Raw genomic sequence first — 116,907 nt, forward strand, 5'->3', positions numbered from 1 at the left:
TTATTTATTTATTTATTTATTATGTAGACAGGAGAAGGTGCCAGATCTCATTACAGATGGTTGTGAGCCACCATGTGGGTGCTGGGAATTGAACTCAGGACCTCTGGAAGAGCAGTCAGTGCTCTTAACCTCTGAGCCATCTCTCCAGCCCCGAAAACAGAGATTTTTTAAAAAATTTTTTCTATTTTTTAATTACACTCATGATATTCATTAATTACACTCATGATATTAATTACATTTGTGGTATTCATTGATTACATTTGCAGTATTCATTCAACAATTATATTTATGATATTCATTAATTACATTAATTGTATTGATTTATTACATTCATGATATTATGTTCTGATACTACTGTCCATTTGTGGGGTTTTTCCATCACACAAAACAGAGATTCTGTACTTAGGAAATCATTACTCTATGTTCCTTTCTTCTCTGTCTTGAGATAATGTCTAATCTTTCTGTCTCTATGAATTTGTATATTCTATATATTTCATGTAATACAATCTATAGTATTTGTCCTTTTTTTAAATGTAAAAACATTTTACATACAACTGCAGGAGAAATAATACTCAGATAGCCTGAACATAAAAACAGGTTATAATTTAAAAGTCCAGGGTTCTTTTAAACAGTAAAATATTTTCTCTGTAGAAAATAGTATAAATGATAACATTTCCCAATAAGCCCTTTTAAGCCAAATGATAGCTGAATTATATAAATATATATAAATATTGATTAGTTTCTGGAATACAGAAGAAACCTATCTTCAACTGTTCAGAGAGCTATGAAAACAGAGATATTTACATTATGATTTATAACAGTAGCAAAATTACAGTTATGAAGTAGCAACAAAAATGATTTTATGGTTGGGGGTCACCACAACATGAGGAGCTGTATTAAAGAGTTGCAGCATTAGGAAGGTTGAAAACCACTGCTCTACATAGTTTGTAAAAAATTTACATTATACAAACAAATCCTAGCTACGTATTTAATTGTTTATCTACTTTTTATTTTTTGAGACAAGGTCTTACTCTGTAGCTCAGGCTGGCCTTGAACTTGTGGGTAATCCTCCTGTCTCAGGCTTCCAAGTGCTGAAATTATAAGTATGAGCCACCATGCCTGGTCCTTCAAAACATTTTTTTTTTTTTAATCTTGAGACAGAATGATTTTACGTTGCCCAGGCTATCCCTAAACTTGCCCTGTAGTCCAAACTGGCTTTGAACTTAAGGATCTCCTGCCTCAACTACCTGAGTAGCTGGGATTATAGACATGCGCCATTGCAACCCCCTGCCCCCCAACAAGTATCTATTGAGCTGAATACAGGCAGTGGTGGGATTGTCCCCGCCCAGGACACCACGTGACAGACCAGCAATGGGAACAGCTCTCCCAGGCTCACAATGTCAGGGCTGGCTCACCCACACCTCTGCCAATGGGGTTGGCTCTACTGTGCTGCCCACTGGAGGTGCAGGGCCTGCTCTCCCGATGCAGCTGGTGGCAGGCAGGGGCAGCCATGCTGCCCCTCTAACCTCAGGGCCAGCTCTCCCACCTGCCTCAGGTGTTGATGGACGGCGGCGGCGGCGGCGGCGGCGGCGGGGAAGGGGGGCATCTCTCCCCTGTCCATGCTGCCTCGTGATAGATGAGTAATGGGGACAGCTCTCCCATGCTCACAACTTTGGGGCTGGCTCACCCACACCTCCGCCCATAGGATTGGCTCTATTGTCCTGCCCAGGCCAGGTGCAGGGCCAAGAGCAGAACTCTCTTACTCTCTTGTTTTTATTTATTTATTTTTTTTTTTATTTTTGTATTGCCAGGCCCAAGAGCAGTACTTTTTTTTTAGTTAAGAATTTTTTAAATCATTTTGCATACCAATCACAGATGCCCTTCTCTCCCCCGTCCCCCCCACCATCCTTCCCCCCTAATCTACTCCCATTCCCTCCTCCGAATAGATAAGGCCTCCATGGGGAGTCAGCAGAGCCTGGTGCATTCAGCTGAGGCAGGTCCCAGCCCCTCACCCTGCATCAAGGCTGTGTAAGGTGTCCCACCATAGGCACTGGGCTCCAAAAAGCCAGCTCATGCACCAGGGATGGATCCTGATCCCACTGCCAGGGGGCCCCTTAAGCAGATCAAGCTACACAACTGTATTGTGCAGAGAGCCTAGGCCAGTCCATGGAGGCTCCACAGGTGTTGGTTTAAAGTTCATGAGTTCCCACTGGTTTGGTTTGGTTGTCTCTGTAGGTTTCCCCATCATGGTCTTGATGCCCCCTTGCTCATAGAATCCCTCTTCTCTCTCTGACTGGACTCTTTTGGAAAGAACAGTACTCTTAATGCCTAAGCTACTTCTCCAGTCCTGAGATTTTTTTTTTTTTTAAAGTGCTCTTTTATCCCTGTGGTATTTCAAAAGATAAGTCTCAGTTTCCTTTTCCTTCCTTTCCTTCCTTCCTTCCTTCCTTCCTTCCTTCCTTCTCCTTCCTTCCTTCCTTCCTTCCTTCCTTTCTTCTTTAGTGTTTTGAGACAGGGTCTCACTATGTAGCCCTGACTAGACTGGAACTGCTATGTAGACAGGCTGAATTCGAACTCACAGAGCTCTGTCTGTTTCTGCCTCCAAATGCTGGGGTTTAATGTGTGCATTTCTACACCTGGTTCTCAAATTTTTCTTTCTTTTTTTCCAAAAATTTCTCATTACAGAAGTTCTCTCTCTCTCTCTCTCTCTCTCTCTCTCTCTCTCGCCCATGTTATCATACCTAATACTGTTGTGAGGTGTCCACCAGAGAAGACTGCTTGGACATGGGTTTAAACCAGCAGGAAGTCTTTATTAGCCGGCCAGCGACTACACTGCGTCCTCCAGGTCCCTGTGTAGCCCCGAGCCTTTCTCAGGGTGAGCTTTTAAGCACCACAACCATATTCTAGGTTGGCATACTTCAGTTAACAAGAGCAGTTAGCCAGAAGCAGAACTACAGGAGCCAAAAACAAGGTTAGTACATTTCGAGACGTTCCCAGAACTTTGGACTGTGATGGATCAGGTCTTTGTTTTGGTTTTGGCAGGTGGCGCTGTCTAGGTGCTGAGTTTTACAGCTTGAATCACACTTCCATCATGGAGTCAGTTTGGGGTTCTGTTACAATACGAAGAACATTTAGTTTATGCTGTTTGGGTTTCTATTGTGTATATGTGTATGTTCATAAGGAGAATGGACTTAGTCTATACATTTTCAACCTCTTTCTTCCTCCTCCCTCCCTCCCTCCCCCTCCTCTCTTTTTCTTTCTTTCATTTTTTTGGTTTTTGTTTTTGTTTTGTTTTTTGAGACTGGGTTTCCTGGCTGTCCTGGAACTCACTCTGTAGACCAGGATGGCCTCTAACTCAGAGATTGATCTACCTCTGCCTCCCAAGTGTGTATGTTCATAAGGGGAATGGACTTGGTCTATACATTTTCAGTTTGATTATTGATGATCTTCCTGCCTCTACCTTCCGTCTTCTTGGATTGAAGACATGTGCCCTCACGCCCAGTTTATGTGATGCTGGAGATCAAATCCAGCCAGGGCTTTGGAATGCCAGTCAAGTACTCTACCCCTAAGGTACACCCCCAGCCACCATATACTGTTTTCGAGTGCCCGGGGCCTTGTACAAGCTAATCAAACACTACCATTAAGTTATCCCTTCTATTCCTGTTTTTCATTATTTTAAAAAGTATTGTGGTAAGTGTATTCTAAGCTAAATCTATGATAGTTTTCTTTAAGTTATTTATTATTATTTTGGTTTTTCTTTTCTTTTCTTTCTTTTTTTCTTTTTTCTTTTTTTTGGTTTTTTTTTTGAGACAGGGTTTCTCTGTGTAGTTTTGGTGCCTGTCCTGGATCTCACTCTGTAGACCAGGCTGGCCTCCAACTCACAGAGATCTGCTTGGCTCTGCCTCCCAAGTGCTGGGATTAAAGGTGTGCACCACCACTCTCCAGCTTAAGTTATTTTTTTTTAAGGTATAATTTCTATCTTATGTTATTCCCCACACCCAAAGACAGCCTTTCTTCATTCATTAGGAAACTAGCCCCCAGGACCTGTAATCCCAACACTCAGGAGGTAGAGGCAGAAAAATCAGAAGTTCAGGGTCCTCCTCTGCTACAGAGTGGTTTGTGTGTGTGTGAGCACGCGCACACTTGGGTGTGTGATGTAGGTGCACTCGTGCCCCACAGAGTACGGAGGGCAGAGGACAAGCTGGGTGCCAGCTGTGGTGCCAGCCCTCACCTTCCACCTTGCTTGAAACAGGGACTTTTTGCTGGTGTTTTCGGCTGTGCCCACCAGGCTAGCTGGCCTGGAAGCTGCTGCTGTTCCTGTTGTGCGTGCACACAGCCCAGCTGGCCTGGAAGCCTCCGAGAAAAACAAGCTAAGGAAGCAGCTAGCATAGAACACAGACACATGTCCAGAAAATAAAGCTTTTAGTATGCTTTAAGAATAGAGTTTATAAACCAGGTGGTGGTGGTGGTGGTGGTGGCGGCGGCGGCGGCGGCGGTGGTGGCATATGCCTTTAATCCCAGAACTCAGGAGGCAGAGGCAGGATCTGTGAGTTCGAGACCAGCCTGGTCTACAAAGTGAGTTCTAGGACAGTTAGAACTGTTTCACAGAGAAACTCTGTGTCGAAAAACCAAGAAAATAATTAAAATAAAACAAAAATAGAGTTTATGATCTTCTGATATCCAAGGTTTCATTAAACACTGAGCTTACCTAAATGTGGTGGCTTACACACACACATACACACACACACACACACACACACACACACACACACACACACACACACACACATAATGACCTTCAGGTCCCTCAAAAGTAGCCCAGGTGACTGTTACCATGCCACATATGGAGCCAGGGAAGGTAATTCTGCCTGTGATCCCAGTGCTTGGGAGATGGGAGCAAGAGGATCCAGAGTTCAGGTCCAGCCTGGGATACACAGTGAGTTTGAGGCTAGCTTGAGGTGTGAGGTAAGACTGTGTCTCCAAAACAAAATCCACATTTCAGAGGTGTTATTGTTAAACTATGTGATCTCTAAAATTAGTGGTTTTTTAAAATTTTTTTAAAATTTTTATTTGTTTGAGACAGGAAAAAATAAAAAGTAAAAAAAGAAAAAGAAAAGAAGCCTGGCTGGAACTTGTTCTGTAGCCCAGGGCCTTGGACTTACTGCCTGGGATTGTAGGCATGCACTACTATGCCACATTAAAATTAATGATTTCTTTAGTCCAGGCTGGCTGGCCTGGAACTCATGGTTCTCCTTCTGCCTCAAGCTGCCAAGTGTTGGGATTTCAAATATGTGCTACCAGGCTTGGATTTGTGTGTGTGTGTGTGTGTGTGTTCATATCACTTGGTGCACACGTGCATGCACAAGCACATGTATATGCCCACGTGTGTGTGCAGACCAGAGGTCAACTTCTCATGCAGTTTCTCAGGTGCTGTCTTTTTTTTTTTTTTTTAATTTATTCTTTGTGTCTTTGTTGTTGTTGTTGTTTGAGACAGGGCTTCTCTGTGTAGTCCAGGGTGCCCTGGAACTTGCTCTATAGACCAGGCTGGCCTCGAACTCACAGAGATCTGCCTCCCTCTGCCTCTCCAGTGCTGGGATTAAAGGCGTGCGCCACCATGCCTGGCTCTTTGTGTCTTTTACATCATGCATCTCGAGCCTATTCATTTCCTGTCCTTTTGTATCCACTCTCTGCCCTTGCAACCTCACCCTCAAAATAAATAAATAAATAAATAAATAAATAAATAAAATAAAATTTAAGAGAAGAAAAGGAAAATCCTTGTCGTGGAAGCTGAAGGTTTTTTGTTTGTTTGTTTGTGTGTTTTTTATGTAGGGTATCTTACTGTCCTAGGGCTGCCCACATAGGTTATTCTGGTTGCCTATCAAGCCCCGGAGATTTTCCTTCCTCCCCTTCCCAGAACTGGGCATACAGAGGTACGCTGTCACGCCTGAGTTCCTGATGTGTGTTCTGAGGATCAGATTCCAACATCATGCTCTCCCAAATACACAGCATGTACTTGCTGTCTCCCTCTCTCTCTCTCTCTCTCTCTCTCTCTCTCTCTCTGTAGATGGGTTTTCATGTAGCCCAGACTGGCCTTGAACTCCAGATCCTCTTGCTTCTACCTCATAAACACTGGAATTGAAGGTCCGTGCCACAGCTCTCAGCTGAAAATGGTAATTAAAAAAAAAAAAAAATCAACCGGGCGGCAGAGCCAGGTGGACTCTCTATGAATTCAAGGCCAGCCTGGTCTACAGAGTGAGATCCAGGACAGGCACCAAAACTACACAGAGAAACCCTGTCTCGGAAAACCAACAACAAAAAATCACCAAAAGGCACAAGATCATGATGAGTCTAAGCCAGCATGGGCTAAATTTAGACCCTGGCTCGGGGAAAAAAAAAAGTGACTATGTTTGTAATCTCAGCATTTGGGAGGTTGAGCTACATAGATTACCATGAGTTTGAGTTTGAGGTCAGCTGCACTACATAGTTGGGGAGTCCAGCTTAGGCTATATAGAGAGATTGTCTCAAAACCAAACAAAACAACAGGGTAGGGTAGAGTAGGGTGTAGTTCAGCAGAGGAGCACTTGCCTAGCACGCGGGAGGCCCTGGGTTCAGTCCCTTGCACTCTTGCACGCACACACAGAACTGGATCAAAGTTGTTTATATGAGGACCAACCCAGTGGAGAAGCTGCAATGGCCTCCTAAAGAGCCTGCATTTTGACATCTGCCAGACAAGCTGGGTGGCCTGTCATGCCCAGCAAGCTGTGCTTTGCCATGGCCTCAGTTACACGAGGAGGTGACTGCCCCCCACCCCATCTCCTTGATGTTTACTGAAGAGGACATCCTCTCTTATAACAGGACTGAACCTGACAGGGCATGGTTTTATTTGTTTGTTTGTTTGTTTCTGGGGGCCAGTTTGCTAAGACCTCTGCCCCATATTACCCCACCATCCTATGTTGACTCATGTCTGGCTTCAACCAGACCCTCAGGAAGTACGTCCAGTCTGATAGCCAGTCAGGTTCTCACCCAGCCACAAGCAGGAACTGTTCTTGCTATTTTCAGTCAAACAGACAGACCCCTGGCACAGCAGACAGACCCCTGACACACAACCACAGTTGCTCACTAGATGTCATGAGCCAATCATAAAATGATTTCTGTAGCAGTAAGAGTCTATACTCAAATCACTTCAAAGGACACTTAACAACAGTTGGTATTCCCCTAATCCTGCTTAAAAAAGGAGTCTGCAAACTTTGCCAGATGGTTTGACCCCAGCATGCTGGAATTTTTTTTTTTATTAAAAGCTTTTGTTGATTGCATACATGATTGGTGGTACTTTATGGGACTTCTCGCAGACCCTAACATTTACAATCTTCTTGAGGACTAGGAGGAGATGTGATGGGAGAGACTGCGCTCTCTTCCCTGCATCAGGCTCCTTTGGGCCACGGCTCCTGTCTGGGTTGGACAAGGAGAATGTTTCACTGGAACCTCCAGCTCACCCCTGCGTGATCTGGGAAGCCCCGGTCCTCTCTCTCCAAACCCCAACCTCTCAGAGAATCTCCACCAAAGCCACCAAAGCCCAGCTCTGCATCTTGGGGGCTGCAGCAGCTGTAGCAGTTCTTCCCCTGAAGTTGCGGGGACCCAGTTCCCGCTGAGAGCGTTGTAACTGGGCACAGACCAGCTTATGGAAGACTCGTCATCACCCTTCGCCTACAGGTATTTAAGCTCCCTCCTTTAGTTTGGCCATGTGACTTTCTCCCACCTCGATCTCTGGGGGCTGGAGGACTCACCCAGGAGTTGCTTTACTCAAAACAAACTTAGTCTTTTACGTTTTAAATTCGGTTTGTTCTGGCTTACTGGGGTACAGAAAGCCTCTTATCTTGGTGCAGAAGCCTGGGAGGTGAATTCTGCATTGAACAGAGAATAGAGCTTCTCTTCTGATTGGGCTGGGTTTGTAGACACAAAAGGACGCAGTGTGTGATGGCACCTGTTCATAAGGCTTTGAGGAGGTGATTTGCAGACTTTTGTTGTGGCATAGATGAAGTCTGTGATGGTATGGGAGATTATATTTATACAAGACTGGGTTTAATGCTCACTACATAAATTCACTTATCACTGACCCATTCCTGAATCCCTTGTCCAACACAGCCCTGCTAACATTGCCCTGCTGTCTGAGGGGAGGTATTTCTTTTCCCTTTAATGTGAATCCCTTCATCTGCACGCTTGTTTATCCAATGAAGAAACAGTAATCTGACATCTGAATATGTGTTGCCAGTGCTGAGCCACAGAGATGAAATAAATATAACCAGATTCTTTTGACCATTGGTGTGCCTTGATAGGGGATGCAGAAGTACCCATTTGCCTTGGCCTCCCGGGTGCTAAGTGGCCTGAGCCACTCTGTCTGATGATATTGTAACGTAAGTGGGTGCCACAGGCATTTTGGTAGCTGGGAACCACAGTGTCTAGACTCTGAAGGAGAATCCAAGTAAGAGTGTATCACATGGGGCTGGAGAGATGGCTCAAGGGTTAAGAGCACTTTCTGCTCTTCCAGAGGACCCAGGTTACGTTCCCAGTACTAATGCTGGTCCAAGGAAATGGCCATTTCCAGGGAATCGGATGCCCTCTTCTTGCCTCTGAGGGGACACATGTGCATGCACACAAATAAATAAGTCTTTTTTTTTTTAAAGGAATGTGTCATAGGAAGAAATTTTATTTTGTTGATCTTCTTACAATACATTTTAGATGTTAAAAAAATTCTGAATTCTGCACGATTTAGGTGTCCTGAGTTTTGCAAAATCTAAGCATGCTCCACCAAACTGTTATGTAGGGCTTTATCTAGAAATAAATCCCTTGTATTATCCTAACACTAGTGTCAATTGTTGGGGAATGGCTTTTGACCTTATTTCTCTTAAATTCTATCTTATTCATTCCTTAAGGTGGGAAGCACCTAGAAGCATCCATCTGATGCTTCTTCCTTAAGTCTTCCACAATAGTCATCTCCACCTATGTATTATGGGAATTCGATCCATTCAGCCAGTGGTATTGGGATGACTAGCCCTAGGGCGTGGTCTTGTCTGGGTATGTATGTGACCAGATAAGAACTGAAGAGGCGGGTTACACTCTCTCTGTAGGACATGGAAGGTTTCCTGACGCCACGGTTCAGTGAGCTGGGACGGGGCTTTCCCCATCCTTCCCTGGTGGATGAGGAGGCAGCAGTACCATTTCATTCTGTATTTGTGAATGTGTAATTCCCATTTTATTCCTTAACAAATTGTTGACCAACTTCTGTGGGGTCTCACTTCATCTGGTGTCCCATGTGGGGTGCCCCATGTAGATGGAAGCTTTTCCTGCCCCATCCTGCAGCCACTTTTAAAATAATCACTCAGAGGCTTAATATTAATTACAAACTGTTTGGTCTATTGCTCAGGCTTGTTATTTATTAGTTCTTACAACTTAAATTAACCACACCCTTTTTTTTTTTTTTTTTTTTTTTTTTGTTTTTTGAGGCAGGGTTTCTCTGTGTAGTTTTGGAGCCTGTCCTGGATCTTGCTGTGTAGACCAGGCTGGCCTCGAACTCACAGAGATCCGCTTGGCTCTGCCTCCCGAGTGCTGGAATTAAAGGTGTGTACCACCACCGCCCAGCTCACCACTGATTTTTAAGTGTTATTTTGAGCCTCAGGCAAATGCCAGGGCTCAAAAGCTGCTTTTGTTTTTGTTGTTTTGTCTTTTTCTTTTTGACCATGGGTCAAACCCATGTCAAAACCCTTTGTGCGTGCTAGCCAGGTGCTGTGCCCCTGAGCTATGTCCCTGCCCTGCTCTAGACTTGGGAGAGGATGTGTCATTGGTGTATTCTCTTTTGCCACATTCATTTCAGAGACCCCCTTGAGGTCAGGTCGCTAGTGCTGGCCTGTAATCCTGGCTAGTCAGGAGGCAGAGGCAGAAGGTCATTAGGAAGTCATGGCCAGCCCGGGCTGCAAAATGAGACCTTGACATAGGAAATAACAATAAAATAAAAAAAGAGACTAGAGAGATGGCTCATATGTGAAGAACGTTGTTGTTCTTATAAAGGACCCAGGTCCGGTTCCCAGCAACCACATGGTGGCTCACAACCATCTGTAACCAGAAGGCTGGGGTCAGTTCTAGGGATCCAGTGCCTTCTTCTGACACCCCAGGGCACCAGTCACACATCTGGTGCACATCATAATGCAGGCAAAACATTCATACACATAAAATGAAATAAATATAAATTTAAAAATCGGAACAAAACAAGGCTACAGGTAATTCTTGTTACTGTCTTGATACCCCCTATAGTGTACTAAAGGAACTTTCCTTTCTTAAAACAAATGATCAATTAATAGTAACAACCAAATAAAACAAAATAAAACCACTTCAAAATATACACATAAACTGTTGTTGTTGCTGTTGTGTTGGTTTTTTTTTTTCTTTTTTTTAAGATTTATTTATTTATTATGTATACATTGTTCTGCCTGCACACCAGAAGAGGGCACCAGATCTCACTATGGGTGGTTGTGAGCCACCACGTGGGTGCTGGGAATTGAACTCAGGACCTCTGGAAGAGCAGCCAGTGCTCTTACCCTCTGAGCCATCTCTCCAGCCCCATTGTGTTGGTTTTTTGAGACAGAGTTTTTCTGTGTAACAGCCCTTGCTGTCCTGGAACTCACATTTTAGACCAAACTGGCAGAGATCTGCCTGCCTCTGCTCCCCAGTGCTGGGATTAAGGGTGAGCACCCACACCCACCCCTACCACCCCAGTCTACACAAACTTTTAAAGTAAAACACAGAGCTAGGGAGGGACATGGCGGCACAATTCTTTAGTCCCAGAACTCCAGGAGCAGAGGCAGGCAGATCTCTCTGAGTTTCAGGATGTTTTTCTTTGTTTTGGGGGTGGTGGGGGTGGTGCTGCCATGGAACTTGCTATGTAAAGTAGTCCAGCCTTGAACTTGTGACCCCTTCTCTTCATCTTCCTGAGTGCTGGGGTTACAGGTATGTGCCACCTCGTCCCATGTCCTATCCTGTCTTTTTTTTGAAGGCATGATGAGGACAGTGTGAATTCAGATCATTCTCGGACAAATCCTTCTGGGGAAGAATACAGAAGCTCTGGAAATGGCTTCCTTAAGACCATTTCTGTATACTCTTTGGCAAAGTTTTCTGGACCATCTTTCTTTACAAAGGTTCCTGGAGTGCTTGAGAGTCTTAGTCTGAGAAGACTGTAAAGGCATGGGGTTCTGAGACCATCACGGCCCCACCTGGAGCTCTTGGGCTTGCTTATTTTGTTATTTATTTTCTGTTTTTTTGTTTTCTTCATTTAAAGGCAGGGTTTTACTGCTAACAACAGTCTGAAAAAACAGTTTCCATGGGGAATCAGGGAAGGATTTTAAGCAGGGATATGGCATAATTAGTTTTTTGCTTCAGAGATTGCTGTGGCATTTGGACACACTGTGGAGGCTACATAGGAAGGAGTCACAACTGGAGACCCCGTCGGAAATGGTGGCGGCGGCGGCACTCGGATGGAGCAAAGCTTCTTGGATTGCAATCCTGTGGCCACTCCCCTTCACCCACGGGCCTTTGCTTTGGAACAGCCAGTTGTGCCGTGGGACGGTCTTTCTGTACGCCGTGAATATGTGTTGCCACCACTGGTTAATAAAGAAGCTGCTCCGGCCTATGGCAAGACAGGGTGTAGCCAGGCAGGAAATCCAAGCAGAGATACAGGGAGAAGAAGGGCGGGGTCAGGGCAGATGCCAGCTCACCACCCAAGGAGCAACATGCCAGCAGACTGGTAATGCCACGGTCATGTGGCAATACATAGATTAATAGAAATGAGTTAATTTAAGATGAAAGAGCTAGTTAGTGATAATTTGCCACAGACCAAACAGTTTGTAATTAATATTAAGCCTCTGCCTGGTTATTCGGGTACCAGTGGGATGGAAAGATTTACCCGGCTATGTTTGTCTCCTTTCTTTTCATCTTACAATTCTTTAAAAAAAAAAAAAAAAAAATATTTATTATGCTTGCATGTATCCCTGCTGGCCAGAAGAGGGCGCCAGATCTCATTACAGATGGTCATGAGCCACCGTGTGGTTGCTGGGAATTGAACTCAGGTCCTCTGGAAGAGCAGCCAGTGCTCTTAACCTCTGAGCCATCTCTCCATCCTACAGGATCTTGCTGTGACAGGGTCTTGCTGTGTTACCGTAGCTGCTCTGGGACTCACGGTGCACACCAGGCTGGCCTGACCCCTGAAGGGCCCCTCCGGCTTCCGGGTGTCATGTACCACCCTCATCCTGCACCAGGCACTTAGACGTTCCTTCCTGGAGTCTCCTAACTGGCCTTCCTGCTTTGCTCTGTCGTCGGCCAATCCTCCACTGTCACCCTTCGTGACTCTCGTTTTTCATGCAGTCCTGCAGCATGGGCAAGAGAGCAGTTTTGTCTAATTCTCCTCCAATTTCTCCTCCTATCCTGAGTCTTTGACTTCCCTAGAAAATTCTAAGTAGAGCAGAAGGTTAAGATAACAACGACTGCATGCTGTTCTCTGGGGTCTACTGTTCCCTTTGCTTCTCTTCCTATGTGCTGTTTGTAGACCTAGCAGGGTTCAACGTGAGGAAACGCCCTTCCTTTTGGCGCTTACCACTTCTTCTCAGGGAAAGGCTCTTCCGAAGAAAGTGGACTTTTCAATAGTGTAGAATAGAGACTCTAATAGAATATTTTGTGTGAGACTTTCTGCTGTCATCTGCTCCCCAAGGGTGAGCACCACCCAGGTAGGCAGTATGTGAACCTGAGAGAAGATAAGCCAAGTGTGGAAAAAAAAAAAAGAAAGAAAGAAAAGAAAAAAGATAAGCCAAGTGGGGCCACTGGGAAATTCCTGAACACTCACAAGGATGCTTGTCCGGAGAAATATGGGCCACCTGGAGTTCAAATATAAATGTAGCTGGACAGTGGTGGCACACACCTTTAATCCCAGCACTTGGGAGGCAGAGGCAGGCGGATCTCTGTGAGTTCCAGGCCAGCCTGGTCTACAGAGTGAGTTCCAGGACAGCCAGGGCTACACAGAGAAACCCTGTCTAGAAAAACTAAACAACAAAATCTTTGTATATTGAGAATGTGAATGTCTTACTTATCTGTCTTGTTGACTGAAGATCTGTCTGACAGAAGAAATTTAGGGAGTTGAGTATAGTGGCGCACACCTTTAATCCCAGCGCTTGGGAGGCAGAGACTGGTGGATCTCCGTGAGTTCAAGACCAGGCTGGTCTACATAGAAAGTGCTGGGAGAGTCAAAGCTACACGGAGAGCCCCCTGTCTCAACAAACAACAACAAATCACCCTTTAAGGGAGTATGGATTTAATTTTGACTCACAGTTTGAGGGTGACTCCATGATGGTGGGGGAAGGTGTGGCCCAGGAGCATGAGGCAGCCGCTCAGTTTGCTTGCTTCTTTGATTCAGGATCTCACTTGAGAAATGGTGCTATCCTTCAGGTGGGTCTTCCTTCCTCTCTGGGAAGCCCTCACAGACATTCCTCGGTGACTCTAAGTCCAGTCAAGTTGATAATGCAGATTAACCCTTCTTCGGGACCTACTGTGGAGATCAGTGTGAGTGTGAATCTCACGGTGATCTGCTGGGGACTTGAGGCTCCTTTGACTGAGTGTGGCTGGAGCTGGGATTTCTTTCGCTAGGGAACATGGCTTCTTGGAACCCGTATCAGCTTGTAGCAGCTAGCCAGACCGATGGTCTGTGGTTTAGTTCTGAACCAAACCCGACACGACAGGCTATCCCTGGAATAGCGGGGAGCCATGACAACATCAGAGGGGAGCACTTGGGTCAGCAGACTCTGGGGTTTCCCGGCCTTTGCACGCAGCAGAGTCACTGAACACAGCCCAGAGCTTCCTGTCTACATCAACAGGAACAGCAGAAGCTTGGGAAATTGGAATACAGAGACAAGCAAATTCTCATTTATGATACTTTTAACCTTCCTTTCAAAATTAAAGAGCAAAACAAAACCTTTCACCGAATGTTAAAAACCTCCTTAAGTCGGGGCTGGGAGACGACTCTGTTGAGAAGAACTTGCTGTGTAAACTGAAGGACCTGAGTTCGGATCCCAGCACCTGGGTAAAAGCTGCTGCGTATGGTAGTGTGTGCCTAGCTCTGAGGAGGGGGAACAGGAGTGCTTCAGTTGCTAGGCGGCTAGTTTGGCCAAGTTTGTGAGCACCATATTCAGTGGAGAGCGACAGAGGAGGACACCTGGCATGGACCTCTGTGTTTTTTGTTTCGGTTTGGTTTTATATGCACACATACCTGCACACACCTGTGAAAACACATCACGATGTGTATACAATAAATGAATAAAAATTAAAATCCCATTGAATCATTTAACTTTTGTGCCTGGCCCTTTAACTGTCTAGTATACACAACTAATTGGAAGGAAGAAAGAGGGACGAGATGATGCTTGAATGTTTAACCCTTAAGATGATGTCTTGTCCTAAGTACTGGGAATAATGACACATCCATGCTTGTACTTTCTAGGTAACCATGGTGGCTGTTCCTCACTACGGTTTGCAGAAAGACTCTCTGGGACTTGGTGGCCATGACACTGTGAGTCCATGAATCAGCAGAATTTCTGCAAAGAGCTTCGCCTTGGGAAGCAGGGAAGCAGGGTTCTAGCTTCTTTTCCACCACTGAGAAGCCATTTGGGATTAGAGGGAGGGAGGGCGGCTCTGTGACAAGTCTCTTGGAGACTGTTTCTGATTATCTCTAAATAGGAAGATTGGAACCATTCTACCCCTGGCATTCTGTGAGTTGTCAAAGTTGTGCCGTTTTTAAACCTTCTCTTGTGAGCACGGCGATTTGGTTGGCTGGTCTGGAGTTAAAAGAATGTAGGCATTGTGGTACACACACGCCACTCCAGCATTTAGGAGACCGAGGCAAGAGCATCATGAGTTGGAGAGCAGCCTGAGTTATGCATCGAGACCCTGTTTATAAATAAACAAATAAGAGAGTTGTTGGGCGGTGGTGGTGTGTGCCTTTAATCCCAGCACTCAGGAGGCAGAGGCAGGTGGATCTCTGTGAGTTTGAGGCCAGCCTGGGCTACCAAGTGAGTTCCAGGAAAGGCGCAAAGCTACACAGAGAAACCCTGTCTCAAAAAAAAAAAAAAAGAGTTAAGACTCATTTTCTTTGAGACATGCTCTTGCTCTTTAGCTCAGGCTGTCTCTGAACTCACTATGTAGCCCAGGCTACTTAAATTCATGATCATTGTGCCTCAGTCCTCCCAGTCCCGAGATGACAGGTCCGGGAGCCATGTCTCTCTCCTGCTGTCACATCACCTGGTGACGGCTGTTCTGTCTCTTGCCCAGATAGAGCATACTTGCTTCTCACCAACAGCACTGGCAGCCTGGACCGAGCGTTCCCTCCCGTGGAGGTTAACGGAGGGGCTGCCATAGGCTTCTCTGTGTATTGACCTTCAGGCAGGGGAACTCATCGCTGGGGCTGGCCTGTCGCCTCTGTGTTCACTCTGTGGACCAGAGATTTCAGGTGTATACCCCTCAGAGTAAGGGATGAAACAGTTAGCTTCCTTGGTGGTTGTTGATACCTAAATCCCTCAGAGCTCATGCCTTTGAATAAAATGACCCTGTCCTTAATTTCTACCCAAGCCACTAGGTGTCGCCTTCATCTCAGAGAAAGAGTCTCGATCCCCAGTCTGCGTTCACTCCCTCTCTGCTGGGGAGCTTTTAGCTTCTTGGCAGGGTGAATTCTGGAGAAGCAGCTTCAGGGGGGAGAGAAGCTGGCTGTCAGCACGGAGAAGAATGTGTTTATGTGCATGCCCTTTATGACAATTTGAGAACTCCCCAAGGTCCCATAGCAGTCCCCTCAGCAATGATGTCATCCCTCACCAGCTGTTCCTGCTGATGAGGTCAGCACTCCAGATGTGGGGTACCTGGAGGAACTTTTGGGTCAGGAATCTTAGGAATGGGGTTGAAATCAAGGTGGGGGACACTGGACTTTCATTGTTGGGGCCTGGTGTGTTTAGTCAGTCTATACGCTCGCATCAAGTGTGGCTCGGGGAGACAAAGGGGCAAGGCCTCGGAACAGATGGCTGGTGGATCCGACAGGCGTAAGAACGGCCATGGAGACAGAAAAAGGGCGGAGAGCTGAGTCCTCAGGAAGAGGGAGACTGTGGACTTCATAAAGACTCCAGAAGAATGGAGTCCTTTGGTACCACGAGGGCCTGTCTTCCAGGAAGACGTCCCCAGCATTTAGGAGATGGGTAGAATTTTCCCTACCTAGGAATAGATAAATAGATAACCCAATGTTTGGGTATTCCTGACAGCTTCCCGGAGACTGGAGCGTCTGGGGAAACTGGATTGAGCAAATGGACCCTAAGAAAAGCGGGGTGTCCAGCTGGGCGGGGGGAAGACAGGCCCAGGGGTCCCTGGCATGAGGGAGATGGCAAACAGCCCTGTGGATAGGGGACTTGCGGGAAGCAGAGAAAGGCCCTTAGAGTGTGGGGACTCCCGGGAACCTCGGTGGCCTAGAGGCCCGGCTGCGAAGCCCCCCGGGGGGCGCTCGCCCGGGTGGTTTGGGGACTGGGAGGTCCCTGGGCGCCGGGCAGGGGTGTGGGGGGGAGGCAGCAGCAGCCGGAGGGTGGGGCCGGGCGGGGAGGGGAGGGGAGGGGAGGGGAGGGGGAGGGCGGGGTCGGGCGGCCTGCCGGGGAAGTCACACTCGGCCACCGCCGCGGGCGCAGCGAGCGGAGACGCGCCGGGCCGAGGCGACCTGACCTGGACGAGCGCCGCTCGCGCGGGGGCCCAGGCGGGGGGCGGGAGGGCAGCGGCGGGCAGCGCGGGCCGCCGGGCCCGGGAGAAGCGGAGCCGAGAGGAGCAGGGGACACGGGCGGGGCCGCCGCAGCTCCGGATGGGACCAGCGCCCGGGCCCGGTAGTCCAGGCAGGAGCTTCGGGAGAAGCCGTCCCTGGGAGAGTCACCCCTGCCTTGCCCTCCCCTCCGGCCCAGGCCTCGCTTTGCTCCCTGCCTGCCCATGTCCCAGTCCTTCCGCGGCGGGCGCCCTCCCACCTCGGCCCGGGGCTCCGGCTTTTCGCAGCTCTTTGCCCTCCCGGCCCGGTCAGCTGTGAGGTGCCCCCAGGCCGTTTCTTTGTACCAGCCTCCCCCAAGTCCCCACCCCATCCCAGGCTTAGATCCCCCGCTTCTCGCTTGGGATCGTCCGGCCACTTCACGCCTCACTGTCCTCATCCCGGTCGCAGGCCCCCTTGGTCCCTTCCTCCTCCTGCCACCCTATCCTCAGTCCTTGGTCCTTGCTGTAGGCTGGTAGCCCACTCCTTCCCGACCCAGGCTTCCCCCGATCCCCTTCTTGCGTGGTCCCCACTACTTTCTGTATCCGGGCCGACTAAGCTTGCCCCCACTTCTCTTCCTGGCCCTCTTCCCCAGGCTCCAGGCTGGGTGGTGCTTGTGCCTGCCCAGTAGGCCAGAGCGGCCCCTGCTTCGGGGGGCCGTGGGTCAGCTGCGCGATCCCCATGGCACTGCCATCTCTGCTGCTGCTGGTGGCAGCCCTGGCAGGTGGGGTGCGTCCTCCGGGGGCGCGGAACCTGACGCTGGCGGTGGTGTTGCCAGAACACAACCTGAGCTATGCCTGGGCCTGGCCACGGGTGGGTCCTGCTGTGGCACTGGCTGTGGAGGCCCTGGGCCGGGCACTGCCCGTGGACCTGCGGTTTGTCAGCTCCGAACTAGACGGCGCCTGCTCTGAGTACCTGGCACCACTGCGCGCTGTGGACCTCAAGCTGTACCATGACCCCGACCTTCTCTTGGGCCCCGGTTGTGTGTACCCTGCTGCCTCTGTGGCCCGCTTTGCCTCACACTGGCACCTTCCCCTCCTGACTGCGGGTGCAGTGGCCTCTGGTTTTGCAGCTAAGAACGAGCATTATCGTACCCTGGTTCGTACTGGCCCCTCTGCTCCCAAGCTGGGTGAGTTTGTAGTGACATTACACGGGCACTTCAATTGGACGGCTCGGGCGGCCTTGCTGTATCTGGATGCCGCACAGATGACCGGCCCCACTACTTCACCATCGAGGGCGTCTTTGAGGCCCTGCAGGGCAGCAACCTCAGTGTGCAGCACCAGGTGTATGCCCGAGAGCCAGGTGGCCCTGAGCAAGCCACCCACTTCATCAGAGCCAACGGGCGCAGTAAGTGTGGCCCCGGGCTGTCTTAGGAACAGGGGAGGAGGGCCACTGTGTCCCTGGAGCACAGCACGGAAAAGTAGAGAGAGATGGGCATGGAGAAGTCACGTCTAATGGTTGGGACGGAGGGCCTGATGAGGACAGAGCACCTGGGAGACAGAGCCTTAGTGCCATAGGCACGGGTGGGCAAGGCTGAAGCTGGGGCCCCGGAGTGAAGAGTTTGGGAAAGCAATATGGGTACCTTGAGTAGTGGGTATGGGTGATGTCTACTCTGAAATGTGCACCTGCCTGTGGGCAGAGACTCCCTAGACTGGACCACCAAGGTGTCTTTGTAGCACAGAGATGAGTCTACGGGCTTGGGACTCAGCAGATGTGGTTGGGAAAGCAGGAAAAGCTCACACTGAAATTGTGAGCACAAGTGCCTGTGAGCCTGGGGAGAGGCAGGTAGGAGAGGAACAAGGGGAGATGTGAGGTGTAGCAAACACAGCTTGGGGCGGGGGAGGAGTCACCACTCCTTTCTCTGGGGTCTGGAGTCTGGCTCTGACTTTTGCCAGATGGTCCATGTGGCCCAAGGGCACTTACGACGTGAGCTCCAGGTGGGGGATGGGAACATCTGTTGGGTAGTCGATAGGTGATGGAGGATTGAGAGGGGGGCAGCGGGGGGCTGGATGCTGTCTCAGGGCGCCCTTCTGTCGTGTGTGCCCTCAGTTGTGTATATCTGCGGCCCTCTGGAGATGCTGCACGAGATCCTGCTTCAGGCCCAGAGGGAGAACCTGACCAACGGGGACTATGTCTTCTTTTACCTTGATGTCTTTGGGGAGAGTCTCCGAGCAGGTCCCACACGTGCGACAGGCCGGCCGTGGCAGGACAATCGGACCCAGGAGCAGGCCCAGGCCCTCAGAGAGGCCTTTCAGGTATCTTTGGAACCACACTAGAGATGGGAAGAGAGGCGCTGGTTGGGGGGGGGGTCTGTTTCTCACAGGACCCCATCCACAGAAGGCCCGGGAAGCGGGCAGGACGGAATGGAAGTGATCGGAGAGTCACCTTCCTCCCCAGACTTGGGACCGTTACTTAGTGTGCTTGCCAAGCCCGACTTTGGCCACGGCCAGATCTTAGGGGGCTTTCCCGAGGGCCAGCAGTGAGCTAGCAGGCGGGAAGAAAAGGATCTGAGCCTTGCCCCAGAAAGGGTTGCCATCCTTGTGGGAGAGGCGAGGTGAGATTCTAACACAGTAAGCGACGGAAGGAGACGAATCTGGGCATGAAGCAGGGCTCACCAGTCAGTGTTTAAGGGACAGAGTGATATAGCGATACGAAAGGCAATCAGACTGTTGTGATTTTCATGGCAGACGCCACATTCGCAGAGTGGCGGAGCAGGGATTCAGAAGCCCCTGCAAGGGAATGATAGGAGTTCACGTGTTTGGCCTGGTAAGAAAGGAGGGTTCACTTGAGAGAGAGAGAGAGAGAGAGAGAGAGAGAGAGAGAGAGAGAGAGAGAGAGAGAGAGAGAGAGAGAGAGATTGAGACAGGGTCCCACTCATGCCTTGAACTGGTAGCCCGAGCCTTCCAAGTACTTACGGGATCATAGGCAGGAGCTTTAAACAGCATTCCCTTGAAGCACCTCCAGGAAACCAAGTGACAAAGACATAGATTAAAGGACTTGGAACGTTAAGGACTGGGATTTGAGTTTTTGTATGACGGTACAGTATAACACAATCCAGGCTGCGTTAGATGAGGGGACGCACTGTAGGTTGTCAAGGAATGCAGCAATACGCAGCAATACGACTTGGACGAAGGCTATGCGAGGAAGAACAGAAAGAAAGAAATTTACAAAAGAATTTGCAGAGAAAGTCGGTGCCACTCTACATTTCTCACCTCTGCCCGAACTCTCATCAGCCTGCTCCCCACAGAATAAAACCCCAACTCCTTCCCGTGGCAGTCAAGACTGGCGGTCAGCGCTCTGCCTGCACCTTTCAGTCGTATCTTGACGACCTCATGCCGAGAAGTCCGGCTGACTGAGCCCTTGCCAGCCCAGGCCCCCGGACAGGCCGCCTCAGTGCACTTGCTCCTTTTGTTTGAATGTTATTTTTCAACCCCCCACTCAGTTCTAAACTCCCTCCTGAGACCATACCCATGAGTCTCTATTCCCTCCCAAGTTCTTAGTGATCCGTGTATATAAGAGTTTCCTATTTATTTATCCATAGCCCTCAAAGGGTATCTGAGGTGGCTTACAGAATGACCTTAGGATCCTTTCCACTCTGAGATTCTTTGGTTCTAAGGAGAGTGTACAAGGGCTGGGCCTGGGTGGCCATTCTTCTCCAGTGAGTACGGTCTTCTGCGGCTGTGATTATACATGTGGTTGTGAGCGGTGAGCATGTCTGACTGTGAACGACATATCTGTTTGCATGCTTGCCTATGAGTCTGTGACTGTCATCCGTGAACATGGGCGGTGATAGGACAGGCTTTGTTTATGTTGTAACTTTTCCAGAAAACAACCGTCTTACCTGTGTCTATGTAACGATTCCATGTTCTGTAAGACTCGAGCAGAACTTTGCCTTCTAAGGAACAATTCCTAAATCCCAGGTTGAGCTGAGTCTCTAATTCTGCCAACTCTAGAGCACATTATTTAGTTCACGTGTGAGTCCCTTAGAGACCAACTCACTGTTAGAATTCAGTGACTGTCACCTTACTCGGTACTGGTACGCAATGCAGAACACACTAGAAACACTCTGTCTTTTTGGAGTTTACAGTTAGTAGTCGAGACAGACAAGAAACAAGCTTATTCAGTGGTGATAAGGGTTACCAGCAGCAGAAGAAAAACAGTTGAGTGGTGTGAGAAGAAAGGGGACTGGACCTTGGCTAGTTCAGACAAGGCAGGTCGACACCTTTCCTGGACCATAGGACGCTACAGTCCTCTGGGCAGGAATTTTTGTTTTGTTTTTTCTTTAGGTTCCAGGGTTCAACCGAGGGCCTTGTGTATGCTAGAAAAGGGCCCAACACCCCCTACACCCTCATCCCTGGGTTGTAGTCTGTGTGTGAAAGAAAAACCTCTTCCTTGTATGAGAATTACCGGCAGCCAAGAGACCCCAGTCCTTAGAGGAGGGGGAGGAGAGGTCTGGCCAGCCAACAGCTCTGTCAGGTAGTCCATTCTTGGTTCCTTCCCTCACGGTAGGCCTCGTTCAGACGGGGGAAAGGATGATTTTTGTTCTGACCTAAGATAAAGGAAACAGGCAGTGAAGAATGAGCTGCGGAGAGGTCAAGGCTGGACGTGGGTGGGAGTGAGGCGTTTTCAGGAAAAGCTTCATTGCCAGGGCTGACGAGGGGAGGGCCGCCTGGAGGGCAGTGGTCAGCTCTGGCCAAGAACAAACAGCAGTGGGCCCTTCCTCCAGAGATGCTTTTCTGGCCAACCCTGAAAAGGTGGTAGATAAGGCAGGGGCCCTTGGCTGTAGATGTCCGGAGCCTTTCTAAGCTGCTGGAACACATGGCGCAGTCTGGGTATCAGCCACCGAGGGAGGGAAAGAGCTGAGCTTAAGTGTATTGATAGGATTCTTCTTTCCCATTCATCCATCGCAGTCCCAGGGCAGGGGTTGTGTTCATCTTTACATCCCCTGTGCGTAGCATGTAGTAGATATTTAAAACATAGATATTGAGTCAGATTAATGTGTATGTGTGTGTGTGGGGGGGGTTATTTTAGAGAGAAGTGGACCTTCCAGGCACCAAAACCCAAGATAATTAACCAGGACAGGTAAGAAAAGTCAACAGAGTAGAACTTACTAAGCAAGCGGTCAATCTGGGAGGATCAGGTTTGCACCGAGAGACTGAGGATGCAGGGTTAGAAATCCTAACCCATGCAGGCCCACCATGGAGGGAAGGGGCTGTGTGTGGCAGCCCTTATGGGTAATCTCAGCACTTGACATGAAGACAGGGAGGTTGCCGAGCTTTTGAGGCCAGCCTGGGCTACCTGGTGAGATCCTATCTCCAAACAAACAGCAATAAAACAACCTACCAGAATGGGAGAAAGCGCGCAGGCCAAGGCCAGGGAAGGCAGTCCCCCTTCCTGGAGACTATTCCTGGTTCCTTCGGCCATGGCTGGCATCACCCTCTGCTGGGCCCAGAGCGGGACTCAAGGTGGGTGGTGCCCTCTTGGCTCGCCCCCCATTGAACTCCTTATTTTTGGCAGCAGGGCTTGTTTGGTTTTCCACCTGGGGGCCACTATGAGTTAGTGGGACTCCATTAGCTACCCTTGCCTTCTCTTCGGTCTCTGAGTAAGTACAGAAAGTGTTGGGAGTTGTTTTTGTTTGGGGTTTGTTTTCTTTTTTTTATTAGTAGCTAGTTAGTGACCACAGCAAAACATTCTTGAATAGCCATTTTCTAAGTGTGGCCTTGGGATTCTGGGGCCCCCAGAAATCCTTTTAGGGGGACTGGGAAGTGAAAAAAGTTTAAAAAAAAATACTGCCAGGATGTTATTCGCTGTTGTTGTTGTTCCCCTGTGATTTCGCAGTGGGGTTTTCTGGAGGCGTCACAGTGTGGGGTGACGTCACCTCTCTGACAGCCACGGAGGACACGCTCGTGCGTTCTTGTGTTTCCATGATTGTCAGGCTCAGTTTCGGTTTTAACTTCTAATTTGGTAACTATGGATAGATATAAAGTTCCTTTGGGGTCCTCACTTAGTTTTAAGAAGAGAATTGACTAGCATCAGGTTTATAATCCCAGCGCTCTGGGCCTGAGGCAGGAGGATCCGGAGTTTGAGGCCAACAACAAAACAGGAACCAAAGAGAACAAGACCAGGGCTGGAGAGGTGGCTCAGCAGGTAAGGGCAGCCACTGCTCTTCCGGAGGTCCTGGGTTCAGTTCCCGTGTCAGGTGGCTCACAAGCTCCTGCCATTCCAGCTCTAGGAGTATTCAATGTCCTGAGGGCGCGTGCACACACACACACACACACACACACACACACACACACACACACGTGAAAAGGGACTCAGAGATTTTAAAAGTCCTTGTTTTTGTTTAAGATAGGGTCTGCTGTGTAACCCAAATTGACTTTGAACTTTCCACGCTTCTGCCTTAGCCTCCAGAGTGCTGGAATTATAGGGGTGCGTTGCCACCCATGGCAAAAAATTTGACTACTGCCAGCTTAGGGGACAGTGTCCAACCTGGAGAGTCACAGTGTCGGGAAAGTGTTGGAAACCTACCGCCCGCCTTTGTTGAAGCCTAAACGGTGCCCCTCTGATGCCTCCCAGCCCTTTCGGGCTGTCGTTTGCCAGCGCTACCGTACCTCTCTATTTTTGGAACAGGTGTCAGTGAGGGAACCCTCTAGCCTGTTCCTGAGGAGCATTCCCTGTCCTCCCCTTCCCTCCGGAGCCCCCCTTCTCCTCCTTCTCCCTCGTCCTTTCCTTCTCTCTCCTGCCTGAGCGGGAATGTGTTAAACTAGACAATCAGCATAGAAAGTCCCCAGGAAGAAAATGCAAGTCTAATATAACGAATGCATATCAGAAACCGACTTCGTTGTTTCCTACCTGGAACAAACTGACAGCTGTAGATCACACGTGACATATCCAGGACGTCTGTGGGGTCCACGTGTACTTTCTGCAATGAGAATAAACAAAACTGGGAGAAAATGGCCAGAGTTTTGTTCTGATCTTGTTGTTGTTTTATGAAATGGGGTCTCACTGTGTAGCCCCAGTTGGCCTGGAACTCACTATGTAGACAAGGCTGGCCTTGATCTTACGGCTTTCTTCCTGCCTCAGCCTCTTGAGTGCTGGGATTACAGATGGGAGCCACCATACCTAGCTTGAAATGGCTAGATTTTAATCTGTCACTTCACATGGTCATATTTCACAAAATATACTGACCCGACGTCTTTCTCTGTTGTGAGGCCAATTTCCTGTGTGAGCGGTCTCATTCAGTTGCGTGGTCCAAGGCTGAGCAGTCCTGCAGCCAGAGACGGGGCATATATGAGGCTTAGAAAAGCTGGGCAGCAGTTTGGCGAAGGACAGAGATGTGTTGATTCATGTCAGTAAAATGTGCGCCTGGCTGAGGCCACATGCTTCATTGCTTATCTGTGTAATGTGTGTGGGCATGTGACTTAAATGACACACATCTGATTCTTAATGAGCATGCTGCTTATGGTAGGTGTTTCCTACAGGCACAGTAAATTAAATTGTGGTTTTCACAGATGGAATCACTGTCTCAAAGTATTTCTCACAGGAATTGAAATCTAATTCACTGAGAGAAGTCACTGTGTACCAGTGACCCACTGTGAAAAAGTCAACTTTCAGTGGATAAGCATTATCAGCATTTAACACAGATGGGCAGAACTGTAGCCCTGGTTGGCCTGGAACTTACAGAAATCTGCACACCTCTGCCTCCTGAGTACTGGCATTGAAGGGGTACCCAGGAAGTAGGGACAGAGGAGTTCCCATGAATGTGGTAGGCTGGCAGGAGGCAAGGACAGTGATGGGCTGAGTCCGTAGATGGAGCTGATTTCTTCCTGCTGTCTTTTCCAAGACCAGCCCTATCAGTCTTTCATACAGGGATGCCACCACCCTTCAATACGCTGTGCTTTCCTTGGGGTTTAGTACATTTCAGCCGTCAGACTCCCCTGTGCATGTTTTATACTGTGTGTGTTTTACCAAGTTTTCCTACAGTGGTTTCTTTCTCTCATGCTCAATTAGAATCCTGTTCACTCTTCCCCATGTACCATGATGCAGACTGTATTGGTGATCACCTACCGAGAACCCCCAAATCCTGAGTACCAGGAATTCCAGAATCGCCTGCTGGTCAGAGCCCGGGAAGACTTTGGTGTGGAGCTGGCCCCATCCCTGGTGAGTAGATCTCAGAAAGCCAGAACAGTCTGTGAGCAAGCCACGCTTTGGGCGTCACTTCCATCCAGGATATTACCTTTTCACCCCTGGGACCAGGTGGATAAAGATGGCACCATAGGGGTAAGAGAAGGAGAGAAGGAAGCTGGGAAAGCGGAGAGGCAGAGGGATGCTGCAGGGTGGGAAAGGGACCTCACGGGACATTGGGAGAGTGGTGCTGAAGTTGCTGTCCCCAGATGAACCTCATCGCTGGCTGTTTCTACGATGGCATCCTGCTCTACGCCCAAGTCCTGAATGAGACGATACAGGAAGGAGGCACCCGGGAAGACGGACTTCGAATTGTGGAGAAGATGCAGGGACGGAGATACCACGGTAATGGGAGGGGGTGAATGGAGGCCTGAGGGCTGACAGCAGGCTCAGGAGTGGAGTGAGCAGAAGAAGAGACACTCCAAGGAGAGTTGGTGGGGGAGGGGGGTCAGGAACAGGCAGAGTGGGGACAGACTCAGCCAGATTAGGGCAATGGGGGGGTGGGCGAGGAAGCTCTCAAAGTGAGGGACGCTTTTTTTTTTTTTTAATCTTAGGTGTAACTGGACTAGTTGTTATGGACAAGAACAATGACCGCGAGACTGATTTTGTCCTGTGGGCCATGGGAGACTTGGATTCTGGGGATTTCCAGGTGACGGGGAGAGGACAGGGACGAGAGAGTGACCCTAGAGTCCAGTGGGGACAGAATCAGTGGTCCTGGGGCAGGAGCTTGCTCCCGGTGCTGGACCTGTGTCTTGGCGGGAGTCTCAGGGAGGAGGCTGGGGGGCAGGCCTGTGGGCCCAGTGCTCTGCTTCCTCACAGCCCGCAGCCACTACTCAGGAGCCGAGAAGCAGATCTGGTGGACAGGCCGGCCTATTCCCTGGGTGAAGGGGGTCCCACCTTTGGACAATCCCCCCTGTGCCTTTGACTTGGACGACCCATCCTGTGATAAAAGTGGGTGTGTGCAGGGACTGGGCGCAGTCCCCCCCTTTACCCGGCCCCCTGCGCGCTGCCTCTGACTCCCGCTCCCGCTCCTGGCTGTCTCCCATCTTTGTCTGCGGCTCTCTCCTCACTTCTCTCCCTCAAGAAAGCCGCGCACCCCTGGCACCCATGTCTGCTCCCCCTCAGCCCTCTCCAGTCCTTCTCAGGGTCTCTCTCTTTCCTTCTTCAGCCCCACTTTCCACTCTGGCGATCGTGGCCCTGGGCACAGGAATCACCTTCATCATGTTCGGTGTTTCCAGTTTCCTAATTTTCCGGTGAGTTCTAAGTGTTCCTGTTCCTTGCCTCCCTCTTGCCATGTGGCCGCTGGCTGAGGCCAGAGGTCCCTGTTACGTGGGGTGGGGGTGACCAATGTACCCGGTGTGGGTCTCTCGGACTAGCACCTTCCTCTCCAGCCTTTTAATTTGGTTGCCCTGCATCCTAGATGTTCATTTTGCTTTTGTCTGTAACCTGGGTAGACTAGTGATTTTGTTTTTGTTTTTGTTTTGAGACAAAATCTTGCTATGTAGCTCAGGCTGGCTTTGAACTCAAGATCCTAAGCCCTTAGCCTCCTGAGTGCTGGGACTACAGATGTGTGCCATAGTGCCTTGTTTGACTATTGATTTTTGTTTGTTTGTTTGAGATAGGGTCTCATTTGTAGAGCTCTGACTGGTCTGGAACTTGCTATGTAGACCAGGCTGGCCCTGAAATCCTCTGAGATTTGCCTACCTTTGTCTTTCAAGTGCTGGGATTAAAGACATCCTCCACTATGCCCAACTATAAATAGTGATTTTTAAAAATTATTTTTTATTTATGTATCTCCTGTGTGTCTATGTGAATGTATACCACATGCAGGTATAGATGCCTGTAGAGGCCAGAGAGGCCATCAGAACTCCAGGACTCTGAGTTACAGGCAGTTATGAGTTACTCAGGATGGGTGCTTGGAATTGAACTGGGATCGTCTGGAAGAGTAGTAGGTGCTTCTAACCACTTAGCCATCTCTCCATCCCTTGAGTACTGATTTTAAGTAGAGTTAGGATCAAAGGTAAATTTCTATGCACTGGTTGTCCCTGGCTACCCTCCCCCACCCCACTCCCGCTAATGTGCAACAAAAAATGTCACAGTTCTGGATATTTGGGAAATGCAAGATCAAGTCACCAACAAATTCTATGTATAGTGAGGGTGCGCTTTCTGATGTGCAGAAAGTAGTGTTTCACTGTCTTCACATGGTGGAAGACTGGATGCCCTGGTTTATCTATAGATTGGGGATGGAGCTGCTCAATGGTAGAACTCTTGCCTAGCATGTTCAAGGCCATAGTTTGACTCCTAGCCTGGAGGAAGGAAACTTTTCTCCTGAAGAGAGAGGAGAGGTAAGGGACAAAATGGGAGAGGAGAGAGAGAGAGAGAGAGAGAGAGAGAGAGAGAGAGAGAGAGAACTACAGCTGTGTGGAGTTCACATCTATAATCCCAGCATTTGGAAGGCTGAAGCAGGACGATCTTCATGAGTTTGAGGTCCACCTGGACCCTTTCTCAAAACTAAACCAAACCAGTTTGCCTCTAACCCTGAGGGCACTTAGGCCCCTCACCAGAGTGTGGCGCATGTTTCCTTCTGTCCCAGTCCCGACTCTGCGGTAATAACGGCTGTAGCTCTCTGGCAGCGTGGTGGGTGGCAGGACAGGGGTTGGCAAGCAGCTGAGCTGTGCGGTCCCTACAGAAAACTAATGCTGGAGAAGGAGCTGGCTAGCATGCTGTGGCGCATTCGCTGGGAAGAACTGCAGTTTGGCAACTCGGATCGCTACCATAAAGGTGCAGGCAGCCGCCTGACACTGTCGCTGGTGAGTCCTCGGCTCCCCACCTCCTCTGAGTTCCTGTTCCCCGGTCTTTCTTACCCTGGACCTTCCCCAGCACACTGGCTTGTAATGACCGCCCCCTTGCACCACCACCACCATCTAATGTTCCTCTCATCCTTCCGCCTCCATGTTGCCCTTGGCCCCAGCGGGGATCCAGTTACGGCTCGCTCATGACAGCCCATGGGAAATACCAGATCTTTGCCAACACCGGTCACTTCAAGGTGAAGAGTCGTCTGCTTGTCCTGGTTCCCAACCATTTCATTGTGTCTCATGCCCATCTACCCCCTCTGCCCCTGAACCTCTTGCCCCTCACGGTCCCCTCTCTGCACCCAGCTAAGCTCCTGGATGCTCTCAGTTCTCCAGGATTTCTCCGACACGCCTTCTGATGCTGCATTTCCTTTTCTCTCTCCACCTGCACTTTAGGGAAATGTTGTTGCCATCAAACACGTGAATAAGAAGCGCATTGAGCTGACCCGGCAAGTTCTGTTTGAACTCAAACACGTACGTACTTGGGTATGAGGGGGAGGTGAGGGTAGATAGGGAAGAAGAAGTGAGGAAACCATGGAATGGCCAACTGGCTAAGAGGGTAAGGGGCTTATTTATTTATACACTGATTTCCCATCATAGGCATAAGTAGGAGAAAGGTCATTTCTCACAGTGGTGTGTTTCTGTATCTAAAATTTAGCGCTGCCAATTCTCATGTTCTCTTGTTTTTCTGCTAGATGAGAGATGTTCAGTTCAACCATCTTACTCGCTTCATCGGAGCCTGCATAGACCCTCCCAACATCTGCATCGTCACTGAGTATTGTCCTCGTGGGAGCTTACAGGTGAGGGACAGGTGTAGGAGAGTGTGGGGGGCGGGCAGGGGCGGTCCTAAAGTCATACTGTGCCAAGTGATAGCCAGCGAGACTTAGGATGGATCCTGATCTCTTCCACGTCCCTTGCCAGGACATTCTAGAAAATGACAGCATCAATTTGGACTGGATGTTTCGCTATTCCCTCATTAATGATCTTGTGAAGGTGAGTCTTCTCCAACCCTCCTGACTTTGTCCACTAAAAATGCCTCCAGTGTTCAGTCTTTGCTACAGTTTTTTTCCTAGACCTCAACCAGCCATGCTTTCTCTATGCCCCCTGCTCCAGGGCTTGGGTGGCACTGGGTAGACAGGGTTTCTGGGTTATCATTGGGGCAGCTTTGATCTACCATAGCAGCCCTGTATCCAGAGAGAGGGTTCTTGTCTTCTTGTCCCAGATATCTTAAATGTTTCTCTAGTGTCTCTTTTACCTCAAACGGAGGTGGGGGGGGGAGATGCTAAAATCTCTTAGCTATAGCTGGACATGCCATCGTATGGGAAACTGAGGCAGGAGGTATACTATGATTTTTGAGCCCAGCCAATACTCCATAGTGAGTTTCAGGCCAGTTTGGACCACAGAATAAGATCCCATCCAGAAAAAGAATATTAAGCAAACAAAAACAAGGAAAAGACATGCCTTATCTGGGTGCTGGCAGTATGGCAGTACACACCATAATCCCAGCACTTACTGAGACAGGAGGATTGGGAGCAGCCTGAGCATCATAGTACGAATCTGTCTTAAAACAAAACAAACAGAACCAAATCCCTTGAGCAGCAAAAAGACAAGTGAGGTCTCCAAACACTTACCTCCTCTTATTTGATACTTTGACCAGCATTTGGCACGTCTGTTCTTTCACGAGCTGCTGAAGACATGCTAGTCTTTAACCAATACATCGAAATCTAACTGATTTTTTGGAGACTGGGTGTCACTGTAATCCTGGCTGACCTGGAACTCGATCTGTAGACCAGGCTGACCTTGAACCCAGAGATCTGCCTGCCTCTGCCTCCTGAGTGTTGGGATTAATAGCGTGTGACACTCCTGGCTTTTATTATTTTATAATTTATTTTTATTTTATGTGCATTGGTGTTTTGCCTGCATGTATGTCTGTGTGAGGGTGTCAGATCTTGGAATTACAGACAGTTGTGAGCTGCCATGTGGGTGCTGGGAATTGAACCTGGGCCCTCTGGAAGAACAGTTAGTGCTCTTAACCACTGAGCCATCTCTCCAGCCCCCCACTCCTGGCTTTTGATTTCTTTTTGAGACAGGATTTCATGTTACCCAGACTGGCTGTAAACTTACTATATAGCCAGAAATTGCTCTTTGAACTCTGACTCTACTGTCTCCATCTCCCAAATGCTAACACTATAGGTGTGTACCACCACACCTGGTTAGAAACTGAAATATAAAAAAAAAAAACAAACGTGTGTGTGTGTGTGTGTGTGTGTGTGTGTGTGTGTGTGTGTGTACTAAGAGAGATGGAAGGAAGATTGTACTAAATCTTTGCTTCCATTTCCATGGTCAGTTATTTTCAAATGACCCAGAGGCCACAAGTGATGGGGCACACAGGTGAATCACGCATGGTTAGAACAGGTGTTCAGAAGCAGGTCTCGGAGCCAATAAAGCCCACTAATGAGATCACCTAACCGTACCCGACTCTGGCTCTGATTGTCTGCTAAATCCTAGAAAGTTTTTTAAATTAATGTACGCATATAATTTTGCCATCAAGTGAGAGAGAAAAATACTAGGTAAAGGCAATGTATTTCTCATCAGGAGATGTGAGGATGAGCGTTTGAGAAACAGGGCTTCTTTTCAGTTCCCACAGCAGTCAGTTCACCAGCTGAGGCATTCCTGGGGGTTTCTCGCTACTCAGAGACCGTGAGTGGTTCAAGGCCAGCGCTTACCGTTCACACCGTGGATTCTGGTTCCTTACCACGCACAGCCTCTCTCCTTCTTCTGACCTGTCTGCTCTGACTAGGGTGGGCTTCCAGAGTTTCTGTTTGGGGAAACACAGCCTCGTCCTCCCAGGACCGGCCTTTAAATTCCTGGGAGGCAAAGTTCTGCCTTCTCTGCCTCCTCCAGGAAGCCATGCTTCTGCGTTGGCTTGGTGGTTATTTCTCACCTCTGTTTTTCACATTTTGCTGATTTACCGCATTCTTCACTCCTGTCTGGTCAGGCATTCCTCTAATAGACCTCATTCACCCCCACCACAACCTGCTTCCTACATAGTGCTACCCACCAGACCTCACAACTGTGGTGTTTCTGGTGGGCAGGCCAGAGTCTTGAGCCGTGTCTTCCTAATTTGTTGCTAGGAACGTGAAGCCACTTCAGGTGCCATGTTAGTTTTGGCTGTCCCCTTCGTTAATTCAGAAGACTGCCGTTTCCAGGGCAATGATTGGTAGTTCTCCTTAACCCTGTTTATGAGCATTTCCCCATCCCCTGTGCCTGGGCACCTAGATGCTATTCACTGTACTAGGAAGGGTGGCTCTCCCATTCTGCCTGCTTCCTTGAGTAGAAGCTCTACAAGGGACACCGTCTCAGCTCAGCTTGTTTTTACCGTCTCAAGATGCTTCAGTTTCTAATGATTTTTGGTGAGTGGCCTGGGGTGGCCTGAGCCACATATGGTCCAAACACTTCCTCTGTATCCTGCAGGGCATGGCCTTTCTCCACAACAGCATTATTTCATCTCACGGAAGCCTCAAGTCCTCCAACTGTGTGGTGGATAGTCGTTTCGTGCTCAAGATAACAGATTATGGGCTGGCTAGCTTCCGATCAACTGCGGAACCCGATGACAGCCATGCCCTCTATGCCAGTGAGACTACTTCCTGTGTCACACCCCCAACCCCCCCCCCCACCTACCTTTTGTACTGCTCTTCAGGCCTTGATCATTCCCTCCCAGAGAGGACATGAGAGGTAGACCAGTAGCAGTGACTTGGGGGCCCCCAAGGGAGGCTGTAAGAGGTAGACCAGTAGCAGTGACATGGGATGAACCCAGGTGGAACCCAGGATGTCCTAGTTAGGCAACCTAGCCAGCCTGTTCACTCTTTGCAGAGAAGCTGTGGACTGCCCCAGAACTGCTTAGTGGGAACTCCTTGCCAACCACAGGCATGCAGAAGGCAGATGTGTACAGCTTCGCCATCATCCTACAGGAAATAGCACTCCGAAGCGGCCCCTTCTACTTGGAAGGCCTGGATCTCAGTCCCAAGGTGAGAGTCAGTTGCTATCCACAACCTCTTCTGCTAGGGGAACCTTGTTCTTCATCCAAATTTTCTGTCACCCTCAGAGATTGTCCAGAAGGTTCGGAATGGCCAGCGGCCATATTTCCGGCCGAGCATTGACCGGACACAACTGAATGAAGAGCTGGTTTTGCTGATGGAGAGGTGCTGGGCCCAGGACCCAGCGGAACGTCCAGACTTTGGACAAATCAAGGGCTTCATTCGCCGGTTTAACAAGTGAGAGGCCACTGAGGCTCAGAGGCTCCCGGGGGCAGGAACTTCATCACTCTTAGTGGATGAGGCTGGTGGACCCCAAGGGTGGGTTGGACAGGAAGTCCTGTTAGTCTTGAGGACCTTGGAGCAGGTGTCATATCCTGGCCTCCCCGCAGGGAGGGTGGTACGAGCATATTGGACAACCTCTTGCTGCGCATGGAACAGTATGCCAATAACCTGGAAAAGCTGGTGGAGGAGCGCACACAGGCCTACCTAGAGGAGAAACGCAAAGCGGAGACGCTGCTCTACCAAATTCTACCCCAGTAAGAACTTTGTCCACCTTTCTCCAGAATTTCCTGGGGTTCTGCCTCATCCAGCATCTGAGAACTCGTTTGCAACCCTGGGAACCCTACAGTGCTGCTTCTTGCCACGGGGAGCCCCCTGGCTAAATGCTCTCCCTGTGTCTTCAAGTGAGCTGGGCAGCCTTCTTTCAGCCTCCCAGCCCTCCTCCTCAGGGCACCGTTCTTCCTCACCTCTGTCTGGCGAGTGTATGCGGACCAATTCCAACTGGAATCGCTGAGCCCCACGTGGGTCCCCTCACCGCTCCCCGCCACTTGGGCACCCACTGTGCACTAGGTGCCGTCTTCTCAACCACTTTCCCTTTCTTCCACCAAAGCCAGCGTTCATGTTACAGCTTGGCGGTGCTGCGGCCACACACCCTGTCCTCCTCAACCCCCCCCCCCCCCGAGTTGGGCTGATGGTGTCCCCTTGCTTCCTAGTTCTGTGGCAGAGCAGTTAAAACGGGGAGAGACAGTCCAGGCGGAGGCCTTTGACAGCGTCACCATCTACTTCAGTGACATCGTGGGCTTCACGGCGCTGTCAGCGGAGAGCACCCCCATGCAGGTGAGGGGTGTGAGCAGGCACAGCGGGCACGGGGTCCTGGGAGCTTCAGTGGACTAGTCTGCTCTAGAGTTCTTCCGTCTTTAGGTTTGGGAATTTTTAGGGACGTGGGCACGAATTTCAGAGCCTCTGCTTTCCCATCCTGTTAGGTGGTGACGCTTCTTAATGACCTTTATACCTGCTTTGATGCCATAATCGACAACTTCGATGTCTACAAGGTGAGAGCTGGGGCCGCCCTCCTTCTAAGACCCATTTGTAACGTGGTTTCCTGGACCCACATACCATCCCACTCCACCGTCAGTGCTCCCCAAGTTCCTCCAGCACCCCAGTGCTCTTTATTGGATGTGATTCCAGCAAACGTGGACACTCTGGGCCGACACCTGTGATTCGTGGGGCTCCCTAATCACGGCCATCGCATGCGTTAGTTCCTCTCTCTCTGGGGTATTAATATAGACACCTAGAGGACTCACAGAGGATGTGGGCACAGACTGACTGGGGGTGAGGGGCAAGGCACGATTACATGTTATAAAGCTCTTTGTTAAAGATGTTGAGTCGGCTTAATTGTCCTTGGAAGTAAAAACACTGATTTTATAGATAATTCTGTGGCCTTAGGCAAGTAACAGGGCCTCTCCCCCTCACTTGTTGCAGTAATAGAGTAGGTTTACGACAACCGATGGGCTGGGGACACGGCTCACCAGGTAAAGGTGCCAAGCCTGGTGACTCGGGTTCGATCCCTGGAATCTATTTGAGAACCGACTCCCACAGGTTGTCCTCTGACTTTGTGTGCATGTGTGTGTGTGTGTGTGTGTGTGTGCGCGCGCGCGCGCACGCGCGTGTATGTGTGTGCGTGCATGCATGTGTGCATGTGCACGTGCATGCGTGTGCATGTGTGCGTATGTGTGTGCGTGTGTGTGTGCATACGTGGTGGTGCGGTGGTGGTGGTGTGGTGTGTGTGGTGGGGTGTGCGGCGCGTGCGGTGTGTGTGTGTGTGTGTGTGTGTGTGTGTGCGTGTGTGCACACTTTCCCCATGCTAATCTGTTCTGCTGTCTGACAACATCCCAGTTCTATTTTATTTTTAAAAGCTCACGTAATTATTTTTGGGACCATTTGATCGCAAGTTTTAGACACAATACCCCCATCCCTAAATACTTAGTGGTCTCCCCTACACATTTCATTGTGCATCATAGGTTTGATACAATCATCAAAGTCAAGTGGTTGCTTCTTCTTCCCTGACAGTCAGGCTGTCTGGTGCATGTTATTGAGCCTGCTTTACCTTCTTTGAGCCTTCCGACTCTTTGATTAGGATCCCACTCCTGTCCACTGAGTATTCACCAGATGCTGGGGTCGGGAGAGGAGTTAACTACTTCCTGTCTGACCTCCTCATATCCGAATTCTCAGGACCATGGCATGTAGTTCCTAGTCAATCTGGCCAATCACGGCCTCCCAGGCTGTCAGGATGACTCCTGGAAGTGCCCATCTTGTCTCCCTTTCTCACTCCCACTGACATAGCTAGAAATGACCTCTTCAAAGTAGGTTTATTATTTTTTGGGGGGTGGGGGGAGCTGAGGACTGAACCCAGGACCTTGCGCTTGCTAGGCAAGTGCTCTACCACTGAGCTAAATCCCCAACCCCTAGTTTTATTATTCTATGTTCATATATCTTTGTGAATGTATGCCACATGCATGCCGTTGCCCATGAAGGCCAGAAGAGAGCGCCAAGTGGAATTATGGGGTGTGAGCTGCCGTGTGGGTGCTGGGAACTGAACTCAGGTCCTCTGGGAGGGCACCCAGTGTCCTAACTACCTGAACCCACAGATGACTTTTAATATTCCCTTTAAATCAGGTGGAAACCATTGGAGATGCCTACATGGTGGTCTCTGGCCTTCCAGGCCGAAACGGTCAGCGCCACGCACCGGAAATTGCTCGCATGGCCCTCACGTTATTAGATGCAGTTTCTTCCTTTCGCATCCGCCATCGACCCCATGACCAGTTGAGGTTACGTATAGGCGTCCATACTGGTAAGGCTGATTCTCACCCAACCCTAGGGTCTACTTGTCCGGGTCTCTCCCAACCAGCTTGTTTTTACAGGGCCAGTCTGTGCTGGCGTTGTTGGTCTGAAGATGCCCCGGTACTGTCTTTTTGGAGACACAGTAAACACTGCTTCTCGAATGGAGTCTAATGGTCAAGGTAAGGACATCAACCTTTAACTCCAACCTTGACCTGGATCTGTCTTGCTCTTTTCTTCTTTCTGGAGTTCCTCCATGTCTCTGAGTTGGGTAGTTCTTAAGTGCCCTGTCCTTGGGCATATATTGATTCTTAGAAATGTGCATTGGGAGGGCTGGGGGCTTCCTGAGGGGTGGCTGCTGGGGTAAAGCGCTCTCTGGCAGCGTCATTTTTTCCTCTTGCCTTTTCCTTGACTTGTCTTCCTCCCTCTGCTCCTGGTCTACACTACCCCAGCTCTAAAGATCCATGTCTCCTCGACCACCAAGGATGCCCTGGATGAGCTAGGATGCTTCCAGCTAGAGCTCCGTGGGGATGTGGAGATGAAGGTGACGGCAGGCCCGGGGGGGTGGGGGATCATGGGAGGATAAAAGTGGGGGAAGAGAGGGAGATGAAGGCACTCATACAGAAGAATCTGAACTATGCTCGCTCCCTCGCCTCCAGGGAAAAGGAAAAATGCGAACTTATTGGCTCTTAGGAGAGCGGAAAGGACCTCCCGGACTCCTGTAAACTCCAAGCCAGACAATCTCCTGCTGCTGGTACTTTGATGGGCAATGGCCACCGTCTCTCCACACAACAAAAGCCAGATAGTGACATATGAGATGGAAAACATGCACACACACACACACACACACACACACACACACACACACACACACAACCAACCCTGCCTTATATGGAAGACATAGCCCTCCGCGGCCTAGCCTTGTACATATACCTGCCCTCCCCGGCTTCTTGTAAATATCTGTATCTAGACCAGAATATTTTGTCCAAGTATAAAACAACAACAACAAATCATGGTGTCATTGTCCGCGGTCCAGGCCATCTCAAGGGAAGAACATGGGGTGTGAACCCGGTTATTCACAGATTCAAGGAGTTAGCAGCTTCCAGAGGAGAGTGCTTTATGTGAAACCCCCTCATCAAGTACAGAGAATTAACTCCACCCACGCCTACCTCTGCAGTATAGACGGAAATAAATTCCAAATTCCAGGTCCACTTTCCTCCTCCACCCTTAGGCTGGAGCTGTTCTTGGCCCTCCACAGCCCTGCCCCCCTCCCTGACAGGAAAGGGAAGACATCACCCCCATTTGGTGAGGGAAACTCTCAAGTTCGTAAGGCAAAGGCTGCCCTAGAGACAAGGGTACTGGTGTGGAGAAGCTGCAGTTCTTCCGGAATGGTGTGTCCAGTGTCCTGATGTTACTGACACCCTGGAGGAGTGTCAGGATGAGGACTGAGGCCATCCTTCCCCAAGACAGAGCAGAAGGGCCTGTCTCCCCTGCCCACCGCCTAGTCACCCCCCACACCGCCTAGTCCCCCCCACACCGCCTAGTCCCCCCCACACCGCCTAGTCACCCCCCACCGCCTAGTCCCCCCCACCGCCTAGTCCCCCCCCACCGCCTAGTCCCCCCCACCGCCTAGTCCCCCCCACACCGCCTAGTCCCCCCCACCGCCTAGTCCCCCCCACCGCCTAGTCCCCCCCCCCGCCTAGTCCCCCCACACCGCCTAGTCCCCCCCACCTAGTCCCCCCCCCGCCTAGTTCCCCCCCACACCGCCTAGTCCCCCCCACCGCCTAGTCCCCCCACGGCCTAGTCCCCCCCACCGCCTAGTTCCCCCCACACACCGCCTAGTCCCCCCCCACCGCCTAGTCCCCCCAAAACTGCCTAGTCCCCCCCACCGCCTAGTTCCCCCCACACACCGCCTAGTTCCCCCCACACCGCCTAGTCCCCCCCACACCGCCTAGTCCCCCCCACCGCCTAGTCCCCCCCCCGCCTAGTCACACCCCCCCCCCGCACCGCCTAGTCCCCCACACCGCCTAGTCCCCCCCACCGCCTAGTCCCCCCACACACCGCCTAGTTCCCCCCACACCGTCTAGTCCCCCCACACACCGGCAGCTGTGGTGCTCTCTGTGTCCAGAACGTTTCGGGCTGTTCTTGGCGGTAATCATGAGGCTGTGAGGGAAGAGACATGGAGTAACTCCTGGTCTTTGACGCTCTCTCTCAACTTCTGGGTTTGCTGCTTTCCCACTGCCCGGCAGGGCCCAGCTGTTCAAGTAAGGTGGGCTGGGTTCTCACCTTTGTAGGGGCGGGAGGCCCTGTTTGGACCAGCTTCGCTCTGTAGTCATGGTGTGTTACTGACTCAGCCTCAAAGAGCTTCCTTGGGGGTTCTTGTTCGGCCCGTACCTCTTCACTATGGAGTCCTGGGAGAGGTCAAGGCCAGTCCGTGTTTTCCCCTCCCCCCTGCCCCCTTCCCAGACTCTCACCAGATCTGGTTGAGCAGGAACATCTCCAGCATGGCTTCCCGCTTCCCTGTGGGAGGGCGAGGAGGAGTCTCGTCAGGAAGCAGCTTCAGGAACAGGCCGAGAGGAAGGGGAATCTTGGGGTTTGCCCTTGGGTCCACCAAACAATCCACAATCCCACCAGGTCCTGTCTCCTTTTTGCCTGCCTACTGGTCGGTCTCTCATGCTTCACACCTCGAAGTGGCTGACAGACATTTCTTGGGGGCTGGTATGAGTCTGTCTGGGTGGTGCTGGAAGGCATGGGTGACGGAGGTTGCACGCTCAGCAGACCCTGGTGTCCGTGTCGGAAGAAGTAACTCTCCGAGCCATCTTGCGATCTCGGGATTTGATCCAAGTGGTTGGTGGCTCTCTGTGGACCCCACGTTAAGTGACTGTGAGCTCTCCCTTCTCATATTGACCCTCATCACAAACTATTGGCTTCCCTAGGAAAGTGGGGCCCGCCTTCAGGAGAGGGGAGCAGGCCACACCTTCATACCTCTTCATCCCAGTTGTAGAGGAGACACTGGCCACGCGGCCGTGTTTTACAGAGGAACTCAGGTTTCCTCTCCACCTCTGGGGGTTTCCATGTCCCTCGGACTCCGGGTTCTGAGACTTGCAGAGGTTCCCAGGGTTGGTGGCATGGCACACAGCAGTAGTACCGTTCCCATGTGCTAGAATAAGGGAGGTCTGGCGGCGGGTTTCGGAACCCCTGAGGAACACCGGAGCTGAACTTATGACCAGGTCCAGAGTCAGCAGGACCAGGTCCAGAGTCAGCAGGACCAGGTCCGGAGGCAAGACCAGGCCCATGGGCGAGAGCAGGTCCAGAGATAGGACCTCTGGAGCTCTGGCCGGTATCAGAGCTCTGGCCAACACCAGAGCCCGAGCCCGAGCCAGGACCAGAGCTGTGACCAGAGCTATGGCCAGGATAAGAAGAGGCAGGAGCAGGGCTTGAGCTGGGGTCTTTGGCACAGGGATTCCGAGGTATATAAGAAATATAGAGGGGCTGATAGCCAAACCTCCCATGGCCTATCGGATGGGATCTAGGGCAGGAAGCTTCCGGAAGACTGTCGGAAGAGGGCTCTGTGAGCACAGAATACGGCCCATGAGCCTCTTTACACAGAACCCCCGGAACAGTTACGGCCTCTAGGGCTGGCTTAGGACTGCCCCCTGAAGAAGGAATGGGTTCTGAAGTGGTCTCTAGTCCTTCGGAGCTGGGGTGTACTTCTAAAGATCTGAAAGAAACAAATACATCAAGATGGTCAAAATCGCTGCGAAATTAGTCCGTCAACCTTACTTGTTCTCGAATCCATGGCTCTCACCGCGACCGAGATTCCTCCGTAGACTCGGTCGTCTCCATTTTTCAAACGCCGGCTACCGGGTTGCCATAGAGACGGCCAACAACTCCAGGAGGCTGCGCAGAGCTAGAGCTGGGCGGTCCCAGGTGGCGGGTAGAACGGAAGATAAACAAACGCTCTCCAGGGGGCGGACGTCTTAGGCTAGGTGCTCTCCAATAGCCTCAGCTCCGTTCCGCCTCACCTGGGCTTAGGTCTCACTAGCTGAACCCTTGCCTCCATGGCCCAGTTGATTCGTTGTGACTAAGGTGACTTATGGGGATGCACGGAGACAAGCACAGATGGGCAGCAATACGAACTCTTGTTTGCTTGGTTCCTTCCCTAAGTTGGGAGAGCAACGTCTTTTTTTTTTTTTTTTAAACAGTTCAAGGATGAAAATACACGAAGTAGGGCCTGAGAATGCAGCTCAGTGGTAGGAGTCCTTGTTCAGTATGCCCAAGGTCCGGGGTTCCGTCCTCAGCACACATAAATAGAGATATATCACAGCAAAATGAAAGGGAATATGGTACAATAGAGAGTCATCCAGGCAAATTTCTACTGCTATTTCTTTCTTTTTCTAGAGGCTTGACCTAGAACGGACCATTAGAAACCAGCAGATCTGCACCACACACCCCTTTAACCACCAGACTGGGTCGTAGGATCTTTTATTCTGACCGTGGTCAAGAGAGCTTATAGCCCCGAATCAATTTCCTTTCACCTTTGTGGTATAAATCCGTTACATATTTAAGACAGGAATGCAAAATTGAGGGAGAATAAGTTTATTCATGCCACAGGATTTCTTTTCCCTCTCTCCACCCACGCATCCAAGTCTGTGGTCCTGGGTCAGCTGGCAGGTTTAGCCAGGAGGCCACTGCAGCTGTCGGCCTCCAAGTACGTGAATGTGCAGGTGATACACGGACTGGGCGCCCATCTTCCCGTCATTGACCACTGAAAGGAGCTTGAGGTTAGGGATCGGGGTCACAGGAGAGGTCAAGGGCTAAAGAGCACACTGAGAACTGGGGATTCATAGGTGAGGAGACCCAAGGACAAAGTTCACTCACCAAGTCGATACCCATCTTTCAGACCCTCAGCCTTGGCTGTCTTCTTGGCCACAAGGAGTAAGTGCCCTAGAAGCTATAGGGAAAGGAAAGGGACAGAGCTGGCTCCCTTCATAGGAGTCAAACCTCCAGCTTAATCCAGGGCCCCTCCCAGACAGGCCCCCGGCCCTGTTCTCCCCACCTGCTGGTCTTCTTCTTCAGCCTGGCTAATTCGAGGAATGGGCTTCTTAGGAATGACCAGAAAATGCACAGGGGCCTGAGGAGCCACATCACGGAACACTAGACACTGGGAGCAGTGACAGGTGAGAGATCACTGTTATGTCATCCGACCCAATGGCACCGATGAAATGCTCAAGAGGGTTGGGCCCTATGGGGATCTTCACCTGCTGATCTTCATACAGAATGTCGGCTGGGAGGCTGCGATCCAAAATCCGGGAGAAGATGGTGGGCGCCGCTCCTCCAGGAGCAGCTTTCTGAGCCCTGGCCACTTCACTTCCGTCAGTCATACCTGCATTGCCCCGGACCTGAAGATGGGGTTGGGTGAATCCAAGGGAGAGAGCTAGCCGTCATTTTCCCACGCGCTTAGCTCGGGCTGGCAGAAGCTGGGCTCCAAGAGTGCCTCCAACTTCATTCTTCTGAGAACCTATCAGTGGTTCCAGGCTAGGGCAAGTCCCTGAATTTCAGAGCCTGAGCTGCCAAGGGCGGGCCAGGCGATGGCGGGCCCGGTTACAAAACACGCAGTAATTACTGCGTAGGATTTGGGAGTGCAATTGATTCCTGCAAATGTGATTAATCTGGCATGGTACAGGTAAAGGGACCCAGAAATCTGTAACTCCAGCAGCTGGGATGGGGAGGCAGCGGGATCAATAACTCGTCATTCTTAGTCACACAGGAAACTCTAGGCTAGTGTGGGAGACATAGACACTGTCCCCAAAAGCCAACGAAACAACACTGAGGTCTCAGTTCCTATGCTGCCACTGAATACATCAGATACATCCCTGAGAGCTTCAAAGAATGGTTTGAATCCTGTCCTGAGAGCTTGAAGCTCTTTACTGTTTCCATTTATTTCCACTGTGCGTTTTCTGATCTTTAAGCCTTGCTACTTGATTTATGTTTTTAATCTATCTGTCCTATCTGACATTGGCGGCTCGTTTCTTTGGGTGTCACATTGGATTTCTTATTGTGCAGCTTTCCTGTTGTTGCTATGCAGGGCAGGCTGCTGAAGCCCTGGTAATTCTGCTGCCTCAGTCTCCCAAAAGCCGGAATTATAGGCATGTGCCACCAAGCTCGGCTTCTTACACTGGATTTTAATTCCAGTAACTTGAATCAGCGGAGTTATGTAAGAGTTCAGCTAAGTGAACTCGGCTCTACCAGAGGGGATAGGTAGGAGGTAGGACTACTCGTTTCCCACCGGTTCAGAGGCGGCCATAGTCAGTGCTTTACACTGAAGCGAAACTGGGGGAGAAATTAAATCACTGTTGGAAAATGTGGAAGACCAAAGAGCAACGCTGGCGCGCATTACACGGCTAGAGGTCTGAGAACAGCCAGCTAGCTCCCAGAGGGAGCGCTCACTTCCTGGAGGGGGCACAGCAGAGGCAGGCTGGAGCACGCTCCCGACCAGCACCACCAGCTCGGTCCCAACCGGGATGCCCCGGCTGTTCCCGGAAGCGGTCGCCGCTCTTTTCTCTCGCGGATTCGACCGCAGAGTCCCTGAAACCGACCCTCGGGAGAGGCAGTGGCCCCGCAATGATGCGCGACGCGCGTGCCGGCCCCGGAACGCGCCAGTGCCTGCAAGCCCCCTGGTCCCTCTGGCTGCTTCTCACCTGCGCACCCCGGGGCCCCGCGGCCGCCAGGGTTCTGCGCGCGGTGCGCAAACCCACTGCCAGCAGCACGGCCGCAGCCATCTTCCCGGAGCCGGCCGCCTTGCAGGCGCAGCCCCATTGGCCGCGTCCGGCTGGGGGCGGGTCCCGCCGCGCAGCCCATTGGCTGCCTCTGCCAAAGCAGGGCCAGTTTTTGTCTAGTAGCGTGAAAATTCTTTTTCCATTGGATCCCTCCTTAGTTTTGCTCTGAGATACATTCCCACTCCATTGGAAGAACTAAGTCCGGGGGTGGGATTTTTTTTCCTAATGGGCTCAGGTTCACCACCTTGACCGAGCTTTGGTGGAGGTTCCTGAGTGGGTGGGACTTGCTCGTCCTCGGCCTGTCCCTTTTAGCTCTGGCGCTGGTGGGGGGAAGAGGGCGGGGCCTCGCCACCTGCTGCACAAAGGCTAAATGTAGCGCAGACCCTGCTCCGCATTGGCCAGGAGGGCGGGGCTCTGAGGACATTCGGCGCTTATTGGCTCCAGAAACCACATGGGTGGGGCTAAAAATGAACTGGGACGGGGCTTTTTAATCTATAGGATAGGTACTATTTATTATTATTATTATTATTATTATTATTATTATTAAGAGATTTTTCTATTCATTTACATACCAACCACAGATTCCCCTCTCCTCCCTCCAACCTAACCATTTCTTATCAACTTCAGCTCTTTGACCACTTCAAAGATTTAAAACATATTATATGAAAGTTATTTTTTAAAGTCTCGGTCAATTTGTTTTATGTTCTTGCTCCCACTTACATCAATATTATGCAATCAGTTTTCAGGGCATTTTTTCCCCTTAAACGGGTGAGGATAGGAGCATCCTGTGTATACTATATTATGTATTACAGTTTTATTTTCCTTTCCACTTCATAAGTGGTGTGTAGTGCCATTAGCTCTGTGAGGCAGGTTTGCTTTGCATACATACAATTTTTTATTGTATATGTGTTTCTGCCTGTGATATGTGCATGTGACCGCAAGTGTTCATGAGTGCTAAGAAGGCATAGGATGACCTGGAGCTGGAGTTATAGGCTGTTGGGAACCACCTGATGTGGGTGCTGAGTTCCAGTGCTCTACAAGGGCAGTATGTGCCCTTAACTGCTTAGCCATCTCTTCAGCACCTAAAGATTTATGTATATGTGTGGGAATGTGCAAGTCTGCATGGGTGCAAGAGGATGTCAGAGATTCCTTAGAGCTGGAGTTACATACAGGTGGTTGTGAGCCACCAGATGGGAACCAAATTTCAGTACTCTATAACAGCAGCAAACACTCTTGAGCACTAAATCATCTCTTCATTTCTTTATATTTTGAAATAAGAAACAGGGTATTCCACTTGAGAGGCAGAGGCAAAAGAATCACTCATGAGTTCCAGGCCTGCCTGGTCTACATAGCAAGACTCAGTCTCAAAATACATCAGTCTCCCCCAAAGCTCATCACCTGGGGAGTTATAGTCTGGCACAGTAGTGTAAGTGTTCCCCTTATAGCTTTAGAGCCTGTTTGGTTTTTGCACATGCCCTGGTATGTAAATGCCCAATAACTGCTGAATATTTGGTGTTTCACTGTTCCACTTTCTTATATATAGTAATAAATGACATGTTTATTATTCTCTTATATTTTTCAAATTAGTATAGTTTACATACTGTGCAATGACTACATACTGTGTCTCCAGTGACCTGATCACAGTAACTCTTCTATTAATTGAACTGTTTTTATATGATTATCACAGCACATACAATCACTGTTGAGAAACTTCTGGAATTAGCACACTCTCTTTTACACAGATATATTGTTAGAAAGCCCTTTCAATTCTTCCCAGGGTGGATATGTGATCATATGATTTTGCCCTGGGGTCCTAGAAATCTAGGCTGCATTCCTTCCTTTGCAAAGGCAGATGGCCTTTCTAAATATCAGGAAATGTGGGATCACCTTGCCCCTGAGCCCTAGATGTGAGACGCTCCAGAGAAGGGCAAGAGATCAGCGGAGCTGGGATGAGAAGAGGGTAGAAATCTCGGAAGCACTAAGGTTTGGAGCTGGACATTTCTTTGGGTTTTCATAGAGTGTAGGCAACACAGGTTATTCCTGTCTTATAGCTCTAGCAACTGAGGCCCCAAGAGGGAGCCCAGCATCACAAGCCCGCCAGTGTCAGGCTGTCCCATGGCCATAAAATCACCGAGGGAGTTCGGTCACTCCCTGGCACTCACAATTTCACACTGACTACAGCCGCTTTCTTCCACACACTTGCCCTCGCCTGCAGCTACCCCCTGAAGGCTGCATGCTCCGCAGACCCCAACCACTGTCTCCTGGGTTGCAGTCCACGGCAGCACAGCTGCTCCAGAGCCCCCTAGAGATTTCCTATTCCCCTGATGGCACTCGTTCCCTGGCATCACGTCTCCCCATGTGTAGCAGCGTCCCTTCACTTCTCCTGGCCTTTCTTTTGTCTTCTTTTCCTCACTGTCCTGACACCATCCCACCAGCGCCCATTAGTCTAAATAGTTTTGCCTCTCTCCTCTAAGCGGATTCTCACTTCCTACCACACTAAATCCTAAACTTTGCTCTTGCATGATTTTCTCTGATTCCCCACGAGCCTTCCCCAACACTCGCCTCTCTCTTCCAGTCTCTTACTCCCCACTAATCCCTTTCTTGCTTCACAGAGGATATAGATGTCACCAGAGGGGAACTATACTACTCCCTGCAGCTCACACTCCCTTCTTTGAAATGTCAGACGAAATGAAGTTTCTCTTCATCAGAGCAAATACCTCCACCTCGGCCTTGACCTCATTCCCTCTTTCCTCCATGTCTGGGATCTTGTCCCATCAAGCATCTCTCCTCCCTTCTGCATCCTTCAGGATCTTTTTGTATATGGGCCTCTTCCTCCTTTCCTTCTTAAAAAGTTGCTTCCTTGATCTACAGCCTGTCTTTCTTCCACTTCTTACCCAAGCTCCTTGAAGAGACTCCTTCAAACTCATGGCTATTTGGTGTTTACCTCCACCATGCCCGTGTGCAACCACACTGTCCAAAGCCTCCAATGACTTCTAATGGCAATGTCTTTGCCTTGTGGAACCCCAGCTACATCTGAAATCCCTGCTTATTCTATTCTTGAAAACTCTCCTTCCTTGGCTCTCTAGAAGCTAGTCGCCTGGTGTCAGGGCCGGCAGCTTGGATGCGGCCATGATAGAGGAAGGTGGTTGGAGGCAGCCTCCCCTCTGCTTGGTGCTGTCTCTTGCCTGTCGTTAGAGCTGACTCTAAATTGAGTCTTGACGCTACCTGTCCCATAGAGAGCCAGGTCTGATTCTATTGGCTTCCACTTTATTGTTGATCTTGGCCAGGCTCAAAAAGGCCTGCGCCAGTTGTTGACAGTGTTTGTCCCTGGAGGAGGGAAGAGCAGAGGTGAAAGGGTCAGGGATGGGGGTTAGATTTAGGGCCAAGCTGGAGGTTACTTGGACCAGGGGGTGCAAGGGATCTAGGGTGGGAACTGGGGTGGCCAGAGACACCCTGCGTCTGGAGGGCCTCAAGGTCAGACTTGGTGAGGATGGCATCTCGGAGGGCAGGCATCTCTGCAAAAGGCACATAGTCTGCTCCTGGGGGTGGAAAGCAGTGCAGGCGTGGGCTGTGGGGCGGGCTGAGGGCTGGGGACCTGGGGAGGATGGGGCAAAGGGTGGGAGTGCCTTTCTGCCTGGCCTTCTGATTACAGACGCTGGCATGGTCCCCTGTCCCGTGTTCTCCCCTCACCATAAGGTCTCCCTCCTCTTCGCCTGGTCTCTTCATTCTCGAAGAAAGTCTCGTGTTCCTCCCAGCGCCGGTCACAGGCCGCACAGAGGAAATTCGACTCAAAACAGCTGCAGCAACAGCCTAGGGCAGAAGTGCACCCAGGAGAATATAAGGAACCAACGGCCCCCCCATGAGCTGAGACGCTCTCGCCTGGTCTCCATCCCATATTCACTTCTCCCACCCAAACACCCCTTTGCAGGAGAAGTTACCGCGGTGCCTGCAGGGGTGGGCTCCGGTGGCCGCGTGTTCTTCGTGAGTATGTTTACAGCGACATTGGGCTCTCCAGGCTTTGGGATCGAAGGTGGCCCGTCTCTTAAGCCAGAACTCACCTACCTCCTCTGGGCGTGACGGGATGAAACAAAACATGAGGCACCTGCACTGACTTACGCTGCAGGGCACCGACAGATCTGGGAGGGTGGGGAGGGTGGAGGGTTAGACCCGCCCCTGGAAGGACCTGGCCTCCCCTCCGTGTTCATCTCTGTCTCCCCCTCCAAGACAGGAAAGAGCACAGTGGCCCCTTCGTATCTGACAAGTATGGCAACTTCTTTCCTACCTGAGATGATCTGGTGTTCTTTCAACAAATGTCCACAAAAGCATTTGGACTCATCTCCAATCCGGAAACAGTCCCATAAGTAATGGGGGCAGCGCCAGCCAATATAGAGACCTACATATGGAGGGATTAATCGGGCAAAGTGAAAAGGAAAAAAAAGAAATCCCAAGCTCTCTACAAGTGTTCTGATGGATCCCCTGGAGTCAGGGTGGAGAACTCACCACCATAGCCTGCTGTACCTGTCTCTAGTAGGGAGCCCTCACTTCTGGCCCTTAGACTTTTTTCATTCAAGTTTTGTTATCCCAAAGTACCATCAGTTCCCTTCCTATCCCAGGATCCACCCCATGTCTGTCAGCCTAACTGAGATAACCGAAGGTGGTCTCCAGTTTCAGAGCAGGGACTCTAGAGGACACTGAAGATGAACATGGGGCTCTGGTGACGGTCACAGTGTCTTACCTCCTCCTATCTCCATGCTAGAGTCCAACCTTTCTCAAGTGTTTATGGCAAGCAAGAGAGAAGCTAACTGACCCGGTGGACAGGAGGTGATGGGGATTGGCTCCTGTTGGGGATTACTAGGGAAGGACCCTGGAGGAAAGGTGGAAGTTGGGCAGACTTGGTGCCAGGAGGCGGGAGGAAGCTTGCCCCCTTACCCTCCAGGTTGACACCTCTGTCAACCCTTCTGTGTCCCACTGTTGTGTAACTAACACCCTCTGTGATCCCGAGAAGGGTGGCTGGTAGACTGACAGCCCCCCAGAGATCAGGAGAAAGGGCCAGGCCAGAAGTCAGAGCTGCAAGAGCAAAGAAATCTAAGTTTCAAGGAATGGAAAGGGAATGTGGAAAGGAGAGGCTAGTGTTCTCGAATGCAGGCGCACGAGCAGGTGGCTTACAAGATCCTGGCTTTAGCAGTGGGGGCTGAAAGAATCCAGTTTCATGGCCAGTCCCATCACAAGTCAAGGGCAGGGCTAGGCAGATGTGACAGACGAACTGGACAGCACTGTAGTGATATTTTGTGTGTGATCTAACAGATAAAGCTTGCCTGAAGATCAGAGGGCAAAGCCAGTCACTAGGTAGCCAAAGAGGCCAGCAGTGGTGGCACACGCCTTTAATCGCAGCGTTAGGGAGGTAGAGGCAGGCGGATATCTGTGAGTTCAAGGGGACTGCAGCTGTAGGACTCTTATGCCTGTGAGAGGTCTCAACAGAAATGTCACCCCATTCTAAAAGTTGTCCCTGGCTTCCCACAAGAGAAGGGTCTATATTTTCATCCATATCGCCAATCCTGCCATAAAAGAGATGCCAGAGAAGACAGACTGCCTGACTGAAAACAAACACGTTCCTTTAGTGGCATAATCCACAATTGTGTGTCTCAGGCCAGGTGTCCTTATCTTACCCATAGTTCCTAAGGTTCTAAAACTTGTTGTGTGCCTTTTGGCTTGGTTGCCTCCAGTGCCAGGACGCTGCTGTACCCGGAATGTTTGGTTGAGAGCACAGGGAGAAGCAAAGTCACAATGGGTGTGTGGGAGCCAGGGCTCCACTGGAGGAATTCTGAACTCTACAAAAGCGGGGCACAGTGCCAGAGCAGGTGATGTGCAGATATGAACCCAAGTCTGCCTGGAGATCAAAGCTTGGCCAGTCTGAGCACGGATGTGGGAATCAGTGTGCAGCCTTCAGATGAAGAGTTTGAATAGAGCCTGGAAAGAATACCTCAGATTCTATTATTCTATTCTATTCTATTCTAACCTAGCCTAACCAGCCTAGCCTAACCCATTCTCTACCCTTAAAGTGGTGAACCTGGCATCTGGCTCTGTATTCCACTTTCGGATTCCAAACTCTCTTCCTGTTAGAAGTAGACTAGGCAGGCAGAGAAGACATTATCTTGGGTGCCATTCTGACTCAGTACAGCTGCATGGCCATGCTTGCACATCAACTCTTGATTTCTAGAAGGTTTCCATACTGCCTACAGCTGTCTTTACATGAAGGATGCCTCTCCATCTCAGACCTCTCCTGGGCTTCGGATTCACAGGGCCATCTTTCGATTGCATTCTCACCAGCATGTTCCATTAAACACTTACACAGTTTTCACCTCAAAACCTCTCAGCCTCTGTCCTCGGTTTACCAGGTTTGTATGTCCCCACACCAGCTCTCACGTCATTCAGACAAGCCAAGAACTTGGGTGTCACTCCAGGTGTTTAACATTTCTTAACTTGTTCTACACACGAAGTGATCCAATAGTCAGTTTTGCCTTGTCAGTGTTTCCTGAACCTCTCCATCTGTCTGTCTCTCCATCATCCAGCGACTTCTTCCTTGATTATTACCAGTGTTTCAGTGGCGTCTTCTGTGACCAGTCTTGCCTCTCCCTCTACTCTACTGCCAGAGCGATCGTTTAAAAGCACAGATCTGTTAGTCGGTGTCCTATTTTAAATCATCTTGGTGATTCTCAGGTGCCCTTGGGATAAGACTATGACTCCACATTGGCATGAAAATACCTGCACAATTCTCTAGTTCCGGAGCTGAGCTAGCGTCCCCCACCAACATTCTTGCACAAGAAAAAACACTACAGTTTCCTAAGGTTCCTCGTCTTGTCATAGCTCTTTTATTTTACTTAAAATTTTATTTTGGGGGCTGGAGAGATGGCTCAGAGGTTAAGAACACTGACTGATCTTCCAGAGGTCCTGAGTTCAATTCCCAGCATCCACATGGTGGCTCACAACCATCTGTAGTGAGATCTGGTGCCCTCTTCTGGTGTGCAGACAGAACACTGTATACATAATAAATAAATAAATCTTTAAAAAAATAAAATGAAATTTTATTTTGATAGGCTCTTTTTTGTTACGCAGTCCAGGCTGGCCTGGAACTTACCATGCAGACTGTGATAGCCTCAAACTTGGGAGCCTCCCACCTCAGCCTTCCAAGTGCTGGGGTCACAGGCATGCAGCACCCCACCCAGCTTGACTATCTCTTCGCGCCCTCTTACAGATAAGTAGCTTCAGCCAGCCATCTTTCCTTCCAATGCTTACTTTTAGTCTAGTGCCCCCAACTGGGTGCCCCTTTCCTCTGTCTCTGCAAGACTCTGGGCATAGCAATTTGTTGCCTAAATTATAATGGTCATTGTACTTAATGGCATTGCTTGTCAGAGAGCATGTTGTCTGAGGGACCTTTGTTATTTATTGTTTTGAGGCAGGTCTCTCTGTGCAACTGAAGGACAAGCTTTATCCTTGAGACCTTCTTGCCTCACTGCTTACACAACTAAAAAATGCTTGGCATACAGTTGGTGCATACTAACTGTTTGTTAAAAGAATTTTGGTAAAATCTCACATTTTAGATTTCTCTGCACATCACATCTTAGGGAGTCTTGACTCAAGATCTTCAACATTGGAAGGGACAGACCCCAAATATTTTTGTGTAGGGTTGAGTACACAAACCACTTGTTTAAGCAGGAAAATGCAGACATTTAAAACAAAGGAGAAATACAGAGGTCTTGAGGAGTAAGGAGTGGGTAGGAGGATCTAAAAGAGTGAAGAGGGGACTGGACAGAACCTGCATTTGCAAGAAAAAACAACAGCAATAGATGTTAACATAACTAGAGCTGGGGCAGTAGTGGCACACGCCTTTAGTCCCAGCACTTGGGAGGCAGAGGCAGGTGAATCTTTATGAGTTCGAGGCCAGCCTGGTCTACAAAGTGTGTTCCAGTTCAGCCAGGAATGTAACACAGAGAAACCCTGTCTCGAAAAATCCAAAACTAAAACCCAAACCCAAACCATAACTAAACAGAGATTTCACTATCAGTGGAAACTTAGAAACAAATAAGACTTAAAAAAAAAAATAGAGATGGGGCTGGAGAGATGGCTCAGAAGTTAAGAGCACTGACTGTTCTTCCAGAGGTCCTGAGTTCAATTCCCAGCACCCACATGGTGGCTTACAACCATCTGTAATGAGATCTAGCACCCTCTTCTGTATACATAAAAAAAAAAAAGTCTTAAAAAAAATAGAGGTGAAGGGGAGAGGTTCCCTACATGGAGGTGGGGCGAGTAAATTACACAAAGGAGAAGAATACAGGATTTTCTATTGGCTTTATATCTTAGTCCTGTTGATGTAGTTCCATCATAAGCAGAACAGAAGTACAAAAGGCTTGAGCAAATGTAATACTTTCTATTTAATTCACTAGACAGTTCAGAATCACAGAGGATCAGAGTGGCCTTCCTACTGAGATTAAGAACCCTTATAGATGGTGAAACCCAATAACACAGGTAGACATGCTTACGTGCAGTGTGCCATGTGTTTACACAGCTCATCTGCACACCCATGACAGAGGTGCAGCCTCCACTCACAGGAAGTATGATTCCAGGAGTGTAGCTCAGTGGGTAGGGTGCTTGTCTAGCTTACACAAAACCCCAGCGCCATGTAAAACCAGCTGTGGTGGCACACACATGTAACTCTAGTACTCAGGAAGTAGAAGCAGGAGGTTCAGAAGTTCAAGGTTAATCTTAAAGGCCATCATAAACTATACAGGAAGTTTGAGGCTAGGCTCGTGGCCTAGGCTACATGAGACCTTGTCTCAAAAGAGGGACACTAATTATGAGCTGTGACTTTAACTCAATAGGGTTTTAGGATTATCTTTCTTCTTTGGCGGGGACCCTCAAGGGTTTTAGATACTCAGATGGTCATTTGGAAGTGACAGTCTTTAATGGAGTCGAGGGACCAAAATCTTTTGCCATATCCATATGAGAATAAGGCTGCTAGAGACTGCCCAAGATGCTAGGGTTGTTCTGGTATAGACTGCTTGGGTGCTAGATCTGGGGCTGGCCCTCAATTCTTCTGTTGATGACAATGTCAGTTACTTTAATACATCTATCTATTGCTGCTTGGACTTCATGTGAAATCTCCACTTTTTTTCAGGCCAGCCTACCTGCTCCCCTTCCAGATTCCAGACAGGAGGCATGGCCATTTCCACATTGAAGGGGCAGGTTCCCAAATCTGTTGGATTGGAAGCTATCCATGGGCCTGTTAGAGGGCTCTGGAAGGCCACCAGGGCTCACCTGTCTGGATGGCCTTCAGGGCTGAATCCTTTTCCCATTGGAAAAGATTTTTCACCCCAGCACCAAATGGTTCTCTGTTCATTGGCTTAGCCACATTCGTCAGCTCTGCCCGCTTAGCAGGGACCGCTGGGCGACTTGTATAACCTGGGAAGACAAGGGCTGAGTAACCAGGGGCCAGAGAAAGGACCTTAAAACTAAGAGGAGCCATAGGTAAGAGTAACCCAGTCCCCCCCCCCTTCCTGGATAAGTCACAGACAGTGCCAGAGTCACAGGGACAGGGGGGAGGCAGGAACAATTACTACCAACTCTTTTCTCTTTCTTCTTGCTCGCATGAGGCTCAGGCTTGGCTGCATGAGCAGTGACGTCACTAGTATCTTCCTCTGTTTCCTCCCACTTTGCAGATGTGTCCACGTCGTCCTGGGTGGAAGGTCCTGCAAAGGAGTACTTTGGAGAGTGCTCAGATTCAGGGACCTGGGTCCGTGGACCTGCATCAGAATAAAGCCTACGGGAAGACGCAGGGACATCCTTCTTTTGTGAGAGCTGAAGAGCATTGTTTCGGACCTTAGAGATATGAATCTCATCTGCAGCGTCCTCCAATGGGATCTCGGTGATGGCTTTTTCTAGAGAGGTCACAGACTGGGGAGAATTTAAAAGGCTTGCAGAGGAACCCTCGGGTGATTCGGAAGGAAGCCTGGTGCTGTGGGACTTTAAAGTACTTCCAGAGACAGAAGGCTCCTGGAGGTCCACAGAGGCCTCAGTCTCGGGATTCGGCGAAAGAGATGTCAGGAAAAGGGTGTCGGCGGCAGGAGGCTGTGAAGATGTCTGTGAGCTGGAAAGCTCCAAGGGACTGTCAGGGCTAGTGGGCTCCCGTAAGTCTTCAGCAGAGGGGTTCTTTAAAGAAGAGCGTTCCTTTGCACCGGTGGTGGCCTGAGGATCTTCTGTGGTCTCATTTGCTTCCATCTAGTGGTAGAATAAGGTACAGGCTTCATTAGGTTGAAGTTGGAGGGTCTGCAAGTCAGGGCAGAGCCCCAGGGTTCACAGATGTCACTGGATGAGGACAAAATTATTAGTGGACCTAAGACATCAGAGGGAAGAAAGAAGAATTCTGGGTTTCAGGGTGCTGTGCCAGGAGGCTCACTCACGTGCCTCCCACGGCACACTACTGTAGGTTGGTAGGGAGCTGGAATTTAAAGACAGAAAGACAGAGCCGGGCGGTGGTGTCGCACGCCTTTAATCCCAGCACTCGGGAGGCAGAGCCAGGTGGATCTCCGTGAGTGCGAGGCCAGTCTGGTCTACAGAGCAAGATCCAGGATAAGCACCAAAACAACACAGAAAAACCTGTTTCAAACAAAAAACAAAACCAAAAAACAAACAAAAGAAGGAGGAGGAGGAGGAGGAAAGACAGAGCAGTCAGAATCCATCAGTGGCTGAGAGCAGAGGATCATGCCCCAGGAGGGAGCCCCAACAAGCTACTTGGCCAATTCAAGGGTAGAGTCTGGAGCATGTCTTAGGACCCTGGAATTATAGCCATGGAGTGCCAGAGTCTGAAGATGAAGCCCGAGTTGGGGTTGGCCTCCAAGAGTGCAGGAGAATGTCGCAGCGTGCATATCATGACTCTGTCTGCCCTCTGCTTTTGTCCAGGAACCACACACCTCCTTCCTTGGGCTCATTGATGTTCAAGGCTTCAACTACTTCCAGCTACCTGTGTATGTGTGTGTGTGTGTGTGTGTGTGTGTGTGTGTGTGTGTGTGTGTATTCTCTCTTTCCCTTCTCTTTTTTTTCCCTCTCAAGACAAAGTCTTACTATATAGGCCAGGCTAGATTTCTATGCAGCCCAGGTTGGTCTGAACTCCTTACAGGTCTCCTGCCTCAGACTCTTGAGGATGCTATTATGAAGGTGCCTCTCCATGCCTGGCTACCTCTGACTTCTAACTCCACATCTCTAACTCAGATTTCTTCATGCCCTGTGCTTCAGATGCTCCATGCGAGGTATTTCCACCCGGAAGTTCCACAGGCTTCAGAACTGACTCTGGAGAAACACAAAATGCCCCAGTCTTCTTCCCTAGCACCCATCTGCAACTGGAACTACTTCCAATCTTCCAAATGCTCCCCAAGTGTATCCTTCCTCTGTTCCCTCCAGTTTGTCCACGTTCTCATGATCTTCCTCCTGATTGTACAATAACACTGCCTCTCCACTACCATCCCCGGGGTATTTTCCACTCAAGTCTTTCGTTTATGAAACTTACATTTTACCAACAGCCAAAACCCACACTTTACTCAGGCACCACGCTCAGCATTGAGACCAGGTGAGCCTGGGAAAGAGACAACGTAACACACAGTGACAATATGAATGGCCCATCTCCAGGACGCTGTGAAAAGGGAGGATGCCTAATTTACCCTAGTAAGATCCAAGAGGGAAGCTCTCTCTCCCCTTTCAGCAAGATCTTTTGAACACACAAGACATTCTGACTGAGCCTAAAGGATTGCATTCAAGTTTCTTGGTCCTGACATTCAAGGTCTGTTACCATCACGCCTGACCTCCTTTGGGTGCTAAGGACTGAATGATGACCTTTGTATGTTAGCAAGTGCTCTATCACCGAGCTACACCCTCAATCCTTGTTTTTTTTTTCAGACAGGGTCTCACTATATAGCCCTGGATGGCCTAGAATTTTCTGTTTAGACCAAGTTGGCTTTGAACTGGCAGCAATTCTCCTGCCTCTGCTTCCCAAGTACTGGGATTACAGGCCAGTGCCACCACTTGACCTTCCAAAACAGACTCTGTCATCATCTGTAAGTCCGCTGTCATCTGCAAGTGTTACCTGAGGATTCTTGTGTCTCACTGCTTCCTAGATTTCCCATGAGTGAGACAGTAGCCAGCTTTAGATGTTACACCTTCAGCTCATTAGTGAGATGGCTCAGCAGAGGACCCGGATTCGATTCCCAGCACCCATATGGCAGCTCACAATTGTCTGTAATTCCAGTCCCAAGGGATCTGACCCTCTCTTTTGGCCTCCACAGGCACGGTACACAGTAGTGTACAGACATACATGCAAGCCAAACACCCATATACATAAAACAAAACTAAAGGTAAAAAACAAAGTAAGTTCACTGGAGTCTTTCTAAAGGGAAGAAGCAGAGGTGGGATCATGATGAAAAGTAGAGAATGAGTGGGTATTAGGAGGAAGAAATGGAGTCAAGGGTTGGCGTGGAGGGCGGTGGAGAAACTACATACCTCTGGGCTTAGGCTTGGCGGTTGCAAGTCCTTAGGTCAGGATCTTTACCTGGGTTGGAGGGGGAAGGATTGATCCTGACCGAGGGAATGAATGGCTTTGCTTTAGATGAGCCAGGTTGTAGTTGCTAAGTGAGAGGTCTCCTTGTAAGTGTGTCGGGGAGACTTGGGCATCTGCAGACCTTCGCAAAGGGACCCTGGCCCGATTTGAGGAAGAGTCGTCAAGGGAAGGGGACAAGAGAGGTCCAGGGCCGATGAAGGATGTACTTGACTGAAGCCTCTGGAACCCAGGCCGGGAGGGGAGCGGGGGCATCGGGCTCCGGGGCAACCCGAACGCCCAGGAGTCTCCACGGCAACAGTAGTCTGGTCGTCTGCGTGGGTGAGGTTTCCCAAGGGGGCAGCTTTGGATCTAGTTGGGACCCGGGGCTGAGCGAGTCTCTGTGTGGGCTGTGCAAACACAGGAGCGGGCGGGACATGGTCTGAGAGGAGCCTGGTTTTGTGAGTTTCTGGAAGGTTCCTGTACCGTTCCGGCGCTCCTCGGAAGCTGCGAGGACTTGAGAGGTCACCCGGGTTCAGTGGTTAGGGTGAGACCCAGGCTCCCAGGTAGGTAGCCCAGCAGGCTGAAGTTAGAGGCCAATAGAATTGGGGAGGGGAGGGCTTTGCTGAGAGCGACCAATGGAATGGGGCGCGGGGCGGAGCGCCAGGCCAGCGTCACGCCGAGGACGCCGCGGGGCCTGCTTATCGCCGGTTCAGCGCAGCCCGGAGTCGCCCAGGCCTGAACTCCTCCCCAGGTCCCGGTCCCGACCCCGGGCCCGCGAGGACGCCGGAGGCCACCCCCCGGGGGTGGGGAGCGGAGCCGCGGGTCAGCTCTGCGAGCGTCCCGTGCTGGCCTGGCCGGCCCCGCCCCCGCCCCGGGCCATGGCCCAGCCCTTGTCCCGGCCCCTCATCCTATCCCCATCTCAGCCTTGGCCTCCGGCCACGCCCTCGCCCCACTTCCCAAACCTGCCCCGGCCTCGGCCCATGTCCCAGCGAATGCCCAGGTCCAGGTCCCCGCTCCAACCCCAGTCCCTGCCTCTGGCTTGGCCGCTGTCCCCGCCTCGGCCCTTGTTCCACCCCTTGTCCCAGTTCCCAGCCCAGCCTCTGACCCTGTCCCATCCCCAGCGTTGGCTTAAGCCCCTGGCCCAGCCCCAGCCCGTGCTCCCGTCCCCATCACACCCACTCTTCCCACCACATCTTCTGCCCTTGTTTGAGCCCCAGTGCTCAGTCCAGCGCAGCCCGGTATCTCAGCCTCTGCCCCCATCTCTGTGTTTGCCCAAGTCTCTTCCGCTGGCTCCCCGCCTCTCTCATACTCTGCCCCTCTCCCAGCCTCGACTCAGGTCTGGGCTCCAGCTGCCGCCAGCCCTATTGCTGCTGTTGCTGTTTTCTGCCCTTGGTCCAGGGGCTGGTGAGTGCAGGAACAGGAAAGATTAAGACAAGCATGGGGTTCCGGGGAGGGGTGGCTGGGAAAGAGTCAGGAGAGGGGGGACTTGGGGAGCTAGGTCACCGGGGAAGAAGTGGGGGTGGGAGGGGGGAATAGGGGAGAGAAGGGCTTACACCAGAGACGGATTGGCAGATTTCAAGAGTGGTGTTGCTCAGCTATTTCAGCAGGTGGCTAGCAGTCCCCAAAAAAGCTCTGGGAGATCTCAGTTCTTGGTGTCCCCTTGGGTCTGGCTTTCCGCGGGAGGTCTTGGGGGCTTTACCCCTTCTGCTAAGTTTTGTGGAGATGACACAGTCCTGTAGAATGGAAGCTTCGATTCTAGCCCCCAGACCGTGGCCTAAACTTTTGAGATACCAACCACACATGCAAAAAAGGGTTTTAAAAACAGCTTTGAAGACAATATGTTGCACCGCATAGATGGATGTGGGTTAGCCGCCGTTATAATGAGCTTTCTTGTGCTGGGTCTTTCCCCAAGTGAATGTCACCGGACTACAGATAATTCTTGATAACTTTTAGAGCATGGCTGAACCTCAGCAGCACTCTAGGGATGGGGAAACTGAGGCTCAGTAAGGGAGTAATTTGTTCAAAGTTGTAGTGTGTGTAAATAGCAATAGGGAGCTAGTGAAGGGTATCCTAACTCCTGTGACCTCTGGTCGGCTCCCCTCCCTTCCCTCCCTCCCTCTGACTACATTCCAGGTTGAAGTACTCCTCCATTGGCCCGAAGCACAATCTCTTTCCTCCCTAGTCTGTCTGCAAGGAGGCTTAATTCATAAACTCTTTCTCACTTGTCAGGTGTCAACCCACATCCATCATGTAGCCTGGGAAGTCAGTCACTTGGCTGGGAGGAGTGGCCCAGCTTCTTAGTGGTTGGAATGAGGAAGTGGGGTTGCGGGAGGGCTGGGGGGGGCTGGGGGGTGCACACAACAGCGACACAGGGAGCCCTAGCCTAAGAGCAGAAATGGCCCTGCCGTGAAATGGCTAGTTTCATGGCCTCAGCCCCAGGCCACCTTCGCTGAGTGGCACTTGAGAGAGGACAGGGATGTGCTCAGCAGTCCTTGTCAGTAACAGTTGTGGGCGGAGGAGGAGGTGGGTTTCATTGATCTCAGTGGGCCAGCTTCCGTGTCCGGCTTGAGATCAGTGCATTCCCGAGGTCACGGTCCCACAGAGATGTGTGGACTCTGTGTACCTGTGTGTATAACAGGGAATCTGTGGGAATGGTGTGTGCACAGCGTGTGTCCATGCTTACATGCCGGTGATATGTATTTTATCTGAGTGCACGTGAGCGGATGTGTCTTTGGAGTGCATATGTCATGTGTGAGGGTGCGGGGACATGTGGCGTGGCCCACACACGCCTTAGCTTGGCCCGTGCCTCTTGTGAACGTACCACGGGAGTGCTGCTCCTTTTGGAAGGAAGGACCCAGGGTGGGGGACTAGACTTTCACTGTTGACGGCTGTGCAGGCCTGGGCACTTGCAGAAGCTGCTGGCAGTCAGGTTTTTGGTTTTGATGAGGGGAGTTTGCACTCACTCCTATGGTTTAGGCGGTGGAAAAGCACCTACATGTTACCATAGAAGGGGCGTCAGGACCAGTTCGTTTAGACTTGGATGGGGCCGTGCTTATGCTTCCTCTGGGACGTGCGTGGTAGGCCCTGCTCCAACCCCAAATCAAAGATCGAGGTGAATAGGGCTGTTTCCCAAGGATCCACCTCACCTCCAGACTCCTTCTGAGTTCCTCCCAAAGCTCCAAGCCGCTACGCACTCCTTTTCCTACAGGCACATCCCGTGGCACCCCACCACCCCCATAGGCACCGGTTTTCTTGGCGTGGGCTTAGGCAGTTGCATGATTCTCCAGCCCAAACAGGCTCTTTGTGCTCCTCTGGTGCTTAGCTTTAGAAGGAGCGGCCCATCCCTAGCCCCAGCAGAGGGCACTCCAGAGCTCTTCTTTCCGGTAACAATAGGATTCAAGGCTGTTGAGTTTGGGGCCTCCCGGAGGCCGAGCTCCTTAGGCAGCTGTCTTCTCCGTTGGTGAGTCCCGTTTGCGCTTCATCTGCCCTGGGTACCTCTGGCCACTGTCTGCGTACATTTCCCAGCCTCTCCAGGATGCTGGGCAGTGCTCAGCTTGCAAGTAGGCAGTTTTTCTTATTGCAGTGGGTCATCTGGTTGGCACAGCAGAGTCTAATCCTTTGGTGCTGTCGTGGCCTTTGAGCCATTCTGGCCAGTGGCTTCTACTTGTATAAGGTCCCTCTTGAGTGTGCCTCATTTTAGTGTGGCCAGCCTACCCTCCTTCGGCAGCCACCGTTTTCCTGCTGCTACTTTAAATACCCCATCTTTGGGGTGGTGACTCCCATCTCCAGAGGTAGAGAGCATCAGATTAGGTAAGACCTGTGGGTGTTTCCAGTGTAGCTGAAGTTTCCAGAACCCTCCCTCCAGCCTCAACTGTGTCTCGAGGACGCTTGAGTCCCCCCCAGCTTTCCACCTGTCCAGGGATGTAGTCCTGGGCTTCTTTGGAACTGTTTTGAAATCCAGAGAGAGGCGGGGAGGAGGGAGGGATAACAGGCCACGGGAGCTTTATATGGGGGCACGGCCTGCGTTTTGGAACCACCTTCTCCTAATTACCTTCACTGCTGTGGCACTCCTGGCCCTGTGTGCTTGTCTGCCTAGGGCCTGTGACTCTCCTGCTCACCCTGGCTCTGCTCCTGACAGCTGTGATCAGGGATCTGAGCATTTCAGCTAGAGTCCCCCCAACCCCCACCTCCCACCCCTCCCACCCCCCACCCCCACAACCTGGTCTACTCTAAATATTTCCAAGTGATTTAGGGTGCCCCTGAGTCACCGTGACTGCCTTCCAGGACCTCCTCCCGGGAGAACACCCTGGCTGCTAATTTTGACCCTCGAGGTTCTGATCGCTCTCCTCTCGTGGGCACTGTCGTGGTGGCCTGCCAGCTCCTGTTCTTGACTCTGCCACCCAAGCAGCTCCCTGGCAGCCTCGCCACGCCTTCCCCTCCCCTCCTCTGCCCTGAGCTAGTATACAGACAGCTCTTGTGAAGCTTCTGAGAAGTTTTACTGCTCCTAACCGCTGGGGAATAGAGAAGGGCAGAGAACAAACACGGTACACAGTTCTGCGCTGACTCCCAAGCCCCACAGGTGGAGTTCTAGCTTGCCCAGCGGCTTAAGAGCCTGTGCCAACACACACACACACACACACACACACACACACACGCACGCACACACACACACACACACACACACGCACACACACACTCACACACACACTTGCACACTGTTTTGTTAGGCTTCGCCGAGAGGAGAATAATACCCCCTAAGTGAGTGAGCATGAAGTTGTATGACGGGTCCTGGGTTTCAGTTCTCAGTTTTCCGTTTTTTTTGCCATAGGAGTTTTTTAAGAACAAGGTTCCGTGAGGAACAAACCGGATACTGGCTAGGGCAGCGCAAGCCCCAGCTCCTGGCTGCTGGGGAGCGCTTGTTGACTTGGAACGCTGTCAGTGAGAAAATGGGCTTGCCTGCTGCCTCCTGGCGATGCCTCTGCCCCTGCCTTCTGCTGACCTCCTTCTGCTCCCCAGGAGGCCTTTTCCTGACGGATTACTCCACCTGCTCCCCCCGAAAGCTCAGCCCCTTCCGCTCCTTCGCCAGCACGGAACTCTTCCACTTCCACGTTCCCGAGGACACGTTCCTGGCGGTTTGGAACCTCATTATCTTCAAGGAGCAGGGAGGAACTTTTGGAGACCACTGCCCAGATCAAAGTGTAACTGTGTGAGTGTTCAATCCGCCCTTCTGTAACCCCAATTTCCAACCCTACTTCCTTTCCAAACTGTAATATGACTTTTTGAGGTCTAAGCATGCCTCCTGACCTGACCCTGACACTTATCTGTTGCTGGAGGCTTCTTCAGTTCCCGCCTGCAGTCCACATCCACGTATAAATAATCATCGACGCTTATATCACTTATAACTGTATGCTGCAGCTTTTTTTTTTTTTTTATTTTTTTTATCTTACTTGCCATTTGTTCGTCTCTACATGCTTTTCTGGGTCTGCAGTGTCTTTTCTTCTGTTTTTTCTCTTCTTTTCCTATCTTCTGCTGTCATCTCATTTTTTTTATATAGAGTGATATCCACAGCACTTATCCAGGTTGAAGTGTGACTGGGGGCCATGACCTCTGTCACCTGGCCACTTGTAACTACTATGAGTGCCTGAGCTGACCTCTTGCCCATTATGAACTTGACCCTTGACCTGGAACCACTTTGTGGTATATGTCAGTATGGGGAACCGTTTGTTTGCTAGTGTTCTTTTTTTAACCCCCGTTTCCTAATTGCCGCCCCACTGCCTGCTTTTCTCTCTTCCTAATTCTCACCCCCCAGGTATTTCCGCTCTGGAGCGCCTCCTGTGATCAATCCCCTGCAGACACACTTTCCATCAGACACGGCCGTGCCTGGGGTTTTCTCCCTCACCCTCAGCTGGACGCTGCCCAACAGAACCTCGGGCATCTTTAACGTCAGCAGCCCCTTACCTGGGGACTGGTTCTTGGCTGCCCACCTTCCCCAAGCCCATGGCCACATCTCTGTCAAGGTGGGTTGCCGCTGCCTGGGACAGGACGGGTCATGGTTGCCCTTTCATCCCTGCTGGGTGCTCCCTGGCATCATAGCCTTGTTAGCAGAGACAGCAACAGCACCAGAATGGCTGGGGTGGGGCACGATTACAGGCCAGCAGGTTAACTTGTGCGATGGCCTGATGCAGGAAACTGATTCCAGGTGGGTTGGAGAGAAACTACGGAGTCTGGATTAAAGCCCTGGAGCTGGGCAGTGTATCCTTTCCTATCAGAGGCGCAAAGAGAAAGTGGTCACAAGCTATCTGGGCAGTGGAGTCTGCTGTACGAGCCCAGCACTGGCTTTGTTTCTTTATTTTGGTTGATAATCACCTTGAAATTTCTCTCAGGCCACATCCTTGTCTCTATCCCAGTGCATCATGGTTTCAGGTCTCTCCTTTGCCCTTGGAGAAGCCACAAGAGAAGGTTTTCCTGATAAAAGAGGCTTTGGATAGCTGATAGCCTTCCTGCCTGTTACCTTCCTTTCTCCTGCTCTCAGGACTGACTTTAACACAGCAGAGATTGTCAGTCTGAAGGGCAGGTTCAAAGGTCAGGATGCTTCTTTAGTTTGGAGTGAAAGAAAATACCGCAGTGTTTTCCTGCCACTCTGTTATGTTAGACAAGTTGGGATTCTTCCTGGGAGTGAGGAAGTCCATAGGTTTCCTCCTCTGCCATTGCAAGGGGGGAAGCTGTGATGAGCTGACCTCTGTTAGTCTGGTAGCCATGTGTGTGGGGCTTTGGTAAGAGTGAAGGACAGAGCATGAACAGACAAGGGTTTATAGAGGCTGCAGGTCTGAGTACTGGGAAGTGCAGCTCTTCGGACATGCCTGTTCTAGAGGTTGGATGGACAAGGATCTTGGGTATGGTTCTTCTGCACTGTTGATTACCTTCTGGAATCTTACGTGGATCTCTAAGGATTCTTAAGCTCCCTAATCCTGGCTAGTTTCCCAGACTTAAACCTATGGGCCTCCTGTCTAGAACCTTCTGCATTCCCAACTTGTATCCTCCTGTACCATGGTTCTTCTGTAAGGTGTGGCAAGCACAGGATGTAGTATGGCTTAGTTAGAAGCCTGGTGGGGGCAGGAAGGATCCCAGGGAGATGAGGCGGTACTGTTTCTAGGGTCCTCCTGGACTGTAGGGATGAGCTTAGATCTCTCCGTGACCCTTTGTCCTTCAGCTGCCTTGCCCTAGGCCGTGGGTTGGGAGCTGGGGACACTGAGGTAAAGATGACCTGTGTTGGTGAGATGTGAAAATGCTTAAAAAAGACAAAGAGGAGATGGCTAACTCAGTTTGGTAATATGGTGGAGGTGGTATTCAGAGCCTGGGCAGTGAGGCCTCAGTGAGGAGACGGGGAAGTTTGTCAGCTGGCGGGAGAGAGGCTGGCGGGAGAGAGGCAGCAGAGCTCAGGAGGAGGGCTGAAGGAGGCGGAGGGGCGGGCAGAAGTCAGACCAAAGGGGCCCAGAGGTTTGAACTGTTCCCTGAGAGGGACAGGGAGCCTGGAAAGGCTGCCCGTCTCTAGTCCAGACCCCTCCTGAACCATGTGTTCCTGCACTGAGCGGGCATGTGGTGGGGCCTGGCAAGGTTTTGATGCTTTCTTGCACTTTCTCAAACTCCTGCTGTCTTAAGCGGATCTCATGACTGCTGTGTCCGCTTCTTCCTGTCAGCCTCCTCATCTGCCTTGTCCTAGCCGCTCATCTTGTTGTTGTCCATGTCTTAGCAACTGCTCATCCTAAGGCTCCCATTTACCAGCCTGCCCTGGACGGCTTTTGGGTTGTGGGTACCTGCAGCACCTAATAGCTCATAGCGCGCAAGTTCTCCCAAGTCACAGGGCATAGGTCTTGAAGACTTTCTCTTTCCAGTCTAGGATTTGTGTGCAAATAAAATCAGGTCAAATAATGAAAACTAGATGGGAGGCACAGCAGCAGATAGCTTAGAAGGCAGTCCGCCGATGAGGACCAAGCATCCCCACGTCTCAGCCACAGGAGGTGGGATCTGTCATCGGCCTCCTCTGCTCTCTCCCCTCTAAGTTATTTATTTGTATTTCAGATAGGTGACATATGACCTGGTACAGCCTTTGAAAGACACGAAATGCCCACAGTGAGAAGTAAGTCTTTCTTCCCTTCTGTTAGTTTTGAGTTCCTCTCCCTGTAGGTAACTAGTATCCAGGTTCCAGCTGCTTCGGTCTGTTATTTTCTTCTTGATCATTGTGGTCTAGGCAGTTAGGACTTCGGCCACCCTCCCGCTTTTCCTGACCCTGTCCACCTGCTGTTCTGTACCAGGCTTTTTCTTTTGGGCCACCAACCAGCTCCCAAATCATGACACAGAGATTTATTCGTTTTGAATGCTCGGCCTGGCTTAGGCTTGTTTCTGGCCAGCTCTTTTAACTTAAGTTAACCTGTTTCCTCTTTCTAACTTTTGTCTCAGGGCTTATTACCTCTCTTCTGTATATTTTACTTTTACTGCTTCTCAGTGTCTGGCCGGCTGGCAGCGGCCTGGCCTCTCACCTGGGTGTCTCCCTTTTCTCTCCTCCTTCTTCTGTCTTTTTTCTCTCTAGATTCCTCCTCCGATTGATTCTCTCTGCCTGCCAGCCCCGCCTATCCCTCTCCTGCCTAGCTATTGGCTGTTCAGCTCTTTACTAGACCAATCAGGTGCCTTAGACAGGCAAAGTGAAACAAATGCAACACATCTTCACATAATTAAACACACATCCTTACATCGTTAAACAAATGCAGCATAAACAAATGTAACACATCTTTGCCTCGTTAAAATAGTACTCCACAACACTTTTTTTCCCTGACGTTTCTGCTTGATCTGTGTGTGCTGTTGTGACCTGAGGCTTAGTCCCAGGAGAACTCCTTTTTGTTTTTTCATTCTCTTGTTTGGTGTCTCTGGCACAGTTGTTTTAAATACCACCTGTGGGTTGATGTTCCTAAGAGTAGGTAGCCAGTCCTGTATGCTGTGACTCTCAGGCTTTCTGTCTACCAGCTTTCCTGACACCTTCAACTGCTTCTAAGAACACTCTCAAGCTTAATGCGTATGAAGCAAAGCCCCAAACTCTATTCCTACCTCATTTCCAGGCTGAGCTTCTTCCCAGTAACTAATACTGCTACCCACCAGTCGTTCAAACCTCGAATGCATCGTCACTCGCGAGTCTTACTTTTCTCTTACTTCCCACGGCCAGTTCATAAAGTCTTGTTCCTCAGCTTTTCATGCACTCTGTAGAAGCCTGTCCCCCAGCACATCTTCTCTAGTCTTCGCCTCTGCCACCACAGCAACCTCCTAAATGTCCATCTGCCTCCTCTTCCGCCCCCTGCAGTCTGTCCTGCCCTCACTCACTTCCACATGGGTTGGTGTTGACTGACCGAGGACAAGAAAGCTGTGTTGGGCACAGAGGAAGCCGCGTGTCCTGAGTATCTTCAGTTTGCAAGCCTGTCTTTGTTAGGATCTCTGATGCTGTGAGAGAACACCGTGACCAAAAGCAATGTGGGGAGAGAAGGGTTTCTTTCATCTTCGAACTCTCAGGTCGTACTCCATTGCTGAGGGAAGCCAGGGCAGGAACTCAGATAGGGAGGGAATCTGGAGGTGCAGGAGCTGATGCAGAGGCCATGGAGGGACACTGCTTACTGGCCTGCTCCCCCTGGCTTGCTCAGCCTGCCTTCTTGTAGAACCTAGGACCACCAGCCCAGGGGTGGCCCCATGCATAGTGAACCAGGTCCTCTCACATCAATCATCCATCAAAAAAATGTACCACAGACTTGCCTACAGGCCAGTCTGGTGGGGGCATTTTATCAACTGGGCATGGTGACTCACATCTGTAATTCTGTACCTGAGAGGCTGAGGTAAGAGGATTGGCATGAGTTGTAACCAGCCTGGACTACAAGGTGAGTTCGAGGCTAGCCTAGACTACAGACAGACTAATAGAGAGGATACCTTCTCTAGCTCTCTAAAGAACATAAAAGCAAAGACATTGCCTGTGCTCCACAAAATGGGGGAGTTTTCCATGGTCCAGTCTTTCTGCCAGGCCTCTGCCTTTCCTGGTCTCTGCTTCAGGTTGAGGAAGAGACTGGATGTTGAAGGAACACAGCCAGAGCACCATGTGTCCTGATCCTCTCTGAAACCAACAGCAAAAATGGGAGCAGTGTTTGTTCCCCTAGACTGTGAGGCAGAGAAATGGGTTCATCCTGAGCATGAGATTGCCGTGGATTCCTCTGTTGGGGGGCAGGCTCTGAAGTGTATTGCCAGAGTATTTCTGATCCATAGAGTTTTACATCAGAAGTGAGGGACATCAGCTTTGGGTGTCAGAGATGGAAAATTCTGGACAGTTATGTCACTTAGGGACTATCTTTTGACACCCATCCTTCAACTTGACCGATGTTTGGTTTCCAGCACCTCCGATGAGCCAGGTGGTCTGCTGAGCACTGAGATGCAGCGGTGAGGGGGTGCAGACCGCACTAGAACAGGGCACCTGCTGCTCCGACCTGACGCAGGTCCAGGCTCCCCACAGCACTGTGGACTTAGCCCAAAGTCAGACTTGGCCGACTCGTTCCATGGCATCACACATGGTGGAATGTCAGGGCCTGGAACTTTCTCAGGAACAAGGCTTTGGGGGCACATCTTATCAGGGTAACCACCAAAACGAGCCATAGCCTCTAGTTTATCAGGCCAACAAAAGGCTTTATCTAGAAGGCTAGAGAAGCCTCATTCAGAGACCCTCATGCCCTTTAACAGATGGGTTTGTGGGGCGTAAAGATGTAGCTGCTGTGGAGAGAGAGCTGTGCAGTGATGGGGTGTTGGGACAGTGGTCTCAGAAGGGCAGGACCGAGGGGCTTGGGAGTTTGTCCAGTGCAAGGAAGCCTTGGGAAGTGTGGTGGCTGCCCTTCAGTGTCCAGAGAAACTGTCGGAGGCACAGACGGGTCAGGTCGAGTAGTTGTGAGGGGACAGGTTTTGGCTTCATAAAGGTCAGCGCTGTCTGCAGCTGGGCTGATTCATGTGTTTGGCAAACATTCATGGCAAGTTGTACACAGCACATTAGGCCTGGGTCGGGAGGGCCAAGTCCTCGTCTCAAGTTCCAAATAGTCTGGAGGTTGCTTGGGAGGCAGTAAGTAGTCTTCACTGGCGTGATGGAGCAGAGGTCAGACAGGCACATAACAGAAGGGCACCATGGGGGACAGGAGGACTTAAAGGTTCAGACTCCTCGTGGTGATGGAAGGGCTGGACTAGGGGCCCAGAAGGAGCTTCCCAACCCCCCTAGCAGAGCCAGTGTTCAGCTGTGGGATGGGATGGATTGCTTTTACAGCGGCGTGGGGGAATGTCCTGTCTAGGAATGTCCCAAGTGGAGGGTTGGGTTGGGATAAGGTACAGACAGAGAGCCACACCACCAGCTGGGTCCGAACTGGAGTCCCTGAACTTCATGTTGAGACCTTGAAGACCCAGATAGGACAAAGGTGATAAGAAATGACTGCCCCAAGAGCTGAGGGGATGGCTCAGTGGGGAAAGCACTTGTTTTACAAGCATGAGGACATGAGTTCAGATCCCCAGCACCCGCATAAAGCTGGCCAAGTAGCACACATCTGGAATCCCAGTGCTTCTATGGCGAGATGGTGGTGGGGACGGGAGACTGTCCAGAAGCTCCTGGGCCAAGCTAGTGGGCAGCTAGCCTGGCTCCAGCAGCTGCTAACCAGAAGAGACCTGCCTCAGGCAAAGTGGAAGGCGGAGGTTGGCACCCGAGGTTCCCCTCTGGCACGTGGCTGACTCAAGTACATGAACACACACAAACAAAAAGGCAGTTCTCCCTTGAAGAGCCTGTGCCCATACTTGGGTATTTCTTCCTTCAGTCCCCCCCCCCCCCCCCAGCCCTTGTAGTTAAGTCTATTCTAAAATAGTTTTAATGCAACACAGTCCTTAATAAAATGATTGCTCGGGTAGGAAAAGTTCAGCGCTTAGAGACTGGAGTGGGAACCCTGGGATAAAGGGGTTCCTTCAGGACCCCTCCAGCAGGGTGTGTTAGCATCCCCACTGTCTCTCCTGCTACCCCCTTTGTTTCAGGGTCTCCAGGATGAGTGTCAGTACCTCCTTCAGCCGCAGCTGATTGTCCGACGTTTGCTGGACGTGGCTGTACTGGTTCCTGGCCGTCCCTCCGAGCAAACCCTCTCCCCCCACAATCGTTCAGCCTTGTATAAGTAAGTAAACACAAACCTGGCCCCTGCCCTTTCCTGCTCTGGTCTTACACAGGGCAAGCCTTGCTTTCTCTCTTGCCAAAGTGACCCTGAGTCCTTCCTCTCCCCTCGCACAGAGGAAGACCTGACCAGGCCGCCTGTTCCCGTGTCTTGCCCCCATGCATTCCTTCCTTCCTCTCGTTTCCTCCTCATGTGTCTCTTACTTCTCTGTCTTTTCTTGCTCTCCACCTGTCCTCTGTCCAGGGTCTTTGTGCCCAGCTTTACTTACAGGGTTTCCGCACAGCTGGTGTGTGTAGGGGGCCGAGGGGCATCTGTCTGCCCCCTGACACTGCGCCTGCGTCCCAAGGCCCCGCCTCTACACAACTCAAGCTCTGTGGCCTGTGGAGGTGCCTCAGTATGCCAGCTGGAGCTGGCCCTGCCCCCCTGGGGGCACTGGGTCTATGTGCGTGTGGAGACACCATCCCGTGGCCCTGGCAGGATCATCCGCTTCCAGCTGTGTGTACGGTTACAAGGTCAGAACCCCTTCATCTGCCTCAACTCCCCAATCTCTGCAGGAATCCGTGGCTGGGGGTAATCTGAGACCCTCAGCCACATCCCTACAGTTTCCCCTACCCCACCCAGGTTTCTTCACACTTCTGAGGTCCCATCTCCCTGGACCTTCAGGATTGGGCTGCCTTCATAGTGTGCCTTTGTACCTGACTTGGGACAACTAAAGGCTCTCTCTGTCTCTCTGTCTCTCTGTCTCTCTCTTTTTTTTTTTTTGGTTTTTCGAGACAGGGTTTCTCTGTGTAGCTTTGCGCCTTTCCTGGAACCCGCTTTGGAGACCAGGCTGGCCTCGAACTCACAGAGATCCACCTGCCTCTGCCTCCTGGGTGCTGGGATTAAAGGCATGCGCCACCACCGCCCGGCTCTCTCTCTCTCTTTTTTGACTTAATCTCATTTTCAGTTCCTGGGGTGGACAGGGACAGCAAGGACTTCAGGAACTGCCCTTGCCACAGCACTCGAAAGTCCTTAGGACAATGTGTCACATTAGTATATTGCACAGTGTTTTTACTGTTTTGAGGAGGGACATATGATCTCAGTTCCTTCTACTGTGACCCGGGGGAGGAACAGATGACCTTTATACTCCACAGCGGGGCAGTTGAATAGCTGTGACAATTAGGAACCATCTGCACCCTGTGCTCTGATCTCAGATGCCTCCTTTCTCCTGGCCAATCCTGTTTTAGTTTACATTCCTCCCTCCCCTTTGTGACTCCCGTCGGGCTCAGTTCTGGTTTGTGGGGGGCTGCGGGGCTGTACGGACCACGTTTCATGTTTACTTTCTTCTGTTTCACAGAGTGTCCACAACCCAGCCTGTCCCGTGCCTTGGTCCCTGGGGCTGCCATGAATATGCCCCAGTCACTGGGCAACCAGCCACTGCCCCCAGAGCCACCATCCCTGGGGACTCCAGGAGAAGGGTCTGGAGCCATATTGCCACCTGAGCACTGCTGGCCAGTGCGTCCGACTCTGCGCAATGAGCTAGATACCTTCTCTGTCCACTTCTACATCTTCTTTGGTCCCAGCGTGGCCCTTCCACCTGAGCGCCCAGCCGTGTTTGCCCTGAGGCTACTGCCAGTGCTGGACAGTGGAGGTGTCCTTAGTCTGGAGCTCCAGCTCAATGTGGTACCTTCCTGGGAATGGGGCGGGGGCGGGGTTCCCTGTTGGGGAGTCTCAAGGGGAAAGTTGTGGGAGTGTAGGGGCCCTTGTCTCCTTCAGGAAGTCTTGCCAGCTTCGTTTATGCATTGCTGCAGTTCTCAGCACAGGCTGTTCTGGGTACTCACCGCACTGTGAGAGCCGCGTCAGCCAGGACTCAGAGTGGCCCAGCGTTTCTGGTTTTCTAGGCCTCCTGTTGGAAGGCTGATCGCAATGGTACTTCATGTCTGTAATGAGAGGCCTGTGTGTAGACAGCTCCTGTAGCTAGTGGCGTTCCTGGTGGTCCACCCACCAGGGCTGCTTTCGTGAACTTCGCCCACCCACTGGTCTTCGTTTTGTCTAGAAGCTGTAACTAGCAAATCCACGCGTCTCCTTGTTTTTAATAGAGTCTTTTAGAGCAGTTTAAGATTTACAGAAGAAAATGATCAGTAGGTAACTGCTTGGGTCTGGGAAGCTAGATCAGTGGATAAAGTGTTTTCCCTCCAAGCACAAGGACCTGGCTTGTAATCTCACACATCTGTAATCTCAGCACTGAGGAGATGGAGACAGGGTAGTTAGTCCCTGGGCCAGCCTGGCCTAATTAGTGGGTTCCAGGCCAAATGAGAGGCCGTGTTTCAAAGACAAGGTGGATAGCATTTGAAGAATGATACGTAACATTGACCTCTGGCCTCCATACACATACATGTACCCACACACATGCACACGCACACAGTACAGACACTCCTCATTCCTACATATTACCTTAATGCTGTGCGTTGGTTACAATGCCATACTATTTTAACAGCCCTTCCGATAGTTCCCATCGCTCTCCCAGCAGCTGAGACCACGTCAGTGTCTGGGGGCCCTGGTGTTTAGGCTCCCTCCACCTGACACTCATTCCTCTGGTTATATTTTGATTACTTTGATTGGCCATCGTGTCTCTGAAATTGATGATCTGAGCTGTGTGACCAGTGTGGCAGGCAAGCTATTTATCCATTTATTTATTTAGTTTTCAGGCAGAGTCTCACTAAGTAGCCCTGGTGGCCTGGAACTTGCTACGTAGAGCAGGCTGCCCCTGCCTGCTTCTGCCTCCTGAGCACCGGGTTAAAGGTGTGCATCCACACCCAGCCACGCCTGGAGTTAGCCATCTTGAGAACAAGTTCGTCTTTAGGTTGTGGCCTGACACTGAGCTCACCTGGGCATTGTGGTGGACTAAGAACCCTGGGTCCTTTTCTTTTCTTTCACATATTTTGTTTATCCCCTGGATCAAGGACTGTCTGCCTGGAGACTGTCTTCGGCTATTCCAATAACTTTTTTTTTTTTTTTTGGTTTTTTTTCGAGACAGGGTTTCTCTGTGTAGCTTTGCGCCTTTCCTGGAACTCGCTTTGGAGACCAGGCTGGCCTCAAACTCACAGAGATCTGCCTGCCTCTGCCTCCTGAGTGCTGGGATTAAAGGCCTGCGCCACCACCGCCCGACTCCAATAACTTTTACCGAGTAATACTTCTGCATATTGTCCTCCCTGGCCTTCCACTGGAGGAAGTGATAAACCAGTTATATGAGACTCACTCATGTGGCTGAGGGCAGGGTGCATGTACACAACATTGTTTGGTGAGAATCCAGCTGAAGAAGAGCATGTGTGATGGTATACACACACAATCCCAGCACAAGGAGGCAGGATCAGAGCCTTAAGGTCATCATCCTTGGCTACATAGTGAATTTCAGGCCAGGCCAGCCTGGGTTACATGAAATGCTATCTCAGAAATACCAAAAATAATAGTAAGAATTCAGCTGAAGTCCACGCCCTGGACGCTGCTGCCCTGGAGGCTCTAGTGAACTGAGATGTCCTTACAATTGAGGAAACTCACCACGGTCCCTTCTTCACTTTGGTCAAGTCGAGGAACAGACTTACTTTTCTATCCTGATTTAAAATGGTCTCATAAGCATTTATTTTTATCCTGATTCAATGTATCAAGCTGCCTCAGTCTTGATGAGATGAGTTTATGGCATCCTGTTTCCTCTCGAAGACTGCCCCTTACGTCCGTCCAGACCTGGGGAGTCTGCCTTCTTTTCATTCCAATCAGATTGCTACATTTAATCTCTGGCTTCAGGACCTCCATTTGTACCGGGGGTCATTTTACCTGAGGAGTGCGTTTTCTTAAAAAGCCTCTTATCTTTAGGCCCAGGGCTAGGTGACTGAGGACCTTAAATTACCTTTATCCATGGCTGGTTTCTCCATCTGGCATCGGGTGCCCAGTTCCTCCCATTCACCAGATAGGACGAACCAAGGTGCCTCCTCTTCCAAAGGGAAGGTTGAGAGCCTGGGCTTGCTCTGTCGTTAGTCTCTGAGAGTCTGGCTGTAGGATCTGATGGATCTCAGACTCCTGCTAAGTAAGAGCACTGGAGGAGTGGGCCGACCTGGAAGAGAACGGGGCTGTCCGGCCATAGGGAACGGGAGGGGAGGCAGGTCTGGGGCGGCCCACCCCAAGGGTCTCACAGCCTCACTTGCATATTCACCCTACTCAGAGCTCTCTGCGCCAAGAAAATGTAACAGTGTTCGGATGCCTGACTCACGAGGTGCCCTTGAGCCTGGGGGATGCTGCCGTGACCTGTTCCAAAGGTGGGGAGAGGAGTGGGGAATACAGGGGGGCCTAGGGAGACTGGGCGCCGTCAGGACAGGGGGTCCGCCCTAGGGGTTCCCAGAAGTGGGTTCTGACTCCATGATGACCACTTACTTCTCTCTCGGGCGCTTCCTTTCCCCTTTAGAGTCCCTGGCAGGTTTCCTCATCTCAGTCAGTGTCGCATCCAGAGTGGCCAGGCTTCGAATTCCGTTCCCACAGACGGGGACCTGGTTCCTGACCCTCCGCTCTCTCTGCGGGGTGGGGCCTCGGTGAGCAAGAACAACTTGGGGCATGGTTGGAGCTGGGTTGGGGTGGCCCTGGCCTCAAATAACCAGGAACGCGTGTCCACAGGTTTGTGCGGTGCCACAACGCAACGGCAGAAGTGCGCCTGCGCACCTTCCTGTCCCCGTGCGTGGATGACTGTGGGCCCTACGGCCAGTGCAAGCTGCTGCGCACCCACAACTACCTGTACGCGGCCTGCGAGTGCAAGGCTGGTGAGCGGGCTGGGGTGGGGAGCAGGCCAAACTCGGCTTCGTGGGCAGTGGGATGGCCAGCAGGGGCGCCCCGAGGAACTGGGTACGGGGACCGGGTGAGCACAATTGTCTGTTGACCCACGGGTGCCCTCTGCTCTCCTCCTCCACTCTGTACCTTCCCCCACCCGCAGGGTGGCGGGGCTGGGGTTGCACAGACAGCGCCGATGCCCTCACCTATGGGTTCCAGCTGCTGTCCACGCTCCTCCTCTGCCTGAGCAACCTCATGTTTTTGCCGCCGGTGGTCTTGGCCATTCGGAGCCGATATGTGCTGGAAGCTGCTGTCTACACCTTCACTATGTTCTTCTCCACGGTATGCAGTGATACCTCCGCTTCACCGTGTTTTGTACCACAGGGTGGGGAGAGGGTCTGCATTTCTGCCACAACCCCCCAATTGGAGGATGATTGTGCCTTTGCGGTGTCCTCTAGAGCAATGTCCCCCTGCTAATAATGGTCGGTTTCGTCAGGCAGCTTGTCTGCTTCCAAGTTAACCAGCGTGGGGCTTCGCATCCCCACACTGCCCACACGGAGGGAAAAGAGACACTGACTGAATACACTGAGTGAATGTGGGCAGATTGGGTTTTCACCCTTGCCTCTTCTCTGTAAGTCAGCACAAAGTCTAAGCCACCATGGTGTGTGTGTGTGTGTGTGTGTGTGTGTCTGCATGGAGTCTTCACTTAGACTGTGGGAGGTCCCTCTGCTCAGTGGTCTCCATTGTTCTTTTCCCAACCACCTCACTCTCTCTCATCTGTTTTGAAATAGAGTTCTAATCTATAGACAAGGTTGGCCTAAAACTTTCCATGTAGCCCAGGCTGGCATTGAACTCTTAGTACTCCTGCCTAAAGCCTTCTGAGCTAGGATCACAGACATGTTCCGTGATTTCTGTCCGTAGCATGTTCATTTTTATGACATAAAAGCATGTCCCCCCCATTCCATCACCATGGCCTTCTTGATTTCCATGAGAGCTTTTGGAAGGCAGGGGAATCTATTTTGGGCAGTTAATCAAAAATCTGTTTTGGAGTCTTGAGAATCTTGGTCCTGTGGCATCATAGGAAATGGCAATGTGATATAAGATCCCAGCTCAAAGGAATGCATTCTGATGTAGCTGTCTAGGCCTTTTGTTTGTTTTGAAACAAGGTCTCTGGCTAGCCTGTAACTTCCTGTGTAGACCAGGCTGGCCTCAAACTCACAGAGATCCACCTGCCTGTGCCTCCAAGAGCTGAGATTAAAGGTGTGCACCACCACACCCAGCTAGATTTATAATTTTTAAGTCTCTCTGTTCCTATTATGAAGTCTTCACAGTCCTTCTCCAAGATTTTCAACTTCTCTATAGCCAGAAAGATTCATATTACAAGCTAGCCTCTGACAGGAAAGGTCAAAGTGCATCTCCTCATGTGACTAGGCTCCCAAGTAGGTTTGCTCCCCGCCGAGATCTGGTGTCTGTGGATTTGTCAGCTCATCTGCAGGCTCTTGGCAAACCGTGACACGCAGTGCCTACCTGTGAGCACTGCAGAAATCTTAGATGGGTTTTGATTCTCCATGTGTTCTGACAAGACGAATATCACACAAGACCACATCCGTGGGATAACTCAGCAAGCGAAAGCACTTGCCACTAAGGCTGACAATCCGAGCTAACCCGTTACCTACATAGAGGAAGTCTGAGAGAATGACTGCCTCAGCTTGTCCTTTGACCTGCGCATGCGAGCTGTGACGGAAGTGCAAACACACACACACACACACACACTATAAAATGTAATTAAAAAGCCGAATATAACAAAAGTCAGTATGGACTTCCCTGGGTCCACATCACGGAAATTGTATTAGTAGCCTAGGAGAAAGTGGGGGGCATATATGTCCAAGTGAGGGTTGTAGGGACCTCCTGGGTACTCAGTTACAGAGGAGGCTGTAGCCATGCTACCGGATGGGACCAGTGCACTCCAGTCTAGCTGGCTGCCTGTCAGGCCTGGCCTGATGGAGTCTTTCTATTTTGACATCAGATCTGTCCCTTCTTATCACCAGGTGCTCTGTCTACGACTGCTCACAGACTCCTTCCCCAACAGCTCTTCTTCCAGCCCACTCCTGGCATCATGGAGATCTAAAGTGACTCAGAATTAGTAAGAACACCTTAATATGGCAGGAGCTGTAAGAGAACATATTCATTCCTTGCACTTTACCCAAGCATCTTGTCCTGGAGTAGTCCAGGCCAGACGCCTCTCTGTATCTAGATACAATGGCGTATCAAGGAGAAGAGACCTTTCTCCAGGTGGGACCTGGAGGAGCCTCACTCCTCACACTATACGAAGAACCCCCGCTTTCCTTTAAAAGATTTCTTCTTTTTACTTGATGCGCATGAATTTTGTGCACCCCATGTGTGCAGTGCCCATGGAGGCCAGGAGAGGGCACTGGATCTTCTAGAACTGGAGTTACAGGAGGCTTTGAGCCACAGTGTGGCTACTGGGAACTGAACCGGGGTCTTTTGCAAGAGCAGCCTGTGCTCTTAACTGCCAAACTCTTTATCCGGCCCCAGCCCCCTCTTGTCTGAAAAAAAAAAAAAAAGGCCGTGAGTGTGGGACTAAGAGCAAGCTGCTGGCTATGGGACTAAGAGCGAGCTGCTGGCTGTGGGACTAAGAGCGAGCTGCTGGCTTTGGGCCGTGACTAAAGTCCTGCCCTGACTCTGTTCTTTTCCACATGGTCAAAACATAGAACTCATGTCGTCCAGTGTCCTGGGCCCGGGGCCCTATCCTCTGTTCCTTCTCATTCTTAGCTTAGACTTCCTTCATTTCGCAGACACGCCTGTGTAAGGACTGGTTGAGTAGTTTGTAGCTGAAGGACAAGGGTGGTAGATGAGTGTCCTCTTCCTTGTCTTAACATCTAGGACAGTTCACCCTGGAAGTGGCGTGGCGGTGCTTATCTGGGGTATAGGAGCAGTCAGCAAGCCTGTAATCCAGGAGTTTATAGATATAAAATAAGTTTGTAAAAAACAGGCCAAAAACCTGGCACTTGATTCTGTATGTAGCCAAGCATTCCAGACAATGAGAACAGAGACTGACAGCTATGGAATATGTGCTCTGTAACATTGCTAATTCATTCTCGTGCTTGCACTAAAATAATAGGTGGACAGTTTAATTCTTGTGTTCTGTAGATGAAGCTGAATGCATTGCCCCAAGGGGAAAGTGCATGGTAGAACCTCGATTCTCACTCGGCCTGGCCCCGCTTGCCTACATCCCTCCCCGTGTCTCGGCACTGACCATGTGTTCATATACTTCTCCTCTGAGTTGAGTTTCTCAGAACTCCTGGAGAATGTAGAGAAATACAGGACTTAGGTGCAGCACTTCTGGCCAGGTTCTTCCAACAGTCCCTATTATTTCCTCCTTCCCTCCCTCCTACCTCTTTCTTTTCTTCCGCCAAGAGTGAATCTGCACTCTACCACTGAGCCATAGCTTGAACCTCTCGAAACTCATAAGAGATAAAAGCCAGTCTAACCAATTTAATAAACAAACATTTCAGTACTTGAGCTGCGCAGTCCAAGCCACATACCCTTCATCCCTCCTCAAGTCCTGTGGTCAGATCCCGGGAAGCCCAGGTAGAGCCCACTTCTGGAGCTGTGTCCAGCCTTCCTTGGTAACTGCTGCCACCCTGGCTTCAAGTCACTTTCTTGTTACCTCTCCTGTTCCTCAGACCATCATGAGTGATTCTCAGCGGCTCTTGATAAAATCCCATGATTGTTCTTAGGACAAAATTGATTTAGGAAACAGAAAAGTAGGTGAGCAACACTAAGTCTCATCACATCCTGAGCACAATATACCCTGGTCTGCATGCATTAAAGATGTTTGCATTTTTAGATGGATACCTGAATATCCTATTTTGAAGCACTGAATAAACTATATAGTTATAGTGTAAAAAGGTAAAATTCTACAATTTAGTTAATTTTTCCAGATTACCTTATGCATAGCATCCAAAGTAAGGAAGTGGTCATGTGGAGGCCACAAAGGTTTCCTAGTAAAAGCTGAACTTGCTTTATCCAGCAGGGCTGCATTAGAGGATTGCTTGACTATGTGCATGGTTACCATGTGATTGGAAGGGTTTACACTTGACTGTGCTGGGGGAGGTCTTTGCTCCACCCCTTGGCATTCCTATAAAAAGCCCTTTAGAAGAGACAAAGGGCCAGTAGAGAAGGATCCAGGCCCTCCCGAGGCTATCCTGTGTTTCTGTCTCTCCCCGCTGTATATTTCTATTTAAATCTCTTATCCCTCTCTCCTCAAGAGTACCCTGGGGAAAAAGTGGGAGCTGGTCTCCCACAAGTACAGGTTAGAATGATATTAGCAGAGCAAGGTTGTGCTTTTAATCCCCCCCCCCATGGGCACGGAGGGCAGCCAGATAGCCATAGTAATCCCAGCACTCAGGATGAGGTCAGCCTGGGCTGCATGTAGGTTCTAGACCAGCCTGAGCAACAGTCAGACCCTGTCCAGGATGGGTCTGGGAAGAGATTTGTGGGAAAGTGTCCAATGAACCCATATTCAAATGTTAATTCTTCATGGTTTAGGAGAGGAGGGCCATGTTCCTTTGCCATATGGTATCCTAGTGTGAGTGCCATGCTGTTCTCCATGGCCATAGTGTCACTCTTCATGGCCATACGATGATGCTCTGCATGGCCATACCATGCTGCTTTCCATGACCATACCATGACACTCTTCATGGCCATACCATGCTGCTTTCCATGGCCACAGGCACTGCGTTTTTCCTTCCTGAGCTTCCTGCCCTCTTGGCACGGGGGCAGTTAAAGTGGGTCAGTTGAGGTAAGTTAGGAGAGTGAAGCTAGTTCAGAGCCTGAGCTGTTGAGGAAATGGGGATTCTGGGGTAGGTTTGTGGTCCAGATACCATGCAGGCTTTGCGATGGGGATTGCTGATGAGACTGAGTAAGCATGAGAGGGTAAGGGTAGGGACTGGCTTCATCTTGAGATATCTGAGCCCCTGGCTGGGTTCTCTTCATAGCATAGCCCAGAAGCAGGGAGAGGATGGTGAGGATCAGTGTCTGAAGCTGCTGGATACATCTGGCTGTAAAGCAGACTAGACCTCGCTGCTATTTTTTCTCAAGAATGAGTGAATCAGGGCTGGACAGATGGCTCAGTGGTTAAGATACTGGCTGCTCTTGTAGAGGACCCAGGTTCAATTCCCAGCACCCACAAAGTGGCTCACAACTGTTTGTAACTCCAGTTTCAGTGGATTCTATGCCCTCTTCTGGTGCCTTTATGGGCACTGAGTGCATGTGGAGCACAGACAGACATGAAGACAAAACACCCAGACACATAAAATAAATCTTAAAAAAAAAAAAAAAAAAAAAATGAAGGAGTCAGGCATTTCCTAGCATTGCTCACCTGTGACCTCTGATCTCTGCTTAGAGAAGCAGAGTAACCCCCATAGGGTCTTTCTTTGGTTTCATAGCCCTGGACTTGTGGCCTCAAAGCCTTTAAACACCTGTTGTTTTTTGCAGTTCTATCATGCCTGTGACCAGCCCGGCATTGTGGTCTTCTGCATCATGGACTACGATGTGCTTCAGTTCTGTGACTTCCTGGGTTCGTTAATGTCGGTTTGGGTCACCGTCATTGCTATGGCTCGTTTGCAGCCTGTGATCAAGCAGGTCAGTCTAGAGTGGGTCCCGGGAGACAGCCACAGCTAACCTCTGTTTGAAATCCACTCGTGCCTGGGGCTCTTCCCCTCGCCCCCACATCCTGGCCCTAACCCTGGCGTCCTGTCTCTGTAGGTGTTGTATTTGCTGGGGGCCATGCTGCTGTCCATGGCTCTGCAGCTTGACCGCCATGGACTCTGGAACCTGCTTGGACCCAGTCTCTTCGCGCTTGGGATCTTGGCCACAGCCTGGGTAAGAGTGGAGAGGCCTGTGAAGGGCAAAGGAGGGAGCCGGAGTGGACACAGGGCGCTGGCTACCTGGCCCCCGATTTAAGGGAGGCTTGTATTCTGTTATCATCACCTGCTGCTCACAGCGGGCACTCAGTGGCCGCTCAGGTCTTGGCCGGTGCCTTTTAGGCCACACCTAGGGCTGAGGGGAAGTCTGAACTGTCTCCGGCTTGGATTCCAGGGCCTCATACTGCTGAATCCCACCTCTCTGCTTCCCCCAGACAGTTCGCAGCGTCCGGCGCCGGCACTGTTACCCTCCGACGTGGCGCCGTTGGCTCTTCTACCTGTGCCCGGGCAGCCTTATCGCGGGCAGTGCCGTCCTTCTGTATGCTTTCGTGGAGACCCGCGACAACTACTTCTACATTCACAGCATTTGGCATATGCTCATTGCTGGCAGCGTGGGCTTCCTGCTGCCTCCTCGTGCCAAGACTGAGCGCCGGGTCCCATCGGGAGCTCGGGCCCGGGGCTGCGGTTACCAGCTGTGCATCAATGAACAGGAAGAGCTGGGCCTCGTGGGCCCAGGAGGGGCCACTGTCAGCAGCATCTGTGCCAGCTGAGAGGGGCTTCGGGCCAGGCTCCTAGGGGTTCGAACCCTGCCTAGGGTTCCTCCTGGGGCTTCGGAGCCCTTCTAGAAACAAGGGACCAGTTGTGTTTCTCAAAGACACACAATCTTTCTCAAGGATGACTGTTTTCAGGGACCAGGAGGCTTTCCCAAGGCATGGAGAATTTCCTGAGCCGAGAGCCCTCCTGTACTTGTGGAGTCCTTCCTAAGGATGAGCTATGCAGGACACAGAACCCCTCAGGACCAAGGAGTACCTGGGGTGTGGAGCCCTTCCCAGGGATAGGGACCTCCTACAGACAAGAGATACTTCCTCAGGAGACAGATTTTCATCAGGAATGAACCGTCAGTGCAGAGGGAAAAGGAGTCTGTCTTGGAGAAACTCGTCATCAGATTTTCTCAGAGGCTCAGCGGCACTGGCCTCATCTGGGCTGGGCTGTGCTGGGCAGAGGGCTGGGAGAGAGAGGGCTGGGAGGACTGGACTCGGCAGCGGGGCCCTCCCGATCTGACACAGGTGGAGTCTGGGATGTCTCCAATGAAGTATGTACCGACTGTGTGCCGCCTTTCATTTCCTCCTGGGGCCAGGGTGCGGGGAAATGGAGGCAGGGACACGGGGAAAGCGTGCGGTGACAGGATCTTCCTGAAGAAGATGCTGGAGCTACCATCTGTGGCTTCTGCCCTAGGGTTTGCACACCTGCATCCCTCTCATCTGGTCCAGGTGTTGAGTTCCAAAAACTCCCTGATGTCCATTTCCCAACCGCTATGGATCCCAGTCTGGGGTAGTGAAGAGGGGTGTGTGCCTGCTGTGTGTATACAGAGATGAGTTGGTAAGATAGGCTTCCCCATGACGCCCACACCCACTGAGAAGGAAGCTCAGGTGCCAGGAAACTGGAGTAACAGGTACAAATTTCAGATGCACAAAGCATCGTAAGAAAGGAACTACTATTTTAAGCTTCCATTTTTTTTCTTGCATGCCAGAAATAATCTTGTATGAATTGAGATTTCTTATCGTGTGTGTGTGTGTGTGTGTGTGTGTGTGTGTGTGTGTGTGTGTGTCACTGTGTATATAGTTTGATCTGTCCTGGAGATCATGATCCTCTGGGTCCTGGAATTGCAGACATGGACATCATGCCTGGCACCTGGACTCTTTTTTTCCCCGTGGGTTCATAGCTGAGTTTTGAGGATCTTGTCTTGAGCTGAGATACTAGAAGAATCCTCTCTAGTCCCCGGTGTCCATACGTCACCCGTCTTCTGGGAGCTCTGTCATCCCAGCTGGTTCTCAGTCAGCAGTCAGACCGGCTGCTGAATGCTGAGCCGTTTCCTGTTGTGTCTACATAGCCCCGGGTTCCTGCCCCCGAGTTCGGTGTCACCTGAGGTGTTGAGGAACTGGGCTATCCAGACACAGCACGAAGCCAGCGCTCTTCCGGGGTACTGTGCTGGGTTTTACTTGATGGGGCAAAGATAAGTTGTCTTCACTTTTTTTTTTTTTGTTTCCTTTTTCAAGACAGGGTTTCTCTGTGTAGCTTTGCACCTTTCCTGGAACTCGCTTTGGAGACCAGGCTGGCCTTGAACTCACAGAGATCCTCCTGGCTCTGCCTCCCGAGTGCTGGGATTAAAGACATGCGCCACCACCGCCCGGCTGTCTTTGCTTTTAAACCCTGTAGAGGAAGCCGGGGCTCAGCGAGGCTTCTGTAGGGAATCTGGACAGGCTCACACTTCTTCCCTCCTTCACCCCTCCCATCTGTCAGTCTGGAGATGAGATGACCTCACCTTTCTACCAAATCTTTTCTCTGTGCCTTAAGTCCCTTCTCTTCTCTTCACAGCCCAGGCCTTTGAGGGTCAAAGCCTAGAAAACACCACTTTATTCTTTACTCTCTGCAATCAGATCTCTTCTCTGAGGCACTGAGTAGAGAATGAAGTGGCTGACTGAGTGGCAAGGAGAGAAGGTGTATGGGCTGGATGTCCATTCCTGTATCGGAAGTGCCATTCTTGAGCCAGGGCTGGTGGTGCTCGCCTTTAATCTACCCCAGCGTTCTAGGGGTAGGAGCCCATGAATTAACATGAGGTCAAGCTAGCCAAGTTTACACAGACCCTCTCTTAAATAAAATAAAATAAAATGGTTGGAGAGATGGCTCAGTGCTTAAGAGCACACTTTGCTCTTCCAGGGACCCGAGTTCAATTCCCTATACCCAGTTAAAGGATAAGATGCCTGTAACTACAGCTCCAGGGAATACTCCACCTCTGGATTCCATGGGTACCTCTCCACACAAGTGGTACACATTCCTACATACACAAACACACAGACACACGTTTAAAAATAATAAATTTTTTTTAAAAAGAAAGATACTATTTCTTATCTATGACCATACCTGAACATACCTAAACTTGGATGATCAAAGAAGCTAAGCAGAGCTGGGCTGGTTAGTGCTTGGATGGGAGATAAGTCATTCTCACCCTGGGATAGGGAGAATTGGGCCATGAGGACAGTTGACCCAATAACCAGAGCTTAGGACTGTCTCCACAAGAGTGTGGAAGGCAGTGAAGAGGGCAGGGAATGGGGTTGCCATAATGCCAAGATGTTGGGAAAGCTGCTCTGTGGTTATGAGTGCCCTTCTTTTATTCCTTTCCTGAGACTCGTTCTACCAGTCACTAAAGTACTTAGGTGTAGTCGGAAGGTTTCTCAGGTCCCACCAAGGCCCCTGCAGTCCCATGGCCTGCTTACAGAATAATCACTCAGAAGCTTATTTTAATTGTAACTGCTCAGCCTTTAGCTCAGGCTCATTACTAACTAGTTCTTACACTTAAATCAACCCATAATTCTTATCTATGTTTAGCCACATGGCTTGGTACCTTTTCTCAGTTCTGCCTTGTCCATCTTGCTTCTCTGTGTCTGGCTGGCAACTCCTGACTCAGCCTTCCTCTTCCCAGAATTCTCCTTGTCTGCATATTCCACCTATGCTTCCTGCCTGGCTACTGGTCAATTAGCATTTTATTTATTAACCAATCAGAGCAGCACACATTCACAACATACAGAAAGACATTCCACAGCACATAGGACACTTAATATAGTGCCCAGCCTGTTGCATATATAATAGACAAAGGTCACGGCATGTTTGGAAAGGGTCATAGTGATGGGGAATGACAGAGGCAGGAAAGACTGATGCATAGGAGGCTGTGAAGAGTGAAGTGGACCTGGAGAGGGGTGTGTGTGTGTGTGTGTGTGTGTGTGTGTGTGTGTATGGGTGTGTGTGTGGGGGGGTGATGAAGGAAAGCAGCTAATGATGCTTTGGACAGATAGACAGTGTGGTCTTTACCCTAGGAAAATGGGAATGAGTAGCTCCTGGAAACATCTGAGCAGGAGAGTAGCCTGAACAAACCGTTTTGAGGGCTGGTGTGAAGGGTATGGGGGGAGGTGATGCAGTGACAGATCTACCACACTAACTGAAAGGTAAACAGTGAAGGCTTCTTCACATGGTACCAGTGGAAGGAGGAGGCTGCTTTAGGAGCTCCAGGAGGCAGACTCCAGAGCGCGAAGTGCCTGGTGGCATGTGGTGTGGTGGGTTATGAAAACCCAGATGACCTCTATCTTTCTGACTTGGGTGATGGTGCCATCCCCTGATAAAATGACACAGTTGTGATTGGGGATGATGAGCAGTTTGGGACGTTTTGGATTTGAGGTGTTTGTTGGAGTCCTGGAGGAGCCAGCAATAAGATAGGTCTACAGAGCAGCTCTGCCAGGCCTGGAACCCCGAGTTGTTGACTGACTTGGGTCATCGGGAGAATCTAAGATCCAGCAAGCCTGGCCTGCCTCGGACACATAGCTGTGGCCAGCAGTCATTACTGTTTCCTTGCATGTATCTGTAAATGCAACCACACCAAGTCCCCTGTCTGCCTGCCACTGCTTGGAGCATGCCTAGTAACATGGCTCAGTGTTGCCTGCCGGTGACAATCAGTTCCACAGTCATGTAGCCCCATTAGAGCCATGGGGACGAGTCAGCGTTGGTGGCACCTTGCTCCAGAGGAGCTCTCATGTTGACAAGGATGGGATCGATCCCAGTGAAGGGTCCCAATAAAGTGCCGTAGGATATGAAGACGACAACCTCCAGATGCATCAAGAAAGAACGTGTGAGGAGATAGTGTCTAAAATGGCTTGAAAACTTGGCCTTGGTGTGATTCATGAATAGCCTGAGGGTGAGGCCAGTCCAGATGATGTAATGAGAGGCCGACCCACGTGGGGGAGAACAAGTCCTGCTGAGGGGGCGGGGCTCCTAAGGGCCTGGAGGACTCAGTCAAAGAACTTTAGACTTAATGCCGTAATAGTGGGAGGCCATGGAAGTATACAAGAAGTTCATTGTTGGGATCATGGGTTGTTAATACATTAAATGTAACCCCAGAGAATGCTAAAATGTTGCAGTAAGGAATGGAAACCAAGCACTTTCTCTTGGTTTAAATTTTTTTCTTATTTTTTGAGACAGGGTCTCACTGCGGAGCCCTGGCTGGCCTGGAACTCACTATGTAGACCAGGATGATCTCAAACTCATGAAGATTCTGCCTGCCTCTTCCTCCCCAGTGCTGGTATTAAAGGAATACACCACCATACTCAACTCTCTTGGGTTAATTTGACCAACAATGAGCCAATATTTGAAATCTTCTCTTGTCTTCTCGTGTCTTCTGTCTGTAATTTGTAGTTACTGGTCTATCTATAGTCTGTATATTGTGTGTGTGTGTGTGTGTGTGTGTGTGTGTGTGATGTCCTTGTCTCCTATCTGTTCTGTGTCTGTTTGTGTGCCTGTCCCTGTGTCTGTCTGATCTCTTCCTGTCTTATGTCTATCTCTAAAAACTGGCTTTGAACTATATTTTATAGAACAGCACAGACAATACAGCATAGGGCAAAAAGGAATTCTTACCAAAATCTTGAATAGAGTTTTAAAAAGGAAGTAACTTTACTGTTCCCAAATGACCCAGGATAGTAAACAGAACCACACAAATGTTAACAACCGACATCCACATGTTGCTTTCAACATTTGTGGTGGGCATTTGTTTTAAAGTTGCTCCCAACCTGTTAGCTGTTTGCAGACAATGGTTACCACAACATACACATTATTCTGGGTTAATGGACCAGTACATAACAAGAGTAAAGCTATGCATTAGCTTAGGTTGAGAAGTGGACCACATGAGGAATCCAAAGCCTAGTAAGACTGGTTTACATTGTTCTCTTAAAGGCAGGTTAAACTTCAACAAGCTGGGTACACAGTAGGACTGCACGTTAAGTACGCAGTCTTAAATAATCTCAAGGAGTATTACTGTCTTTACTGGAGGCCTGCCAAAAGTTCAGTCTTGGGGCATGAGATATTTTCATAAAATCAGTACAAGGTCAGACTTCCACAATCATGGCAGTAGTTAAGGAGACCCATCAAGCTGGATCTCTGCGTTTGGCACTGGGCCTGAAGCTTTTACAGGCTGTTGGGCTGGTGATCAGTCAAGACAGGCATGAGGGAAGGAGAGTGAGGGTGGATTAGAGCTGGGAAGACAAATAAGAACTGTGTCTAGCTCTCACTGTCGTCAAGCTTAATGATCACACGGCCCCCAGGAGAAGCAGGCACCTTTTGGCACATAGCTGCACTTGGCCCAGCCTGAGAACAGCTCAGGGAGGGGATCTGGCTAGAACCGGACAGGCCACTAACGATGGGATTCAGCATATTAGTGATGTGAGTGCGCCTGCAGGAATGGATGTTGCTCACTTTGGCTTCCGAGTTTCTGTACACGTATGTCCTATGGACAACTCTAACCAAACCCATACGGAAAGGACGTTCCGGAAAGTGCTGATGTAAAGCTGATGTGAGTAAGCTAACTGGAACTTTGTTGGGGTGATGAAGCCAGTATGGGTCTGTGAAGGAGAGACCAGGGCAGAGGAAACCAAGTCTTACTTCCTCTTGGGCTGACTCTCCCGTTTTGGGTGCTGGCCATTAGGTTTTCAAAAATCTCTGAGTCCTCTTTTTTCTTCCAAGCATGTGCCAGGCTGGGTTTCTCCCCTGTACACATTAGATGTGACCATGTGTTGGCCTGTGTCCCTTCTGAGTGGACGCTGTGAGAGCGCATGCAGGCTGGTTTGCCTCTCTTTTCCCTTGGTCATGGTCATCAGCAACATTCTGGGTTGTAACTGCTTTGTGACCCTGAGTCCCAGAAGGGTGATGCCGAGCAGAACCCCAGCCAAGCATAGGTCTAATAGACCTGAGACGTGAGTGAGAAAAAGACCTTAGTGGTTTGTAAGCCACTGAGAACTTGAAGCCATCTCCCCAATAGAACTTAGTCTCTGCTGACTGAGAAAGAGAGAGAATGAGTTAAAAGTGGGACTTTTTCCTGGTGAGCAGACCTCCCCGCAGCAGGGCTGTGATGGCGGCCTTCACTTCCATGTTCCTCAGACTGTAGATAAAGGGATTTAGTGAGGGTGCCACAATCCCATAGAACAGTGTGATGATCTTATCCACACTGGGGTCTTTGGCTTTGGGCTTGAGGTACATGAAGGATATGGTCCCATAGAAAATCACCACCACTGTGAGGTGGGCAGAGCAGGTGGAGAAGGCTTTGGCCCGGCCTGCAGTAGAGGGGATCCTAAAGATGGCAGCCAGGATGAAAACGTAAGAGAGACATATGAGCAGAAGTGGAGTCATTGTCAGGACAGCTGTGGCCATCATTAATATCAGTGCATTGAGGGAGATGTCCCCGCAGGCCAACTTCAGCACTGCCAAGATCTCACAGAAGAAATGGTTGATGACATTATGGCCACAGAAGGGGAGGTGCCAGACAAGGATGGAATGCAGCAGCGAGTTGGCAAAGCCCGTCCCCAGCTTATTCCTGCCATCTGCACACATAGCTGCCCATTCATGAGCTCCGAGTACCGAAGTGGCTGACAGATAGCCACATACCGGTCGTACGCCATCACAGCCAGAAGCAGGCACTCTGTGGCACCTAGAGCCAGGGTCATGTACATCTGCAGGGCACAGCTGGGGAAGGAGATGGTCCTTTGGACATCCAGGAAGTTGCGTAGCATCAGAGGTATGAAGGAAGAGGTACCACAGATATCTATGAGAGAGAGGTTGCTGAGAAAGAAGTACATGGGGTTGTGGAGGTGGGGGTCCAGCACAATCAGCCCCACCAGGAGGGAGTTTCCCAGGAGAGTGGTGCAGTAGATGCCCAGACAAAGCACGAACAGGACTATCTCTAGGCTGTGGTGTTCCTGGAGTCCCAGCAGGACATACCCTGTCACAGCTGTGTGGTTCGTCCAACCCATCTCGACTCTCCTTTTGTGTCCTGGACCGCACAGCTCTGGCTGGCTGGGAAATGAGCAGGATGGGACCCGCAGCAGGTCAGCCTCCATCCGGGGTTTCGCTGCACCATCTGTAGAATGAGCAAGTCAGACTTTAGATCTTCAGCTGGTCTTCTCAGTCACATGCTACACACTCTGGTTCCCATAACGCCTCTCTGTCCTCCACAAGCGATGCTCAGAGGAGACAGAAGACTCACGTTTGATGTCTTCTTTTAGAATCTAAAGTGATTTTTTTTGAGATAGGGTCTCCCCATGTACCCCAGGCTGGCCTCCAGCCCTCCATCCTCCTGAGTGCTAGTATCACAGGCAAGTGCCACTACACCCAGCTTGTCAAGTGTCCTTGACCGTTCAAAGGAAGCTCTGTTTTAGATTACTTCCTATAACAATTGTGCCCAGAGCATCTCTGCTGCATTCACTCTCTGGGTATTATTTTGTGTGCCTACTCGGTGCTAGGTATTGTTTCTTTCATGTTTCACAACAGAAAGAAAAAGAATCAGGGAAAAAATTTACAGCTGTCATAGTTACTGCCCAGCTCCCTTGACTGAGACAAGATGAGCTCTGGAAGGTAGGTGTTTGATGGGTACTGACACCTAGCATGGAATATTTGGCTTCCCAGGATGTGTAAGTCTGATTGCTGGTCACCTCTCTCTAGGGAGTTGCAGGACAGTCTCTTGATTTTCAAAGGGAAATGCAAGAGCATGCACACTCCAGTAGAGCTGCTGGTGGTCCCGGGGTTTAACCTGGTTCTGCAAGCCTGTGCGCCTGTGCTAAGTGCTGCGGAAGCGGCAGGCTGCTGTGGCTCCTACTCCCCTGAAGTTTAAAACCACTCACCCTCTGGCTCTCAGTGACCTTGGACACAGCCCTTCCTCTCCCAGGGCTTAAGAGCCTTGAGAGTTGAGTCTAAGACATAAAGAGATCAGTCTGAACTCCGAAGAGACTTGCTAGCTTAGTCGTCCTGGACGTGCAGTTACAAGACCTTGTTTAGCTCAACTTCTGTGGCAGAGGCATCTGAGGCTCTTGTGAGCAGACTCTGCTCTGCTTGCCTGCCTCATGCGAACCGCATGCTCCAGTCTGGTTAGAGCGTTTCCATCATTAGATGACGTCTCCACCATCCAGTCTCATCCCTCTTCCTGTGACAGGTCCTTGGGCTGCACCGGCCTTTCTCATCCACTCTTCTAGCCTCAGTTTGCACACCTCTGCGTGGCGGCCTCACACGACTCTGGCCACCCTGATAACAGGATGCTCACCTGCCTGTTAGCAGATGTATTTCAGATGAATTGTGTTATTGTGCCCCTCCCTTACGCTCCCCCTCTGACTAGACTATTGAATAGTGAGCTATTGAAGTGAAAGGGATATATCCAATTTGTCACTGTCACCCTCCAGTGTCCTGCTCCCGAGACGACCAGTGATTGCCATTCCAAAGGAGCTGTGTGTTGAGATGGCTGCTGTCACTGTGCCCTGTATACTTACTGTTCTCTATACGAACACTCCTCCCCTCCACCACAAAGATGGAGCCATTGAGATTTGCTAGAAGAGTCTGTTGGGGAGTGGCAGTCTCCTACCCAGGGAACAGGTACTTTTTCTTGGGGGGCCACATCAGGAACATGGTGGGCTTCATCACAGCGTAAGGGTCTGCTCATGACATACCAGGGCTATGAGAGCTAATCCAATCTAAGTGGAGAAAATACCATGGTGCCTGGCCACCAGTGGCTTTGACCCAGAACTGTGCACATGACGGAACACCAGGAGCATCAGTCAGGATGTGCCAGATTATGCTGCAGTAACACACAACCTCATCACTTTAGCTAGCTTAACATGACAGGCATGTCTTCTTAATACATACACAAGGTGGATTTCAGAGGGCTCTCTGCAGAGGCTGGCTCATGGGGACCTCTGCCACTTGGGACATCACCAGTTATGGCTGGGGAAGGACACACTGGAACATCTCTACCAGGAGTTAAGTGCTCAGACCAAGAAGTATGACACACTGTATGTACATCTACCCACAAACCACTGGGCCTGTGTCGTCCCAACAGGTGCTCAGAAGGGAGAGAACCAGCGAGGTTACTGCACATCAGCACTACATCTGGGCACCTTGGCATCTCATGGCACATTCAAATCCATCCTAAATAGGGCATGGTGGCACATGCCTGTAATACCGCAAAGGACACCGAGGCATGAGAATTGTAGGCTTGAAGCCAGCTTGAGCTCCATGGAGAATTTTTTTTTTTGAGTGATTCTATCATCTGTCTAGATGTCACACACTGTTATGTCCCAGGAAAACACCATATTCAAAGAGACACTGAGTGTCTCCAAGAACATACCTCTACTTCCATTCTATTGTCTAGCAACGCTGGAGGCAGAAAAAGCATGGCTGGGTCCTGGAAGGGAAGGGAAGAGACCTGGGTTCGAGTTCTGCCTTTTATTCCCATTCTGCTGAGGGACCTTAACCAAGTTCCTCCACCTCAGAAACGGAGCCATTCAGCCAAATGATCTCTGGTACTCTGTAACCTCCCAAACAGCCCTCACGCTGTTCCAGAAACTTCTAACCCTGTGGCCTGGCAGGCCAGTGTTTCTTTGCAAGGCAAATATCACGTAAGTTTCACTGCTGGTGAATCTAATGGTAACCACTTAATTCTTAAAAATGCAGGCTTCAAAAATTATTTTCATAGAAACAAAGGGACATAACAAATAGAAAGGCCCGTTCTTAAAATGTCTGGATTTGGGATTTCTGCTTCACCATTTCCACCACTGCCATGTGAGAGGGTAGTGAGAGGGGCCTTGGAGTCAGGCTGTCCTGGGCCCACACCCAGCTTTGCCAATTGTGAGCATGTCCCCTCCTGCCCCCACAGGTTTTTGTTGTGGTGGTTGTTTGTTTGGTTTTTTTTTGGTGTGTGTGTGTGTGTGTGTGTGTGTGTGTGTGTGTGTGTGTGTATTCATTTGTTTGAGATAGGGCTATTGATTGGCCCGGAACTTGCTGTATTGACCAGGTTAGCCTTAAATTCATAATCATCCTCCTGCCTCTGTCTCCCAAACTGGGATTGCAAATGTGTACCATCATGTTCTGTTCGCTAACCATTTTTTGAGCCTCAGTTTCCTTACCTGTCATAGAGACAGTCGTGCCTCCTTGCAGATGGTGATTGTTAAGGAGCACACGGGGCGGGGGTTGGGGGGTGCATAGTAAAGCTGTGAGTTCAGATTCTAGCTCGTGGTGAGTATTCAGTGAGTGCGGATATTATCATTGTCATGTAATAGCTACTTTAGCTTTTAAAGGTCTTGAAGAAGGGTTACTGTAAATAGCATGCAGATGAATTCCTTACCACGGATGGACTGATGCAGTGGTGTGAGAACAGGCGGGGGTCTGGAGTCATGCTAGCTGACCTGAAGCTTGCGGGAACTGGTTGGGTAGTCCTGAGTTCATAACTAGCAGGTGCAATGTGCGAAGGTGGGTCAGGCTGAGGGGCCCCAAGGATCAGCGTCCTGATCCCCTGGCACACAGCCCGCCTGATCCCTTTCCAGGGACCACATGGTCCCTGCCCAATTTAAAGTTCAACTCTACAAGCTCACAAACTTTCAGCTTTGCCTGCTGAGGGACTTGGGCTCCTGGGACTCCAGGTTCCTTGCCCTGTCCCAAGAGGTCCCTGCTGATGCGAGGTGGACAGAGAAGGTCGGACCTTGTTGTAGTCTTACCTCTTGCATGCCACAGGCTCTAGGGTGGGGCGGTCCTTTACTAGGCCTGGGCACCTGCATTGGAAAATGATTTATCTCCTTCCGTGATTGCTGTGTGGTCTTGGGTCCATCCATCCATCCATCCATCCATCCATCCATCCATCCATCCATCCATCCACCCAGTTTTAAGGAAAGCTATTTACTGGGGGAGGGTATGAGAACTCCAAATGCATGTAAGGAGTGTTTTAAATGCTCACCTCAGGCATGTGAATTTTTATAGATTTTTCCTTCCCTTCACAGCTTTTTACAACAGAGATACTATTTACAATTTAGATACTAAAAATACAGCTATAAAAAGACAGTAGAATGTATAATTTCTCCTCCTATGCCATGACGTATCTTCTGGGATTTTATCGGGAACCCAAGCCAAAGCAATGATCAGCTCTGATTTTCTATCTGTCCCTGGAACGGTCCAGCCCTGTTTGCTGCCTGGGAGACACCTGAACCCAACAGGTCTGAGACCAGGACTGGGGTCTCCTCAGCCCCGCCTGCCCTTGTCTTCTGCACCGCAGTAGACGATGGTAGCGTCTCTACCCATCCAAAAAATCCCCTGAAGCCCACGGTCTTCCCTCTTCCTCACCCACTTCTGCGATGCCGAATAGCACAGGTAAATCACATCTACTGTCCCGCACGTCTCCTCCCCCCGGACATCTTGCTTGTGCCTGTCCGTAACAGCGTTTCTGTTCCACCCTCCTCTCTCGGCTCACATGGCTGAGGCTGCATCACCAGCCTCCTCCCCTCTGCCCCACCGGAGCCCATTGACTCTGGAGCAAGATGACCTCCCACTTCCTAAAAAGAATACCGTCATTTCTCAGGTCCGCGGTCCTATTCATTTAGAAATATTGAACAATATTGAAAAAGCCAAGAGAACAGTAGTTACCTGTAACCCCACTGCCTAGAGAGGAAGCAACTGTTATGAACATCTCATTGCAGTTTTCCGGAATTTTCTACAGACTTAGTCATTACCCATGAGATAAAGAGTTAAACAGTAAGATTAGGGAGGCATTGAATGCGATGTTTCCTGGTCTGCCTTCGCCCGCTCCTGTTAATTACATTGTGATAATTTCCTGTCATCCAGTATTTCTCAAAAGTGTTTCCTGTGTCTGTGTTGCATTCCACCATTGAGCTCCACCCGGATTTATTTAAACATTCTTTTCCAATGGGACATCAAGATTGCAGTATTTTTCGTACTGTGTATTAATTTTTTACTGTGCTGTAATTAGTATTCTTATATTTATAAATCTTTAACTGTGTCCTATTTTGTGTGTGTGTGTGTGTGTGTGTGTGTGTGTGTGTGTGTGTGTGTGTGAAGGCATCTTATGTAGCCCAGGCTGATCTCAAACTTGCTATATGGCTGAGGAGTGCCTTTAACCTCTGATCTTTCTGTCTCTGTCTCCTAAGTGCTAAGGTCACAGGCATGCACCACCATGCCCTGCCTTTGCCCTTCATTTATTCCCTTAAACTAGATTTCTAGAAATGACAGTGTTAAAAGATCTGGAAGTTCTTAAGGTCCCTGGTTCATCTTCCCACTTACTGTACAGGAAGTTCTTACGGATTTATTACCGCTCCTTATTTAACAATAGGTGCAAGATGAGGAGAAGCCGATTCACTAGGTGTGAAAGGGAAAGATGGAATCCTGTCAGTGACTGAAAGAAAAGCAGCCTGGCCTGATTGCTGCCAGCCCCACGCATGCATGCTCGGAAGGTATCCAAGAGCAGTGGTACCTTCCCCTTGGGCCTCTGCTCATGTCAGCTGTGGTGGGGAGATAAAGCCCAGTATTGCAATCAGTGGCTTGAGGAGATCCCCGCTTAGGAACCTCCACTTGGGTAAAATGGAATCGTTGGCTACACCACAGGAAAAAATTCAGCAAAAGTCAGAGACACAGAGGGAAAAAGGATGTATGAGGAAGTAGGTACTAACTAGAGAGGGAAACTGTACTTAGGTGTCTTTACAATGGATACATAAATTTTTGTCACATTGCTTAAAGGATGTAATTTATAGCTGGGCGTAGTGCTGTGGGCCTTTAATCCCAGCACCCAGGAGGCAGAAGTAGGCAGATCACTATGAATTTGAGGCCAGTCTGATCTGTATAGTGAGTTCCAGGCCAAGAGATCTTGTCTAAAAAAAAAAAAAAAAAAGAATAAAAACAAATAATGTAATTTATAAAACTTAAGGATTAAGCAAAATTTGAAAGTAAAAGCATATGATTTAAAAAATTATTTTTGTTTTATGTGTATGAATGTTTGCCTGCTTGTCTGTATGTGCACCACATGTGTGCAGTACCCATGGAGGCCAGAAGAGGGCATCGCATCCCCTGGACCTGGTGTTACAGATGGTTGTGTTACAATGTGGGTGTGCGTCCTCTGCAAGAACAATAAATGCTCTTAACTGCTGAGCCATCCTTCCAGTTCTTATTTCTCATCCTCAAGTATTTCCTTTGTAAATGAATTGTAAGGTCTGATATTTAGATGTAGAGATGAGATGGGAATGCTAACACAGTTAAACTCAAGGCACAGACATTTTGGCCCTAAGTAAGTAGAGTTCTTGATCGTTCCGTGGTTAGCTTTTTTTTTTTTTTTTTTTTTTTTTTTGAGATAGGGTTTCTCTGTGTAACCTCTCTCTCTTGACTATCCTGGAACTTGCTTTGTAGACCAGGCTGGCCTCGAACTCAGAGAGCCTCCTGGCTCTGCCTCCCAAGTGTGCCACCACTGCCCAGCTTGAGTTCTTGATCGTTTTGAACATCCTGTTTGAGATGTCTTTAGGAAAACGAGTACCGCCTCTGCAGGCAGTCTGGCTTTTATCAGTTATGTTGAAGTTTTTGACTCTTGGCCAGGCAGACATGCAAACTAGATCCCGGGGGAGCGGCTTCTGTCCCTTGCCCTGCTCCTTAATTTCCTTTCTCTTTCTAGCCTGGCTCACTGAGAGTCCCAGGGGAAGGAGGCAGGCCCAATAGGGGAACAGAGGGCTTGTGTGGGGCTGTGGTGGCCTGCAGCCAGCTAGCAGGAGGGCTTGACCGCTGCTTGGAGGTCAGGCCTAGCTCACTATGGTCTAGATGATGCCTGTCACTGAGGCCGGCGTGAGTGGGGAGTGGGTGTGTGACTCCTTCGTGTGCTCATAAGTCTCAGAAAGGGAAACTGGGGAGGCTGAGCAGCCAGCAGGGACAGCGATGGAGGGCTCGGGGATGGGGTGATGAGGGTACCCCAGATGAGGCAGGAATACCGGAAGCTGCAGCTGCTGTTGGATGGGGTTGAAGAGGAACCTCAGCTTAAGGTTGCTCTGGGTGGTGACCTCTGACCAGGCAGATCTGGGCTCTTGTACTTTTGGACCTAACTTCTGCCTCTCCTGTCGTCTCCCAGAGGACTAGGCCTTGCCTGATCTCTATGGACTTCATCTCAGCTCTGTCCAGATTTGGGAAGGACCCTATACTACCATGAGTGTCTCTACATTTTCATGTTCATGTATGCACTTCAGAAAGGTGTTCAGAGCCTGGAGCTGAGCCAAGGTGGATGTTGGGCAAAGTAAGATGTGATGTCCCCTGCTCTTGGTAGAATATTGGAAACCAAGGACACAGGAGAGACACGAAGAGAGGAGCAAATGTGTGTGAGCCTCAAGGGACACATGGGGTGTGTGCCGGGAAGAGCTGCCTCACAGGAAGAACACCAGAAGAGCGTGGGGGTGGCAGTGTGGGGAAGGGTGAGGCTGGTGTGGGGGGCTATGAGGCAGGAGAGTGTGAGGAGAGGGCTGGGAGCAGTCAGGTAGGCAGATGTGAGAACCGGCTGAAGAGCATCTGCTTCATCTTGGGAGCAGTGAGGAGCCATTTATGGATGTCAGTCAGGAGAGTGATGCAATCTTAAGTGGTTCTTAAAATGGTCTTCCCGATGCCCCACTGAAGAGAGGCTCAAGAGGTCAAGTCTGATGACTAATATCCATTTATTTATTTATTTGAGACTGGGTCTTACTATGTAGTACAGGCTGACATCAAATTTACCATCCTCCTGCCTCAGCCTCACAAATGCTGGTATTATAGGTGTGAACCACAGCACCTAGCCATGGCTGACGTCTTGAGATCATCCCAGAGGCTATGTGGAGGCACAGAGGCAGATGCTGGGTACTAGAACAGGGCAGGAGCAGAAGGTGAGCAGTTCTGTGTCAGGATTAGTGGGACTTGGTGCTGTGTCTTTGGAGTGGAGGGCCTCATAGTTCTATGCTCTGCCTTGCAGTGGTACTGGCATATGATGACCCACACAGCAAGCCAAGACCCTTACCCATGCCAAGCCCTGCCCTCCCTCACCTACAGGCCCATCTACTGCCCCACACTTTCCTGGCAGCCTCCTTCACCTCCTTGTTCCTCAGGCTGTAGATGATGGGGTTCAACATGGGTGTGACCACAGCGTAGAGGACCGTGAAGACCTGGTCGGAGATGCGGGCCTCCTTGCTCTTGGGTTTCATGTACATGAAGATGATGGTGCTGTAGAAGAGCAGGACGACGGCCAGGTGTGCGGAGCAGGTGGAGAAGGCTTTGCGGCGTCCCGTGGCTGAGGGCACCCTCAGGATGGTGGCCAGGATTAGCATGTAGGACAGGCAGATGAGGGTCAGGGGGACAGGCAGGAGGAGGATGGCACCCACCAGCAGGAAGGCGTCGCTGACGGCTGTATCCCCACAGGCCAGCTTCAGCACGGCCAGGATCTCGCAGGTGAAGTGTCTGATCACATGGTGGCCACAGAAAGGCAGCCTCATGGCAATGACTGTTTCCGTCACCGACTTGACGAGGCAGAGTACCCAGGAGGCTCCTGCCAGCACCAAGCAGAGCCTGTGGCTCATGAGCACAGGGTACCTGAGTGGTTGGCAAATGGCCAGGTAGCGGTCATAGGCCATGATGGCAAGCAGCAGGCACTCCGTGGAGCCCGTGGAAAGGCTCAAACACATCTGGATGGCACAGCCAGTAAAGGAGATGGTCTTCCGGGATGACAGGAGGTGGACCAGCATCAGGGGCACAAAAGTAGATGTGTAGCAGATGTCCAAAATGGAAAGATTGCCCAGAAAGAAGTACATGGGCGTGTGCAGGCGGGCATCCAAGATGCTCACGGCTACAATGGCAGTGTTCCCCAGCAGGGTCACCAGGTACATGGCTGAGCACAGAGGAAAGAGGAGGTGCTCCAGGGCAGGGTAGCCAGAAAACCCCTTCAAGATGAACTCAGAGGCTGTTGTCCTGTTGCTGGTCTCCATACCGCAGGGTTCTGGCTTCCACACGGTGGGACGGAAGGACAGAGGGTGCAGGGTAGTGGGACCACAGAGGTCGCTAAGGTCTTTTCCAGCTGGGACACACTTTCTGGGACTCTGGGGCCGTCTCCTCACCCTCTGTGGGCTTCAGGGCATCCATGTGAGAAGTGAGGATGATTTAGAAGAGCCTTTCCCTAAGAGCGTGTTCACGGAGGTGTGAAGGGGCAGTCTGAAGAATCACTGTGAGCTGATGCTGAGTGAGAAATGAAAGTCTTTACTGTAGGACTCGCCAGAGCCTTTAAACGGCTCATGTTTATTGGTGGCTCTCCAAAAGCAATGTAGATTATGTGCTCCCAAACTTACCTGACCCTAGATCCCCTTTCATCCTTAACCTATCACAGACAAATGATCTTCGAACTGAGTCTGGGAGCTGATGAGCTGGATCGGAGGTTCCCAAACTTGAACACACCCTGGACTTTCTTAGCTGTCAAGACACAGCTCATTTTCCTCCCAGAGTTTCTGGCTTAGGGGATCTGTGTGCTGCTGCTGCGGCTCTGCTGACCCAGGCAGGATTGTCTCTGAAGGTCCTCCTGGCTTTGCGGCACCCTCTGAGCCATGGCTTACCCTTTTCCCACTATCTGGAATGTCCTCACTTATCCCTCGGCTGTAGTAGTCTGATTTGTCTCTTCAGATCAGCTCTGGTCTCCATGCACTCTATGCTTTGTGTCTCGGGTGGATGTTGGGGGTGTGGCGCGGGGTGGGGTGTGTATGCTGCTGGCCTCTAAGCCTGTGAGTGCCCCCCCCACAGAGATGCTCTGTCAGCAGCTTTGTGTAGGATGAAGCTTTAGATGTTGCCTCTTTGTGAGCTCTCTGGAGAAAAGTCAAGGGACCCTGAAACCCAGTTCCCAGCCTGAATAAAGGATGTTTTGGCTTCATAACCACCAAGGTTACTAGCACAGGAAGTGCCCTGACGAGTTCCCCAGGAGCTCTCTTACAGTAGGTGGGGAAAGCGAGTCCACACGATGGCTGCCAGGGAGGTGAGTCTCCAGGAGAGTCTTCCCAGCACTGAAACACCTCACCATATGGAGCAGACATTTGCCTCCAACAATCCCCAAACACCTGCTGTCCTGGATGGACATCTTCCTGCTTCCTCCCCATAATCCTCTTACTAGCAAAAAAGCAGATTTTTCAGCCCTCCATGGTGTCTCAGAGTACCGGGAATGATGCCACCATATCACGGAACACGGTGCCCAAACCCGCCTCCCCTCTGGCGCCCCTCCTGGCGACTGTCCCCTCCTTTCACCGGCTCCTTATTTATTCTTTCCCAAATCAAGAAGTGACGTGGGGCCCGCTCCACACCAAACACTGTGCTGGGCATGAGGGGAACAAGTGAGGACACGGGCTGGGCACCGACTCCAAACCCTTCCCAGGCAGAGTTCTCCACTCTCCATGCTGGCTCTCCCTCCTCTCTCTGCATGCCCTAAGAGGCATACAAACTTCTTTGTAATAATGGGGCACTTGAAGGGTCTCTCAGGGCCTCTGCCACACCTCAGGCCAGGGCTGGGTGGTTCCAACGATTCTTCCTTCTTCCCATTCAGTACTAACACAGAACTCAGCGCTCAGTCCTACACTGAACCCCACCTCTGGGAACCAAGGGACACTCTGCCACAAGGAGAGCTCTGGTCTAGTCCTAGGGCCCCGGGTCGAGCTCTGGTCGCATCCTGACTGTGTCCACATCACCATGGTATCAGGAGGGGTATGAGTAGTGAGCTCCCCACCAAAGCTCGGTAGGGATTCTCTGAGGCGCGGGATGCTTGGTGCGGCCATCTCTTCTAGCAGAACGTCATCGGAGACAAGCACTGGGACAAGGCACAGAGATGGTCCTGTCTTTCCCTTGAAGCTCTGTTGACTGGAGTAAGCCATGGCCTCATTTTTGCATGGTTGCACACACAGCAATTCACCACTTCAGTCACTAGGAAACATGGGCACCCGAGGCCATGGGCTCTGGGCAGGAATACGCATATACCCACATGGGGCCACCTCCTGTGTACACATTCAGGTGGGCACACAAATATCTGTCTTACACACTGGTGCATATACATCTGTGAGGCTCATGTGTGCACGTGTGGCCATTCACATATTCACCTGCGTGTATTGCATAGGTCCATGTCTCTGTCTGTCTGTCTGTCTGTCTGTCTGTCTGTCTCTCTCTCTCTCTCTCTCTCTCTCTCTCACACACACACACACACACACACACACACACACACACACACACACGCACGCACCAGGACTGGAAGACTCTTGGACCTATGGCCGAAGTGCTTTGCTGGGCTAGGCAGGAGACCAGGCTTGGCAGGGTTGAGGGGAGTCATAAGGACGGAGCAGCCCTGAGCGGGGGAGTCACAAAGGAGCCTGGGACAAGTTGACAAAACTGACTGTGTGTCCTGTCTGCTTCCTAGCCTGTGTGTCAAAATGAGTCTCTCTGGCTCTGACTTTTCTCCTACAGCTGAGGAAGACAGGAGGGGCCCAGGCCAGGGAGCTTGGTCTGTAGAGACCACAGTCTCCTTTCTGTCTCCCACTTTCTCCCGACCGCTGCTCCCTAAATTCCAGTTCACAAAGTCAGCCTCCCTTTACCTCCCGAGCTGACTGAGTTCCCCCCTTTGTGTCCCATGTGATCCCTTGTGCTGGAGCTCAGGGTGACATCCGTGTCTCTCACTTCTTCCAGCTGCCATCCCTGCCAGCCCACGGCGATGTCATCTTCTTCCCCCTCCTCTCTTAGGTTCTAAGGCCAAGGCGCGGCTCTAAGTGACTTCTTGCTGTCTTCCTGCAGCTCCCTGGGACTAAGGAAAATGGAGTGGGCAACTGGCCAGCTGTGGACCGCTTGCAGCCTAGGGGAGACTCTTGCAGAACTTGGAAGGGGCTTACACAGCAGCCGGATCCTTACACTTGGGGAAACTGAGGCCCAGAGATGGGAAGCAGCACAGTGAACCAGAGTGGGAAGCCACAGCCTGGTGGCTCCTCAGGGCTCCCCACCCCTCCTTCTGTCGGCACACCCCATACATCACCTACCTTCAGCCTCCTCCTGATTTGTGCCCTGGCTCCCTGGCAGAAGTTTCTCTCCAGCCTGACTCTCAAAACCGTGGAAACATGCCTAGGTTTTTGTGGAACTCATGGAGAGTTTTCAACTTGATAAAATCAAGTGGAACATTTAGAACTTGGCAGAATTATCTTAAGGGCTCAGAACTCAGCAGGATTCTCTGAAGTAGGTGGAACTAGAACATTCTGGTGGCTCAAGACTGAATGGACCCTCAGTGGTTTTCTGTGGGCAGGAGTTCCCCATTCTGGGCAGATCTCAGTGCCATCCTGACCAACAGCCTTCCAGGGAGCAGGTGGTCCAAATGGAGGTGGCACCAGTCAAAGTGCCCCGCGTACCAAGGGATTGCAAATCCCCAGGCAACTTAGAGTGGGGAAAGGAAATGTACCTGGCTTACACACTTTGGGATGCTTCAGGGAGGATGTCCCAAAGACCCAATTACACAGTTTAGTTAGAGAGCTTAATTAGCATCGAAAAGTTGGAGAAAGTGACTCAGGGCTCAGGGATCCATGCTCGCAGGTCCGTCCCCAGCCAGAATCGGCCCAGGAACATTTACGAATAAATCAATGGAGGAATGGATGCTTAATTAATGGGATGAATACACCAGCACTTTTAATCAGTTTACAAATAAACAAAGGACAAGTAAACAAGCCAGAGGTCTTGCTGTCTTCCAGGTGGAGTGTGAGGGGTCTTGGCTCAGTTCTCATCAGGAGTTTACAGAGTTACAAAATCTGGAGTGTAACAGGGGAGGGACCGGATAAAGAGACAAGAATTCTAAGTTATCTGACAAGCCAGTGCTTGAAGGCCGTCTTGACCAAGACCCACTGAGTGGACAAGAGATGCTGTGAGAGGTCCAGAGTTAGTTCAGTGTCGTCAGTGGGTCAGAAGCATGGCTATGGTCCCCGGGGCCACTCAAGTCTCCTCAGTCAGTGCGTGGTCTGCTCAGGTAGCTCGTGACCACTCTCCTCTGCCTCCACCCGGCCCCTCTTCCCTGTACTCACAACATGCAAGAGGTGCTTCTTCACTGAAGTCCCTTCCAGAGTTCATACCCCTGACGACTTAAGGGTCTCTTTAAAGAGCGTCATGAGGTGGGGGATGTAGTCAAGGTATAGCACTCCTCTCATTAACACAGGGTCTGGGGCTTGATTCCCAGGCTCAGAAAAGGAAGGGAGGAAGCAAGGGAAAGAGAGAGAGAGAGAGAGAGAGAGAGAGAGAGAGAGAGAGAGAGAGAGAGAGAGAAAGTCATAGTATATTTTATTTTGGAACCAGGTTTTGTGTTTTTGTCGTTGGATTTTTATTTAAGCATTTTAAAACTGCAAGAGCTAGGCATGTCGCTCACTCAGTGCAGTGCTTGCCTGGCCATGCATAAGCCCTGGGTTCCATCCCCAGCACTATATACACTGGGCAGGGTGGCACACACCCCTGGCACTTTGGCGGTAGTGGCAGGGGAATCAGAAGTCCAAGGCCATCCTCTGCTCCATAATGAGTTTGAAGTAAGTCTGGGTTACATGAGACCTTGTCTCAAAAAGAAAAAAAAAAAAAAAAAAACCAGTAGTAATTTTACTAGCTTACATATAAAGTAACATAGAAAGCATTCTTATAAAAATTTTAAGGACTCTGGTGACATGGGCAGTAATCCCAGCTATTCAGGAAGATCAAAGGCCAGCCTGGGTGATTTAATGAGATATTGTCTCAAAATAACCAAGGGAAAAAGGTGGGTTTTAACTCAATGGTGGAACTCTTGCCTACTGTGCCCGAGGCTCCAGGTTCAATCTCTAGCAATGCAAAATAATTAAATAATGAGAGAATAAACCCAATAAAAATGTCAAAAAATATACAATTCTATAGCATAAAAGTTATACTTACCCTCCAGCCCCAGAACCCCAGAACCCACCCCTTTCTCAAATGTTATTCTTTCTTTAAAGTATTCTTTCATCTATCACATTGTGGTGAGTTCTGCTTTTTGGAACAGGGTCTTGTGTAACTCACCTGGCCTCGAATTTGCCATGAAGCTAAGACTGAACGTCACTTCCTGATATTCCTGCCCAGTTCCCACATGCTGAGACTGCAGACATGCACCACAATGTCTGGCTTTTGGAACAGACATTTTATGTCCCCTACCTTTTTAACATTTTCTTTTCAATTGTATGTGGGCGTTTGCCTGTATGCATGCGGGTGTAAGTGTAACATGCTGCCTGGTGCTCAAATTGACCAGAAGAAGCCATCCATTCCCTTGAACTAGACAGTGAAAGTCATCGTGTGGGTGCTGGGAATCTAACCTGGGTCCTGTGGAAGAGCAGCCAATGCTCCTAATCACTGAGCCATCTCTCCAGCCCAATTTAAAAAAACAACAACTTTTTACTGCTATATTTTATTATGTGGACGCTCAATTATTTGGAGCATCTCTCTCTCTCTCTCTCTCTCTCTCTCTCTCTCCTCTCTCTCTCTCCCTCCCTCTTCTCTCTCTCTTTATTTTTTGTCTCATCATGTTCCCAAGTTATAAATACATTTTAAAAGTATTTTTCCTGATAACTTAAATTTTTTTTTGTTGCTCTTTTCAGACAAAGTCTCACTTTGTAGCTCAGACTAGCCTGAAACTCATGGCCTTTTTCATTCCTCGGCTTTTCAACTTGTTTTTACCTTTGACTCTTATTTAGAATGTATCTTCTCTGCACTGAGTAAAGTTAGGTAAGCTTATTTACTTCCCATAACAGATTTTGTTATAAAGACTGTCGATTCACAGACCTTAAAATGCTACTTCTGAACTATATAACAAGAGCATGTCTTTTTGTTTTGTTTTGCTTTTTTTGCAAAGATACCTTTGCCATATCCTAGCTTCACAGGTACTTGTGTCTCATTTTGGACATGCTGGTCTGTCCTAAGGAAATGCCTGTTACTGTCCCCACGTCATACTGTTTTAACCACTGTGGTCGGTCACCTTAGGTGAACGAACGGCTTTAAGCTGCAGTGAATCAGGCCAAAGTCCGTCAGCCCTTCTCAACAATTCTTTGGCTATTCTTGTAGATTTCTTTTCCACACAAATTTTGCAATCAGCTTGTTATATTTCATGAAATGTCTGCTGGGACCTTGCCTGTGGCTGATCGGCTGATCTGGGACAGGCCTTGATATCTTTACAGAATCAAGTTCCCTCAAGCAAGAACGTTGCCTTTGACTTTGTTCTGATCACATGACTCTTCTTCTGATATGTCAACAAAGTGATTTACATCAATATATATGTCTGTGATGTTGAATTGTTTCTATTTCCTCCTGTTGTGGTTCATTCTTGTGCCGAGTGCCGGGTTAGTTTGAAGGGAGGAGAGGCGAGCTGATCAGCTCCCAGGCTCCCCCTGGTGGCCACCCAGCCAATGCTCATGACCTTTGACGATGGGGGTTGGAATTCCTGTAAAAATCCTGGACTCCACACACTCAGTCCCAGACAGCTTACTATGGCAGCAGGAATCACGGATCTAGGAATATGATAGACATAAAATTTAGGTATTCCTGTTGGATGATTGTCTATATTGCCTCTGGGGCTCTTCTAGTTTCTCAATACTAGGACACCCTGAAGAAGGACATCTGCAATAAGAACCCAATCTTCCAGGAAGAGCTAGAGGATGTAAAATGCTGTCTTCTAGAAGTGCCAAGGCTGTGGCACTCATGGACTCGCTGGGTTGTTCCCTGCTCAAGACCTGAGCAAGATCGAGCCAGCTAGATCAGTCAGCATTTCAGCAGAGGGAGTGGAGGGGAGGGAAGAAGGGAGGGGGGAGGGGGGAGGGAGAGAGAAAGAGCAGCATAAAGGGTGAGAAGGGGGGTGTGATCAAGATACATTGTACACACCTATGAAACTGTCATAGACCAAGTGACAGGCAAAAATATCTAGATTTCCCGAAGCCAAGCAGCCCATTCACAGACGAATCCTGTTCTCTAAGCTTTAGGATGTCACATCCTTCTCTTTTTTCCTTAGCTGATGCTTGAACCCAGGCCATCATTCATGCTAGGCAAGTGGTCCACCGCTGAGTTAAACAGCCAGCTGTGGCCGACATCATTTTCTATAAGATAAACCCTCAGGTACAATTTCACTTTTATGAACCAGGGCGACTTTTCCTAGTAATAAACTTACAAATTAGAGGACTATGTTCCAACTTCGGGTTCAGAAAATAAGTTCTATGTCGCCAGCACTGGTCTGCTGGCCCCAGGCTGTTTGGAAGCCTCCCTGAAAAGCTATAAAAGGTAGATCTCGGACATGCTTAAACAAAGAGAGACTGAAAAACAAGAGAAATCGTCACCAGCCAGCTCGAAATACTGAGGGATTCCTGGGAAATGGCAACCAGATGAGCTGGGAATGTTGGGAGAAACCACAGCGGGAAGGAAGGAGGGTGGTTCTGGGCCTTCTCAGCCCCAGACAGCAGGGATAGGAAGGGCCTCAGCTGCAGCAGGTAACTAACTGGCCAGTGCTTTTGAGAATCTCTGGAGGGATGGAGAGAGCAGACGATAGCCCTCCCTCCACATGATTTCTGGAGACAACACATGCAAATCACAGATAAGAACACAAGAAGATACCCTACCAGCAAGAAGCGGAACCACTCAGAACACACCCAGCACACACCCAGGACAGTCAGCATCATAGAGGAGGAAAACCAGATCCCAGAGAGAATTAGCATCGGAGGAGACAAAACAAAGCAGAGACTTTGAAGCATGTGTGATTGACACATCGCAGGGATAAGAATAGATTTTTTTTTTTTTTTATCCACAGAACACTAATAAATCAGCATGAAAGAAAAGCCAGGGAAAGAATCTGAGCCAGGGTGTGGGCACACACACGCCTTTGGGAGTTACAGGCAGGTGGATCTCTGAGTTTGAGGTCAGCCTGGTCTATACAGCAAGTTCTTGGACAGCCAGGTCTACATAGAGAGACCCAGTCAAAAAACAAAAACAAAATCAAAAACAAACAAACGAACAAACAAATAAAAAACAAACAACAACAAAAAAAAAAAACTATTTTGTTGGTTGTTAAAAAAAGACAAAACAAACAAAAGAAAAACCAAGATCAAGTCAGAAGGCACAGTTGAGGAATACTCCCAAATGACCACGCCTAGAATCTCAGCACTTGGGAGGTGAACCTTAGCCACATAAAATAATGAGAAAGGTGGAGCGATGGAGGGAGGAGGGGGGGGAGGAGAGAGGCAGAGAGAGGCGATTGCAGCAAGTGCTGATTTCCATTGCCGGGACCCACATGGTGGACAAAGAGGGCGGACTCCCAGAGACTGTGCTCTGACCTCCGCGCCTGGGTTGCTGTGTTATGCTTGGTAAATCACAGGAAAGAATGTCCGGATATGCTGTTTGGCTAACCGTTCATTAGTTTGGCTGTGCCTGTCTTCTGGCCTTTATGAACAACATCGCAATCAACGTTGTGCTTGATGTATGGAAACACAGCTTTGTTTCTTGGGCTTCTGTCTAGAAGTAGACCTGCAGAATCACACAGTCACTCTGGTTCATGTGTTGAGGAACTACTGGGCCCTTTTCCAAAGCAGCTGCCTAATTTTGCACCTTAGCAGCTGTGCATGAGGCTTCTGGTTCCTTGGAATTCTTCTTGGTATTATCTGACCTTGTTGTTTTTTACTGTGGCTGTGCTAAAATAGAGGATGAAGTAATGGTATCCCTGCATTTGATTTCCACCCCCCTGAGTAAGGACACTGGACATCTTTCTGTGTGCTTATGGATGAGTTTTGTCTTGAGGAAACTGTTCTTCAAACTCTGTTTTAAGGTTGTGTGACCTATCTCTCTGTGAGTTCTTTGCATGTCCTAAGTGAGAGTCCCGTGTCAGATGGGTTCTTCGCAGACACCTTCCTCTATCCTTGAGTTGTCTTTTCACTTTAAAATGTGTCTCTGTCCCTCGGCACCCTTTTCCTAATATTTTGACCAATTTATGAGGAATTGGTATTGTTTCTTTAAATGTTTGGTAAACTAACCAGAAAAGCCCCTGGGCTTCTGCTTTCTCTTATTGCCAGTTCAAGCTCTTTACTGAGTATAATAAGTTAGCCTGGTCTGCTTTCCCCTGCCGTGAGGAAACACCATGACCAAAAGCTACATGGGGAAGAACGGGCTTATCCCCCCTCCTGGAGGCAGGAGCTGCCCAGGGCAATGGAGGGTGCTGCTTACTGTCTTGCTCCTCCGGGCTTCTGCAGCCTGTTTTCTTACAGAGCCCAGGGCCCAGGGATGGGACCACCCACCACGGGCTGAGTCCTCCCATAGGAATCATTAGTCAAGAAAATGCCCTACAGACTTGTCTACAGTCAATCTGACCGAGGCGTTTCTCAACCGAGGTTCCTCTTCCCAGACGACTCTGGCTTGTGTCAAGTTGACGGACAAAAGTCTATTCAGAATTTCTGTTTCTTTCTGGGTGAGTTTGGGTGTGTGCAACATGCATGCACGTGCATTAGTGTGCTGTGTGTGTGTGTGTATGTGTGAGTGTATGTGTGTATATGTGTGAATGTGTGTGTATGTGTGTGTATGTGTGTGAATGTGTGTGTATGTATGTGTGTGTATGTGTGTATGTGTGTGAATGTATGTGTGTATGTGTGCTTATGTGTGAGTGTGTGTGTATGTGTGTATGCATGAGTGTTTTCGAGTGTATGTGTGTATATGTGTGAGTGTATGTGTGAATGCTGAGTGCTGATGTGTGTGTGTGTGTATGTGTGAGTGTATGTGTGTGTATGTGTGTGAATGCTGAGTGCTGATGTGTGTGGATGTGTGTGTGGATGTGTGAGTGGATATGTGTGTATGTGTGAATGCTGAATGCTAATGTGTGTGTATGTGTGAATGCTGATGTGTGTGCATCATCACATGTGTGGAGGTCAGGACAACCTGGATGTTGGTTTTTACCTTTCGCCTTGTTTGAGACGGTCTTCTTGGTTGCTCTTCTTCATGTGCCAGGCCAGCAGGCTGACCAGCTCCCAGGATCCTCCTGTGTCCACCCCATCTCCCTGTGGTAGGGATGCTGGCATTGCTGACAGTAGAACTGCACTCAGGCCCCCATTTGTTTGTGGGTTTTGGAAACTCCAACTTACAGACCTCAGTTTACTTGGCTTTTTACCCACCGAGCTCTCCCCAGATCTTCTCCCTTTCTCTCCTGGATGAGGACGGAAGCCGAGGACTCATCCTCACGAGACAGGTGCTCATCTCTGATCTACACACCAGCCCTCCTTCACACTTCTGGTTTTGAGACAGGCTTTAACTGGTTTGCTCAAGTTGGCCTTAAACTCACTCTGCAGCCCAGACAGGCTTTAACTTAGAATCTTCCTGCCTCCCAAAGCCCTTAGATCACACGCTTGTGCTGTGAGGCCCAGCTTCGAGAATTTTTGTTGTTGTTTTTAGAAAGCTGTCCAGATTGTCTAAGCTGTCTAATTTTTTGGCATACAACTTAAACAACCTATTTAATTGACAGGTAGCAACATGTTTTAATCTTACATGATGTGATGGCATGAAATATATACAATGTACAAATATATATTGTAAGATGTTAAATTAAGCTAATTAACAAACATCTTGGGCCGGGCGGTGGTGGCGCACGCCTTTAATCCCAGCACTTGGTGGGAGGCAGAGGCAGGTGGATCTCTGTGAGTTTGAGGCCAGCCTGGTCTCCAAAGCGAGTTCCAGGAAAGGCACAAAGCTATACAGAGAAACCCTGTCTCGAAAAACCAAAAAAAAAAAAAAAAACCAAACATCTTACTTCACATATTTGGAGCAACACATCATAGTCACTCTTTTTACATTTTTCTTTTTTTAACTAATTTATTTTATGTTTATGGGTGTTTTGCCTAAAAATATTTCTGGGCACCACGTGTGTGCCTGGTACCTTTGGAGGCCAGAAGAGGGTGTTGGATTCCCTGAGACCAGAATTACAGACAGTGGTGAGCTTCCATGTGGGTGCTGGGAATTGAACCTAGGATCTCCTGTTAGAGCAGCTGGTTCTCTGAACTGTGGAGCCATCTCTCCAGCCCTACATTTCCCCATGATACATTAATTCTAGTCACCTTGCTCTTTTAAAATGTATTTCTTCTAGCCACCTTCTGTCTTCCTTCCTAATAACCTTTCCCAAGCTTCTGGTAACCGTTATACTCCCTACTTCTAGGGGAACTCTTTAGACCTACATACAAGTGAACTCATGTGAGCTTTGTCTCTTCATGCCTGGCATATTTCACTTAAATCGGTATCTTTAGGCTCAAATACCCTGTTGCAAATTGCAGGCTTTGATCCTTTATAAGTCTACAGTTGTTACAGTATTCCTTTATGAGCCTCATTATCTGTAAAGCTGGCAGTGATCTCTCCCCCTTTCTTTTCTGTAGGGGACCAGCCCCCACATTTATTTACCCCAGGACTCTTGAGGAATAAGGATAAGAGACTTAGTTAGAAATAAAGAGGGGAGCCGGGCGGTGGTGGCGCAAGCCTTTAATCCCAGCACTCGGAGGCAGAGGCAGGCGGATCTCTGTGAGTTCGAGCCAGCTGGGCTACCAAGTGAGCTCCAGAAAGGCGCAAAGCTACACAGAGAAACCCTGTCTCGAAAAAACAAAAAACAAAAAACAAAAAACAAAAAACAAAACAAAACAAAAAAACCAGAAATAAAGAGGGGAAAGAAAACAAAGAGAAAACACAGCATAGACTCGGGTGGGCCTGGATCCTTATCCAAATGGGCCCCGAACTTTATTCCAAAGTCTATTTATAACAATGCCAAGGAGTGGAGCAACCGCCCCCTCTGCCCTCAGCTAATTACAGTTACCAGGTACCCAGGCCAATCAACCTCCCGTGCAGTCCTGCTGGGCACAGCCACTAGGAAACCTAGTGGGCTCCGACACTTTTCCGATTCTAGCAACTTGAGTCCTTTTTTTTTTTTTTTTCCCCTAAAAATTTGCAATTTGGTTACTCATTTCAAAAGAATTATATTGTGGCTTTGTTGCTTTTCCCCATTATTTTTCTATTTTTTATCACTAGTTTCTACTCCAATATTCTTCCTTGCGGTTGTAGTCCATGGCAGGTCCATACAGACACACAGGCATTATAGTTGGCTCCTCCTCGGTTTTCCAAATCAAATGATTCAGCTAATTCCATGTCACTATAGATTTTAGATCCCTCCGTCTTCTTCCTGTGAGTGCCTTGATGTGAGTTCCCAGGTCCTTCTTCCTGTGTTCTGGGAAGACACTCAGGATCCTTCTGCAGGCTGGCATCCATCATGCCTCCCTCAGTGCTCACAGCCTTACCTGTGCTTCAGCCAAGGCGTTCTAAGATCTGATGAGTTTGGGGACCTCCAAGTACATAAACTCGAGTTCTAAGGGTCATCTGTTCATACTCCCCAGCTCCCACACTTCTAGCCCCTGAGATTCATCCAGAAGGACGTGCCATTTCCCCTGGGTGCTGTCCCTGGAAGTGTCTGTTGCTGTGGCATTTCATGCTGAACTCCAGGGACAACTTCCCAAAGGGTCAATTAGACAGGGCTAATTGAACATTGCTTTTGGTGATCTCCATAATCACACTGATGTCCTGCTGGGAACCAAGTCCTCCAGTGTTCTGACCACCCTGGGTGTTTCTCATACCCTCAGGGAGAATTATGTGACTCGATCTCGGGGTGTTCCCTGTTCTTACCATAAATAATAAAAACTGGTTGCTCGGTACAGCTTGGAGAACAGGCTTCAGAGCCCTTAAGCGGGAGGAGGAAAACGTGCGTTGTCTTCCTCTCCCCTCGGGTTGCTTAGCAGGAGCAGCAGTGGTACTTTGGAGAGGGCCAGTCTACCTTCTGCTGGACGGTCGCATCACTGGAGGACACTTAGCCATCTCTGGCTCTTGCAAGTTAAGTGTGGATTCCATCATCCTGACAAGTTCAAATGTGCTTTATGTTTCCAAGTGCTTTCTAGGAAAGTGGCTATGCCCAGGCCTGATCTGAAGGACATCAAGAGGACGTCCTCAGCAAGCCAGTCACCGCGATTCCCAGCAGCAAAAGTCACCTGCTGTTCTCAGGTTCACCTTGACTTGGTCCTGGATCTTCAGCTCTTTGACTTCAGTGACCGCGTGGATTCATCTTTGCTTCCCTCAGAGCAGGACACAGCTGTGGGAGGTGTAGTTCTGCACAGTAGTGTGCATTTGACCTTTTGTCTGTGTGACGTAAGTTAGGGTCACCTGGGAAGAGTGGATCTCAACAGGGAACACGCCGCCGCCAGATTTGGCCTATAGGGGACATTTTATTGGTTAGTGATTTATGTGGGAGCACCCAGGCCACTGTGGGTTATGACACCCCACCCCACCCCCAACCCGGCCAGGCGGAGCAAGCCATGAGGAACAAGTCAGTACTCCTCCATGGTCTCTGGTTCAGTTCCTGCCCTGACTTCCTCAATGACGGGTTGTGACAGGGAAATGTAGGCCAAATAAACCCTTTCCTCCCCAAGCTGTTCCAGACACAGGGTTTTATCAACAAGAGAAAGCAAACTGGGTCACATAGATGCGCAATAAATGTCCATTTCATGTTGCTGGAGGGCTTCTCTCCAGGTTCCCCAAGCCCCGCAGTTCCACAATCCACGTATAAAATAATCACTCAGACGCTTATATTACTTATAAACTGTATGGCCGTGGCAGGCTTCTTGCTAACTGTTCTTTTATCTTAAATTAACTCATTTTTATAAATCTATACCTTGCCACGTGGCTGGTGGCTTACCAGCGTCTTTACATGTTGCTTGTCCTGGCGGTGACTGCAGTGTCTCTCCCTCCTTCTTCCTGTTTCCCCAATTCTCCTCTCTCCTTGTCCCGCCTATACTTCCTGTCTGGTCACTGGCCATCAGTGTTTTATTTATATAGAGTGATATCCACAACACTTCCCCTTTTCTTCTTTTTTTAAAAAGGAAGGTTTTAACTTTAACATGGTAAAATTACATATAACAAAACAATTATCGAGCAAGAATTACAGTTACAATATTAAATAGATGTCCTATCTATCTTATATTTGTGAGTTTAAGGTTTTATCATAACTGAGGAAATTACAACTATCTATTCTTTAACCATATCAAAGACCTGAGAAGGAACATAATGGTACCTGAGAAATGGTAGATGGATGCAAGCAACTTTTGGGAATCTTGTAACAGTAGACCAAGACAGCTGGCAGCCTGGACAGTCACCTAACATTTCTCAGCATTGTTGATGCATTCAAATTGCCTACAGGCCTAGAGTATCTGACAGACCATTTTCAGAAGCAGGAATTCTGAAAGACCATCTTATCCTGTCTTGGCAGAGTACAGTGGTCGCTTTCCTTGTATCCTGCTTGTCCAGAAAGCATTGCATTCGTACTGTCAGCCGTCAAGGCAAGGGCAGTTCTTTGCCCAGTAGGCCACTTTGTGCCAAGAAGACAAACTTCCAAATGGAAATGTCTTAGAAGCCCAACATTCTCTCGGGATCAAATTGACGCAGCCAGGAGCAATTGTGTCTCATGTCAACAGAATTCTAAGTTATTTAAATGCCATATTCTCTAGGTCTATGAAGTGTTTGAAGATTACCTATCTATCTGAAATATATCTATGTATATCTAGAAGACTTAACTAACATGGCTACAAATATGATTATCATTGATGACTAATTATTAATCTATTTTTTAACTATCCATTACATTTTTTTTTTTTTTTTTGGTTTTTCGAGACAGGGTTTCTCTGCGTAGCTTTGCGCCTTTCCTGGGACTCACTTGGTAGCCTAGGCTGGCCTCGAACTCACAGAGATCCGCCTGGCTCTGCCTCCCAAGTGCTGGGATTAAAGGCGTGCGCCACCACCGCCCGGCCCATTACAATTTTAAATGAGTTACAAAAACATAATACCTCACACAAGAATAGAAATATATATATACAGTATAACGAAATTAAGTTTAAATTTGTATCAATAAACTAAAATCTATAGCAATGTAAAACATTTTAAACAAGTTGTTACTCTTTAAAAGTAGGTTCATTAATCTACCTTTTCATCCTATCATATCTAAACTATTCCCTTTTTTTCTTTAGAAAGAGATTATATTTATAATCAACCTGTTTTAAATAAAAATATTGTTTTTTCTCTGTCCCACACCAGAGGACTCTTCTGATTTGGGACATAAGAATCTCTTAACCATTTTTTTTAAGCAATATGTCTGGGTTTAGAGGAGGAGTGAGCCAATTCCATCTCTAAAGCCAGCTTGGTATATTTGGGAATTTGGGCATAGCTTCTCTTACTACTTCCTGCTGGAGGGGGGCACTGTATCTTATGGGGATACAAAGAAAATTTTAGGTTTATGGGGTAGTCTGTGAGGCTGTATTGTCTGAGCCAGTTGCCTTCAAACCATTTTGGATGTTGGATCATCTGGGCCATGCTGTCATCGGAGACTTTTCAGGGGGTCTTGGCTGGTCAAACCTGATGTATCTTAATCTGGAACAAATCTATAGCCTCTGGCTTTCTGTGAAAACAAAAGCAGAACATCTTTCCCAAAGTAACATATCCTTATATCCAAATTTTGAAGTCAAGGTACCTTTAAAATTTACATTTTGGCATAACTGAACAGCTTTTACAATCAAATGTTTCTCTTTAGTTACGAATATCAAAGAAAACATAATCCAGATTTTCTGTGTGATAGCCATCTTTATGTGGCTTATTACCTTTACTGTTTTTTTAACACTTTATTTTTAGATATTATTTGTTTATATAACGGTATATGTATTTTTTTCTTTTAAGCCTACGTACATTTTTACATGCATTATAAACTATTTCATCTGAATCAGTCTTATTGTGAACCTATTGCTTTAAATTGTAGCCTTCTAAGCCTGAAATGGCACTGTGGCTGCTGGCTCTGCCCCCTTCAGCTTTTCAACATGGCGGTGGTACATTTTCTCGAGCTCTGGGAGTCATCAAGTCTCAGAAATAGTAGGTCTACGCTTTTATCAAAGCAGCGTGTAGCCCAGAAACCTCTTTTTTTTTTTTTTTTTTTTAAATACTAGTGAAAACTAAATCTACCACACAGCGTAATGTGCCGCTGGCAGACACCTCATTTCCGCCATACTGCGGAACACGCCAGGAACCCGCCAGTAGTTCAAACCTGTGTTTTGTGGTGTCTAGCTGCCGGTATGAGACATGAAACAGGAACCTGGTTTTGGCTCTGTTTAGAATTGGTTATTAAATATTCTCAGGTTTAAAGTGGAAAATCGAGCCGTTGGGCGCCTTTGTTGCTGGAGGGCTTCTCTCCAGGTTCCACCAAGCCCCACAGTCCCACAATCCACATATAAAATAATCACTTAGACGCTTATAAACTGTATGGCCGTGGCAGGCTTCTTGCTAACTGTTCTTTTATCTTAAATTAACACATTTTTATAAATCTATACCTTGCCACGTGGCTGGTGGCTTACCGGCGTCTTTACATGCTGCTTCTCCTGGCGGTGGCTACAGTGTCTCTTCCCCTTCTTCCTGTTTCCCCAATTCTCCTCTCTCCTTGTCCCGCCTATACTTCCTGTCTGGTCACTGGCCATCAGTGTTTTATTTATATAGAGAGATATCCACAGCAATTTCAAGCTGTTTGGCAGCCATACCAGAGAGGTAGAGAGAATGTTTTCAGTGTGTGAACATGTCAGAAGAGTTATTGGTGATGTATTTACATTCCTTTGTGTTCTAAGTTTTGGAGTACAGAGGGTGTACAGGACTCACAGCATCTCAGTTCAGTCTAGTCCTGTCTCCTCACTGATCAGGTAGTTAGTGGCTGCCATACTGGGCAACACCAGAAGGTTCTGCTTACCTACCCAACCCACAAGAGTTACCCAGTTTTCTTTCAATTTTTGCCTACTTTTCTTTCCTTCTTTCCTTCTCTCCTTCCTTCCTCCCTCCCTCCTTCCCTCCCTCCTTCCTTCCTTCCTTCCTTTTGTGTGTAGGTGTGAAAAATTTCAACTATATAAAAAACTTGAGATAAAGCTACACTAAATAGCTGTACTGGTTAGTTTCCAGTATCTGTGACACAGATGCCCACGAGAGCCGAGTTTCAGAGGGTCCAGTCAAGAGTCATGTCAATGCAGAAACACAGCTCTCACCACGAAGAGGACAAGAGATGGTTTATTCTAGAGACTAATACCAATGACCAGTGGCCCAGGTACAGGTTTCCCCGAATTCTGTGTTCCATCAAGGCAACAGTTTGATGAAGTTTTTATAGAAACAGAATAAAGAAGAACATACATCAAGGCATTTTAAAATACTTTGGTGAAACTTTGGGTATGTAGGTTAGAGCAAAGCGTGGAGACCTCTGCTACAGGCCTTTGAGTTGGTGGAAATGAGGGTGTGTTAGGGAGTACATTCCAAAAGGTTTTATCTGTTATCCCAAGGGTGTGAGGTCAGATACAAAGGTGGGCAAAGAACGGCGTGGTATTTTGAGTGAGAATTTCTCCATAGGCTCATATATTTGAATACTTGGTCATCAGGGACTAACACTGCTGGGGGGATTAGGAGGTGTGGCCTTGTTGGAGGGGGTGTGGCCTTGTTAGGGGAAGTGTGTCACTGGGGGTGGGCCTTGAGGTTTAGGTGCACAAGCCAGGCCCAGTCTCTCTCTCTCTCTCTCTCTCTCTCTCTCTCTCTCTCTCTCTCTCTCTCTCTCTCTCTTCCAAATGCCTGCAGATCTGGATGTAGAACTCTCAACTCCTTCTCCAGCACCATGTCTGCCTGTGTGTCATCCATGCTCCCTGCCATGATGATAACGGACTGAACCTCTGAAGCTGTAAGCTAGCCACAATTGAATGTTTTCTTTTATAAGAGTTGCCATGGTCCTGGTGTCCATTCACAAAATAGAACACTAAGACAAATGGCTGTTAAGGGGCTACGGGTAATCCAAGGTAAACTGTAATTGGGCTCTGGACCTGCATCATCCCAACCTCTCCACCATCACTGAAGGTCTAGTCCATTCATCAGCCTTGCAGGAGGTCCAGTGCAGGCGTGGCTTCCTTCTGGGAACGTCTGTCCACACTTGCTTAGTCCTGTGCCCTTGGGCAGAAAATCAAAACAGCGGCTGGGTCAAGCGGCTGAGGAACTTCTTTACGACATAGTGGCCAGAAAGCAGAGGGAAGGAATACAGGAAAGGCCAATTCCCAAGACACATCTCCAGTGATCTACTTCCTCCAACTAGGCTCTAAAGACACCACAACCCCCCACATGGTGCCACCATCTGGGGAAGCAGGCACATGAGCCTGTGGGGACATTTCATGTTCAATGGCCATCCACTCCGCCCCTAGACTTCACAGTGGTTAGCCATTCAATAGTTTGTCTCACCACATATCAAATGCTTGTCCATATCCACCTGTTCACAATATTTTTTTATTGTCTGTTTTTTAGGAGACTTCTGAGGGGTCTGGGGAGATGGTAAATGCTGTGTGCAGGCATGGGGACATGACTTTGGATTCCCAGCACCCACACCAAGAGTCAGGTTGTGGGAGCCTGTGCCTACAATCCCAGCTCGGAGACAAGAGGATTCCTGGGGCTTGTTGACCAGCCAGAGTAGGAGACTCAGTGACGTCCAAGACCCTGTCTCAGATAAATAAATGATAGTGGAGAGCGATTGAGGAAGACCCTCCATATCAGCCTCTGCGCCACGGCCCCCATGCTACACAGCACTTCGGAGGCCAGGCTCTAGGCTACATGGAAATGTCTCAAAAAACCAAACCCAAGCCAAACAATGACAACAACAAAACCCCTGAAGCTGAGGAGGTCTGAGAAGAGAGCTGAGCTTGCCGTGTGAGCTTAAGGACCTCAGTGTGAGCCCCAGAATCCAGAATCCATGCTGACAAGAAAAAAGACATGATGGCAAGTCCCAATATGGGACTGGGACATGGGGACCCACCCTGGAGCTTGCTGGCCAGCCAGCCTATTTGGCAAGTTCCAGGGCAAACAGAGACCCTATCTCAAAAAAAGAAAAGGTGGGTGACACAGAGGTTGTCCTCTGTCTTTCACATGTACACACACACATGTGTACACACACATACACACACACACAAACACATGTACACACACACATGTGTACACACACATACACACACACAAATACATACACACACACAAACATACATACACAAATCACTGTTAACATTGCTTGAGTAGCTTTCTAAATGTTTGTCTCTGCCTGTTTATATTTGTAACTCGAGCATTCCCAGCTAATGAGCAGCGTTTATGTAAAAAGGAGGTCACAGTTTCATGAGTTTCCAGGTTTTGTGTATTTTGTAAACCAAATCCCCTTTCCAAGTACATCTGTGCTCTGGCTGATTCTCTCCACGCCATCTGCCCACAGCTCCCGTTTATCTTTAGAGTCCAGAGCAGCTGCTGCACACACTTTCTATTTCCTTCTTCTCTCTCTTCCCATCATCCCTCGGGGCTAGAAATAGATCACGGCTTCCATCTATCTACCTTGGGATGGCTTTCTACATCATGGGGGGATGTTGTGGGGCCTCAGCTTGGTTCCTTAATTCCGTGTGCTGAAACGGAGAGACACAAGAATGTGGACCCTCCCCAGGACAGTGGCTTGACTAAGAAGGCAGGTTTGGAGGTCAAGGCCACTTCCTACATTCTGCTCAATTCAGATCTCTCTCAGGATGGCTGCCCTGGGCTACCTGGGAGACATCTCGTGTATCTAGAGACACAAAACAAAAAAGTCCAAAGCATTGCCTCTGTCCATGCGGCACTTCCTGCAGCTGTCAGGTGGTCTCACAGGATCAGCGTGCGCTGACGTGAACCCTGGGTTTGGGCCGTGAGCTCTTCCGTTGAAACTCAAGGTGGGTCATTCCAGCTGTCAGCATTTCCTCCACGGCTCTTGACAAAGTATTGGATCCCAGCCACACTCTTTTGTGGTTTTAAATTTCATATTTACTTATTTATTTTCTGGACACCAGGTCTCTTGCAGCCCAGGCTGGTCTCAAATTCACTCTAAACTTGAGGCTGACCCTGAATTCCTGGACACCCTAATTCTGCCTCCTGGTCTCCGGAATTGCAGGTGTCTGCTTCCATACCGGCCTCATTTCACATTTCTTGTTAAGTTTATTAGTAATTTTACTTTTTTGGGTCACTAATGTTAGTGTTATCTTCATTTTACTATATTTTTGAATTAATTATTACTGCTATGCAAGAAAATAACTGATGTTGAATAACATTTTTTAATTTTAAACGATCTAATCCTGAGCTGGGGCTATAGTAACCTGATTGGTAGAGTGTCTTCACACCATGCAGGAGGCCCTGGGCTTGATCCCTAGCAGCACATAAGCCATGGTTGATAGTACATGCCTGTAATCCCAGTACTCAGGAAGTGGAGGCAGGAGAATTAGAATTTCTAAGTCGTCTTCAGCTACACATTGAGTTCAAGGCCAGCATGGGATACAGAGATGCTGACCCTAAATAAATAAATAAATGAGCAAAACCTTAGTTCGTGATTAGCATTAATAGCTTTTCAGAAAAGTCTTCTAAGTTTCTTAGCTGTGCAGGCACAGCCCTGCCTTTTCTAATATTCTCAATTTAGTAGTTCTGAGATGATTAAAAATGGTGGGGGCAAACAATTAGTTTGTTATTGCTTTTAAAGGAATGTTTATGTTTTTAAACTATGAATAATGATGTGAGCTATTTGACTTAAGAATTTTTTTTTCTTTTAATTGTCTTAAGAATGTAGCCTTCCTTTGCTTGTTCATTTGTAATACTTATCAGGAATGCAGAGCTAATTTTACCAAATGCTTTTTTTGGGGCCATCTGTTGAAATGATGATGTGGTCTCACTTTTTTATCCCACTTACAGAATTAATTACATCAGTAGATTAAAAAAAATATATCAAACCACCCTCGCCTTCCTAGAATACCCGTTACTTGTTCGTGGATATTCATCTGGCAGTATCCTGCTAGGGATAGAAATACATTTGATAGTTAGGACCGTGTGGTTTGTCTACAGTGCTTTGTGGTGGTACTGTCAGCTCTGGGGTCAGGGCTTGGTGAATTCAGAAAGTAAATAATATATGTTAAAAAAAAAAAAAAAAAGGGAATGGTGGCTCCGGGCTTGAATCCCCAGCATCTGGACGCCTGAAGCAGGAGGATTGCCACAAATTTGAGGCTAGCCAAGACTATAGGAAAACAAGAGACCCATGGATCATGAATACCTTTTTCTCTGTATTTAAACCATTTAGTGTTTCCTGTTGCTTGTGTGGCATTCTTCATCCCTCTCCTACTAAGGCCAGTCTTTACTTACTGAAGTGGTGTGTGGATTACAGAAAAATGAAGTGGAAGAAGCGGAGAGTCCCCTTACCCTCCTCATATGCTCAGCCTTCCCCGCCATCAACATCCCACACTACGGCGGTACATTTGTTAAGGGATGAACCTGCATCAACATGCTGTCACTCCAAGTCTGGCTACATTAGGGTTCACTCTTGGTGGCATATGCTTCAGATTTTAAGAACTATACGATGCCATGTAGTCACCATTATAGCATCACCTACCTTAAGTGTCTCTGTGTCCCACTTTCCTTCTGTCCCCTTGCCTCCTGACCACACTCATCCTTTGTTTTGTTCTCTCTGGAGTTTGACATGGTCAGAGAGTTGGATCCACATGGTGTGTAGTCTTTTCACACTGGCTTCTTTTACTTAGCGAAAGTCGTGCACTTCTTGTACGTCGGCTCATGAGTCGACAGCTCATCTCTTTCCACAGTGAACAGCACTGCACTGTCTCGCTGCCCCAGAGCTTATGTGCTCACCCACTGAAGGGTGTCTTGACTGCTTCTGGGTTTTTGGCAGTTATGAAGACGGCTGCTAGGATATACTGTACAGGGTTGGGGCAGACATATTCTCAACTCATTTGAGTAAATTGTGGGGTAGTTTGGTAGATCGTGTTTAGTTTTAAATAAAACTGTCAACGTTTTCCTCTGGTGGTCATACCTTGTTGCTTTGAAAACTATTATTATTATTCTGGTGACATAAAGGTCTCATTGGTCCTTCCTATGTGGCTTGGCCTCTTTAAACAGCTGATCTTGTACTCAGCATATCTTTTGATTAGCAGAGTTACTTCTTCAGGTTAGGAGGTTTTCTTTTTTTTCTTTTAAGTTTTTTTATTACATTTTATTTATTTTCATATTATATATATAAATAATATTACTACATCTGTGGCACATGTATGTGGGGCAGAGAGGGCAACTTCCAGAGATCAACTCTCTTCCTCTACCATGTGAGTTCTGGAAATTGCGCTCAGGTCACCAGATCTGGTGGCAAATGTCTTTATTTGCCAACGTATGTCACTGGCCCCATTTCCTCTGTTTCTTTAATGTTTATTTCTCCATAGGCTCTGTTCTCTACTTTACAATATTTGTTATGGAAATATATATGAGTTCTGGGCGTGGTGGTGCGTGTCATCCAGGACTTGGAAGTCTGGTGCAGGAGGATTGTTGTCTGAAGCCAACTTAGGCCAGGTTGTGTGTTCAAGGCCAGCCTGGAATACATGGAAAAAGGAAGTCTCAAATAACCACAAAGAAAAAAAACATGTTTGCTTTCCAGACCTTTCTTTCGTTTCTCTCGTTGTCATTTGGTGCCATCCTTTTTTTGAGTTATAAAGAATGTTCTGGGTTGAGTTCCTAATTAAAAATAAACATCCTGGGCTGGAGAGATGACTC

General features: G+C 49.5%; 7 protein-coding genes across 15 annotated transcripts; 2 read left to right on the forward strand and 5 right to left on the reverse strand.

Annotated features, from left to right (window-relative positions):
- Nucleotides 1-17,510: 17,510 nt before the first annotated feature.
- Npr2 (natriuretic peptide receptor 2) lies at nucleotides 17,511-36,043 on the forward strand. Its single transcript, XM_028883940.2, is given in 24 exon segments — nucleotides 17,511-18,038; nucleotides 18,041-18,190; nucleotides 18,893-19,098; nucleotides 24,890-25,003; nucleotides 25,237-25,372; nucleotides 25,582-25,676; nucleotide 25,715; nucleotides 25,847-25,978; nucleotides 26,196-26,280; nucleotides 27,717-27,837; nucleotides 27,999-28,073; nucleotides 28,276-28,353; nucleotides 28,575-28,679; nucleotides 28,801-28,872; nucleotides 31,354-31,513; nucleotides 31,753-31,906; nucleotides 31,983-32,153; nucleotides 32,306-32,452; nucleotides 32,909-33,032; nucleotides 33,179-33,247; nucleotides 34,872-35,046; nucleotides 35,117-35,215; nucleotides 35,486-35,577; nucleotides 35,693-36,043. Coding segments are annotated over 24 exon segments (3,141 nt in total). The 5' UTR covers nucleotides 17,511-17,524; the 3' UTR covers nucleotides 35,759-36,043.
- A 90-nt stretch (nucleotides 36,044-36,133) lies between these two features.
- Spag8 (sperm associated antigen 8) lies at nucleotides 36,134-39,492 on the reverse strand. 2 transcript variants are annotated; one of them, XM_028883941.2, is made up of 7 exons: nucleotides 38,842-39,489; nucleotides 38,019-38,754; nucleotides 37,718-37,892; nucleotides 37,508-37,553; nucleotides 37,320-37,434; nucleotides 37,134-37,196; nucleotides 36,134-36,455 (listed from the first exon to the last, which is right to left on the reverse strand). In XM_028883941.2, exons 1-7 carry the CDS (start codon nucleotides 38,877-38,879, stop codon nucleotides 36,261-36,263), a joined length of 1,368 nt encoding a protein of 455 aa, XP_028739774.1. In that variant the 5' UTR covers nucleotides 38,880-39,489; the 3' UTR covers nucleotides 36,134-36,260. The 2 variants fall into 2 exon arrangements, with proteins under 2 accessions (XP_028739774.1, XP_037058449.1); XM_037202554.1 differs by lacking the exon at nucleotides 37,718-37,892 and having other exon boundaries at nucleotides 37,320-37,444; nucleotides 38,842-39,492.
- A 124-nt stretch (nucleotides 39,493-39,616) lies between these two features.
- On the reverse strand, nucleotides 39,617-41,846 carry Hint2 (histidine triad nucleotide binding protein 2). The gene is made up of 5 exons (XM_028883939.2): nucleotides 41,735-41,846; nucleotides 40,295-40,435; nucleotides 40,093-40,197; nucleotides 39,915-39,987; nucleotides 39,617-39,801 (listed from the first exon to the last, which is right to left on the reverse strand). Exons 1-5 carry the CDS (start codon nucleotides 41,813-41,815, stop codon nucleotides 39,710-39,712), a joined length of 492 nt encoding a protein of 163 aa, XP_028739772.1. The 5' UTR covers nucleotides 41,816-41,846; the 3' UTR covers nucleotides 39,617-39,709.
- A 3,213-nt stretch (nucleotides 41,847-45,059) lies between these two features.
- Fam221b (family with sequence similarity 221 member B) lies at nucleotides 45,060-54,781 on the reverse strand. 3 transcript variants are annotated; one of them, XM_037202561.1, is made up of 7 exons: nucleotides 54,356-54,781; nucleotides 51,427-52,084; nucleotides 51,125-51,268; nucleotides 46,095-46,205; nucleotides 45,751-45,948; nucleotides 45,503-45,622; nucleotides 45,060-45,139 (listed from the first exon to the last, which is right to left on the reverse strand). In XM_037202561.1, the coding sequence occupies exons 2-7, from the start codon at nucleotides 52,082-52,084 to the stop codon at nucleotides 45,102-45,104; spliced, it is 1,269 nt and encodes a 422-aa protein (XP_037058456.1). In that variant the 5' UTR covers nucleotides 54,356-54,781; the 3' UTR covers nucleotides 45,060-45,101. The 3 variants fall into 3 exon arrangements, with proteins under 3 accessions (XP_037058456.1, XP_037058455.1, XP_037058453.1); XM_037202560.1 differs by having other exon boundaries at nucleotides 45,068-45,351; nucleotides 45,751-45,879; XM_037202558.1 differs by having other exon boundaries at nucleotides 45,068-45,351.
- A 95-nt stretch (nucleotides 54,782-54,876) lies between these two features.
- Nucleotides 54,877-78,449, forward strand: Tmem8b (transmembrane protein 8B). 6 transcript variants are annotated; one of them, XM_037202556.1, is made up of 13 exons: nucleotides 54,877-54,955; nucleotides 59,409-59,598; nucleotides 60,202-60,409; nucleotides 66,471-66,604; nucleotides 66,845-67,113; nucleotides 67,938-68,263; nucleotides 70,797-70,890; nucleotides 71,037-71,160; nucleotides 71,243-71,385; nucleotides 71,556-71,734; nucleotides 76,913-77,059; nucleotides 77,183-77,299; nucleotides 77,560-78,449. In XM_037202556.1, the coding sequence occupies exons 6-13, from the start codon at nucleotides 67,985-67,987 to the stop codon at nucleotides 77,914-77,916; spliced, it is 1,440 nt and encodes a 479-aa protein (XP_037058451.1). In that variant the 5' UTR covers nucleotides 54,877-54,955; nucleotides 59,409-59,598; nucleotides 60,202-60,409; nucleotides 66,471-66,604; nucleotides 66,845-67,113; nucleotides 67,938-67,984; the 3' UTR covers nucleotides 77,917-78,449. The 6 variants fall into 6 exon arrangements, with proteins under 6 accessions (XP_037058451.1, XP_028739768.1, XP_028739767.1 ...); XM_028883935.2 differs by lacking the exon at nucleotides 54,877-54,955 and adding an exon at nucleotides 55,063-55,796 and having other exon boundaries at nucleotides 77,556-78,449; XM_028883934.2 differs by lacking the exon at nucleotides 54,877-54,955 and adding an exon at nucleotides 55,063-55,796.
- A 5,785-nt stretch (nucleotides 78,450-84,234) lies between these two features.
- On the reverse strand, nucleotides 84,235-85,184 carry LOC114703192 (olfactory receptor 13C2-like). Its single transcript, XM_028883929.1, is given in 2 exon segments — nucleotides 84,235-84,734; nucleotides 84,737-85,184. Coding segments are annotated over 2 exon segments (948 nt in total).
- Nucleotides 85,185-93,081: 7,897 nt separating this feature from the next.
- On the reverse strand, nucleotides 93,082-94,276 carry LOC114703289 (olfactory receptor 13J1). The gene has a single exon (XM_028884086.2). It carries the CDS (start codon nucleotides 94,173-94,175, stop codon nucleotides 93,237-93,239), a length of 939 nt encoding a protein of 312 aa, XP_028739919.1. The 5' UTR covers nucleotides 94,176-94,276; the 3' UTR covers nucleotides 93,082-93,236.
- Nucleotides 94,277-116,907: the final 22,631 nt, after the last annotated feature.

This window comes from Peromyscus leucopus, chromosome 2 (genome assembly GCF_004664715.2).
Source record: "Peromyscus leucopus breed LL Stock chromosome 2, UCI_PerLeu_2.1, whole genome shotgun sequence".
NCBI lineage: Eukaryota > Metazoa > Chordata > Mammalia > Rodentia > Cricetidae > Peromyscus > Peromyscus leucopus.

Bases quoted from the DNA above. Each gene is read 5' to 3' on its own strand.
- Spag8 (XM_028883941.2), bottom strand. From the start codon at position 38,879: ATGGAGACGACCGAGTCTACGGAGGAATCTCGGTCGCG. The intron at 37,435-37,507 runs GTGAGAGTCTGG...AGGACTCCATAG, and splicing joins TTCCTGCTCAACCAGATCTG to TGAAGAGGTACGGGCCGAAC. The intron at 36,456-37,133 runs GTGTGTGGGGGG...ACACTCCTCCAG, and splicing joins AGAGAGCACCACAGCTGCCG to GGTGTCAGTAACATCAGGAC.
- Hint2 (XM_028883939.2), bottom strand. From the start codon at position 41,815: ATGGCTGCGGCCGTGCTGCTGGCAGTGGGTTTGCGCACCGCGCGCAGA. The intron at 40,198-40,294 runs GTGAAGATCCCC...CACTGCTCCCAG, and splicing joins TTCTGTATGAAGATCAGCAG to TGTCTAGTGTTCCGTGATGT. The intron at 39,988-40,092 runs GTGGGGAGAACA...CTTTCCCTATAG, and splicing joins CTGAAGAAGAAGACCAGCAG to CTTCTAGGGCACTTACTCCT.
- Fam221b (XM_037202558.1), bottom strand. From the start codon at position 52,084: ATGGAAGCAAATGAGACCACAGAAGATCCTCAGGCCACCACCGGTGCA. The intron at 51,269-51,426 runs GTAGTAATTGTT...TTGTCTTCCCAG, and splicing joins GAAGAAAGAGAAAAGAGTTG to GTTATACAAGTCGCCCAGCG. The intron at 45,352-45,502 runs GTGAGGGGAGAA...TTCCACCCCCAG, and splicing joins AAGAGGAGGGAGACCTTATG to GAGCAGACTATGTGCCTTTT.
- Tmem8b (XM_028883934.2), top strand. From the start codon at position 55,271: ATGGCCCAGCCCTTGTCCCGGCCCCTCATCCTATCCCCATCTCAGCCT. The intron at 59,599-60,201 runs GTGAGTGTTCAA...CTCACCCCCCAG, and splicing joins CCAGATCAAAGTGTAACTGT to GTATTTCCGCTCTGGAGCGC. The intron at 68,264-70,796 runs GTACCTTCCTGG...CACCCTACTCAG, and splicing joins TGGAGCTCCAGCTCAATGTG to AGCTCTCTGCGCCAAGAAAA.
- LOC114703289 (XM_028884086.2), bottom strand. From the start codon at position 94,175: ATGGAGACCAGCAACAGGACAACAGCCTCTGAGTTCATCTTGAAGGGG.